This window comes from Anguilla anguilla, chromosome 4, assembly GCF_013347855.1.
Source record: "Anguilla anguilla isolate fAngAng1 chromosome 4, fAngAng1.pri, whole genome shotgun sequence".
NCBI classification, from domain to species: Eukaryota; Metazoa; Chordata; class Actinopteri; order Anguilliformes; family Anguillidae; genus Anguilla; species Anguilla anguilla.
The window spans coordinates 24,064,481-24,183,391 of record NC_049204.1 but is presented as its reverse complement, the minus strand read 5'-3'; the positions used below and the strand labels follow the sequence as shown (position 1 = coordinate 24,183,391).

The following is a 118,911-nucleotide window of genomic DNA, read 5'->3' as shown; positions in this document are numbered from 1 at the left end:
ACCCTTGTGGAACATTGTTTCCTCTTTCAGATTTTGGCAGGGTCAATTCCAGACCCCACTGACACGGTACCCTGGGGACCAATCAGGAGCGTGCACAAAGGTGATGGCAGCCCAGCTGATCAAGGCTGTTTTTAACGAGCTAAGCTATTGAGCTGAGCTGTTTTACTCTCAACAAACTACACAGACACCAGGATCCCCTCACCTTGAGGGACAGTGGTGGTGGAGCTTTTTCAGAGAGAGGGACAGCATTGCTCTCCTTTACCACTGGCTCTGAACCACCACGTGGGTGGTTTGATTTGACTCCACTTCTTTCTATAACTGTTTACAGTAATGTTTTTCTTTCTTCAAAATTCTTCCTCCTAAAACTTTACCTCCCTCTTACTATCCTGTTGCTGCTTTCTATGGTTGAGGCCTTGTCCTGTTTTGTAGGACACATCAAGTTAAAATTACCATTTAAATCTGGTGTCCAACACCGGTTAAGGGATTACTCGCGAATACTGCAGCCACATACAGTCAGCCATGGAAACATTTCAGGTGGGTTTTGCTCTCACGTCACCTGTCTGGGAGTGTAACCAGGCTTTGAAAAGGAAGACATGTCTTGGCGATGGTAACCTCTTGACTGTTTGTATAATACCAGACTGCATTAGTGGGGATTAGGGCCACTGCAGAAACAAGCGCTCTAGGTCAAAGGCTAGACCTTACGATTTAGGTCTGGCAACATTTTCTCAATGTTTTTTTCTAGAGGATCTTACTGAAGCCTTACTCAAACTTGAACTGGAAATACTCTTAAGAAATCAACTGAAGGAAATTTTACAGAAATCTCTGTACCCAAGCTCTGTATCCTTTTTCCTGTGAATGGTGCAATAAGATGTTATGAGTTACAGTGTCACAAAGACTATGGCCACATTGAGCAATATTAAATCAAAGACCACTGACGTTGAAAATTATTTAGTCCTATCATCCTTGTCCTCAGATTTGCTTGCAGTAAATATAATTTCAACAAATTATCATTATTGTATAGAAGACATGTAGAATCATCACCATGCTGTGATCCCAGCAGATTGAGAACCTCCCATCCCTGGGTGGCGCTAGAGCCAATTGTGAAGCACCTGTGAGGCTGTCTCACAGACCATGTCTGAAACAGCTTATTTGCCTACAATTGAGTATACAACATGCAACTTGTTTACTCAATAGTAGGCAAGTAAGCTGTTTCGGACACGACCACAGTCAGCGCTGGCATGGTCATCCTGTCAACTCATATAGAAGAACAGAAGAAGAGCACATTCTGCTCATATAGGAGAACTTGATTGCGCTTCTCTTTAAATTGTTTCACAGATTTTCCATAGAAATTTTTACATAAAGTACCCTTAAGATTTAATCATATCTTTGATAAAGATGAGAAAAGAAGACTGTATAAACAAAACAAGTAATAAGCTATACTGTGTGCTCAAAAAATGGGAAAAATATATTATTTATACTTACATAGAATTGCAAAAAAAAAAAAAACGTAATAGATTTTTTTACTTGCTAACTCTATAACAATAAATCCCACTGTTCATAAAGTTAATTTTAAAAACATTCTATTTTCTATTTATGAAGGAGAGATTAAGGTCTCTTGGAATTGTGATTTTGTTCTTTGGGTATATCTTCTGATTTGGGCTTTCCTAATCCACCGTGGGTGCCCTGTAATCCTGTGTCGTAAGGCAGAGACAGAAGGAAGTGATCAGACACAGGAGACAGTAATGAGGAGTGTGTTTGTGTCAGCCTGGTTCTCCATGCTGGACACTGCTGGGCCTGCCCAGGAAGTCTTCGTACTCTCCTCCATGCTTTCTCCTTCTCTTTTTTCTGAAAGTCAGTTGTTCTCAGACCTCTCCTCAGGGACCCTCAGTCAGTTTTAGGTATTTAAAGTGTTCCCTCTCAAGCACACCTAATGTAACTAATCAAGGGCTTTGTTAGTAGGGGAAACGAACTTCATTAGGTGGAACACATCAAATGCCTGGAACTGACTGGGGGGTCCTCAAGGAGAGGTTTGAGTACCATTGCTCTCAGTGATTCATCTGAAAAAGACAGGGCTAGCTTAGCGGCATTTTGGTGAACAGTTTCTCCTCTACTTTTCAGCACTGTAATAATCAGGCCAAACAGTCTCCAGCTGTTTCCTAGCAACATCTGCTTAACTGCAGCAGCTGCCGATAACCATGGACACACACAGGAAAGAGACGGATAATGATGTTATAACACAAAGTATCCCCTCACTGGGATTTTTTATGAGTGCAAAATAATTGGCTGATTATTCATTATGAGATAGGCGTCCGTTGACGCTATATCCCCAGAAAGCATCTGCCAAACCCAGCCAAATTGAGTGTTATTTCCGTGGCATGGTGTGTGAATGTAGCTTTCCTCCAGACTTGACAAGACTCAGCTACTGTGGATTAGTCTGCCAGTAGGCCACTGGGGGAAGAAGCCAATGGCAGGAAATTCGGGCTGGGGGTCAAGAGAGGTCACCTGACTGGGGCTTCTCAGGGAAGGGCTTGGCCGAATCTCGGAGGAGGTGTGTAGGGAGAGGGGGGGCAGAGAGGGTGGATTGACAGGTGTAGTGGCTAATCAGCAGATTATCTGCCACAGTACGTCAGTGCTTCCTAAGGCCTCTGCTACTTCTTTAATGACGTTAAGAGTATCAGATTAAGTGATAAAGCAGTAATTGCATGCACACTTGTTCACGGAAGGATGCATCGATAGACAAAATATATTCCTGTCTGGTATTTTCTGTCTGAGCGGGGAAGAGAATTAAGGAACTTAACATCTAGCTTACCCAGGACTCAATCTTTCAAAACCAAAGGAATATGTGTTATTCAATCCCTATCAATAATAACACATTACATCTGAACACAGATATTAATCATTTGTATTCAGCAGTGCTTTATATCATCTTATACTCTGTACTGAAGGGCCACAGGGTGTGCTGGTTTCTGTTGTTACCCAGCACTTTATCAATCAATTAAAATGATTGGTTACACAGTTAATTAACCTCACAAGGTGTCTGTCTGAATTGGTTGTTCTTGGCAACTGTTGGTGTGGAGAAAAAAAAACACACCCCAAGACCAGGAGCAAGGTTGGGGAGCCCTGACTTTTACTGCTAATGTAATTAAAGGAGATTAAAAGGAATTTTATAATGTTTCTGTATTCTGAGAAAGTGAGAAAGTAAGGCTAGCCCCACATACACCTGTGACTGACAAATATTTCACTCACATTTAAAATGAGCTCTCAGAGTTGTGGGAGGCGCTAAGACGTTGAGTCAATTTGTGACACAGTTAGTAATTTAGCAACCAAAGTCCATTCAGACCATTCATAAGCATGGGCCTCCAGCGTGAGTCCAGCTGAAGCAATAGCTGTGGCCCAAGTTACGGAAGCAAATCTTGACTGTGCAGTATGTTATTTATCACAGTGTTCCCCACAACGAGAGGATTCCCTCACTCTTACTGTACATTTGATTTATGAGGCCCCTCTACCAGCACCAGCTGCACCAGAACTGCAGTGCAACTCAGCTGGTGAGAAAAGCCATGACTGGCTAGTGGCTTCACTGGCTCTATCGGAATGAGAGTGCTGCAGTGGCATCGCCCATCCATCCGTCCAATATCTACACCCGCTTACTCCTAGTCAGGGTCACTGGGGGTGCTGGAGCCTATCCCAGCGAGCATTGGGTGAGAGGCAGAAATACACCCTGGACAGGGCGCCAATCTATCGCAGAGTGGCAACACTGAAAATTGAGAAGTAAGGGACAAAAAACAGTTGTCAAAAATTAAAATAGCTAAAATAACATATGCTGTATTCTGGAAAGAGCAAGTTGGATTCCTCAGGACTAATCCAAATGCAATATTACTGACTGTCTTGTTTCAGTTGGGTGGGTTTATGATCATGATGATGTGCACTTGGCTTTTACATGTACATGCTGTGTAACCTGAGCACCTTGGAAACATACCTTCATCCTTATGTAAGCGCTATTGCATATTTATTCATGTACATATTCATACTCAAACTAGACCCAACTCAATCAAGGTCTCTTCCTTGAGTATGGGTCTTTAGGTTGGGTCAGGACCATATAATTCTGTGTAACAGGATAAGAACCAGCTTACCCAACTGAGAGAGAAGTACCCTCATTCTATTAATGCCAGTGAAGTCTTCATCCTATTTCATCCTGCTAAACAAATTATTATTGTGGGAGAACTAAGATCTGTTGTACTGAAAACATTTAAATGTAATTAGAGATCGCTGCCAGAAAATCAGTGTTGCTTAATGCAGACATATCCTCCTAAAATTGGTTTATATGCACTACCCCTATGTAACTATTTTCTAACTGCTTGTCTTTGAGGTGATTGACATTATATTTTAAGCTGCTGCTGCCACTTTTTTTCATGTACTAAATTTATAAAATATCATTTTTAAAACAGAATGGTTTCCACACAAAATATATACAATACACATATAACTAAATAAATTTAAAAATATTTTCCAGTTTCACCATTGGAACAACCTATCAAAAGGACGGTGAAAACATAATATAGCTCATGTAATTTTCCAATAATACGAAACCTCAGTATGTAAGTAAGGAAATTTACCACTAGAGGGCGCACTGTAATGACACACAAAAACTTTCTACTTGGCAGACTTCAATATAATTGACACGTACTCTACAAAATGGTTTAGATCGTTCACAGAAATGGCATTAATTATAATTGTAATAATTCAGTGAGTATGTAATCAATTCATGTTTTCTAATTTGGTAAGATGTTCCAGTTCTCTTCCAGGTCTGCCTGAAGCACCAATGATTATTTTATGGCATTTTTTGCATCGCATGGATGTACATCTAGGGCTTCTTTATCAGTTTATGTTTGGCCTTTGATCACCCCTGAACACCTCATTTCACGTCCTATTGCAGAAAACTAAAAAAGAGTCTACGATAAAGATTCTCTAAATACACTTCAGAATGAGATCAGAAAAGTACTTAATTGTTCTTTTCAACCCCTGAGAAATGAGTCCGTAGAAACCAAGGAGCAATGGAGACACTATGCAATCTTTCCGATATTGGCTGCATGATCATATCACGGAGAAGGTGTGCTGAAACATTACAGCTATGGCTATAGTTACCTTATGCTAAAATATGTGTCGTGAATTAAGTTCAAATGTTCAAACCATCTGTCCGCGGTCCCTGGTTTCTTATGAAAGATAGCATCATTAATTTGGAGTTTCAAGCCAATATTATTCAAAGTGAAGCACATCTAGAACACACTTAACACGCCACAGCCTAATGCCACCTTTCGGAAACATTCGGAACATTATCCAAACACCCAACAATGAAGCTTCCCCACCCCCACTCATTATTTCAGTGAAAAAAGGGTTTTTGTACTGACTGTAAGCCTGTTTGTCATATATAACGTATTGGTTGCCATCTGGAGAAATTGTGTTTAATTGGTTGTTTGGATGAATGTCTTGAGCCCATATGTTTACAATATGGGGCCTGGTAGGACTGCTAATATGCGTATCCTCCAAAAGATGCAGATATCACAGTGGGGAGGGACACCATAGCAAATATCTGTGACTCCTCAGCCGCTGGCTCTAACCCAACTAACTGCTGGAGGATTGCTGACATTTAAGATGGGTCAATTGATGAACTGGGTTTCAAAATATCGTGTAAACATATAAATGAAACAAAATGAATGTGCATTGACCATTCTTTAACAAGTACCAACCAAGCAGAACCTGCAGAGACTATATTTTCCTATATGTTTTGGGAGTATGAATGCTAAATAGAGAGTCCATAAATCCAGCCCATGAAAAAATGTTCGAACCACTTATGTCCCTTTGCTTTGGCAAGAATGACCTTCTTGTATGACTCTACACATTTTTCCATTTTTCAAGGTTCTGCATAGACATATTTGTATATACACTCACTGGCCACTTTATTAGGTACACCTGTTCAACTGCTCGTTAACTCAAATATTTAATCAGCCAATCACGTGGCAGCAACTCAATGCATTTAGGCATATAGTCACGGTCATGACGATCTGCTGAAGTTCAAACCAAGCATCAGAATGGGGAAGAAAGGTGATTTAAGTGACTTTGAACATGGTTGTTGGTGCCAGACGGGCTGGTTTCGGTATTTCAGAAACTGCTGATCTACTGGGATTTTCATGCACAACCATTTCTAGGGTTTACAGAGAATGGTCCGAAAAAGAGAAAATATCCAGTGAGCGGCAGTTCTCTGGGCGAAAATGCCTTGGTGATGACAGAGGTCAGAGGAGAACGGCCAGACTGGTTTGAGCTGATAGAAAGGCAACAGTAACTCAAATAACCACTCGTTACAACCGAGGTATGCAGAAGAGCATGTCTGAATGCACAACACGTTGAACCTTGAAGCGGATGGGCTACAGCAGCAGAAGACAACCTGGCACTAGCAAGGTGTACCTAATAAAGTGGCCGGTGAGTGTATTTTACAATGATTTCTCAGTGTGGCAAACTGACCACCATAATCCCAACATAATTCTTCTTACTCAACCTCAGCATCATATCTTTCAGTTGACTTAGTGTCACATCACCATGTATTGCACATCACTTTATTGACTTGCACTGCATACTAAATTCATGACTCCAATTGATCATGTTAGTATCAAGAGACATACTGTAGCTCGATTATACTGATAACAAAGCTTCAGTTCTTAGCATAGTCTACATTTTACTGCACGCAATCACAATGTGGAGACAGGGAGAATTTGAAGGAAATCAGTAATGGCCCAATGAGGGACTCATGGTGTACACCTGGTGATTGATACTCAATTAGTGAGTTGGCCTCTCAACTGGAGATTCTGTAGGAAGTGTTTGGCAGGAGCAAGTCTATCACATCTGTCAGGGATCTGACTCCATTTCTTCTGTGGAGCTGGAATTAGGCTGGCACCAACTTGTGTCAAAGCTGGCCCAGCATGTTTGTCTAAATGAAGCTTTAAGCCAAAATACCTCAATAACTTTCCTGACATGATAACTGGCTTCATGATTTGAACCTCGAGCAGTTGAACTGTTTAAAAAATTACTTCATACAACGTTTAAAAAATAAGCTTTGACAATTCATTGGACAATAACAAGTCATTTAAATCACTTTTGGTTATTGGATTATGATTAATAATTATTCACATATGAATAGATTTTAATGTTTATTGGTGAATTATGAAGCTCACCGCTGACACCGCTGATTCACATTTCATTAATTCTGGCACCAGACTTTGTGTTCTTATTTATTTTACACTCATAGTGGTCTATATTCACACTGAAGCTGGCCTGTCAAAGACATTTCAGGCCAGTATTTGCTATTCAGTTTCTGCAATTCTGAGCTCAAGACAAGAGATAAAATTGCGGGATTAAAAACCATAGTACCGATAGTGATTGTCTTGCAGATAATTCATGTTTTTATACAGCGGGTAAATTACACACTGTATGAAAGTAATATATTATGTAATTCTGATATTAGCCTTGCGTTGTTGACTCACAACTTCTCAGAGATTTTCCACGGAGACGAGTGTTCAGTGAGTTGGATCTTCACCACATGACGGAAAATTATTATTTGAGTTAACACCTTCTCATCATGTGAACTAATCACTTTGTGGGCATGCTCTGTGATCATTATAGCTTTATTGGCTGGTTTGCCAGCAGATGACCTCACACAAAAGTTTTCTTTAACCTTTGGTTTTGTGAGTTTCTGTAGTCCAACATGCAGTGCATCACTCATTAGCCAACACAATCTGTTGACCATTCTCTGAAAAGAAGAAATTGTGCAGAAACTGCGCATCACCAGTTTTGTGACTCTCCGTTCAGACTGCGCTTCTAAGTAGGCCAGTGTCAGTGACAACAGCAGGCTGAGCTGGCACAGTAACCTCTTATGCGACTTGGCTAGTACCTGAAACCCACTCCAAACCTAAACTTGGTCACAGTCTTATAGTGTAAAGGAAGTTTAAAAAAACAAGTGTTGAATCATAAGTAGAGGGACCAGATGATCACATGTGCTGCCCCCCACCTCAAAGGCCCTCCTCTTCCCTCCCAAACCATCCCCCTTGCCCCAGTAAGCTGACACAGCGCCTTTAAGCGTGAGCTGCTTTGTCTCTAATAGGATCAGAGGGGCTTACATTGTCATCTGATAAAACTAAGCAGCTTGATAGCTGCACTGCACCTTCTTAACCAATTTGGACTCAATTAGGATAATGAGGAAACAAGCAAAGAAGTATAGTAAGCACAACATATTAACATGATAAAAATGATTGTTGCTCTCATCCCCAGCCCGCTCGTTGGCTGGCTGAGGAGGAATCACCTTGTCATCTACACTCTGTGGGCTATGGTACTGAAGAATAGTGCGTGTTTTAATAAGGGGAGTGCTTGGTTAATTTAATGAAAGTCTGTTACATTAAGGCACACTACTTCATCCTCCTCCCTAACTTTCCTGGCCCTTTTCACTGTTCACTATTTCACGACAACAATTTCTGCAATGAAACTTGAAGACATTTGTTACCCTTTTCTGTGATTCTGTATTTTTCCTGTGATTTCTGATTTATGTTATAAATGGCCAATTATTTAAAATTGAAGTGTATTATTTATTTAATAAATCTATACATTTAATAGATCGATAAATGTCAGGCTGAAATGTTTGCTTATTGACAACAGGACTGATTTTCAGATAAAACTGTTCATGGTCAGCCTGGTTCCATTTTAGAATATCTACAGCATGTCACTGAATGCCGTCCAGGGTACACTCATTGGCCTGGGTGCTCAAAATGATGAGTGACTGCCCTCCTGAGTAGTTCCTTGCCATGTTGTGATGCTCCCAGAGGTGTCATTTCAGTAAGACTATTAACAAATCAATTCCTTTTTGTACCGGGCTGTGTGCTTGATCTCTACTGGCCAAGTATATCCCCCTGTCAGCCTGTTCGCCCAAATAATAAAGGGCCATATATAAATGAGAGTTAGTAAATGAGAGCCTAGTATGAGAAGGAAGGCCTATTGGTGTACTTTCTTGGTTGTGACTGAGAACCTGAACTTCTGTAGAGCCCTGTAGAAATGACAGTGAAACAAAGGAATGTTCCACTGTACAGGAGGCCAGATGGTCAGCTTTGAGCAATAGGCTAAAGCCCTTGCTTGGAGGTGGAACATCCTTGACCTCTACAGTGATTTCCTGCTGTGTTTCTAACACAGTTTCAATGACCATCTGGATGGAATTCTGAGAAGAAAAAAAAAAAACTGTTGGCCACTTAGCTGGCTCTTGGAGCGAAAGTTCTTTAGCCTGGCAGAGTCCATGCCACGCTTTACGTTGTTCGGATCCTGGAATACTCTTCCGTTTTCTTGGTGCACTAGTTTCTAGAAAAGCTTCAGGAAGTGTTTCAGGAAGAAGACACCCAATGCAGTCATTTAGGGCCAAAACCATTCCTGGACTACACAAGTCAAGTTTTTATAATTATTTTGTATTTTTATGCTGGAGAACTTTGGGGCCACAACAGCTTTTTTGTTTAGGGCCACCAAAACTCTATAATTGCTGAACTTTATGCTTCTGTTTATGGTGTATAAATACCAGCACTATTTCCAAACATTTGCCCCATCTTTATTTTTCCTCTTATTTTAAACTGCATTTTATCTCTTTAAGCCCATCACTGTGATATCCTTTCAGAGAGGCCAGGCTAGCCAGCTTGTCTTTAAGTGTGTGTGCAGCCTGCAGCCTTGTCTCTTAATTCTAGTCTAGCCGTTTGCCGGCACTCAGTAGACCAGACATGGCGCTATTGAAATCCTCCCTCAATTAACTATCAATAATTTCATCAATTGAATTCTGCACTTCGTAATTAGTCAGGTGCATAAGAGTGGCTCTAAAGGTGAGTGTAAGTGTCTGTAAAGAAAACTTTTTTTTTTTTTTTTTGGTATGGATGTCTATTTGGCATTTGCTTGAGGTGTTCATATAAACATTTTCCCTGGGGCCAGCTTGCCCCCAAAGTATATTAAACTGTACACTTCATCAAGATAAAATGGTGATATTTTAAGAGAACACCCTTACATCTCTTCAGGAAATACCTCTTCCCGCCTTCTCTACCCTGATTCCCATTCCCCTCTTCCACATCTCCCCCCCTCTTCCAGAATTTGATGGGATGTCATGGCTTGACCATTGCAATTCTCATTCATTGCTAATTGGGATGGGGTTTACGAATCAGGGCCTTTTCTTCGTTTGTACGTCCCTCTGGATAAGAGAATCAGTTAAACACCTAAAAATGTAAATGTACAATGTTACACTTTGAGATTATGCTTTGGCTTGAGGTTAAAAATACCGCTTGTGTGACTATAAGCCCAGATGTAGGATTTAAGCATCTGAATCCTCTAAAATCCACTGACAGCCACGCACAGAGGAACTGTAAGACAGGAGATTTTTGTAAAGAAGTACCTCTCTACACTTCATAATTACATACTTTCTAGAAGAGTCAAACTGCATAACAATATAAAATACAGTTTTCTTTCTTGTGAATGACACAGGGATCTCATGTGTCAGACCGCACAGGTGACATGCAAAATTAAATCTGAAACATTGTGTATTTGCAAACTTTATGTTTCAAAGGACGTACAATTAAGCTTAACTTGCTGTTCTGTACTGAAACATAAAGGTATTTGTTAAGAAAGTAGCTATTATCACTTGTATCATTTTGTGGCAGCAGTTTCTGCCATTGCTTATAGTGGTTTTTGTGGCTTGAAATGGAACTAAAAAGTTTTGTAAGACATGGAAATTAGGGAAAAACAGTTTATTTGTGCTTTGGCTAAACTGCCACCCATGTAGTCGGAGCGTTTGTCAGGGCAATACATCACGGCTAACCACCCTTTTTAGCTGTTCCTTCATATCAGACTTCCTTACAGAGCTTCTTAAATTTATCTTTAGATTTCTCTGAGGTCAGAGGAAATCTCCAGAGAAGTCATTAGCCTCATTAAAGGTAGGGTTGATCGCCGTGACACCTCTTTCCTTTCAGACCAGGCTTTAATGTCCCTCTGGCTGCACAGAACACGGTATCTTAAAGTCACCGCTCTGCCTGAAGTGCAGAAAGATAGACAGAAGCAGGTAGGAGGGAGACCTGTCATACAGGCCAGAGTCATCGCATACCTATTTTCCTCTAATTCAAAAACAGGCCCCCTGTCTTCACATGCTCAGGGATGTCAGAGGCATCTAATGAAGCTGTCTTGATACTACTTAAATGAAACTCATTAGACATTAGACCTAAATAGTGTTGCATGAAGCAATCTATCTCATTTAAACCATCCAGCCATCTGGATCTGAATCTATGCTGCAAGTCCATTGTATGTAATGTATACTTCCAGCAACTGTTAGTCAAAGCCAATTTACAAAAGCAGGGTTAAATCCTTAATGGGCAGTTAAACAGACCTGAGATCATTCTTCTTGAATTGATTATGTCAGTAATTGTTTTGCTTTAGATCTTTAATTGTGATCTTCTGTAATATTACTTAATTGTGATGCTCTGTAATATTTCACATATCTGACATAATTTAAAGTGAATAATTATTTTGTGTTTGGATGTGAAAATTGATTGACATTTGACCAAGCAATCTTGTGGCCAATAATAATAATAATAATAATAATAATTTTTATTATGCATTTTCTCTGCTGATGTTACTTGCATGTTTTAAATCTGTTTGGAGAAGCAAACATACATATTTTTTGTTAATATCTGTTTTTCTTTCACTCATTTGGCTATTTATGAAAAAAATGGGTTCAGGAGCTTGTCATTTTTCAGTATTATATCTCAAACTATTGTAGTGTTTGATTCATTTTAATATTAACACATTCATAGGACGGGGCTTTATTTCATTGAGGATGCAAAAATGTACTGGAAATTTAAAGTCTTTTTGTCAATATTTAGTATTGCTAAGGTCATTCCTGGTTGACCTTTTTTATTTTAAATTGATTACGTGGTTTTCTCTTCCAGATTTTAAGACATATGGAATTAATAGAGTTACTACAACTCCTAGATCAATAATTAGGCCACAAGTAATATGCTTCGTTAAAAGTTCCCAAAAATATGATGCTAATTCCAGTTGAGAATTAGAGCTATTTCTAACATTGAGACATGTTTTTTACTGACTGGAACTGCATGAAGGAAATAAACTTCAAACAATGTATAAGCTGGTCCACTGTTATTAAAATTTCACGTGCCATCAAATTCTCTCACTGAACTTGACTTTATTTTAGTATGGGTCAAAAAACCCAGAACTACAAAAATAAAAGAAAGACAATAAAGCAGTTGAATTGACAGAAATGTACTGACCAATACAAATCTAAACATTGGCTAAACATTCACGCACACACACACAAAAAAACAAGTTATCTCTTCAGAAAGTTTTCCTTTTTGAATATACTCTTTCACTGGAATAATGAAGGGATTAGAGAAAACTTTCAGTAGAACGCCTTTGTCTTTAAAACAATAGTTTTTTGAAAGAAAGTCTTGTCCCGGCTTCATTAGCTCCGGCCTCCTCCTGTGGGGTGAATGCAAGCTACATTTAGAGCAATTACTTGACCAGAAAACAACTGTCAATCATTCTTAAAGGGGAAGGATTCCAATTAATAAACCTCTCTAATCCTTTCGTTTTATGTCCATTCTTCCGCGTACCTCTGTCGTCTGCACGTCTTAGAAAGAGTTTAAACAAAAAAGGAAAACCGTTTCTTTCAATGAAATTTTCATCTATTATATTTGTTTATTCGTTAGTTTAACCAAATGTAAACATAAAATGCGTTGACAATCAAGGCAGAACGGAACTTTGCTTCACTCACAGGACTATCGCGTGGAAAGTCTCGACAGTTGCTGTCGTGTTGAGGGAAAACAGGTGGAATATTGACGGTTGCAGAACCTTCAGGCAGATAGCAAGTAGCCTCTTTGAAAGGTATGTTTTGAGTTAATTGTTTTCCTCATATTTTTTGGGGGGAAATTCAAGTTTGTATTTTACATTTTTATTTAATTCTATCGAATTCTTTTACTATATGAAGTAGGCTACCATTACGCATATGAAGGCTGGGATGTACATTAAAGCAACTATTCCTCCCAAATGTCCAAAATGCAAACTGTATCTCTGCGATATGTAGGCCGAAACGACATGTATACCGCTAATATTAATAACGATGGACATGGTGTTACATGTCACATTACGATAGTTCAGGGGTGCTCGTTATTGTCTGATACACCTGCAGTGATCTGAATATGTTTCTTTCATTATTGAAAACATACTTTTCTGTCCGTTGGGTTGATATGTCAAAATATAAACAAAAATAAATATTTCAATATACTAAGACAGGATAACCTCTGTACATGCAACGTGGTGTCTGCCCAATGTGTAGCCCAATTATGTTTAATTATGAGCTAAGAAATTATGACTGGCCCGAAATTACAAATTAATTTTAAAAGAACCAGAATCTGATACATTCACAATTAAATTTCATATATTTGCGTTCATATTTTATGTATTGAACTAGTTATGTCTTACGTCTTATATTTTACTTTATATTGTGTTAATTTTGAACACAATATGAAGTAAAGAAGCGTTAATAAAATATTTTTCAGTCTATATTTCTGAATGTAAACGCAATCAGTGATGCACGGTTTTCCAAATTCAAATGTAGGAAAGGTTGACTGATCTGCTGAGTTGTTTTAAATATTGGCGATATCCTATGTACGTTTAACATTTATTTAGAAACATTGTTATTCATTTATTATACTGAAAAGTATGTTAAATACTCTGCTTAACTGGTAAGGCATGATTTCCGTGAGTGGCATGTTTACATGTAAATGATTTTACTCGAGTTGCGCACTACTTTTAAATGGAAAGAAAAACAGCCATTTGTTTTTCAGGTTGATGTTCTATAATTCAAATGTAAACGTAAACGTAAAAATGTATACTTGTTTAAATAACTGTTGACTGAGTACTGCACACATAAATAAATAAGTCCTGACAAGTATTTCATGAAAATGAATCAAATTAATTCATAAGGTCAGATTTGTATAAATATATTCTAAGATGTATTGAACATTTAATGTTTCACATCAATAAAGAAATAGCAAACAAGTCAATCAATGTTCAACCTGAAATAGATGTTTCTGAGTAATTCAGCTTCATGTGCTATGCTAATGCACAACTTTTGTCTTTATTTCTTTGACGGTTGGCCTTCTTCTCATTGTGAATCTTTCTAGATAAAAAGTATTTTGTTATGTCGTAACTATATTACTATCTTTCTTCTCTTTCTTCTTCTTAATAATAACAATAATATAGCATAGCTATGTTGCTTTTAGCCCATATGACTCTTAGTAAAAAAACATAAATACTCCATTACTTCAGCTTGATAATTGTAAATAAGAACAAATTGGTTCACTAGAATTTTTCTAGCACCACTTTATACGGTTGAAAATTAATGTATGTTCATATATTTCATCCAATGTCTCAAGGGTTTGCCTGCATGACCGTACATTATTCCTGCTTTTTACATGTGACTAGAACATAACCTTCCTCCTGTAACGCATGGCAGGTTGGCCCTACACCCAGCCAGAGCTTCTAAAAGCATACATGCAGCATATACTTTAAAAAGTGATATATAGTTACAATTAAATTATTGGAAAAAATTAATTGATGCAAAAATATTTCAGAGGAGGATGACTCACTTAATTTTTAAACCATCAAATTATCTCTTTGCACAAACGACAAATGATCAGACTCACTAGATTTTTGGATCACCTTTCTTAAGTGGTAAAAAAGCAATTCCTAAAAAAGATGATCAATGCATTCTCAGTTTAGTAAAAGAAAAGCTCTGACTGGTTTTAAGGTGGCTTACTTCATTTATAGAAGGAGTGGGTTTAGTTTCTAGGCTTTCAAGACTTTGAGATTACAATTCTGGCATGTAACCTACTGTAAGTACTTACTGCATGTACTGTTCACTGTAATACATAATAAGAAAGAAAGTCCTTTCTTAATAGGTATTTTCACCCCTTAAACCAATTTTAGAATTTCTCATTTGACATTTTATATTTACTGTGGCGTCTACTGGTATCAAGTCAGTCAACTTGAGGGTAAAGATTCTTAAAGCATGAACTTGTGGAGAGAAGAAAAAATGACAATGGTCACAAGATGTAGAACTTTCTTTCAATTCTGTTTTGCAGGTGCAAAGGCCTGTTTTCTGAAGCGCAAGGACACAAGAGCTGTAATTTCCAGGGGGTTTCCGCTAGCCTCATTTGAGCATTTTAGCTTTATTTCCCCTTGGGTTTGTGAGAAGACCAGAGCCTGGAACCTCAGTCGCTACAGCGATCATCGACCCTCATTCCCGGCCGGAGGAGAGAACGAACCCCGACGCTCGAATGCATCTGTCACTGGATACCATGAGCATGGTGGACGACGGCTGCCTCTCGCCCAGTAACTTCCACGAGATGGTGAAAGGAGGGGGGGCGGCGGTGGGCGGCCGCGTCCACAGCATCGACGTCATCCTGGGCTTCAGTAAGGACCAGGACCCCCTGCTCAGCCCTACGGGCACAGCTGGGCCCCACAAAGCTGATGTGGAGAGCTTGGGGGACCCTGGAAAGCAGGACCCCTCGCACCCTTACGGACACCTCCCCGCCCTGAGAGACAGCACAGAGCAGCCTGCCTATCACAGTGAGTCTCTCATAAGACAGGAAGTCAGCCACACCCACAGACCCTGTTTCCTGTTATGCTCTGAAAGCCTACGTCCACACTGTCAGTTCATGAGAGTGACAACGGTATTCATTTTGGAGAGAGAATATCGTTGTGTATTGCACACACTACAGCAGAGTGAAGTGAAATGAGCTGACTGTGTATTTACAGTAACAGGAGCCACTGTCCTAATCAGGCCTTGTGACAGCTGTAAATATTCTCTGTAACCAGAACAACATTTAGGACAGCGCAATTTAGCAGGTTTAGAAAATGTACTGAATTCATTTGAAAATAAAAAAACAGACGTGAGTTTTTCCGTCTGTTCATAACAAATCGTCATCAACAGATATATGTTTTAGCCGACTTTGTGTAGACCGCAGCATTTGAGTGAACAATGGAGCCAAATTGCACATGCAGTGCCTTGCATCACAAGAAACTAGTCGTCCAGTCCAGTTCTGATACACATTGTATCCACACTCAAATTCAGCAGACAATTCCTGAATTTTTCAAGTAGTGACTTTGGTTGTTGAATGCGGTTGTCACTCTCTTTCTCAACCTAACTATGTGTGAACGCAACAGGATTAAGCGGAGTGACAACCATATTTAGCTCCAGTCTGAACGTAGCCAATGTGTTGTCAGTCTACAATGAGTACCATGGCCACAAGAAATTTGTAAAATATAATAAGAGGACTATTACTGGAGAAATTAATTAAAGAAAGGCTGATGACAATTAAAAAACTGTGGTGGGTATTATATTAGATTCTGAGCCTCAAGAACAACAGAATTAGGCGCAAAACATAAATGTTGTCAGCTGAGCATTGTAGGACATCCTTAATTATCCTTTGTCCCATTATGAGTTCTGGCAGCCTTTGCAGTTTGGAGTGCGGAATTACAGTTGATGATGCTTTGGATTGAGCCAAGCAAAACAAATGTGCTGTACAAAGCAACGGTACTCTAAGGACCCTGATGTAACACTGGCCTTTCTGTCACTCTGTAACACAGAGAAAAAATTATCTATAATGTATGGCATTTAATATGGTCATCCTTGTTGACCGAAATGTTGTTAGCTCATTCACAGATTTAAAAAAAACACACAGAAAAAGCTTGGGAGGCCTGATAACCCCATTTTGATAATCCATCCGTAGCACTGCACAAAAAACTTCTCTGCTACACATATGAGTTATGCACAGTGGTATGTTGGCACACATTTTATTTCTGCCAAGGCATTTAATCCATGGTGCTTTTTTCAACCAAGAATTTAGTGTCTGTGATCTTGAGGGTGGAACATGAATGTGTCTTCCTCCAGTCAATATAAAGCAATGTTTCTGTTTTGAACTCCCCCACTCTTGTCACTACATCCCAATATTCTTTCACACAAAGAAGCATTACACGACTGTAAACATTCCGCTGGGTCCCAGAGTGTTCCAACAGGCTGAGAGGCAGTGAGGCGGTCCGTGACCCCGAAGCGACCTTTCCATTGTGCTGATGTCACACCCTGCTGGAGAGCAGAATGGTCCACAGACTTCCAGGGGGGCTCTGGCTCTGTCTGTTAATGAGAGGGGGATCAGCGGGCCCAAAAAACCCTGCTCTCGTTAGTTAATTGAGGCTTCCCATATTTTTTTTTTCCTTTTCTCTGGACTGAATGGATCAAGGAAATTGAGTTCCATTGTTTCTTTGAGACGCTGAAGCTGCACAAACATGAATTCACAAAAGACTGTGTACAGTTTTGGCTCAGGTGAAGCTAAGTCAGCCCTCCTGGTGCTCTGCCCCTCTTGAACCCAGTAGTCCCATTACGTAGACCCCCAAAAATGGAGCTTCAGCCCTTAATGGGTGGCCTTCTTGACACACTCTACGAGTATACATTCTCTACATTAACAGTCACTCTTCTAGGGCAAAGAGAATAGACTTCTAGAACTTCTAGGACACACTTCTAAAACAAAGTCCTCCCTTGACTTTTCTAGCAGGGAATTCAATCACATTCTCTACTTAATTGACGGGACGACATTTGTCTGTAACAGAAGAAATGCTTCATAAAAAGCACGGATGAACACCAGAACGCAGAAGCATGGATGTTGCCTCTTTTGTTGCAAATGCCTGTGCAGGTTCATTGACCTGACGGTGGTCTCTGTGCTATATTAATTGATTTACCTTTGATCTGCTCCAATCAAGCCTGACATGCAACGTGTTTACACCGCTAATTTCCCGGCGATATTAACCAGTTTTTGTTGGGCCGCCGCTGAATGCTGCAGACACAGTTGAAGCCTTTAGGTAGATTAAGGCTGAGGCCACTTAACCGGGCAGCATCTGTTTCCCGGGAGATTAGCGCGAGGGAAACGTGTAGTGAAAGCCTACGGTGCCATGTTGCCAACAAGTGCCTGTGTTCCCCCGCTCCTCCATCATGGCCCTTCATCATTAAGAGATGAGGCTGAGTGTGGTAAGCATTTCCTTAAGCAGATAAACTGAAACCTGGCAGGGGGAGGCCAAGCTACTGGCGAGGCATATATGCTCCCTGACACAGACACCTGTAGGCAAATGCCTTTTTCCCAGAAGGGTAGACGTGCGGTCCTGTGACATACTGTAAGCGGCGTAATCCTGGCATGACATTAAAGTAACGTCTTAACTACCTGTTTTTTTGCGAAGTGCCAACGGACATCTTGTCCCCACTACGACTGTTCTTATTTATGGTCAGGAGTGGGGAAATTATCTTAGACCCAGTCCTTTGTAACTGAAAATTCCCTATAATGTTCAAGGATTAGTTTGAAATCAGAGCCAAGTAAAAGATCAAGAAAAGAAAAGAAGCTTTGAGTAATGGCGATGTAGCAGGTGCTGTCCAAATGCTGAAATGTAATGTTGGTGCAACTGAGGACAGAGACTGAAAGAACCTACTTTTCTAAAACGTGAACGCTAAGATAAATCATTATTTAAAATCAATGCAATAATAATAATGAAATAATAATAACAATTATTATTATTATTATTATTATTATTAATGTTAATAATAATAATAATAATAATAAGAGTAACAATGACAACAGTAATAATAATTATTGTTATTATTATTATTATTATTATTATATAATAATACAATTTGGGGAAGTAAAGTGGCAGATAATAGAGGTTGTACTGTAATAATAATATTTTTTTAAATTAGTATTAGTAGTAGTAAAAGTAGTAGTAGTATTATCATCATAATAATTATAATCATAATATTTTTATATTTCAGTGCACAGCAGTGTACATCGCTCCATTCCATTTCCATCTCGCTACTTCATTTGTTCATACCCAGCCTAACCCCCGTGCTCTCTCCCCCCTGGTTAGACTCGGGCCTGTTCTCCAACAAGTGCGAGGGGGACCTGAGTGAGCTGCAGAAGGGCATGGAGAGCGAGGGCAAGTCGCCCGACCCGCTGGACGAGGAGCAGCCCAAGAAGAAGCACCGGCGGAACCGCACCACCTTCACCACCTACCAGCTGCACGAGCTGGAGCGTGCCTTCGAGAAGTCGCACTACCCCGACGTGTACAGCCGCGAGGAGCTGGCCATGAAGGTCAACCTCCCGGAGGTCCGGGTCCAGGTACGGCCCCCCCCCCTCTCTGTTACCTTCCAATTTGCTCAAGTGTCAAAATGCACTTTTGATGATGATGATGATGATGATGATGATGATGATTATTATAGCTTAAATATAATAGTAGCTTATATGTTGTTGGTTAAAAGCAAAGACACTGAGGGAAGAGGTGGGAGAACTAGAATGTTGTTATATGGTGAAAACAGATGCTGATTCTGCAATACACAGATTTACATAAGACAGGGTAGTTACAGGCTTAATCATCTAACATGAGTGCATAGGTTTGAGATGATCAGTAAGAAACAATGCACGTGAATTAAAGTTGAAGAACTTTTCTCCTCTCAAGCATCATTTCAGCTATTATGAATTAGGTTTAAGGGACTTCTCTGCATCTTTATTCAAGAGTGTTTTTTTGAAAACATAGACCTTCATCAGGCATAACTACTACAAATGAAAGTGCCACAGTTTTCTCCCACTCACCTTTTTCACGGTGCTGTGCCTGAATATTTCTGTCTGTCCACCTTCAGGTGTGGTTCCAGAATCGTCGAGCCAAGTGGCGACGGCAGGAGAAGATGGACGCCAGCACCATGAAGCTGCACGACTCCCCCATGCTCTCCTTCAACCGGCCGCCCATGCACGCCAACGTGGGGCCCATGACCAACTCCCTGCCACTGGACCCCTGGCTGACCTCCCCGCTGTCCAGCTCCGCGCCCGTCCACAGCCTGCCCGGGTTCATGGGCCCCGCGCAGGGCCTGCAGCCCGGGTACTCCAGCCACGGCTTCCTCAACACCCCCCCGGCCATGCCACAGGGCATGCAGCCCATGGCACCTCCGCCGTACCAGTGTCCCGCCACCTTCTCCGACAAGTACCCACTGGAGGACGCCGACCAGCGCACCTCCAGCATCGCCTCCCTGAGGATGAAGGCCAAGGAGCACATTCAGTCCATGGATAAAACCTGGCAGCCCATGTGACAGACTGGAGACGGCCTGCTTTGAAACTCCATTTTTGTTCTCGCTTTTGATTTGCTTTCGCTGAGCTGGTTCAACAACCTTCTGGACGTGGGACTGGAAGCACTACGTAGATATAAGTGATTGTGATATTGTTTTTTTCTTTGTTCAGCAGTGACATTTCGCACCCAGGTTACGCTCGCTGTAATAACTGCCTGGTTGATGTCGGAGTGGTGAGGTATCGGGATATGTTCCTGTTCCGCTTGAGGCCTTGTGTTTCACGCTGGATATCTATGTCACACCCTCAGATCCAATCATCCCCTTGACCCCTGTAAATAAACAGCACATTATCCACAGTGAGAACAACGGTGGCTTTGCTCACTCTGGGAAAGGAATCCCTGAATATTACCTGCAACAATGGCTAATCACATAAGTGGGATTTAGCTGGAAAAGCATTATTATCAAATACAAGAATATAGAAATCATCTTGTTTTAAGAAAAAAAAAAGTATACATATATTTGTTGATGAAGCAACCTTTGAGTAGGAGATAGATGAGTCCAGTTAACCACGTGAATCTCCATTTTGACCTGAAGAAACTGGAAGAAGACCCCAATGGATTCCTCTGAGGAGCATCTCTACTCTCACTTGCTGGCCACTTTTGATCCCCGTTTGAATCAGAATGTCCCAAAGACAGTTGGGCGCTGTCAGTTTTTGGGGCCAAACAGGAAGACGGCTCCAGTGATTGACAGGAGAAATGGCAGATTTCTTAAAATTGCCTGATTGTTTTAGAGCCACTATACACAAAATGTACCTGCATATATTTCCCCAAACAATTCACGAAACAAAACAAATGTGAAATGTATTAATTACATTAATTGAGGGTTTTAATATTCACCGTGTTAGCAATGATATTATGGTTGCAGTTTAATTTTTCAGTTTTCTACCTGGACATTGTGATAGACTTCCAAGGTTGCACTGAGGAGGATGCAAAAGGGGGTGTCCTGCAGAATCCTTTTCAACATTACACATATGTGTTCATAGGGCAGAATGGGCATCTGAAATGGAAACTGTCTCGCCACATTTGTATGTATAAGACTGTGGTGTGAGGCATGCACACACCTACAGCACACCATTTATTATATCATTCACTGTAGCCCACAAAAGAGCAAAGGATGTAGGAATCACTTTAAGAAGGTTCTAGACTTCACTTATAAATGTAGAGAATGTTAAGTATGCTACATTTTGGAATACAAAAGTTACATCATAATTATTTGATTGTCCATGCAATGGGGGAATTCAGGGTACTCCCAGGCTCGCTAGTAATGAACTTAACAGTATTTCTGCCAGCTTGAAAAACTTGAAATACTGTCAGCTTTGAATAGTTAACTTCTGTTTTTCTTTTTATAATCTATATTACATGTTTAGTTTAAGAGTGGTTTAATCCCAAGGGTGAGATTTCCTGGAAAAAGTCTAGTGGCGTCTGGAAGGGGAGGATGTGCAAGACAATCTGTCAGACCGGTTAATTTGGACAGACGTGAACAGCTCTTAACACCTAATTAACTGCTTTAAAAGCGATTAACTCCTGCTTCTAATTGATTTGAGTGACAGCTGCCCTAAGAAAACTTCAGACTGTGTTCGCCCACAGAAATCAGTACCATCCTCCACTAAACTGAAGGAGACAGGCCAAACAAATGAATTAAATTTTATTAAATGAATGAAAAGGTATTTTTAAAAAGCTCCCTGGGAGTGGAGAAGCTGGTGCATGCTGGGAATGAGGAATGATAATTATCAATATCTAATAATTTCAAAACTAAAAAATATTGATGGCAAGTATACACTTTTGTTCTCACTTTTGGTGTGCACACCTCCAGTGCTTAAAGTCAAATGATAAAGAACTGCAAATAGGGGTTGGATCTCCCCCTTCAATGCAGTTACCCTGCTGGACGACAGTGAGGCAGAGTGGCTTTGGAACTTTAAATATTACTGGTTCATTTCCCAGGAGGTCACAGTTTTTATACTATCCTGTCTTGTAATTTTGCAAATGTAAGCACAGTATAACACTCCAAAGTTAAAGGCAAAATTATTATTTTATATAATAACCTATAACAACAACAACAACAATAATATCAATAGCATGTTTGTTTACTGAGCTCCTGATCAGCATGGCATGTTTGAATTTGGTGTCTGGCTGTATTTTTGATTTGTTTATTTAATTGTTTTTTTTTTTAATTACATATTAATTATTCCCTTACCCTCAACTGTGAGTTTGTTGAAAAGGCTTGCAGTGGCTTGGTTGCATAGGTCACTTTGGGAAGGGGAAAAAGTGTAAAAATACACACACCAAAATAAAAGCCCTCAGCCCAAATTCTGGGACATAAATTTTTTGTTGTTGTTGTTGTTGTTATGTTATAGCACTCACAGAATGAGAGAACAGCAGTGTGACACGACAGTTGTTTATCTGTGGGTGGAGTTCATTCTCACATACGAAGGAGCATGTCCTTACTGGGGGGGGGGGGGGGGGGGGGGGGAGCTGGGGGACTGGGCACCAGAAGCCACTGGATCAACATTGTTCTGCCTCAGTGAGTGTCAGAGAAAGGAAATGCATTTGCAGCTTGGCTGCCTGTCACTGCGGGTACGTGCAGAACAGCAGACGGGGACCTGACTGATGTGTCACCCTGCTAAGTTTGCCCATTGTTCTGCACAACCGATCAAGCCCCCTCTTCTTTGTCTGAAGTTCTTGAGGAAAAACGGTCACAGAGTGGACTAATAGGCGTCGCCGCTAAAACACTGACCCTGAACCACTTTAACAATGAAAAAAAAAATCGTTATCTATTTACTCTGTGAAAGATTTTTTTTCCCTTCAAATGGTCATCTGCAGGGGTACATTATAAATACTCTGGGTTTAGTACTCTTAAATATTTGCCATGTTGTTTGGAGAGAGAATGTGTTGGGTTATGTATGCTAACGATGCTAAACATATTTGTTTCGTGGTTTAAAAATGACTGTTCACCTTACATATGTACAGCACACATGTTAAGGTTGATGATTTAGATATAGAATGAAAAGGTTAAGATATAACGCAGTTTGGCATCTGGATTGTTACTACAACCTTTTGTAGGCATGAATATTATTTTTCCAGTTTACACTGAATTTATTCAAAAGCAAATGGTTTAAATTTCATAACTAGTAGTACATTACTGCATGGGTGAAGACAGTTTCCTTCTCACAAAAGTGCAATTTTTGTTAGGATACTCAAAAGTATACTTTGAAAGGATATTCAAATCTTTTTTCTTTTTTTTGCCCATCACTAATGAAAACACTGATTAAAAGTCCCGGTTAAAAGTCTTTGGTTCTTTTAAAAACATTGGAAATTTAAGCTTGGCACAAGGTATAGATCTACTCCTAAAACAAAAGGACACGTTGTCATGGAGTTGGAGTATTTTTGTGCTGTATCATACACAATAATGATAACACATTCTCATGAAAGTAATTAGCTGTCCAGCAAGCTTGTTGGTGTTTGAAGGAGCACTTCAGCAACAGTCAATTGGACCTGATCAGCTATGCTTGTGATCCACTGCAATATTGAATGCTCTGGTAAATGTCTGTTTCTTAAATGATGGATTTAAGGGTGGGGGGAAGGGGGAGGGGGCGTGTTAGCATGTGCTGCTGGGATTAACATAGTACAGCTGAAGTAAGAAAACTATTTTTGTAAGATTTAATCCTAAAATAATAATTTAATTTGTGCGTCTAATTCACAATTATTAATTGTTGCTGGAATTCTGTACCTCGACAATCATGTGTAACACTTACTAACCTTGCACAGCTTGGCTGTAGTTGCACCTGGTGATTGATGAACATAGAGGCTGAAATATGTGATTAATTGCCACTCTGGACAGGCTGATTTTCTTTTTTCATTCCAGATTATGTTTATCAAATGTTCATTCAATGATATAGTGCAGGGGGACTCGTTTGATACTGGACTAAGAATAAGCCAAAGTATAGATATTTTTTTAATTGAGAAAAATGCACTAGAACCTGGGGAATTAATTTGTGATTCATATCTGAAAGTGTACAGGTAAAATTTTATTCCTGTTTGGCCATCATTTCTGCTGCATGTTTCTTGTAATTTTTTTAGATGTTTTCTTTGAACTGACTTCCATGTTCTATGGGAAAAAATTTAATAAAGTTGGAATAAACTTTAAATAAAGAAATATAGTTTGATAGAGTTCTATGCTGCTGGCTCTTTCTTCATTTTTGTGCACAAAATGTGAGAAGTTTTCACTCTTGGGGAGGATCACAGACACACGAACATGATGGGTTGCCCTCCACTCCCCCCCCCCCCCTCCCCCCAATGGCCCCCTCTTACCTCCCCCCTTCCCGGGCTGAATGTGGCACCCTGCCAGCCCGTTAGGAAGATGAGGTTCCAATCAATCAGACTGGTCTAGGGGGTGGGGGGTTTTTGGGGGCTCACTGCTCCCTAATTGCCCCCAGGCGTTGCCGCAGCAGCACATGTTCCAAACGGGCTGGTCCCGCCGCGTTCGCATTAGTAGCGTGTGAACCGCACTCCCGGACAGATGGGACACCGGGAAGACCTCTTATCAAGGGCCATCTGGGTCTGGAGCGCCAATTGCGTGCGGGGCACGTCTCAAAATGAGATCCGTCAAGTATGCTCTAATTCCGCCCGGAACGTGTATGAATTTGAATAACAGGTATAGTTTACCGATATCCTAAATGTATATCATCCAAACTTGGAATGGTATACATTTAGGATATCCAATCAAATTGAAATTTGAATGACCTAAATGTTCAAGCCATCCCTGTTTTACACTAAATAACTTTACCTGTGCTAAATTAAAACTTTTCTTGCTAACTAGTGTACTGTATGTTTAATTTAATGAATGGGCCACTAATTACTGAGTCATAGATTTAGAGCAGCAGTGTTCGTATGGATTGGTGGGATGTACTTAATGAAAGTGTCCCATATAGCTGGGTAAAAAGACTCAGGGATCACAGTTGTTGTTCTCTGTTTTGGTATTGATTTGCATGGAGGCTATCTTCTGAGGCTGGGCACCAAAGATGAGTGCTGAGACAAACAAACAGCACTTGGCCTAAATGAGGTGACAGCGCGATGAAGTTGCTCAGGAAGTTTGGGGAAAAGTAGCAACCATTGTAAGGGAGAAAGAGGGGTGGGAGCCAGGGCAGGAGGGCTGCTCATCGGGGTTAATGATGTAGAAAATCCCCCAATTAGAGCCTTTTCCTGCAGGCCAGGATGAGTTCAGTGCAGGGTCCTCTGACAGCTCAGGGATTAGTGCCCGGTCCAGGACTGTGCAGACACTGACTGCTGGACATCTTGGCACAGCGTGGCTGGGGCCAAGGTAGGCATGCGTTGAGCTCGAGCGGTGTAAAAAATTTTTTTTTTAATTCCACAAGGGGGATGACATTGTAAAAGCATGGGAAAGGAGCAGCAGATCAACTCCAAAGCTTATTCTGGGTCTGTGTCCGGAAACACAACAACCTGTTTTCCTCTGTGGTCAATCTGGGCCCTGTGGCTGTATCTGCACTTAGGACAAAAGTTGCTTTAAAAATACTGTATATCCCTTGGTGGTGTTCTGCCTCTGCTGCAGAGTGAAGCATTTTATATTTGGACACTCAAAGAGGTGTTTAGTACAATCTTATGCAGCAAGACATTCAGTGTTTTATCAACTCTAAAAAAAACTGTTGATACTTTGAGCGAGTATAGTCGTAGTCACTATTGTATGTGTAAAATACATTCAAATGACATAACATTCTAATCATCACTATTTATTTTAGAACTAGTCATAGCAAATAAAGAAAAAGTAGAGATTTTTGTACCATCAAGAGTCAAGTGAATACTCTCCTCCAAAAAGTATTTTGTGTACCTAATCTCTAGCTCTGCATTACCCTGGAAGTGGCCATTTTGCAAGTATTGTGAACACTAAATAACAGTGCCATGAACAGTGCAAGTCACTCATCTGTACATAAACTGACAGTTAATCCGTGACCTCAGTTCCTGAACACTCTGAGGCTTGGCATCGCGGTGCCTTCTCATGCTGTTTCCTCAGCAAGGTGACTATTAATCCAGGAAGGCCACTGCTGGAATGCGACTAAGTTCTGCGCCCGCTGGATTTTTCATTTGCTATCTAATGAGCCAGCGGAGAACGGCTCTGCCAGTGCCAACACAAAGCAGACAATAGGAGGGAATCCCACGTGAGGATGCTCCTATCCACCTCTGCCAGTGAAAAGTCAGCTTTTTAGGAGGAATGGTTAATGGAAGTGTAGGAGGTGTCCAGGTCCAGTTTTGCTTTGTACCCCTGCCACATTCCCTGAAACTGCTCGACTGAGCACGGAGAATCATTTCCTCTATCCCGCTTGTTCTGTTATTTCAGGCCCATAAAAACAAAGAAGGATTTTGTTGCTGTAGACTGTAAAAAAAAAAAAAAACTTTAAATGGGAGAAAGACAAGGGGAAAAGACAAAGATGACTAACAAACCAGATTAATTAGTAGGGAGCTAAAGGGAAAATGGCTTACTCCACGAATCACTCATGAGTACTCATGGACTTGTGGATTCATTAAGAACAATTAAGTCTCTAACGACTAATTAATTGCACAATCTATTATTTTGCTCCCCTCTCTTTGGCCTCTAATGGGGCCCAGGCTGGAGTTAACAGGCTGATTGGGAGGACGCGTTCCTCGCTGGGGATAATAAGGGAAAGGAGCGGAATTAATTGGGTTTGATTAAGAAAGCTTTTCAATGGGACGTAGCTTTTTCGCATGACATAATTGGAGGTCAGTGAAGGGGGGTGGGGGGTTTGTTGGCTGGCGCCAGCTTTTTTGTGTCCTTCGTGTGTGTCTGTGTGTGTGTGTGTGCTGGTGAAAAAGGACATGGTGTCTGTCTGGGGTAATAAAGTAGTGACTTGCAAACTCGCCAATGCAAACAACTGCATCTGCTCTGTTATTTTGGCCGTTTTTCTCTGAAGAACATTTTCAGCCTCTTCACACATCTGCAGTATGACCCAGATTCACTCTGTTACTTTGTGTCTTTGTAAATATAGGGAGTATCCAATATAGAAACAGAGAAGAGAGAACACAGAGAACAGCTGACAATGTTGACACACCTGATGTAATCTGTCTGCATGTTCTATTTGTATAAGCTTGTTACTCTGGAATCTAGAGTAGGGAAATGACTGCAATCAAGTGAATTATTTCAATAGTGCAGATATAAAAAAATCCCAAAATAGGATTCCCATGACATGGCCTATGTTTTGACCTCTCACATAAAGTGATCCAATCAAACATCCAATCTTACACACAGGGTTCTTCCCATAGTTTAATTTCTAGTTGAATAGACAGTAGAGCTGTGCACCAGATATGTTTTATACAATGCTGCTAGCACTTAATTTTATTTGTTGCCAATTGTATGGAGCCCTTTCATATGTAATAGTTTATGGGTGAATCCTAGGGGAAAATCTCACATGGAGTGGCTGAATTTGTAAGATGCATGGTTGCTTTCACGGCACTTATTACACAAGGTATGAAAATTAAGTGTTTTTTTTTTCTTTGGCATGAATATGCTTTTTAATGTTTTCTCGGAATAGTCATAATACTTTAATGCATATATATCACAACTAGCAGGCCCAATAAGTTACAAACAGGAGCAAAAGCAGCATTGGACAATATCACAGGCAGTACATATCCAACAAAAGCCAGTTTTATATATATATATTTTTTTTTAATTAAAAAAAAAAAAAAAAATTATTTAATGGTGCACCAAGGCAATGCCAAAAGAATTTCCGCCCCCTTGTGGAAGAAAATAAAAACCACATTTTACAATGGTATTCTCTGATACATCATACAATACTAGTGGTTGTACCATGGAAATGGTTGCGCTGTGTAGTAAAACGTTTTCATCAAGACAGTAAAGTTGTGAAGGCTTTACAAACCTCTTTTAAAGAGGGATAGAAGAATTGCATGAGATGAGCAAGCAATGGTATTACTTCTCAGTGAGATGTGAACTTAAAGATTTATTAAGGATGCCATCCAGACACTGTAACATAAACAGAGAAACCAAAGTAAACATTTTTTGCAGATTATGACCGAAAGACTTTTCCCCTCCTCGGTTGTCACTCTTTAAATACGCTATGACCTAAAACGATTTCACTACTATGATTTCACTACGGTTGAAATGCATTTTTAAATGGTGATTAGGAAAATAATGGCTAATACACTACAGTTTTTCCATAAATTAAGATAAAAAATCTGCTTTTGAATTATTCAGATTTGCCCTTATTAATTACAACGTCTGGCATTTCGTTTTGACAATGTAATAGAGCCACTGCCAAAACTAGTCTAGCAACATCTTAAATGGGCATTCTTTAACTTGCTTTTTACAGAATTTCCATGAACTGTTTTTAATGAGTATTTATTAAATATCTTAAAACCCTTATGTAATACCCTATCATCTTAAGCAGTCATTTAAAATCATTATATATTATATATGAACGATTCAAAAGCTGATTACGTATGAAAAAGTGTTTTGTAATTATTACATTACAATTATAATTTTATTTGATTTCCACAGCTAAATTCTTGTGGTGTGGTGTGTTTTGCACTAGTTTGAATTGACAAATACGGCTTGGGTTAAAATAGCTTGATCAGATCATCCTTAACCCGATGAAACAGTTAACTACGCAAGTCTGGCTGTCTAAAGCCAGGCAATTTTAACTGATCCTGATTTAATTAATCCCGCACAGAGACAGTTATTGCAGAGAAGTGCTCGTCTGCTGTTTGTCACTCCTCCAGAAACCAGCCGCCTAAAGGTGGCGCTGCTAGTTTTTAAGCTGCATTAATATCATTGCTGAACGCCGACGAAAAATATATCAAGACAATTCATTTCCGGTGTATTGGGAATATTCTGGTTGTTGTCTTTGGTGCAAGACGCCAATTCTTATAAATTTAGTCTGTAATTTGATCGAAGTGTTAATTGATCGAAGTTTTGTTTGGAATTCGTGGCCATAAAGCCATGGATATGCCACCGCCTCCAGAGGGTGAGTAGCTAACGTTAGCTGGCTCATAAATATAACGTTAGACATGTGTGCTCACTTGCATTACGCGGGCCCACTTTGCAGGCTAGCTAGCTACCGGGCAGGTAGTCTGAACTGATGTTGGCAAGCAGAGTAGTTTCATAGATGGTGGCTATCAATACCGGCGAGATGATACACATTGTATTTAATATAGAGTTAGCTTATATAGCCAGAATAACTATTATAATAACATAACCTGCACGCAACATAATGGCGTGTACGATACACCTAACGTTAGCAAGTTAACATAACTTAACAAAGCTAGGCTTTATGTTAATTAGACTAGCGAGCTCTCACCACTTGTGTAGGTCGTCAGCAGATTGATTTTTATTGATTGATTGATTTTATTTTTCATTCGACGTTAAAAAAATTAAATTTCAAGAAAAGTAAGTTAAAGGTACACACGATGGTCGACAACTGGACGTTGGTTGTCTTGGCGGCTGTATACCTCCCATCACAAACTAGCTGCCTAGCTATTAGGTATTAACATTAGATAGATGTGTACTCCTGATTTTAAAAGCGGTATATTGAATAGTTAATTGCACCACTTATAACGTTGCATGAGTGTAAACATGCAATGCAATCATTAAAGGTTGCATGTTGTCAGACATGAAAGAACCAGAGGTTACTAACAGATCGCAAGTTATCGTGTTGACTGATTATTTATTTTCCCCCGCAGACCAAGAACTGAGGAATGTCATTGACAAATTGGCCCAGTTTGTGGCCCGGAATGGGCCTGAATTTGAGAAGATGACAATGGAGAAGCAGAAGGACAATCCCAAATTTTCCTTCTTATTTGGCGGAGATTTTTTCAACTACTACAAGTACAAGTTGGCCGTTGAGCAGCAACAGCGTACGTACATATGTCATGACTGCTATAGGCTTAATAACATGCTTTGATGTTCAGGTCTTGAATTTTTCTTTGTAGTTGTATTAAACGGGATGTGTTTCCTTAACTGATTGATTTCACAAAAATATCGTCGGAGATTATGCAGCATAATGGGGAGTTGTGACGCTTTGTCCATTTAGAGTAAATAAAAGTATAGCGATTTAAGTTAAATGGTGTATCACACTTGTTAACATGCCTATGTATAGACTGAAAACTAACTGAATTATCATAATTGTAGTTGGTTTCTCTGAAGCAAAGAAGGTGCACCTATATACTGTATTAAAGGTTTCCTTCTTTCCTTATAGATTCTACTACACAGGAATGTGAGGAGTATAAGTTGGAAGGTATTTACTAGAATGTTACCAAGAAATTTTCTTTTTTTGGAAGCGGAATCCAAACATGCTCATTTCGTTCAGTGTTTTGGCATCATCTGAGCCTGAAAGCTTGGTTTTTCTTTTAGTTTTATTTCCGCTTTATATTTTGTCTTGCTTTACTCGGATATTTGTTTGTTACTTTTGATTGAATGAGCCAATGAAAAGAAGCCCCTATGCTTAGAGCACTTGGCGATTAATAAATAGCCATAGTTTTTTAAAAAGACCTTGGTTGGTACCTGAGCAGTTCAGAACAGACCTGAATGATGAGGTGCACTGTACTGTCAATGAAAGTGCTTTGTCTATAGTCCGATCCTCAGAGGGCAAGAGTTCTGAAACCTACCAAACACTAAACTTCATAGTGCTTACCTTGGGTGTTTGTTGAAATATTTTTGTGCCCATTTACTTGTGTTTAAATGAAATGCGACTAGTCTGCTATGGATAACGGTAGCTGTGTCCTCATCGACTAGTTATGCTAGTTCTGTCAGAATGGCAAGTGGACATGCATCCTCTGTATATATCATGGAAAAAAAGTATAACTTTCATATTTCTTGTTGAAAGATCTAGTTTAAATATCTAGAGGGGTTATTCAGTAAAACAGAAAATATTTATTCTTGCTTTTTACTTTTTTGTCTTTGCTTGTTGTTTGGTTTTAATGGATTTAAGATGCCTTGTCTTGATGCTATGCTGTTTTTTTCCACATGCTGTCCTTGAGTCAGATTTAGCAGCTTTTTGTTTCCCTTTTCAAGGCATACTGTGTAGCAGTGAACATAAATTCTATGACATGAAGAGGGCATAAGGTCGCATGCATGAATCTGTTTGCATGTGGAAAAACGTCCATTTTCCATGGCTAGCATTGTTTTCCTTTGTGGGCCTGGCATTAAGTATGCACCATTGCTGAAGCCAGTTTTGCTTAACAGCCAGTGCAGTAGAGAATGAACTGTTTATTGTTGGATATGTGAAAGAAGTTATTGTGGACTTACTGTAGTCATCATGTAGTGTGTGAGGTGGATGGCAGGGTGGGGTCATTGCTGTCAGAAGGGCTTTTCCTTTTCTCTGGCAGGTAAGGCATCTCTTGGGCTCTGTAGTGACCGTTGGATCGATGTCATGAAGTAATTATGCATGATGTTCTTTTTTTTTTTGGCAGTGATTTGCAAGCAGCCAGGGCAGGAGCCTCCAGATGGCCCACCCCCAATGGCCATGATGCCGCCGCCCCCCATCCCTCCGGCCACGCCCTCAGTGGACGAGCTGATCCAGCAGAGCCAGTGGAACCTGCAGCAGCAGGAACAGCATCTGCACAGTCTCAGACAGGTGTGTGATTATGCATGCAAATAGGACGTGGCCATGGCAACTTTAGCCCTGGATGAAAAGTTCCATGGGTTGAAAGTGGGGAAACGCTGCATGCATTTATTACAGTTAATAAGTGAAGTATACAGCTCAGGGTTTGCACCGTACCATGTTATACTGTATGTCAGGGCTGCCCAGTCTTGTTCCTGCTGATATACCGTCCTGTAGGTTTTCGTTCCAACCCCAACAAAGCATGCTTCATTCAATGGCTAAGATTTTGTTGAGCTGCTAATCGAATCAGGTATGCAAAATTAGGGTTGAGACAAAAACTTAGGGGATGGTAGATCATCCGGAACAGAATTGGGCAGCTCTGCTGTATGTTCAATCTGCATGAAAAAGGGGGTATGCTAAAAGCCATGCTAAAAGATGTGTTGCCGTCTGGTGATTCTAGGAGCAAGTGACTGCCGCTATTGCGCTGGCTATGGAACAGCAGACACAGAAGCTCCTGGTGGAGACGCAGCTGGACATGGCCGAGTTCGACAGCCTGCTCCAGCCCATTATTGACACCTGCACCAAGGACGCCATCTCGGTAGGGAGGAGCAGAGCCGCCCGAGTACCAGAGGGCCTGCCGGATCGCCTGCGTTTGGCGTTACGCGATCTGTATTTTAAATGGCCCCTGTTGGTTTGTGCAGGCTGGGAAAAACTGGATGTTCAACAACGCCAAGTCACCGCAGCACTGCGAGCTGATGACCCGCCACCTGCGCAACCGCATCACCACGGACGGCGCTCACTTCGAGCTCCGCCTGCACCTCATCTATCTCACCAACGACGTCCTGCACCACTGGTACGCACTCGGCCGCCGTCCAACACCGGACGCAACGGCTTTGCAACGATGAGAAATGATGTGCTTTAAATTTCTTTGCTGTAACATTTACACAGTTGTACTCTTCACATTGTAATGTGGGGATTTAAGAGAGGTCATGAAAGGTGGTTGTGTTACTGAATTTTTCAAAAGGAGTAAAGTTTTGTGTTTTGAATGTTTGAATGTTTGAATGGCATTGTGGTGGGCCCTGATCAGTTGAACATTAGTGCAGTCTGCCCTGTGGCTCTTTCAGCCAGAGGAAGCAGCAGAGGGACCTGCTGGCTGCTCTGCAGAAGGTTGTGGTGCCCATTTACTGCACAAGCTTCCTGGCCGTGGAGGAGGACAAGCAGCAGAAGATAGCCAGAGTGAGTTTGCCTGCTTCTGCTGCCTTCCGTTTCCTCTTTCTCTTTAAATAACCAGAACCTCCACTTTAAGCTCAGCATTGAGACCAAGTCTGTTGTGGATATAACCAAGTCGACTCCTGTTGCATAATGACCTGGCTGATTCCCCCTCTGTCATTCTCTCTGTCTTTTTTCTCTCTTTCTCTGTCTCTATCTCTCCCCATCTATCTCTCCTCTCTCCCTGTCTCTCTATTTCTCTGTTAGTCTCTCAGTGTCTCTTTCCCTATGTCTCTCTGTCTCTGTGTCTCAGATTCGGATTCACAATGGTTTATTAGCATGTCATATTTTGATATACACATTACTGAAGCGTATATAACGGCCACAGTAAGAGCCGTAACGACCTCCCTCTCTCTGGCCCCAGTTGCTGCAGCTGTGGGAGAAGAACGGCTACTTCGACGAGGTGACGATCCAGCAGCTGCAGAGCCCGGCTCTGGGCCTGGGTCAGTACCAGGCCTCGCTCATCACCGAGTACGCCGCCGTGGTGCAGCCCATACAGCTGGCCTTCCAGCAGCAGATCCAGACCCTCAAGTCCCAGCACGAGGAGTTCGTGGCCAACCTGAAGCAGCAGCACAGCGCGGCGGCGGCGGTGGCGGCCGGGCAGTTACCGCCGGGGGACGCCGAGGTGAAGCCTGCGTCGCAGGTCGCCGCGGTGACCACACAGCCTGGTGAGACTCACCCGCCCGGTCACCATCTCGCTTTATACAGCCTGAACGAACATACTGCATTACGTGAGCTTGTTAACATCGTTTACCTGTGTTTGCATTTGTTTAGCTTTAGGTTTGTTTGTCACTCTCAGTGCTGTCTGATCCTTGAGCTGAAAACACTTAACGAAAAGGGGTCTGTTCATTGTTAACTTCAGAAAGCCTCTTTGAAGGGGTTGTGATTTGTTTACTTCAGGATTGAACGCATTTTAAAATGGCCGCTAACAGCTTCCGGTCTTCATAGTGAGCACACTAGGACTGGGATATTATCTGTACCTGTAACTCAAACCTGGCGCCTGTGTCTGCTGGTGTGTGCAGGGGATGTGAAGCCGCCCTTGGCCGTCCCGCCCCCAGATTATGATGGGGCTCCGGCCAGGCCTCCTGACTCCGCCCCCAGTGGCCCCAATGAACCAATCCCTGCCTCTAAGCCCAGCTGGTTTGACCCCCAACACAACATCTCTGCATGGGCCCCGCAGCAGCCGGTAGGCCTCCCCCCCCCCCCCCCCCCCCCCCCACCGTGAACAGCATGCTCCCTCTGCACCAAAACACACTTACATTTAACTGCAGCTTCACTGAACAAGAGTAGGACAACTAGGGTCATGTCTTAAAGACTACAGTACCCCAAATGTACAGTACAGGATTGAATGTTTTCCAAAAAGAGAGAAACAAGGCAAATATTGTTGTAAGGTCAGTATATTGATAGGAGAATGTTCTGGGGACAGTTTCAGATGTTATTCATGTGACTGTTCCAATTAACCTTCTAAGGTGTGAGATCACAAATGTGTGATTAGAATGCTCTTAACTGAACATTCTAATGCTGATGTAACAATCACTGGCAGTTGAAAGCAATGGAGTTCTAGAACACTGCCTTAGAATTTTGAAAGAACCTACTCTTTAGTTACATTACGTTGCATTACATTACAGTTAAGATAGAATTGTAAGCAATCAAATCGGAATTTAAATGAACAGAATAAGATGAACCTTGTTGACCGTACGGCCGTGCTTTTTTGGTTTTAACACGCACGTTTGTCCTCCAGCCGCCGTTCGACCCTACGCAGGCCCCGCCCCCGTGCCCGCCCTGGAACAGCCACGAGGGCATGTGGAACGAGCAGCGGGACTCCAGCTGGAGCGGCCCGCGGGAGAGCGGCCCCTGGAGCGGCGCGCCGGAGCCCCCGCCGTCCTGGAGCGGCCAGTACGAGCAGCCGCCCTGGAGCAGCCAGCCGGAGCAGCCGCCCTGGGGTCAGAGGGAGCCGCCCTTCCGAATGCAGCGCCCCCCGCACTTCCGAGGCCCGTTCCCCCCCCACCAGCAGCCCCCCCCGTTTAACCAGCCCCCCCACCCCCCGCACAACTTCGGCCGCTTCCCGCCACGCTTCATGCAGGAGGACTTCCCCCCGCGCCATCACTTCGAGCGGCCGCCCTACCCGCCCCATCGCTTTGACTACCCGCAGGGGGACTTCCCGGGAGGTAAGGAGACGTGCGCTCGTCACTGGGGTTTCTGTGTAGCGCTGGCCCCTTCACTGGGGTTTCTGTGTAGTGCTGGCCCTTTCACTGGGGTTTCTGTGTAGCGCTGGCCCCTTCACTGGGGTTTGTGTGTGGCGCTGGCCCCATCACTGGGGTTTCTGCGTAGCGCTGGCCCCGTCACTGTCACTGGGGTTTCTGTGTAGCACTGGCACCGTCACTGGGGTTTCTGTGTGGCGCTGGCCCCTTCACTGGGGTTTCTGTGTAGCGCTGGCCCCTTCACTGGGGTTTCTGTGTGGTGCTGGCCCCGTCACTGTCACTGGGGTTTCTGTGTGGTGCTGGCCCCTTCACTGGGGTTTCTGTGTAGCACTGGCCCCGTCACTGTCACTGGGGTTTCTGTGTGGCGCCCGCGGTGTTTCCCTTGACCCGACTCCGCTGTGCATTTGCTGGGCTTGAGCTGTTAACTCACCCAGACTCAAGCCTGGTTCAGTCCAAAGATTTGCGACGCGACTAACCGTTTTAGAACGTTGCAGAGAGCAGTTGCTGCAGTCTGAACTACACGTCTCGGAACGCCTGACACTGGCGCTTGTCGTTGAAGGTGATTCAACTAGTCTTATCGCAGGTGGCGAGTTTTACAATGTTGCATCTCGCCGCCTCGCAAATCTTTGGTCTGAACTGGGCTTAACAGTGCCTCGGGGAACCCTTAACCACACTCGTGGGTTAAGCCCAAATGAAAGCTCTGCTGCTCTGGGAATGTGTCTTCACAGAAAGCATCTCAGTGCTTACTCCTAGCTACGTAACATCTTGTTTGCATCACGTAGCATAATTACAAAGCTGTATTTGCCAGTCTTTTTATTTTGATCTTTCCAAAATGTGATTATGAAAAGCTTTATCCTGCTGTCAAATAATACCTCTAATTGTGGGTAGATGAGGCGTATTTACAAGCAGCACAGGAGGGTGTGAGTGGACACCTTGGGGATCAGCGTGTGGGGTGCGATTGGGTGAAATTCTGAGCGCATATTTGATTGCATTAAAATGACACGTGTACGGCGAAGCTGGGTCAGTGGAAACAGTGGCTGATATTTTATTTGCTTTCCTTTATTGTTCATATTACTCATGCTGCTGTATGCATACCTGTGCAGAGCATGGGTTGCAGAATTCTCAACTGTATGGAACCCAGCCCAGGGTTTCCATTCTAACGGGTTCAAGCAGATATTTCTTTTTCCAGTCGTACATTTTAAGGGAATAGTGGTTTTTGAGAGCGATAGTGGGACTTCTGAAGGCTTGTGCACGCGTGTACGTTTGTGCTCCTCTTTCACAGAGCTGGGGCCTCCTCCCCACCACCACCCCAGCCAGAGGATCCCCCCTCCGGGGATGTCGGAGCACCCACCGTGGGGGGGAAACCAGCACCCCGACTTCGGCCCCCCGCCGCACGGCTTTAACGGGCAGTCCCCCCACATGAGACGCCAGGCCCCCTCCCACGTCAACCAGGACGACCCCAGCCTGGTGCCAAACGTCCCGTACTTCGACCTGCCCGCCGGACTGATGGCCCCTCTAGTGAAAGTGAGTAAGCCAGCAGAGTGGTGCACTCTGGGTAATGCGGTGCTGTGCAGGGTTCTGGTGTGAGCTTTCATGGCCCCGGGCCCTGACTGACTGGGGCCCTCAAAAAATAATAGAATGTAGGATTTTGTGGGATGGCGGGTCCCAATGTGAGGTTTTTTTCATGGGGCCCAAAATCCCTGGTGGTGCCCCTTGTTCATGGCTGATAATATTGTGTCCCTAGAGCAACAGAAGAGACGTTTCTCTCACAGCTAGGGATATGGGCAAAATTTAACGAGTGCTTGACCCTAGGGCCAAATAATGTTTTAGCAGTGGTTTGGTTTGCCTTAAACTGGCTTCAGCTGAACACACAGAGTAGCCACAGCCATGGTTTGAGCTCACACGTCTCCTCACTTCCTCGCTCGGCCCAGCTTGAAGACCACGACTACAAGCCCCTGGACCCCAAAGACATCCGCCTGCCTCCTCCCATGCCCCCCAGTGACCGTCTGCTGGCAGCTGTGGAGGCCTTCTACAGCCCCCCCTCTCACGACAGGCCCAGGAACAGGTAACGCCCCCTACGCCCGGCACAGCCTGCTTTAACATCCCACTGCATGCCTGCGCTCATCTCTAGAGTAGATGAGTGTTTGCGTTGTTCATTGTGATTGTTTCATGAAAACAAAAATTGACAGAGCAACATGCTTTGACTCATTCTCTGATTTGAACCAATCGTAAGCCGCTTGCACACATGGAATGCGGAACAATGTGCATCGCTTTTTCTTGTTCTCGAAACCTCTGTCTCTCCTCACTCATTGCTCCAGTGCTTGTGTTTCTTCTCAGTAAATGCAGCTCATCTGGTGTATTGAATGTTTAATTTATTTTTATGATTTCTCCTTCCCCCAGTGAGGGCTGGGAACAGAACGGCCTGTACGAGTTTTTCAGAGCGAAGATGAGAGCCAGGAGGAAAAAGGGGCAGGAGAAGAGGAACAGGTGAGGAAGCGTTTTGGCGTCCCGGCGCTCAGGCGTTGACTGTGCGCGCAGGCGCTAACACCGCGCTAACACCGCGCTAACACCGTTCTCTCCTCCCGCAGTGGCCGAGGAAGCCGCTCACGCAGCCGCTCGCGAAGTCGGGGCCGGTCCTCGTCCCGCTCCAGCTCCAGGTCCTCCAAGTCCTCGCGCTCCTCCTCCAGGTCACGGTCCCGCTCCAGGTCTCGGTCCTACTCCAGGTCACGGTCCAGGTACGGCCGCCGCCGCTCGCTGTGATCTTCTTGCTCCGATAGACATGCTTGCTTGCTTCACGGCCCTTGCGACAGCAGCGCTTGCTGACTGAGCTGTGCGGATTTTTCCAGAAGCAGGAGCGGGTCCCGCTCGTCCCGCAGCCGCTCCCGCTCCAGGTCCCGGTCCAGGTCTCGCTCCCCGGACAAGAGGCGTCGCACCAAATCCCGCAGCCCCACCCCTCCGTAAGTCTCCCTGGACACAGCCCCAGACTGTTGGAAAGCACACACTAGCTGCTCTGGGGAACTGTCTCTCTTGTTTTGCGAGTTTAAAAACAAACTTGTAATACCTGCTACACATCCGGACTCATCTAAAGATACTGGTACTGAGTTCTTTGTGTGTGCTTGGCATGCAGCTCCACCTCTGGGCTCGGGTCTGCAGCTTCCTCCATCCCACCGGAACTGAGGCTGGGGGAGGAGAACAAGGGCCACCAGATGCTAATGAAAATGGGTACCTTCCCCGCACATTTATTCACACTGCAACTCGCTACGGGTGCAGTTTCGATTTAGCTAAGCTGTTTCCATAGAATGATGTGTTCCAATGTAAAGGCCTGTGTTCCTGCTCTGGAGAGATTTATTTACTTTAATCTCAAAAGGATGGAGTGGATGCGGTGGGCTGGGAGCCAAGGAGCAGGGCATCCAGGATCCCATCAAGGGAGGAGACATCCGGGACAAGTGGGACCAGTACAAGGGAGTGGGCGTGTCACTGGATGACCCGTACGAAAATTACCGCAGGAACAAGAGTTACAACTTTGTCGCCCGTATGAAGGCAAGGGAGGAGGGTATGAGCTGTCAGACTCCTTTTTTTCATGTTTTGCTTCATGTTTGGTGTGCTGCTACCATAGCCATGCGTAATATCTTATTATTTTGCATGAGTTTTGCCTGCAGAAGAGCAACTTGCCTCTCTGCTTTGTCGTCAATTTCATTATTTTATTTCCCCCTCTGGAAAATGCCCTATCAGTCTAATTTAAATGATGCTATAAGAAAAGGCAATCAATTTTGAATGTATAATGCTGTGATTCACATTGCACCACGATTAATTAATTTTAATTTAACATGACCACTGTATGCAGGTATAAACTGTTCTGTTTGTTTTCTGTACAGTGAATCGGGAGCCCTCGGAACCTGCTCCTACAGAGTGATCGTAGACTCCGCTCAGATTCCAAAACTCCCACAATGCATCAGCAGATTGTATCCTGCTCAAATAAATGTGATTTTTGTAACTAACTCCGAGGCCCGGCAGTATTTTTGTCTGTCTTGCGTCTGATGTGCATCTTTCTAAGAACCAAAATTCAGAGAGGTCCTTAAGTAAGATTGATTTTGTAGTCTAGACCATTTCTTTAAAAAAAAAAACATCTGTTCTTTTAGAAAATTCTAGCCTGATTGCCTGGAAATAATGTAGAGTACTGTGACTTTCTTTTTAAAAACCATATGGTAATGTATATTCAAACATTGAGGATATAGTTTCCACAGTAATCTTTGTATGTTTCACCATCCAGACTATAAAATGTCAATAAATAAAGGGTTTTAAAGGCTTGATGGAGTGTTTTTCTTTGCAAATGAAAATGCTAAAAAACTTGTGCCAGTGAGGGTGCCAGTGAATTTCTAACATGGCTGCTTTAAATTGTTTGTGAAGAGGTGTAGTGTAATTGTTGTCATGCCAGTCAAATTAATGCATGTACTCTAGCAGAAGACCACACGATTACTCTGGTGTTTGGAGACTGGCCAGTTGGTCTGACTTCATGAAAAAGACCATGAAGCTAGCGTCATTAGTTGGTTAGCTACTGTACGTAGTGCAATTTTAAGTTCTGTAGTGATGTAGCAACTCTGTTTGCTAGCTGGCTTCAATAAAGTTGTCTTGAGCCACTGTATGTAGCCACATTTTGGAGTACTGTCACTGCTCAGGGAGGTTGGTGGCAAGTTGCAATATGTCTGTGTAGTGACAAAGTTATGCTTCATTCCAATATTCCCCACGTGCAAATGTGCTAAAGCTTTCTCCAGCTGAGGATGCTGCTTGTCACAGGGAAAGTTTAATGTAGGAAAAATATTATTTTTTGGCAAAACATCTGTCAAAACGGCTAAATGTTATCAAAACATACATAATTCATAGCTACTGATCATGTAAAACCTGAAGCAATGGGGATTGGGTACAGAACACAGATTGTTAAATAATTTCCATTAGTCACAAGGGATAATTTCTCTGTATGGAAGGTATTTTACTAAGCTGTATAAAAACACTCATAAAACTTGTACAAAAATATTAAATTATATTTCTGAATATTTGTATAAACATGGTATTCAGCCATGCTTATGTACAGTACAGTGAAAATTCAGCTATGCAGTTAATCAAAATGAATTTGTAGGATAGCAAACCTTTTTCCAGTGATTTTTTTACCTTAAAGGGATAATTTCCCCAAAAAGTAAATGGAATTACTTCTGTTCTGAAATGTCTTTTGACCTGACAATTACCACTCTTGAGGGATCTCTGACATTTCTTGAGGTGAAAAGAATTTATGGACAACGGCCATTTTTAGGCTTAACTATCCCTCTCACTTGAGCAGGTACAGTATGCTTGTCCCACTCTTCCATCTTTCTCAGTGTTTCTGCTGCTCCGGGTCAGATGTAGTGGTACTCCCTCATCTCCTGAAGCACCTCCTCCAGAGCCTCCTCCACTGTCAATTTGGGAGACTTGTGGCGACGTATAAACTGAGAAAACAACCGAGTTAAACAAGTTTGGGTGGATTTTAAGACATAAATCCGAACGCTGGGCAGATGACTGTCTTGAGCATTCAGACAAGTCTTGCATTATCCAGGCAAAATGTTGATAGTCTGAGATTTTTCAGAAGATTGAGGCGGGATTACCTCCTTCGTATCCTCCAGGGTTGTGTAGCTGTAGTTAGCGGGGCCCAGGGACTCGAGCAGTGAAGAGTGAAGGTGCCTGCTGACTTCCACAATCTGCCGGGTCAGGGCCAGCTGCTGTCTCAGCATGTCGTTGAGCGCCAGCACTGCAGGACTGTATGCCGTCAGGGCTGAGAGAAAGCAAAGAAGGTCTTTCAGATCACAGGCTACTGGTGTAAAAGAAATTCACAGAATTCAGTGTCGAGTCCTCTTTGAGCCTGTGCCATGCCACTGAAACTATTTTAGCTTCAGTGACTTGCGTTTTTTGAGAACAGCAAATCACCACTTTAAGTGGTTCTAACATTAACAGCTGTATTCAAAATGAGTGTAACATGTTGATAAACGCAAGTGAAGCTTAACACAGCTGCATATACATTTAGGGCTGGCTTCCCAGACGAGGATTAAGCCCAGTCCAAGACTAAGTTTACTTTTTCGTGGGTATTGCCATTGGGGAAATGTTTTTAGTCCAAGACTAGGCTTAATCCTTGCCAGGGAAAACAGCCCTTAGTGCTTTAATAATGTACTTGCTGGTCTGAGTGTTGTTAGCCAGGTCCGGCACTGTTGCTTGTATAACTCACATGGACACACTTATTTTCTCTTAACTCTGATAAGAGTTACTGTTTAATGAATTTATTGTAGTAAAACTGCTACGGGTGACTCACCTTCCACTGCCTCGGCGCTGACGATGTGACTTGCGATTGGAGTGGGGTCCACGTGAGACATTCCGACTGAGGGACCCAAAGCAGCCCAACCTTCCAAAGGACCACAAGTAGTCAAACTATCGGGACTGACAGGATGTGCATCAAAACAAAGGTGGGAAAGGGCGGAACTTTTAAGAAACAAACCTGAAGCCCAGGTGTAGGAGAGCCCGTCCATCTGCGTCTGTACTCCAGCCTCTTGCGCTGTCTGACGGGCTTTGCGTCGCTCGTGGGGCGGTGTGATGGTGTCAGAGAGGGAGGCAGAGGCGGACGATCGCAAATACGAACCCCTTCTGCTGCCGCTTTGTGACCCATCTGATCTGTTGAACTCTGACCGGGAGGAGTACGATACTGATTTTTCGGATTCACCAGCTCTCCTGGACCCATCCCACACCTCAGAGGCTGTGGACGCTTCTTTATCCCTGCGTCCAAGGTGCTCGGAGATCTCGCTCACGCTGTGGTCCTCCTCGGTCTGTATCTCACTCTCAAAGTCGCTCTCGTATTCCATTTTGTCTTCAGCAGGCTGGATCTCTTCCTCGCTCAAGACGTCATCAGCAAGCACCACGTTTAAGCTGAGCGAAGGGGATTCTGTCTTCTTGACCGAATCTTCCTTAGTTTTCTTTTGTAACACAAAAAATTGTTAGTTATATAAACTATCCTAGGCAGGAGGTATATGAATTAAGACCGGTTCAAAGAAGGCTTCACTTACTTTCTTTTCTACTGGTTTCTTAACTGCTCCTAAGGTGTCTGGAACAAGTTCATCCAAACTCATAATGTTAATCTTGAACTCTGCAGATGACAAAGGAATTTTGTTCACAAACGTTTTGGAGACCAAAACATGCAGGAAAATTTGTGTTCCAAGACCTACAAGGCTTACCAGATGTCTCACTTTGCTCACTGATTGTGTCATCAGAGGGTGGGGCATCTGGGAACAGCTCGTCCAATGAATGGATTTCACTGTGCACCGAAACAGAAGACAGGGAGGGCCTCAGGAACTTGACCCTGGGGGACACAGTCCTTCCGAGAGAGGGGATGTTTGGAGGCGAAGGGGTAGGAGAGAGAACCATGGAGGCATTTCTCAAAGAGTAAGAGGGGCTCCTCCGGATGCCACTACGCCTGGGTGACCCCCGGCTGGGAGGGGTGGGCGATGGCGATTTTGTTCTAGATGGAGGGTTTCTGTCAGCGAAGGGGGGGTGTTCCGGAGTGAACTTCTGACTGCTTTTTATGTATGACTGCAAGAGAATATATAGATAGATATAGCAATCACATCAACACTGGGAAAATCCATTATATTAATGTATGTGACAAAATAAATTAATACCACCAAGGAGGCAAATCAAAATTTCAGTTAAAAGTTACTCTTTTTTCTTTTGATTACTCAAACTACAATAAATGTACAAAGCATGGAAATGCCCCAACACTTAGCCCGTCAAAACAAAACCACTGCCCAAGTCTTAAGCATGAAGTGAAAAGACTGGGGCCTCTTAAGGCAGTCGCTAGATACCTTTTTAACAGGAGGGGGGGTCTCCTGAACAGGGAGTTCATATTTTTTTGCCAAGCTTTCATCAGATGAATCAAGGGGGCCTCCGAGGAGCTTCTTCATATCCTCCTCGTCGCTGTCCAGGCTCACACCCTTAGCAGAAAAGCTCAGCTGAGGAGCGCTGGCCCTGCTAGCCTTAACTGGCTCCGGATCCTGCCGCCGAGTAACGGAAGCGCTCTTCTTCTTGAGGAAACGGCTTCCCTGAACACTCAGCTCGCCGTGAGACTGAGCAGTCAGGGGCGTGTCCTCACGGTCCGGCGCATCTGTGACCGGGCCTTCCCTCGCCTGAAAGCGGTTTTTGAAGCGGTCTTCGATGAGTGCCAGTCTGGTCAGGGCTGCGCTCTGTGAGCCCTGCCGAGAGGAGGCCACGCTTCTGGGCTCCTCCTTCTGCACGCCTGCCCTGCTGAGTGCTGGTGACTGGCTACTGGTCACAGCTTTCGGTGGTACTTTCTTGAGAAACCTGCTCCCCTGGCCACCCCTTGGCCTTACCGTCGGACTGTCCAGCAGTCTTTTCTCGGCAATGCCAGTCACAGGATTATTATGCTCACTCTCTCTGTCATCTGAGGAGATGTCACTCAGATCATCATACGTGCGTCTCACTTGTAGCGCAGTTTTCTTCTTGATCAGTGCATCCATGTATTCCTAGGGACACAAAAAATTTAATACGGTTCTTCACGTGCATCTAATTTCACTAAGGACGACTGCTTGAATACACTGTACATTATATATCACATTCTCTGTTAAATTATATTAATCTATAATTTATATATATATATGGATTGCCATCGCCTGTTTTTATACAGAGGCACTTAGTAACTTTTTCTCCATAGTCAAATAACGTTACCTGAAGCTCATCTGCTGGACTGTTGTCCGACTTGTTAAAAAATCTCCGCCCTGAGAGCTGCGCCTGCGCCCTCTCCAGTGCAGAACTCCAGCTCCCGGTGTGATTCCACATCGTCTAAACACGCGCAATATTCTTTGAAACAATCAGAAAGACAACACGAGAAACATTTTTAAACTGAATCTTTTCGGAACATTTACTGCTACGTGCGTTAACCAGCCAACACCGCGTTTGACTCGTTAGGTGTATTACTGTACGATGGCTAACTCTGGCGCACAAAAACGGACAAATCCATAGCTAGCTAGTTAGTCTACGTTAACTTAGTTACGTGATCCTTGTGTGACAACTATTTGGCAAAAAAACATTTAGGCTTTGTTTGGACATAAAATACACAGGTTACAAACATGATAGCTATGTAGCTAAACTGGTAAATCAACTCAGTGACTCACCTTTGAAACACCATAACAATAAGGTGACGCCAAACCAACGACCAGTAGCATCCTCGTATCCATAGCGGTCGTCACATTTCAGCGCCATGACATCATTTTATTGCGTCGGTATTCTTCGTCGGGTGTTGACGCAGAAATAAAAGGCGAACCGAAGCGAACAAATAAAACTGGTTTGTTAGAAACTTTAAGAATTACCTGAAAACAGCTGTCTCGTGGAATTTTACTGAGGGCATTAAAACATTGTTTTCTACCGAGTCAATCAGCGGTCAAATCTGAAATGGAGTTCCTATTTGGAAAGAGAAAGACCCCGGAAGAAATGCTGAGGCAGAACCAGAGAGCCTTGAATCGAGCCATGAGAGATCTCGACCGAGAGAGACAGAAGCTGGAGCAACAGGAGAAGAAAATCATTGCAGACATCAAGAAAATGGCTAAACAGGGCCAGATGGATGCAGTGAAGATAATGGCCAAGGATCTTGTTCGCACCAGGCGCTATGTCAAGAAGTTCATCATGATGAAGGCAAACATTCAAGCTGTCAGCTTGAAGATTCAGACACTGAAGTCCAACAACAGTATGGCGCAAGCAATGAAGGGAGTCACCAAGGCTATGGCAACCATGAACAGACAGTTGAAGCTGCCGCAGATTCAGAAGATCATGATGGAGTTTGAGCGACAGAGTGAAATCATGGACATGAAAGAAGAGATGATGAATGATGCGATCGATGATGCCATGGGAGATGAAGATGACGAGGAAGAAAGTGATGCAGTTGTCTCCCAGGTATTGGATGAACTTGGTTTGAATCTGTCTGATGAACTGTCAAACCTACCATCCACGGGGGGTAGTCTCTCAGTTGCTGGTGGAAAGAAGGCTGAACCGCAAGCAGCGCTGGCCGACGCAGATGCTGACCTGGAGGAGAGACTTAACAACCTCAGAAGAGACTGAGAGAGATGCTGTGTATGGCCAGGTGTTACTACAGATGTTGCAGTTTCCAATGTAGTAAAGGAAATTCCGGCCTCTAAGGAAAATTTGTCAGAAAATATATTTGTTTCTGAGTATACAGTTTTATTAATGAAACAGTAATTATATAGACTGATAGCTAAGGGTAGTTTCAAGGGGTTCTTATGTTCTGTTCTTTGGGTTGAAAAACTTACATTCAGAGCCTTTTGTGAGCTTATCTAAAGGCGATATATTCTGCAGAACACCAAAAAGTTTTTGATTGTGATAAGTCTTTTTATGCAATTTTCTTTTAATTAAATTTGAAATTAAAATTAGGTTCTGTCTGAAAACACTATTGATTGATGATGTGAAGCTTAAATTCACCTATCCTGTAGCACAGCCTTGTTTTTTATGATATCAATGTACATTTATGAAAGATTTCAGACTTCTGTGCTGTTCAATGACAGAAGTAAAGGCCTTCTTTAAGTTGCAGTTTGTACCCCATGGGATATTATAGTAATATATGATTTGCTTAAATGGAGAGGGATGGTGGTGTTTTTCCTGGGTTTATATAAAAACAGCTTTACTGTTTAGGCTTTGTTCTTTGCTCAATAAACTTTTTCAGACATTTAAAAAAAAAAAAAAAGCTTCACCCTTTGGTCTGGTATTTTGATCACAGAATTATGCTCAACTGAAGATCTTGAAACATATGGGTCAGCACCCAGCCAGATAAAAAGGTTAACCTGGTGTGACATGCTTACAGTGGTAGTGCAAGAAAGATTATTGATCAATACTGTTTTGCCATGATTGAGTCTTTATTTGATGACTTTGGTTTTGCTTTTATCATTTTGTATATAAGGGGAGACATACAGTGGTTTGAGGAGACTCATCAACACGGGTCCTACACATATAAGCCATTTACGCGTATAGCTGTTTAATCACTCACATTTTGCACCATTGTATATTGTCATTATTACTAGACAAACTGAACAATAAACTGCATTTATTTTAGCCTGTCATTCCTCTTTCGCTCTTACCGCTGCACACCTAGCAGTTTTAAGGTCCTAGCATACACATAGAACGTAGGATATCAACAACCTGTAGTCACTCGCCTATTGTGTTGTAGCAGAATACACAATTGTATTTATGCAGGCTACACAAGCCAAAGACAGGTCCGCATCTACCAACTAGATAGCAATTTGTATAAAACCACACTACTGGTGGACAGCAGTCTCCTCCATCTATGCATAACTGTTAGCACAGAAGAAAGGTTAAAACATTTTTTGTCAGATAACTGAGATAACATGAAAGAAGTCCCATTCCAGTAGCACCTGGTAAGGCTACATGTGTTCCTTCGCCAATCAAATACTTCTGCTGTTTGGTTTGGGGAGGGCTTTCTTACAGTTGGTAGCCTCGACATAATAAGTTTTGGTTTCTTGCTGTTGGTGACCTTAATGCATCATTTGGTGTGTCTGAGGGGTTTCTTACACCAGTCTTGCCATACTGAATTGACACTGGATTGTCCATGTCACACGTGGGTACCCTTCACAGTAAATTATTTTGATAGCAGTGATTACACAGTAAATCAAATGAATTGCTATTGACAATGTATTGTACCACAACTGTATACCTAACAAGAGATAGCTACATTGCTGAAGGGAATCTAGTTAGTATGTTAAGTTAAGCCATTTTACCATTTTGGCCTTGTAGGTTGTAAAATGCTCAAATTCCAACTGTTGACAGGATGGTAAATCACAATGCACAATGAACAATTTTTAAAGTCATGTTTTAAGTCACCCATTTCAAACGACGACTGAAGACTCACCTCTTCAGGCTGCACCTCTCCCCATCCCTCCCTACCCCCCTGTAAATGACTGTAAGCTTAGGGTTGTAACTAGACAGCTGTTTCGTAGGTGACTTAGGTGCATTAACTGTCTTAACTACTGCTTGTATTTTTTCCATAGACTGCGTTGTTGCCGTTCTCGTTGTGTTAGTGTTAATCAGTTTAACCTTCAGGGTCCAAGTTGAACTATGCGGTTGTTCCCTGCACTTGGACCGGTACTTCTCTCTAGGGGTTTCGTCATACTTGTTCCTGGTTATGGTTATACACTTTGTTGTACGTCGCTCTGGATAAGAGCGTCTGCCAAATGCCTGTAATGTAATGTAATGAGTGAATATTACAATTCACATTTGCTTACAATGGCACTTGGCAGACCTCAGCAAATGACTACAGGACAACAGAAGTGCAAAAGTATAACATTTTAAGAGCATAAAAATCAGATAAGGGAGCATAATCTTTATACTAGTTCCCTGCAGTGTACTAGACTAGACATGCCACTACCATTGTAGTTATGGGTGTGTAATTCAAATGCAAAAAGATCCCTCAAATTTAGTTACAGTGATACACTGGTAATATAAACATATGCTAACCAAACGTTAATTCAATCAATACAGTTGTGGACTGGTATTATTATTCACATCAACCGGATATCAAATGGACTCATTAAATGAGTACAGCAAGTCCAAGGCACTCTTCTTAGAATAAAAAGCATTTAATGAGGGGCTAGTTAATATAGAAACATTTAAAAACTACAGCAACATGTTTCGGCTTCACACAGCCTTCGTCAGGGCGACTCATTAAATGTTACTTTCCTTTCTTAACAGGGTGTGGCACTCTGGAAGATTCAATTCGTAGAGTTAAACATGGAGAAAATCACCATCCCATAAATATTTACTTTCCCCACTGGAATTTTTCATGCTCACTTTCATAACATTTTTAATTAATTTCATCATTATCTTACAGACAACACCAGGCGATTTTGGGCCTGGCTACCATTGACAGTCGTAGAAAAACAATTGTTGATAGACACTTGCTACTGTCTTTTCCGCGTTCTATGGTTCTTACAATGTAATCCGAGCACTTCCTAGGAAGAACTCGTGGTCTCCTTTCATTGGTCAAGGGAAAGTCCAATGAGCGACGGCCATCTGTTCAGGAATAGCAATAAAAAATTCGCACATTGCCGACTTGCTTCCTACTCCTAGCATTGAAAATCAAAGGTACTAATCAGGGGGTCGAATAGACAACCCGAAGATTAAACTAAGGCAAATATGCAGGTAGCTGTAGCATTATTTGCGGTACTTTTAGCCGGATTCTCTGCCGACGCTACAGTTTACTTTAAAGAACAATTTCTCGATGGAGGTAAGTTGCTAGTCTTGCTGATTAGCTAGAGAGCTAATTAAAATATTAGTTAGCGAGCTTACTGTACGGACGGAAAAACGTGATAATTTCAGTAGCTTATGCGCTGTGTGTATTTCCCCCCTTCTATTATTTTCGGAAATGCACAGGCTACGTAATGTACAGTATTTACAGTAGATTATTTGTACTCATTTTGCATTCCAGTTAACGTTTAATGCATTAGCTGGCAGTTTCTCATATAATTCCTTCGTTAATGTTCTATTATTGTATGTACTCAAACCTTGTAGTAGTAAGTAGCCAAACGTATGTTCACAAATGTAAGCAAGAAACGGGAGCAGTTTTCTAGAAGCGCAGGTGAGGCACTGGGGGGTTTTTAGGTTTAGACTAGACACAAAGACTAGCGAAATTATCCGATGATGATATAACCTGAACTGCAATAAACTTCTGTTTTCAAGGAGTAAAATATTCGTCGGTTTATCTGAAAATATTATTTGTATAATGTACTAGCTCCCTCATTGCTATGGTGTATAATATAGGTTTAAAAATGCAATAACTTGGTCAACGAATATAGGACAAATTGGGCACTTTGTATTTGCCTCTGTGTCCTGCCTGTTGAAACATGCATTGTAATCACATCTGTTCATTCTTTTTGATTGAATATGTATGTATGTGTGTGTGTGTTTCAGATTGTCCATTTAATTCAGCTACATTCTGTATTGCGATGTTGATATTTTTCATCCCAAATATGAAACATTGAAACACTTGAAACATTAATTAGGCCAACGCTATAAACAGCGTAATCTCTGAAACAAAATGTAGAAATCAAGGCAAAAGGCCGTTTCTGAGTTGTTTCTTGGTTTAAGTCATATTTCTGCGCTTTTGGTTTCAAAATGCAACTAAGTTGGGCCCTGTCTTCTGTAGGACCTTTTTAAGGATAGCCTGATTTCTTGCCACCTCTCCTGTAGCCGTGTATGGTTGTATATGATTGTTCACGGGAGGCCATGACCTTGTACGATTGAAAGGCCTTGTATCAATATTAATCCTGTTTTCAGATGCATGGAGCAGTCGCTGGCTGGAATCCAAACACAAATCAGACTACGGGAAGTGGAAACTGACCTCTGGAAAGTTCTTTGGGGATGCTGAGAAAGATAAAGGTAAGGATTGGAGCTGCTCATAAACTGCAGTTTAGAAATATGGCTCCACTGAACAACAGTTTTTAAAAGCCTGTTTTAATCTTTGTTTTAAGTGAAAAGGAGATTGACCATACTCGCCTTTCAGTTTTGTATAATTCAAATTGCTTTCAAATTGCACCCCAGATTATGCAAGGAGCTGATGGAAATGAGGGCCAGGAATGAAAGTGAGGAAAAACTGATGTCCTCTTACAGGAAAATAAGAGTCCTGGTGGAATCTGTTGAAACATAAATGTCATTGTGTTATGAGTGTTGTTATAAGAAAAGGTAATATTTTCTTCATTATTTGGCTATTCTTTAGGTCTCCAAACCAGCCAGGATGCCCGATTCTACGCTGTTTCTTCCCGCTTTGAGCCTTTCAGTAATGAAGGCAAGCCGCTTGTGATCCAGTTCACTGTCAAACATGAACAGAAGATTGACTGCGGGGGTGGGTATGTCAAGGTCTTCCCTGCAGACTTGGATCAGGCTGACATGCATGGAGACTCCCAGTACTACATCATGTTTGGTAAGCATCCACGTTTATATCATTTCTATTTTTTCAGTTGAAGTCATTGGCTGGGGTGCTACTTCTGAACATTTAAAAAAGAATGGTAATGGAACTAATTGCTCTCGTCACTTTTGGAGTTACCTTGTTAAATGCAAGTAAATTCAGTGACTGTCCCTGCTTTTACACAGGGCCTGATATCTGTGGCTACAGCACAAAGAAGGTTCACGTCATCTTTAACTACAAAGGCAAGAATCATCTCATAAAGAAGGAAATCAAGTGCAAGGCAAGTACAGAAGAGATGTGTGCGCTGTGTATGTGTGTGCACACTGTGAGCGCTGTGTGTGCACACTGTGTGTGTGTGTGTGTGTGTGTGTATATGTTTTGTGCAATGTGTGCGTGTGCGCGCGCACTGTGGTGTTTGCACTGTGTGCCTGCGCAGTGTGTTTACTCGCTGTGTGCATGCGCTGTGTGTGTATGCTTGCTGTGTGTGTGTGCGTGCTCTCTCTGTATGTGTGCGCTCCCTGTGCGTGTGTGTGTGCACATTGTATTTGTGTGTGCGCTGTGTGTGTGCGTGTGCTTGCTGTGTGTGTGTGTGTGCTCGCTGTGTATGTATGTGTGTGCTTGCTGTGTGTGTGCTCATTGTGTATGTGTACACTGTGTGTGGCCTTGTTCTGATATTTGGGGTTCTAATCTGTTACACTCAGGATGATGAGATGACACACCTTTACACTCTCATCCTGCAACCTGACCAAACCTATGAGGTCAAAATTGACAATGAGAAGGTGGAGTCGGGGTCCCTAGAGGAAGACTGGGACTTTTTGCCCTCAAAAACGATCAAAGACCCAGAGGCAAAGAAGCCAGAGGACTGGGATGACCGTGCCAAAATTGATGACCCTGAGGACAGCAGACCAGAGGTCAGATGGAGCACTGTCTTTATTTTCAACAGCCAGCTCAGCTTTTACTTTAATATCTCAGTGAAATTAAAAATAAATATGTAGTCATTTAGGACAGTAAACCATTTGCAGTGTTTATGTATACTATAAACCATATCCATTACATCCATTTAACAGGTTATATTACCCAGAGGGGTATACCAAAATGATATAACTGGTTAACAGATCATAATTACCAGTACATGGAAACCTGGACTTTTAAATACAGCAGTGGTTTGTGAGCTTGAAAAGGAAAGAGTTTAAATCTTTAACATGATAATTGGCCTAAATCCATTTTCATATGCAGCAGCCCGTTGTCAAATTTCAGATTTATAAATCCTCATAGTAGCCAGTTTTATATAATTCTAACCTGTCACAAACTTGCGCTTAAAGCAGTAATTCTCTCCCAGACTCCAACCCTTTATTGAACTTAGTGACTAACTTGGCATTTGCATGTGGGTTTTAAATTTGACCTTGAGGGCTGGTGTTGCACAACCATGTGTTACAGTTGGTAGGCCGTTTTTGTTTTTGCAGTGGGTAATATCACCTGCTGGCTCTTTTTGTATTGTGGCCACTCTTGTGTTACATAAGGGCCTTATTGCAGCACAGTGCTTATTGTCTCTGAACACAAGTGCCAGGTAACTCTCCATATTCACTTGTAGGACTGGGACAAGCCAGAGAACATTCCGGATCCTGATGCCAAAAAGCCTGACGACTGGGATGAGGAAATGGATGGTGAATGGGAGCCACCCATGATCCCTAATCCAGAGTACAAGGTAAGGAGTGGGAGCCATTTTACCCCTGAACCGTTTTTATACCAGCTGTGGGAAGATCAGGAGGGGGAGGGGTGGTGTTCTATTTGGCCTTCTATAATAAATCTGAATACTATGTTGCACTTACATTTTGACTATTTTGTTTTTGCAGGGGGAGTGGAGACCGAAACAGATTGATAATCCCAACTACAAAGGAGTTTGGGTCCATCCTGAAATTGATAACCCCGAGTACACACCCGATTCCTCCATTTACAAGTTTGACAGCATTGGAGTATTGGGACTGGACCTGTGGCAAGTGCGTTCAATTCAGTGAATGAGAATCTTACTGGAATGGTTACTGTGTGATGAGGTTAAGACCTAGTGCTGCCAATGCTGGTCCTTAATATTGTTGGTTTATCTTTAGGTGAAGTCTGGCACCATCTTTGACAATTTCCTCATCACTGATGATGTAAAAACTGCAGAAGAGTTTGGAACTGAGACATGGGGAGCTACCAAGGTATTTTGTTTTCTTTATTAGGTGTATGCGGTTATTTTACGCATGTTGATCACCATACACTTTCAGATAATACATTAGCCAAGTAAACCAGAGTTTTTGGTGTGTGTCAGGTCCTTAGAATGGATCAGGTTAGAGGCTGAGAAGAAAAAAAACTGGTACATCAAACTATAATCACACTTTTGCCCAGTGCTCCGTAAGTATGTTTTAGATTGATTTGATAAACGTGTTCTGTACCTCATATTTTTTATGTTACTCTTATTACAGGAGCCAGAAAAGAAAATGAAAGAGAAACAAGAGGAAGAAGAGAGGAAACAGACAGAAGAGGAGAAGAGTAAGAAGGATGAAGATGATGATGACGATGACGATGAAGGGGAAGATGAGGAGGAGGAGGAGGGAGAGGGAGAGGAAGAGGATACAACTGAAGAGCCCAGTCCAACAGAAGATGAGGAAGATGAACTTTCACCCAAAGAAGTAAAAGATGAACTCTAAAATAGCCTAGACAGAGGGGAGCTTCAGTGGCATTTTCTCTTATCCAAGGGAACAATTGCTGTGCATCCACACTTTGACTAATGTTATTTGGATGTGGCCCCTTCCTGTGGCAGTCAAATTTTTTTTTTTTTTAAAGGGAAGGCATAGGGTAGGGTACAGAATGTTGGTATTTTTTATTGATTTATACAAATTACATTCAGGCTGGGAGGGTGGGAGTCGGTGAGTTGAAGTGATTTGTCTTTTTTATTTTTTTTAAACCAGTGCTTTGTCCTCCTCCAAAGGCCTTGGGGTGTCCTGAAATTTAAAGAGTCATGTCAGTGCTGCTGTTTCTGCTTTTCCATTATCCTCTGCATGACTGCTGCCATCAATAAACTGCCCTGGTTTCAGAGCTGAGGCTCGTCTGTTTTCACCAGCATGTGTGTTGGTGGCTGCAGGTGGCAGATCGTAGATTGAGATTACTCAAAACCATTATCTGTTGACAGAGTGCAGAAGTCAAGCCCATCGATTTGCAAATGTTGAACTTTTTCCTCATACCACAGTCCATTTTAGTAAATGAGCTAGCAGGACATTAAATGAACATTGCCAGTTCAGTTTGTTGTAGCCGTTCCCAGAAACTCTGTCGGAGCTAGTCTTTACCATGTGAAAAATCCAAGGCTTTTTAATAAAGATTATGAGGACTCAAGACCTTGACACAAAGTACTGATTCACTGAGTGAGGGACTGGTTCTCTATGAATCATTCCTTCCAATTTTGTATATATGGAATCATTTGTTTTCTTACATGACTAATCCCCAAAATTTTAAATATTTTTTATTTCTTGTTTTATGTTCATGAGATTAGTTTCCCTTTACGGGTCTTGAAATCGGCCATGGCTATGAATGTCTTTGGGCCTGTGGGATGGATAAGGTTTTTACTTGGCACACTGTGTGAAGTACTTTGTTTTCATTGTCTGTAAATTTTTATATATATAAATTTTCATTCCTTGATCGGGTCTGATGCCTATTTTTTGTGACCAATAGAGTATTTGAATGTAGTTTAAATAAATATAATTCACGGTTACAGTTTTACAGATGGTAAGTTATGCATTCTAGCTTGGCCATGAGACGGAACCCCACCCCCAAACAGCACAATGGTCATACATTTCATTTTTTTTTTTTTTTTTGTTCTGCAACAAGAAAGTGATAAATAATAACTAAATTTAATTAAAATGAAATGTGTATAAATCATACTGTGTATTTTCTTTTCCTTGATTATGTAATCTTAAGTCACTAAGGATGAATTTCTGACTCATGATAAAACTGTAATGAATAACCATGGCATAGAAGCTTTGCGGCTTGCAAACAGGATGTGTTTCGGTTTATTAAAATGAGGGGTCAGATACAAAAATACGGACTACTCTCTTTGGAATAACACATGCCAATTGAGTACGCGCAACGTTTGGGTGAAATCAGCTGACGCTGAATGAGAAAACACAGCACGCCTACCAGTATTCGCTTCTCTGTCCATGTCTTGTCTCAGGCAGCAAGTAGATGGCGTCTGACTACGGTTCACTATCTTCTAGTTAGAAAGCTGAGTCACACAACGGGGCGCCGTGGTAACGGTAACAGCGAAGGAGCTGTGTGCACGTTTCTGAAAGCTTATCAATATTTATCTTTCTGTTGAAGATGTTGACGATCACGCTAAAAACTCTCCAACAGCAAACGTTTAAGATACAGATAGACGAAGAGCTTACGGTAAGTCATCGGAAGTTAAGCCCAAGTAAATACGCTGGAGGCCGGGGGAGAGGGCTGGGAAAAGCCGGGGCCTTGGCGTAGGCAACTTGTTGGGAAGGGGAAGGGGGGCGATGCTATTTTAAATGGTGTTGTGTTTTCAAATGTGTGACAGTAACAGATTGCTAAGAAGGAACACGCGCGATTTGCGTGATGTAAATATGGGTTTCCTTATGTTTGCCTATGAATGACAGTGCAATATAATTTGAGCCTTGTCTGGACAATTTTCTTAAGTCAGATTCTGTATTTCAGCTAAACACACCTGCCAAAAAAAAAAAAAAAACGGGGGGAAGTGGGTTAGCTTCACCCGTGACATTTTAGCTTAGTAGCTAGATATAGATCATTTCTGATATGAAACTCAATTTGCTAGCAAATGTTTAGCAATAAAAGTAACAGCTGCTAAGTTAGCATTTGTGGTTGCTGATCAGTTTAAAAACAACGAGGTTAATGAGTGCTAAATATCCTGTGCTATTTATTTGTAGTTAGATTATAGTATTTTTTTTAACGTGTAACGTTACTATTGTAGTTGACTAAGGCATATGTTAAATTAGCTAACATTAGCGAACTTCCCTTAAAAATATTAGGGACGTCAGTGTTTCCATTGGATTTAAATGGTAGTTTTACATTGATACATACGAAACCACGTTTTAACTCGGATGGTTAGTTAAACTGTCAATGACAGTTATTCTTTAGTTTGTCTTGACAACTTGAAAACGTAACAAAGCAAAGTAGAGCATACATTGTGTTATTGCAGTTGATTTTTTAAAAATCATGTACGTGGACAATTTTCAACTCCCTAATGTATATATAAAAGAATGGTTATTTTAAGTTGTATGGTCAATTTTGTCGAGTGTGTATGAAGGAATTTATTGCCTGTCCTTGCTTTGATAAATCCCACAGCTGGAAAAGTATCAGTAGTTTTTGGTCCATTTATAGCCTTTGACGTCTTCATTGTTTTTGACGGTGTGCAGCTGTGAATCCGTGTTCCTACCAGCATACACGATGTCCCAGATATAGAGGTGTAAACAGTGTGACAGCCCTATATTGCATTTTCCTGCTGTAATGGCATAATGATTATCAGCAAGTCCTGAGTGCCGGTGATCACACTTCACTGAGACCACTAGCAGCGAGAGGGCAAAATAAATATCACTCCCTCAGAAGCCTGCTGGAAATCCGGCTCCTAACAACTAAGCTGGTGCTGCCTGAATTCCTGTTAAAAATAGACTGTTAAAATACACTTTCCAATGACACTAAATCATTCACATGATAACGGCCCCCCATGTCTTTCTGTCCTCTTATTTGTGCGGTTTCCACGTAGTAAATGATTGTTCGCACGTAAGGTGCAGCTTGGCAAAAAATGGGAAAAGCATACCTAACGCCAAAGTGAGGGTCAGAGTGGTACTGTCTCCAGAGAAGTGCACCTGCAGGTAGCTGTTCTTTTGTTTTACTCACAGGTGAAAGCCCTGAAGGAGAAGATTGAGGCAGAGAAGGGACCGGACACATATCCAGCCTCAGGGCAGAAGCTTATCTATGCAGGTTAGAGACATTGTCCGGATATCTCCTTTTCTCTGATTGGCTATCTTTGTTCAAGGCTTAAGTCTCTATATTTTGACGTGGTTGTTGTCTTTCTTCTATCCCCCCAGGCAAAATCTTAAATGATGACATACCCTTAAAAGAATACAAAATAGATGAGAAGAATTTTGTCGTGGTTATGGTATCAAAGGTAGGCATTTCTTGAATGAAGGAACATTAGTATTTTTATTGGTCATGGCCCAAATACAGATCTGCAATTTTATTTACAGATTACCTTGCAATTTGTGAAATGTATGAATATTTCTCAGATTTATTCTTACAGTGAATGCAGAGAGGTGTACTTTTTTGTTTGTTGTGGCTAGTGGTGTCTTTTCTTGTTTTCTTAAAGGCAAAACCAGCAGCACCTGCACAGCCTCCTGCGCAGGTGGCTCCGCCTCCTGCTGCGGTCAGTGCGCCACTACCTGACGTAGCTCCTGCCGCCCCTGCTCCCTCCTCCGCCCCTGCTACGACAACCACCCCTGCTCCAGCTCCTACCTCTGTCCCTGCTCCAGCAACTGCCCCCACCCCTGCCCCCACCCCCACATCATCAGAAGAGCGTCCTGCTGTTGAAACCGGGCCTGAGGCCTCCACTCCACCAGCAGCGCCAGCAGGGGGCGCTGCTCCAGCACTGTCCGCCCCCACCCTCCCAGATACTCCTGCAGAGGACAAGCCCCAGGAGGAGCCTCAGGAACAACCACTGGCCACACCACCAGCCCTCTCCTCCTCCAGGTACAGAACAAAAAATATTCCTTTCATAAATCAGCGTGTCCAGCTTTTATGGATTTTGCTTTTTTTTGTTCACAACACAACATGCACAATTTTAGCCATGCAGTAAAGCAGTAATGCTCAAATCTGGCCCTCAAGACCACTTTTACTGTTGGTTTTATTTTATTAACAAATGGGTAATTGATTATTGTCACTGATTGACCACAGATTTCACTCCGTTGATTACTTGGGTCTAAATCGGTCTCTGATGACGGAGGAAGAATGAAAACCAGCAGTATGACTGGCACTGAGTGCCAGATTTGAGTATTCTTGCTGTTAAGTGTGCTGCTGATAACAGCCAACTCCATCCTAATTAAACTTTAAATATAAACCACAGAGCAATGAGATGTGAGAAGTCACATTGCCCCTGGAAGGAGGGGTGCTGCACGCGACACATGGTGGATCAGAAATTTCAGCGCTGTATATTTGCTTTAGTTTTTATTTATTCTTTCTCCATTTCTCTTTCAGCATTGTAGATGACCTGAGCCTTTTAGAAGAAGCGGCATCGATACTGGGTATGAGATTTTCCCATTCATCTGTCCAATGGTACACTGTACGATCTTGTATTATTGGGATTTAACTGTTGATTTTGTGTCCATTCCTTTGATCAGTTACAGGGCAGGCTTATGAGAACTTGGTGACGGAAATAATGTCTATGGGGTATGAAAGAGAACAAGTCATTGCAGCGCTACGGGCAAGCTACAATAACCCTGACAGAGCAGTGGAGTACCTTCTCATGGTGAGAGTTGTGTGACTAAATGTAGTTTTTATGTGCTGGTGACTGTTTAAACTGGAACTGTATGCATAAAATGTGTTCATTTTTTTGATATGATATTGATTGCTAATCCCAGGTATTTTATGGGAAATTGAGAGTTGAGGAAAGGTGATAAGTAGCTTCACTGTAGAGGGTACAATTGGGATTCAGAAAATGGAGAAATCGCCACAACATATTTGTTTATTAAACATTTATTTAACTAGGAAAACCCCAATTAAATTAATTATCTCTTGCGCAAGGGGGTCCTGACGTAAAACACAAAGTTACAAAGTTACGCAAGACAGTAGACAAACAAGTTACAGACATTTAAGTCAACCTAGTGTCATGTGAAAATTTAAATGGCAACCGCACAGATTGCCAACAAACTTACAAATGTTGTGAATTTAATCACAAGATTTATGTGTTTATTTAAATTAATAAAAAAATTTTTTTTAACAAACTGAGCATTGTTTGGGGGTGGAGGTGTTGGTAGGAAAGGAATTCCCAGCCTCCATCACTCAATAGTGCCTCCTCTGGTGGCATGGGTATCAGCGAGCTGCCTGTACTGTCTGCACTGTCCTCTGCAGCAGTAATTGCATGGCTCGGCTTGCAGATTGCTGTGTGGAAAAAAGAAGATTGGACAGCTATGTGCGTTTTGGAGGGTTTGTGGGCTAGAGCGCCCTCCTGTGGGTGTTGTTGCAGTGGTCTGGTTAGGATTGGGCATTTTGAATCGAAAAATAACTAATAATAAATTAATAGAAATAATAAAAAGTTATTTAACAATGCCATGTTCATTTTTTAAATCTGATTTTCAGCTTCTGTTCTCACCATGTGTGATACCATTTTAAAGGTCAGGCTTAAAACCTGCATGTTTGCTTTATGTGTTACCAGGGGATTCCTGCTGAGCCCGACCTGCCCCCCCGGGAGGTAGCCCGCCCCCCTCCAGCGACGAACCCCCCTGCTCCTGTTACAGAAGGCCCCCAGCCCCCTCCAGCAGCCAGCAGTGAGCATCCCACCCTCGCTCCCATCCTCCAGCAGTCTTCCTTCCTTAACACCTCTTTCTTCCCCCCAACTAAAAGCTCGCCACTTTCTCACCTTTGACGTCTTGGTTGCATTTTACAACACCGATACCATTTCCTTTGAGTGTAATTGCTACTTTGTTCTTAGATTCTGTGCAATTAGCTGCTCTCAGAGATGTTTGGATAATTGGCACTTAACATTACAATGTTATTACATTTTGCCATGTTATTACCAACTCCTTTATCTTTAGCTGTAAAGTTTCTGTTTCTCTGGAAGCAAGTGCCTCTGTAATGGCCTAAGAGCACGGGAGTATTCCCACTGTTGTTTTTGGCTCTGGGGGTGGAGAATAGCCAGTGCCCCGTGCACGAGGCTCTTTGTGAAGCGTGCTATCTTTTGGTGGAACCAGGCACGGTGTCCTCCACCTCATCGCCGGCGTCTGGGAACCCCCTCGAGTTCCTGAGGAACCAGCCGCAGTTCCAGCAGATGCGACAGATAATCCAGCAGAACCCGGCGCTCCTGCCCGCTCTGCTCCAGCAGCTAGGCAGAGACAACCCCCAGCTGCTCCAGGCAAGTCGGGGGGGGGACTGAGTAAGAGATGCACCAGTCACCGCCTCCAGCCTTATCCAGAGCCTCTCGAGGGCCGAATCCCCACTCTCACTCGGTAGTGCTCACAAGCCTGCTAATAAGCCTGCTGTGCCAAAAGACCTGGTATTTTATTACCAACTTACATCGTTGCCTTTAACCATGCCTGAGGTTCCTATAAAGAGATTGCTTGTCCTCAGTAGCTTGTCCTTGGAAGAAGGTAGTACAGCCAGACTCGTATAGCTCCTATGTTATTGAAAACCTTTTTTTAAGTTAAAGCTGTGTGCACAGGCTCACAATCAAACTAATTATATTTGGATTTTAAACAATTTTGCCACCCAATATATTTATTTCCCCAAATATATTTTTGAGCAGAGGTCTTGTACCCTAGTCATTATTCTCTTGACTGATTCAACTATAAACCACATCTTTAACTTGGTTAAAATAAAATGTATATTTGTTGTGAGCCGTACAGCTACACTAGTTGTTGTTTTTTGATGGGTTTTCCCCCATTTCCCCCCAATTTGGAATGCCCAGTTGTATTCATCAGTGCTCAGCGCTACAGCCTCTGCTATCGATTTGGGAGAGCACAGACGGGCATGTTCTCTCCTCTGAAGCATGTGATGTCAGCCGCTGCTTGTTATCACACCACAGTTCAGAAGTCGGGCTCGCACTGACATGATTTGGAGGAAGACGCTTCATGGTGCAGCTCAACAGTGGACCTGGGTGCCTGATCGACCAACAGGGGTCGCTAGTTCTTTAACCCCGATTGGCTGAAACCCTGTGCAATGTCAGTGCCAATTGTATACCCCCCTGTGGGGCTGCAGGGCGCTCGATACCTACCAGATTGTGGGGCCCGTTCATATACCTGAAAAGAGCCATCAGAAGCCTCAAGTCAACTTGTTGAATTTTAGGATAAATGACCACTGGGCAGCAGTGTGCATTTTAACCCCCTTTGTGGGATTTGAGCGGTGGCACAGTATAATTGAATAAAGTTTTTTTTTTTTTGTTGCAGCAAATCACCCAGCACCAGGAGCGATTTGTGCAGATGCTGAATGAACCCCACGGTGGGGAGGTGGGAGGGGAAGAAGCAGAGGGCCAGGGAGCATCACAGACAAACTACATCCAGGTCACTCCACAAGAGAAAGAGGCCATCGAAAGGGTACCACTACCATTATCATGAATAAACACACCCATCAGAGCAAAGATGCAGTTTTTTAAAAAGCGTGAGCTTACAGAATTGCCCATAGAAGTAATTATGTGCAGTTGCATTGAATTTCCTTGTCTTTTCTCTCTGCATTGTAGTTAAAAGCCTTGGGATTTCCAGAAGGACTGGTGATTCAAGCCTATTTTGCGTGTGAGAAGAACGAGAATCTCGCTGCTAACTTCCTGCTTCAGCAAAATTTTGACGACGAGTGATTTATGCACCAAGAGGAGGAGGAAGAGGAGGAGGATGAGGAGGAGGAAGAAGAGGAGGAGGAGGAGGAGGAGGAGGAGGAGGAGATGACTGGAGGAGAGACGAGAGGAGAGAACTGTGTGTGTATTGCAAGGGCTGGGAAGGGTTTACAAAACGTGGCTGGTCCTTTCGGAATGCCATTCACTGGACAAAGCCATGGCAAAAGTATTCTTCAGCGTGAGCGGCGCCTGTCCCATCCCTCTGAGAGGGTTCATCGCTCGCTGTGCGCTCTGTTACACTGCTGCTGTACCCGCTGCTTGTGCTGTGTGTGCGTGCGTGTGCGTGTGTGTCTTTAGATTTACAGTGGCAGTTTATTTTCTCTTTAATCACTTTTCCTTTCTACGTCCCCAAACAACTAGCAACGTGCAGGTTTGTTTCGTATGTTTGTGGTTTGTGTTTGGGCTATGCTCTGCCCCTGCAGGAAAGCAGCGCCCACATTATGAACACAAAAAAACAAACAAAATAAAGAATCGGCAGAGGACTGACAATCGTACTTTGGACAAGCGTACAAGTACAGTATTTGTATGGCCGGCAGTGGGTGCTGTTTGGTCTGCGTACATTCGCAATTTGTATCGATTCCAACCACTCATTGCATTTACCGTAAAACACTTCCTAATTCTATATGAAAAGAAGATAGATATACAGGGTTATTTATTGCAAGGTATCAGTGGATATCTGAAGCAGCCAGGGTTTGAATGATGACAGAGCTTTAGCTTTTCCAGTCACTTTACCATGTTGCTGAGGCTTACATGCTGTGTGTTTTGACTTATGCAAAGTGTTGGTATTATTTTAGTTTGTTCTGTGATCCCTCTGGATGATATATGGAGCAGTGTGATTTGGTTAGCCTAGAGGTGGCCATACCAGGTCCTGGAGAGCCATTGGGTCTGCTGGTTTTGGTTTACTTGGTACTTAATTAAAGCAGTTGATTACCCAGTTAACATACCTCACCGGGTTTCTTGGGTCTGCATACGTTGTAATATTTAAGGTGAAAACAAAAACCAGCAGACCCTACAGCTCTCCAGGACCTGGGCTGACCACCTCTGGCCGAGGCATTAGGTATGTGTGCTGCTCCTTTACTGAAGTACTTGTGCAGATTTTTTCCCAAGGTTCCTTGGAAAATTATATCGACGCGTTAAAAAAAAGTTTTATTGATGCATGTATTTATTTGGCAGCTCGGAAGGCAAAAGCAAAAAAAACAAAACAAAAAAAAAAACAGGCATTGATGGGGTTTTTAAAAAAGCACAGAGCAAATGCATAGTTTAGGAATTACATGGGCTTATAACTACCTACGCAGATAGTCTACGATATTAGAACTCAAGTATGCTCCTGCCTTTTATTTTTGTGACACTACACATGAAAGGAAATATGAGTTTTACTGCTGTACCATCAAAGAGCCATTTGAATTGCACACTAGAGTATTTTTCCTCTTTTCATTCTTTTGACTCAACTGACTTGTGCTTCACTGTGCTGAAAGTACACCATTAGGGGTTACGTTAAAAAAATCTGGCTTTGAAATGAAAGCAGAGTCATAATGAAGCTGAGCTAGGTTGTAATGAATAATGTTTGTAATGCATGAAACTGATGAAACTTTAACCCAAAGAATCTTAAATGCATTGTGTGTTTATATAATTTGAGTTTGGATCTAACCCCCTTCCTCCAAGGACATTTCATTTATCATTCTGGAAGTAAAGCAAACCTGACCGACCTGCTAGTTATTCTTACAAACCTACTGCGTACAAACCTGCTATTGGACAAAATGGCTTCATAAAATTAACATTTTTGCTAGACCTTATATTATTTAGGTAAACATGCTTGCACAACATTCTTGATAAAAATGTGCTGAATCTGGGCTGTATCCTTTCCAGTTGGTTAGTGTGCAGGTTTTGTATTTAGTCGAATTGTGCAACTAGATGGTCATAGAATTAAATTTTTTATTTTGAAGTGGCAAACCAAAAAAAAAAAAAAATTGTGAACCTATTGAAATTACTGAGGTAGTGCAATCTGTTCATTTCAGTAATGGCATCATGCAAATTTCTCCAATATTTGAGCAAAATCTTGTGAGGATGTCTCACAGAAATATAATTATAAAACTACTAAACCAGGATTGTAAACTACTGTACTATTGTTTGTGTATTTGTATCATATATGCAGTCGAAAACTTTGTTGTCTGGAGGGCTCTGAGATAAAAAAATATATATATAAATTCTGTCATTGAGACTCTCAAAGCTCTGAAAATGATCTTCTGGTGTGAGGAATTGCACTTATACTGTAAATTTATTTTGCATTGTTAATGTTTTTTGGATACCAAAATGAACCACAGTAGTAGACATTTTACAACTAAAATGGCAGTGGTGCATATGGCTCACAACCACATTAAGTACATTTCCCCTGCTCCTCATAACACAACTTGCATGTGATTTGAACTGTGTTGTCTAGACATTTATGAGCCACTCCCCCTCTCCTGTATCCTGCAATTTATATCCAACATGCCTTATAATTTAGTTTTTTTTTTTTTTAGTTTAATTTTTGATTGCAATTCTTTCCAGGACTACAGATTGCTGACCGGCCGATTAAGAGGTGATGCAATTTGATTTCTAATTATGCAGTTTAGTGTCACTACGTTTCAGAGTATGTTTGGGGAAATACTGGGTCTGGTACAGGCAGGTTGAATTAAAAAAAGCAGATGCTCAGTTGCATTACATAATGTGGTTTGATCCTTGGCAGTAATAAGTAAGTTACATTCTCCCCCAGTGATATTGGTGTAATATAATGTAAAGATGGCACTTTCAAGTGAGGAATGTTACTTCGGAAGATGGTAGAGCTGCATGGGTTCTTAGGGCTCCTGTTGAGTCAGCATGCTGTAGAAGCCATTTTAAATATCACATTGGTGATGTCTTCATTAAATTTTTATTTCTGTATGTTACTTGATTTAAACTTTTTTTTGTTTCCCTTTGGCCTTTTTGAAATAAAATTAAGCAACAACGTCATGTTTCAGCCTTAATTGCATCACTTCCCAAAGGCTCAGATTGCTGAATGTTTCTGGGTTTCATTGTTTCAGCATTATGTACAATAAATAGCTTTTACAAAGCTTTCAGATGAGGCTGTTTAGTGGTTTTCTTTGTTACTATACTTACTTTGGTGCTTTGGTCAAAATGGACAGTGTAATTATGAGACTGAGGAGGGCCACTTGGAATTCTGTAAGTCACATCGGATGTTGTCTACACTGAGAATGGGAAATTATCGGCAGTAACAAATGGCAGTTGAAAATTCATTTGAAAAAATCAGGTGGTGTTAGACGTTATTGAAGTGGTCTGCAATTACAGATCTTATATTCATTTGTAATTAATAATCTTTCTATTGCATTTCATTTCGTTGTGGTAGGTAGATAATTCGATCTGTCAAAATGACTCGTACTGCTGAAGCTGTCCACACAACGGCGCTGAAGTTCTGTAAATGAATACAAGTTGGACAGATTTGGGTAATACACAATGTCAGATACAAGACCATGTTTAATTCCGCCCATGCATTTTTTTTAACCTCACAGATAAACGCTATATGAAACATTATTTGTATGAAAGTTGTTTCCACAGTAACAATAAAGGTATCCTAGCATATGAATCAGTATGCAAAAACGACGGGTTATTTATATTGATAATTTTAAATGAACAGGTAGTCACATAAGTGTGCAAACCATACTGCAATATTTACTACTGCATAAGAATGACGACATTTCATATACATTACGTATAATCTGAGTTGATCGTTTTGAGTATAATATAGGACTTACGGTCCCCACACTCAAATGCACCACAGTAAAATGATGCATGCACGTTCGAGGTAAATTATCGCTCGACTCAATGCAGCGCGTATACATAATACATAATAAACCCCAACTGAAAATTGTCCTCTGCATCTTGCGTGTTCCCGTTTAGTTGGAGGCGTGTTTCCACTGAAACGGTGTGCGCGCTCCCGCAGCAACAGGGAAGATGGCAGCGCTCACATCTCTCACTCAGGTATCTTCAGAAACAATTGTCTATTTGGTCACTGCATTATTTGAAAACAGACGGGCAGTCAACAGATACGAAATGGCAGGGGTCCTAAGCTGTTATTAACTATTTGGGAACTGCGTTACATTTTGAGTGTATGGAAATCTCACGACCCTGCGCTGTTAAGGTTGAGTAGATTGGAAGGGGCAAGGCCTAACGTAGCGGCTATGTAGCGGGCAAGCTAACGGTACCTCATTACTGACTGACTTAATGTGTTGCTTGCTAGCTGTCCTAACGTTATTAGTTAGAGAGGTGAAATGCATAGTGGAGATGGCTCGTTTTATTTCGTAAAATAAAATTGCAACAAAGCACAAATTTTAGCTAACGATAATTTGCCTTACTTGGATAATTACAAATGTATTGGTTAGCTTCTAGCTAGATTGCTAACGGATAGAGAACATTAATGTTAGCTAGCTAGCTAAAATCTTATTTGTAGCTAGCTAACTCGTCAGCTAGCTAGCTACATCTGCAGTGCAGTCTGATTTCCCCAGTCTAACCCCCTCCCCCATTTGGCTAGCGAGATAGCTTCTGATAATGTTAATAAATAAATCATTGGTTTGATTGGTAGCTAACTAGCCAGCGTTGAATGTATCTGCCTGCTGACATAGATCCATGCTAAGCTGCAGATATGTGAATGAGGTTGACGAGTCAGAGCTCGGCATGATTGTCAAAAAAAGAAAGATATACTGACGGTGAGAGTCGTTGATGGTGCCGGTACCCTCTACTTAGCATGGCTTGGATAGGGTATGTTAGCTAACTTAGCAAATTGTTTATTTAGCTACCTACACTAGCTAGCCAGCTACTTGATGGCGATGGCTTTCTGATCTGTTTAGACTATGGTTTGCTGCTACGTGGACCGCGTAAAGTCGGAGCGTCTTGTATAGCATTAATTAACGGATTATAATTATTTTTTCCTCAAACAATTTTCATACAATCACTTATACTTGTATCGCAGTTTATTTTAATCTTCCGATAGTTAGCTATGAGTAGGGAGCCCGAAAGTAGTTTTCTGTCGTAGGCAACTGTAACTGCTGTGCTTCCATGCGATTGCTGGTCAATGAATTGCAAACTTCCAGCAGTAGCAGGATAAACTAGTAAGTTAGAGACACGTGTCAAAGCAGGTACCAACACATAGCAGTCCCGTGCTGTTACGGGAGGAAGTAGCTAACTGCCTAATTAGAGGACACCCGCAGGACTAATGCTAATTGCTGTGCATATTGCATATAATCTGTGTAGACATGTTATCGTTCAGACAGTGCTGTATTGGTGATGGTAACGTGATTGGATAATCAGCGGTTGCTTTTTCATCATTGCTGACTTATCTGTGCGGAATGACCTGCACAACCTATACTTGCATATCATATAGCCAACATGGCACTTGACCGGTTGTATTCCTCGGCCACAGTTGGGAGCGGTCATATCGGCTTTAAAATCGACTCATTTTCTCCCTGTACACCGGGTGAATCCACTATGTTCCAGTCAAATCTAACGTTTATACAAACATACAATACAGACAAGGAGACCCATTGGAGGCGGATTTTAGGCATATTTTCCTGTGTGCTATATGTACATGTAATACAATATTATCTCTGTTACTGTAGTTGGGAGACCTTGCTCCTCAGACACATCTTGAATGAGTGTTTCATGATTGTATACTGAGCAAGTCTGTGACGTGTGGTTCTTTAGCTTAACTCTTGTCACGTTTGTTGAAGGCAAAAAGCTGTTCAGATGTGCCATTTATTTTTGGGCATCTGTATTCAGCACGTGTTTCATGCTGTGGCTCCGAGGTCAAACTTTTCATTTTACATCCACAGCGCCATATTGTGTGTGATAAATGTCAGATTTATATCACTACTGGCTAGTTTCTGTTTTTGATGAGATGAGTCAGCAGGGCTCCATGGTGCTGTGGTTTTTATTCAAGCCTGGAAAATAGTTTTGTTTTCCCCCTCAGCCAGTTATCTGATGTGACAGACCTCGTTTTCCCACATCAGGTGCTCCTATAACCTGATGGGGCTTGCATGTTGGGTATATGTGGCCATTGTCTTGGATGTCTTATTGCTTATGCACATGAACTCTCTGGATTGGCCACTCATGCTAACTTGCTAAGTAACATTGGGATAAGATAGCGGTCTGGCAGATGAAGCCAGTCAGCGGCAGGCCGGTGGCTGAGGAAACACCCGCCCTGCAGGCTAACACAAAGGAATGTGTGCATGCCACAGGTTTGTGAAAAATCCTTATCAGGATTTTACAGTGCTCCCTACTTTAATAGCATTCGCTCCTGAAAATGTATGTCTGCTAACTGGAAAAATGATTTAGCAGCACATCTACTAATTGGGATGCATTTGCGTGCATGAATTACAATTCTTTCTACTTAGGAGCATGTGTTCCTTGGAAAAAAAGGTTAGCGTAGCGCCCTGCTTAGTGTTGCTCTGGTTGACTGACTGGCATGTTGTCTGTCAGAGGGTAAGAGGGCATCTCTGGCAGTAGGGTTTGAGCCTGCCACTGTTGGGCTGTGACCTTTGGTGGAATCGGCGTCCTATGAGGAATAAACACTGCCGGCCCTTTTGATCTGCTCGGGGAAACTATTAGCTGTGGGCGAGGTTCTTTTTTGCAGTGACCTTTTTGTGTTCAGAATGTGTATTTCAATTGGAAATATATACCAAAAATACATGGTGGTAGAAAAATCCATATCAGTTGTTTATTAGTGTACATAACTTAAGTAAATCGTCATTGATGGCTGTAATGTTGTTATTTGTTGACTTTGTTCTTACTTTAATATTACAAAGAATGGTGACATATAGGGCCCTAGTATGTGTTTACCAGATATGACTTATTCTTCTCTCCACTTTTTTGTGCATTCAAAATGTATATTTGTGTCACTGACCAGGCCTTTTATTGTTGGAACTATCAAATCATTTTCAGTGCGAGTAATTTATGCCTATTTCAGTTTAATCATGTTTTACTTTGATGTGTGCTTCAAGAAAATTACCTTGTTTTTAACTGCTTCTCAGTTTGTAAAACATTTAAAGGGATTTTAATGATACCTGAGTTTGGGCAGGAATATCACCATCTTGGCCTATTTCAGGCTTTTTGAAAGTTCAATAAAGAATCTGAAAAAATATTTTGAGCATGTTGTAGGTAGCCCACACCATAAATCATGATGATTTGTCTGTAAATTGTGGTCTGCAGCCTACGCCCCTTGGCTGTGTAAAGAGACTGGTTTGTCTGATGAAATTTGTTGAATGCTGTAGTGCTTTTCCTGCTTTGGGCCGGTGACAGAACTAACCAGTGTAGTATAAATGCAGTCATATATCTATATTGTTTTAAAATGGACGTGCTCTTAGATTTGTTTTGTGTTAAGTTGTGGACAGATATTTATTGGGATTTATGACCCGTTCGGTATGCTTTGAGCAGGTTGAGCCCGATTTGCCGATGTAACGATGCACCATATTTCCTCTCTGTCGTCTTTCCTTGTATCTTAAGCGCTGCATAGGGAATGGTGCCATCCTGTCAGCTTGGCCCACGGCCCCTTGTCTGGTGTAGTTGCTTTCATTGAGAGGAATGAAGAGCTGTCTGAGACGGATCGATGATACAGATGTGACTTCCCTTATTGCACTGCATATGACTGAACATTGCTGGGTGACCATGTTCCTGACAGAGAGCTTGTGATTGCTGTGCTGCTTAGCTGATAGATTGCAGCTTGAGAAGAGGCAGTAGATGGTTAGATGTGTTTGTTTGAGGACACGTGTGCTGGTTTGTCCTGATGTACTCTCCCTATATATACCCTGCCTAATGGCCAGGGGATGTTACAATGATGGAACTAGACTGCAAATACAGTTGGGGATATTTTTGGTAGAAACTGGGGAGAGTGATAGTGGATGAACAAAGTAATGTAATTGGAGTTATCTGGGGATAGTAGTTCAGCATTTGAAGATGGTTATTTCAGGTGGCTTGTCAGGGCTCTATTCTAACATCTTTTCCAAGGAGAACATGGGCTCCTCAGTTGAAAAATTCAGGAGCACACTAATGCATCCCAAATAGTAGATGTGCTCCTAAGTTATTTTTCCAGTTGGCACACATCAAATTTCAGGAGCGAATGCTCGTGAAATTGGAGCACTTGTAGAGCCCTGCTTGCCGTCATAATGCATTCGTTGGTAGTCTTTCTTTCAGTGGGGTTATGATGCTCAATCCAAGGAGGAATTTGTATGGGATGTGAAAAGCAATGTTAGCACCTCTGTGGCGTGTTCGTGGACAAGCGGACTGGCCTACAGACTGAGTCTTCCAGTTGGGGCTTTATCCTTTGTGTTCGGTTCTGGTCATGTTAACCCGTTTTAAACTTTCAGTATTAGAGGAATAACACTTTTGGTTTCTTTGAATATGGTAAGATAAAGTTGAAAAATAATTCAGAATGTTCGTTCAAAGCAATAAATGTCAATGATCTACTGCATGAAAATCTTGTTAGAGGTTAAAACCTGTATTTTTCCACTGATAAACATTTGTGCACACTGTGCCTTCATTACAGTTGATTTATATAAATCTTATCTATAAAAAATTTAATGACACTTTAAATGTGAAATAGTTGAAGTGACAGTCATTAGCCATATATATAGTTTATATTGCTTTATTATATTAAATTGCTTTAAAATCCCAATAAGAACCTGGGTATATTCAACCCTGCCTAACAGTTTCACAGGTGCTAATAAGTAAAGAGAACCCAAGGGTTAAGTATGAATTCCATCCAGCTTTAGGCCTGACTGTGGGTATGAAGCTTGTGTTAAGCAGGTGAGCCAAGGTGGGCCACTGACTCCTTCGGAACCTTCCGCTGGCTTCTGTTGGATCTTACAGCTTCTGTTTCAAACAGCACAGCCCCCCCCCCCCCCCCCCCCCCACTGTTGCCTGCCTTCGCCCTGCTGGTGATGAGCCCCCCGCAGAGGCTCCTGTGGCTGTTATCCGTGCTCGGAGCCAGACACGGCCTACACAGCACTCAGCACCAAAGCCCTCAGCAGGGCTTGGAGCTTCCACCCCTGCCAGGGCTCTCCAGTTACTCCAGTTACCACGCCTCTCTGTCATCACAGCCATTGAGCACGAGCAGGCCATGGTTTCAGATCTGTCTCTTTAATCTGTGTTGCCATGAGCTTTTTTTCAGCCACCTTTTCTTTCTTTCCCTTGTGCTGGTATTCATTTGTGTGATGTTAATAACTCTTTTGTTTCCTCCCTCCAGTTAGCAAGTGGGAACCCTGTGTATGAGAACTATTACAGACAGGTAAGGCCCGGTTCCTCAACCCCAAGTGTCTGTCTGTTGTTTGTGCTTGTGCCCGCATGTGCATTTGTGTGTGTCTCTGTGTTTGTGTGCTTGTGTGCAGTTATATGTGCATGTGCGTGCGTGTGTGTGCACGTGTGTATGTGCGTTTGTGTGTGTGTTCCTGTGCCTTTGCCTGTGTGTGTGGGTGTACAGTGCATGCGTGTGCGTATGTGTGTGTGCAGTGCATCTGTATATGTGTGTGTGTGTGTGCGCATTTGTGTATATACGTGTGTGCGCAGGGCCATAAGGTGTGCCCAGTGAGAGCATGCTGTTAATCCCTGTGTGTGATTAGTGTGTTGTCAGGGCAGCAGGGCAGCAGGGCTGAGTCAGACGCTCACTCTGCCCGTCCTGCCCTAATCTTCCCGTCAGGCTGTGGCGGGGGTGGGGGGACAGCTGTGACTGGGGACAGGAAACATGCTTTGCTAATCAGAAACGAATCGGGCAACTTCCCCTATTTCAGCTGCAATATGTTTGATTTTGAAAAAATGAGTTCACAGGGATTTTACTGTATCTCTAGTATCTTGGTCACTGAGCACACACACCTTACTTACATCTTACTTTTGCCTTCTCCTTTGCAAAGGCATTGCTTATGCACACTGTGGACGGTGGTAGTCCTGTGATCACAGCTCACAGTTGACTCACTATATAACATGGTAATAATGAGCACCGACCTCAACAGTCTCTACCAGCAGCTCAGTATCTCTTGAGTATACTTCAGTTACTGTGAGGCTAAATAACTGTCAGCATACAAGTACATCTTTAGTACCTTCACATAAATATTTATTTAGCATTCGGTGTTTTGTCATAGTTATCTCTGTGAAGAGGCTGTGTTCTGGGTCAGTAGCCGTGGTGCGTGCAGGCGCTGTGGTGGGGGGGGGGCAGGGCTCAGGAAAGTGTGCGTCAGCGCGTTAGAGGCGCCCGCGAGGCGGTTTCGCCGGGCGACACCAGAGGGGCCGGCCGAACGGCGCTGCTTCCGCGCGGCTGAACCGCACGACCCGCAGCCGCCCTAACCGGGGCCCGTTCACCCCTCACCGCCGACCCGTGACGCGCCGCGCGCCGGAGACGGAAGAGGAGGAAGAGGAGGGCCCGTCGCGAGGCTGCTCGGCGACGAGTGACGGGTGCTCTGTGTCCCCCCTCGCAGGTGGACCCCGGGAACACGGGGAGAGTGGGCCCCACCGAAGCCGCCCTCTTCCTGAAGAAGTCGGGCCTCCCTGACATCACCCTGGGGAAGGTGAGTGGCCGTGGGGCAGGACCGGTGGGGCTGGGCCAGATGGAGGACAGAGTGATCAAATCAAGCAAAGCATTATTTATGTAACACTTTACGTACAAGTGACTGCAATTCGGAGTGCTTTCCGGCGCAGGAGATAAAGCATTGATTGGGAAATGAGATGGGAAATGGAAATAACAGAGACAATACAGAGACTAATGTTCCAGACAGACATTAATTGTCTGACGTAATTAGACAAAACTCAAATAATAAATATAGGAGTGAAATATTGGCAGTCTGGAAATGAACAGGCGTCTGAATGTTTTGTCTTCTCCTTGTTCACAGCTCATATTCTGGGTTGTATATGGACACTTTGCTGTTTTTTTAAAAGGTTGCCCATATCTTTTAAGAATTAGGCATTTCTGCCACTTTGAATATTTTAATTATACTGAAGCAAAGTTAATCCTTTTTTATCCTGGTTAAATATGATAAATGATGTTAAGCTGATGTTTTGTTGGCCGTTTGCTTTTGTTTCTCAGATTTGGGACCTGGCAGATCCAGATGGGAAGGGTTTCCTGGATAAACAGGTAGAACGTCGTCCTGTTTTGTGCGATGGCATTGCCCCCCCCCCCCCCCACACGCGTGCTGCTGAACTCTTAAGTCCTGCTCTGCTTGTGCTCCCCCAGGGCTTCTATGTGGCTTTGAGGCTGGTGGCGTGTGCACAGAACGGTCAAGACGTCAGTCTCTCCAGCCTGAGCCTGACCGTACCGCCCCCAAAATTTGTGAGTCCCGCCCCTTAGCCCTCCCCTCCGTACCACACTACACCTCCTCAGAACGGTCTCTACCGCTCTCTGTTCCATTGACTGTAATTGCTCTCCGCTTAGTGGTAGAATCGTTTCCTGTTTTTTCGCTCTTGCAGATGGACACTAGCAGCCCGTCACTTAGTGCGACTTCATCTACGAGCGATTCCCATTGGGCTGTGAGGGTGAGTGCTTTCTGCTGTCACACCGTGTGTTGGGTTTGCCTTCTTCTGGGACAGCAGCATTTTGTTAAAAAGGAGGTTTAAAAAACACTTCTTCTTTAAATGGGAAAATTGTTCCTTGGATGCAGCACTATAATTGAGGCGATATTTTAAGCGCAGTTCTTCCATGGTAATCTTGTACACTAGTATCTAAATTCTACATTGTTTTTTTTTCAGAAGTTTTAGGTTGACTAGCCTTTCTTTTGTTTCTTCGTTTTTAATTCTTGCCCTTGTAGCCGGAAGAAAAAGGGAAGTTTGATGGGATTTTTGAAAGTCTGGCACCGGTGAATGGACTCCTATCTGGTGAGAAAGTCAAACCGGTGCTAATAAACTCCAAACTACCTCTGGATGTTTTAGGAAGGGTAAGTGGGGAGAGTGCCAAACCTGTGGAATAACCTACCCAGGCAGAACAGAGAGGCATTATGCATTTATAATTTTAATGGGCAAAATAAAACATTTTATTATTGATTTTAGATTTTTTTCTCCCCTGGGTGCACTTGGGATTGTTGAATAATGTATGACAGGTGTGTAATTAAAGGCATGTTACGTACACTGGTCTCCTACATGGAATAAAAAATATGTGCATCTGATATCCGTTCATGTTAAAGAATGCACTATTAATCATTTGTTCTTATTTAAATAACGCAGGTTTGGGACCTCAGCGACATAGATAAAGATGGACACTTGGACAAAGATGAATTTGCTGTGGTAACTTTTCTGGCCGACACACCCATAGTCCCATAGTCCCACTACGAATGTTGATTGAACACATGCATGTGATTGTGCTATGCTGTGCAGTTGTGGCATTATAGTTGCATTGTTGCAGTGTATTGCGGTATTGTTTTCCTCTGGAATCCCATAAATGCTGTGGAGTAATTAAGTATTAACCCTTTGAAGAGTAGGATTTCTGGAATGTTTTTTTGAAAATTCTAAGGCAGTGTTCTAGAACTCCATTGCTTTCAGTTACCAGCAGTGATTGTTACATCAGCATTAGAACGTTCCGTTCCAGTAAGGACATTACAATCACATATTTGTGATTGTACACCTTAAAGGGCTGACTGTATGGTCATGTACCTAAATGTTAAGTGACACCACATTATCGGAGAGGAGGGGAGTCCGAGATGTGTGAAGAAAATAAAGTGGGACAACCACCGAGCTACCTGTCTGTATCGAAGGGGCCATGCGCACTCGTACGTGCATGTTATTTACAAGCAGCCTTAGACAGTGCAGATAACATTTTTATATGTGCAATTTTGGCAGTGCCCTTGCCTTTCTAACATGCATTAAGGGAAAGTTTGTAAAAAGTTGTGTAAGTTGCTCTGGATAAGAGCATCTGCTAAATGCCTGTAATGTAATGGAATGAAAGGTGGAGGGCTGTCTGTGTCTCTGACAGAGGGATTATTATGCAAAACGAGTGTCTCTTAAAAGTGAGGGGTTATGAGTAAGCAGTGCAGCTGAGGGTGTAATGATGGAAAGGCACATCTCGTTGTGTGTGACACTGTTTACTAGTGATTCCCAACTTGTGTTCATTGTCTCATCATCAGCACAAACATTCATGTTACCAAGGTAACCCTCATTATGCCAGAGTGTACTGTGAAGTGTATTGTGACGGAATCTTGGTAAAACTGGACTGTGATTGGTTGATGTGTGCTCAATGCTGCATTAGTCTGTCAGTAGCGGTGTTGTGTGATCTCTGTGCTGTCTCTCTCCTCTGCCCTCCAGGCCATGCACCTGGTGTACCGCGCCCTGGAGAAGGAGCCTGTGCCCTCTGTCCTGCCCTCCTCCCTCATCCCCCCCTCCAAGAGGAAGAAGTCTGTGGGTGTCCTGCCCGGGTCGGTCCCCGTGCTCCCCGCCAGCCCCCCGCCCCCCAAGGACAGCCTGCGCTCCACCCCGTCCCACGGGAGCATGAACTCCCTGAACAGCGCCGGGAGCCTGTCCCCCAAACACTCGCTCAAATCCTCACAGGTATGCCCCCCGAACACACGCTCAAATCCTCACAGGTACGCCCCCCCCCCCCCAAACACACACTCAAATCCTCACAGGTATGCCCCCCGAACACATGCTCAAATCCTCACAGGTATGCCCCCCGAACACTTGATCAAATCCTCACAGGTATGCTGCCCCCCCAAACACATCCTCACAGGTACACTGTCCCCCAAACACACACTCAAATCCTCACAGGTATGCTATCTCCCACCCGAACACACACTCAAATCCACACAGGTATGCTATCTCCCACCCGAACACACACTCAAATCCACACAGGTATGCTATCTCCCACCCGAACACACACTCAAATCCACACAGGTATGCTATCTCCCCCCTGAACATACACTCAAATCCACACAGGTACGGATTTACACTCAAACCCCCCACTCCACCCCAAAAAAAAATGCACGCTCAAATCCACATGGGTACCTCACACACACACATTGTAGTCCGCAGAGGTTCTCTGTACACTAAACACACACTCATTGCTCAAATTCACACAGGTACATCAGAATTTGTTCCCTGTGTCACATTAGGCACGGACTCTTAATACATGTTGCTTTTCAGTTTAATTGCCCTCATTGGTGTGTCTTCTTGGACGCGTTATCTGTTGAAACGAAGCCGGACTCCCCTTTTCAGTAAGACTTCAGCACGGAGCCTTTCCCTTCTGCTGTTTCCACACCGGTCCTGGTGGCTTATCTCCTGAGCCGTTGGTTGCAGCATAGAATATGGAAATGCATGGAAATGTACCGGCAAGGATATTGAAACACCTTTGCGGTGTGCAGGTGAATCCTCTGTGAGGTTGTACGGAGGCATGCGAGGTCGGGCCTGCTCATTTCCTGACTGCTCAGTGGAGCCGTGTGATTCTTCGGTGTGATTTGCCAGTCGACTTTATTGAAAATTTCTTAGAGCTTAGGTTGAATAATCCCCCTGCAGCAACCCAGCAAAAAGAGGACTGCAATATTTTCTGCCTTCTGCTTGTGAATGCTAATCTCCTGCCTCTCATCTCCTCCTGGGTGTTGAACTCTTGATGGAGGTAGAGATTTGATGTGTTCCATCTAAGAGACGGCGCTGTTTGTTCTTGCGAAAATATGTTTGTTCAGTTCCAGATATTTCAAGGCTATTGGTACAATGATTGTCAGCATAATGAGCATTTGTATGCGTCACACACACACACAAACACTCATGTAAACACTGTGCTGGGCAAAACTTTCAGTACTATGCCCTTCACAGATGGAATGAATTGCAAAAAAATTTTGAAATTAGAATCTCTTGTTCCCTTTTGGTGTTCTACATGGATTTTCTGAGTGCATGTACTTGCATAACATAAGCTTTTTATGCATGTTTTATTTGCAGGTCTTGATCTGAATGACACTACCTGTAATAATGAAGGATAAATAAAAAGTAATAAAATGAAAAAAGCGTTGCGTCCTCTAGCTTAGCCTGAAAGCTTCTCGCCTCTTTTCTGTGGTCCGCCCTGCGTCTCTCAGCAGTCTGTGAACTGGGTGGTCCCGGTGGCAGACAGGGGGCGCTACGACGACATCTTCCTGAAGACGGACGCCGACCTGGACGGCTTCGTCAGCGGCCAGGAAGTGAAAGATATCTTCATGCACTCGGGACTTCCTCAGAACCTGCTTGCTCATATATGGTGAGAGAGCTTCAGCCGTGACTCTGGGGCCTGACCAGCCCTGCCGTTTAACCCTGTTTGCCCTGGGTACCGGGAAACTCATGACTGACTGCAAGTAATCGCTTACACACTGACCCTGGCATGCATATACACTTGCTAGGAGTTATGTGTGCGTGTGTTAAGCGCATGTGACTGTGTGTGTGTTAAATGTTAGGTATATTTGTCTGTACATTTCGCATGTGTCTGTGTGTGCGCTCGTGTTAAATGTTAGGTATATGTGTCTGTACATTTCGTATGTGTCTGTGTGTGCGCGTGTGGGTGCGTGTTAAATGTTAGGTATATGTGTCTGTACACTTCGTATGTGTCTGTGCGCGCGTGGGTGCGTGTTAAATGTTCGGTATATGTGTCTGTACATTTCGTATGTGTCTGTGTGTATGCGCGCATGCGTGTTAAATGTTAGGTGTATGTGTGTACATTTCTTATGTGTCTGTGTGTGCGCGCGTGCGTGTTAAATGTTCGGTATATGTGTCTGTACATTTCGTATGTGTCTGTGTGTGCGCGTGTGCGTGCGTGTTAAATGTTAGGTATATGTGTCTGTACATTTGGTATGTGTCTGTGTGTGTGCGCGCGTGCGTGTTAAATGTTAGGTATATGTGTCTACATTTCATATGTGTCTGTGTGTATGTGCGCGTGCGTGTTAAATGTTTGGTATATGTGTCTGTACATTTCGATGTGTCTGTGGTTGTGTCCACTCCAGGGCGCTGGCTGATACCAGGCAGATTGGGAAGCTGACCAGGGAGCAGTTCTCTCTGGCCATGTACTTCATCCAGCAGAAAGTCAGCAAAGGAGTGGACCCTCCCCAAGCACTGACCCCCGAAATGATCCCCCCATCAGAGCGGGGCACCCCTGTTCCTGTGAGTATCCTGCCTTCCTCATCCGAGCCAGCTTACAGCCCCAAAACCACCTCAGTACAAACCCGCCCCAAAACCACCTCAGTACAAACCAGCCCCAAAACCACCTCAGTACAAACCAGCCCCAAAACCACCTCAGTACAAACCAGCCCCAAAACCACCTCAGTACAAACCAGCCCCAAAACCACCTCAGTACAAACCAGCCCCAAAACCACCTCAGTACAAACCAGCCCCAAAACCACCTCAGTACAAACCAGCTTACAGCCCCAAAACTGCCTCAGTACAAACCAGCCCCAAAACCACCTCAGTACAAACCAGCTTACAGCCCCAAAACTGCCTCAGTACAAACCCGCCCCAAAACCACCTCAGTACAAACCAGCTTACAGCCCCAAAACCACCTCAGTACAAACCAGCCCCAAAACCACCTCAGTACAAACCAGCTTACAGCCCAAAAACCGCCTCAGTACAAACCAGCTTACAGCCCCAAAACTGCCTCAGTACAGACCAGCCCCAAAACTGCCTCAGTACAAACCAGCCCCAAAACCACCTCAGTACAAACCAGCCCCAAGACTGCCTCAGTACAGACCTGCCCCAAAACTGCCTCAGTACAAACCAGCCCCAAAACTGCCTCAGTACAGACCTGCCCCAAAACTGCCTCAGTACAAACCAGCCCCAAAACCACCTCAGTACAAACCTTATGGTAGTTCTTTAATTTGCGGTGTTGCATATCCTAATTGTAGTATTGTGTTTAGATGCATGTACAATTGATGAAAGATTAGAAGTTAAGTTTTATTCACATTTGTGTCAAACCCAAGCTGCTGTCAGTGGATCCCACACTAGCTTTTCTGTATGTGCTGGATATTGGACTGGCATAAGCATAATACTCCTCCCTGCCTTTCGACTTTACTGCTCCGTGGGATTACGTGCAAAGCTTATGCTCATGGGGTGGATTCACTTAATGTGAAATGCCAAGCACAGGTGTCCGAAAGTTCTTGCAGCATGAATGTGTTCCCTATCAACTACCATTTGCTGAGCCGTTCCCTGAGATTTATGCAGAGCCAACATAAAATTTCCAAATATCTTCTGCAAAATTCCTTTGAGGTTTTCCTGGTGATTGTGCTGTGGTGCAGGGCACTTGTGTGGCGGTTGTCTGCATCCCGCACATCCTGCCCGTTCACAGAGGTAGAATGTCGGCTGGGCTGTCTTAATGGCACGGAGAACATGCTGGGCACCGTCTGGCGTGGCACTAAGCGCGCCTGGGCTGCGACTGGTGGACAAGGCTCTGCCGGTCACATCCAGAGGGGTGGCGCTTCAGGACGTTTCTCAGGCTCTGACTGGGACAGCCCCCCCCCCCCCCCCCCCCCCCCCCCCAAGGCTCCAGGTCCTCTTTCATTGCTGCATGACCCCTGAACCAATTATTCAACCCCCTCCAACTCCCCAGTAACTCCCTGCTGAAAGGGGGGCACACTGTGTGAGGCCTGTCTTGCATAAGCTGTACATCTATTGACAGCGTCTGTTTCTCTCTGCGGTGAACGCTGGCTGCCCTTCAGGCCGTCTACTTTGAATCGACTGCCCAATCTTCCGCAGATGAAATCGTCCGTGAATTTATAAGCTCTTCAAATGTCCGCCATTGCAAATGCATCTCATAATTAATGCAGGTTTTAGTGAATTAAATGGAATACTAGATTAACCTGGGTTGCCTCCCTCCATGTTGTAGCATGTGTGGCCTTGAAAGTCATTGAACGTAAAATGTAAGAATAAGGTCGAAAAGGCAATAACTCAATTAAACTGTTCTTAATTGTGAATTTGGCCTGTTTTGTGAATCCCACTTAGCTTCTTAAAGGATTTTTGTGTCCATTTTGGGAATCTTACACTGCATCTACCCTTTAGTGTCTACTGTGATGGTGCAGAGGAGGAAGTACTCTATACTGTCTCACTCTAGGCCTGACGTCACATGCATTATTTATGACTTTCGCTGATCCACATCTTACTCTCCGGGAAATTTCAGTTAAGCTGTGTGAATGAATTCAAATTGAGGTTGATGACACTCAACACTCAGTGTAATTGAGTTTCAAAATGGCTTGTTTGATCTTCGTGTTCTGAGTATTCATGCGATCATTTAAAACATTGTCTGGCCTTATTGACTGAATGTTATCACCTCTCTCTGTCTCTCTCTCTCTCTCTCTCTCCCCCTCAATCCCTCCCTCTCCCTCTCCCTGGCTCCTTCTCCCTCCCTCTCCCTCTCTCTCTCTCTCTCTCTGTATAGTCATTCTGTGTGCTTCTGTAATTTCCTGCCTTGTATACTTGTCTCATGTCTTGTTCTCGGTTAACCATCTTTCTCCATAGAGCCTGTCAGGGTATATGACTCCAGTAGGATCTGAAATGGCTGCACTAACTGAAATGCGCCGTGTGAGTAACTAAGTCCTTCATGTCATTACACGGTATTTCCAGCCATTGCTTCATCCCTCATACAGTCTTGATTGCAGGCCTCTTAATTAGGCATGGACGATGTATCGCGAGGATGATTATCGAATGCAAGAATGGTCGTAGCCACCATATGGTGTGTTACATTTCCTTTTGTTTTCAGTTATACCTGAAGTGGTTGGTAAACAACCAAACTGAAGAGGCTGCATGAAATGCTTTTGGTTAAAAAAACATAACCACTGTTATCTACTGGATGTTGATAAGACCACCAAAGAGCACCAAGGTCGTACAGCTTCCATGTTATCTTGTGATGTGGTTTTGTCGATTACATGGAGCTGCAAGGCCTTGCTGCTGATTGGCTCTCTTATGGTCACCCAATGGTTAACAGTGGTGACATTTTTTCAGCATTTCAAGTGGCCTCTGAAGCATGGTTGTTTACTACTGCATCAGGTGTAATTAGAGAGAAAACAGCAAATAGGAAGGTAATAAACTACACGGTGGCTACAACCATTATTGCTTTCGAAAATTACAGTTTGTGATATATCACCCATCCCTGCTCTTAAGTACCCCCACCGTTTCATACGAGAAAGTGTTGCACCGTCACCATGGGCATTGCCCGTAACGGTGCGCAGAGGATAAAATAACTTACCACATTTATACAGCAGTGTATAAATGTCTTGTATAATTTTTTACCAGTTAAGAGCTGTAACACTAACGTTTGCCTTGAAGCATCTCTGTTCTTAAAGTTGAAACATTAAAGTCATTTCCTCAGTTCTAAACTGTTTTTTTACCAACATTAACAGTTAAAAGCAGTCATGGATGTGAAGTTATTTACTTATTTTTATTAAGTAATTTTTTCTGCTAACTGTGGTGTGGGTGGTCACTCTTTGAAAACTCAGTGATAAATTTCACTGATCGGCTGTAGTTGGCTGTAGTTTAGCCAGCTTAACTAACGTTTCATTTCTGCATTGTGAAAGATGGTTTTAACTTATTCTTGCTCTTGTGATTTTTCCCTGTGTGCAGTAAGTGACTCGCTGTTTGTTTATGTTCGTATATATCTGTTTGAACTCTACAGAAACACTCGACAGATCTAATCTCGTTGCAGATTTGTCTCATTTTATTGGCTATTTTTGAAGACTGCAGAGGAAAACGGCACTTTAGAGGGAGGCTAACAGCCGTTTGAAAGAATGGAACATTTAAATGCGATGTTAACATTTATGTTATTTCAATTGTGTGTTTTTTATGTCTATCTGATTACAAAATAATTTGTCCTCAGTCTTTTGTCAACATTTAAAAGCAAAAATAATGTAATAAGTATAATACATAAAGTATGACTTGTTTCCCTGGCATAGTCTTGTTTCATCCTAAATGAAACACCCACATAGTGTTTGAGGTAAAACACTGCCATATTGATTACCCTGATTTGGAAACCTTAAATACCACATGCAAAGTTGTCATAGTCCTCTCCCTTTAAAAGCACTGTCCGTCTGCCTGGTTGCTGAATATTTTTCAAAGGGAAAAAGGTGACTGTTACATTGCCTTCATATGCGCATTTATAGAGCTGTCCCACCTCTTTGGCAAAATGAACAAGGAGATTACCATAGCAGATACCATTATGCCTAGTGTCTCAAATACGGTTTACTCAGTATGTCTTTTTTTTTTTTTTTTTTTCCTTTATTTGAATTTTTAATGCTGCTGATGTTTGTGTTCCAAATGACTGTATCAGGCAGTAATGTTCAAGTTGTGGGTATGTAAATGAATGTTTAACAAATGCCTTTACCGCTTAATTGACAAGTCCCAAGTTGAAAAGCATTTGTGGAAATAACCAGTCAGTGCTGTAAACGGTGGCGTGCTAGTTTCATTCCTGGTAATATTTGATGTGGAGGTGTACGCAGAAACCCTGTTACTGTGCAGTGGCCGACCCCTCTGTGGTAGTGTTTTTTTCTTCTTTGCCCTGCCCTTGTGTGGTCGTGTTGGGCTCTTGTCCCTTTGGAACACGTCTCTCCTCCATTGGCGTGGCTGACAGCGCCCTCTACTGTCTGTCCACAGGACAGCAGCAGCTCTGTAGGGTCTGGGGAATTCACTGGAATCAAAGAACTGGATGACATCAGCCAGGAGATCGCACAGCTGCAGAGGTAACGCTGTCACACGTGATGTGCGCCCTGTCTTTTTATTTCGTTTTGCTTTTATTTCTCACTGGCTGAGGAGATTTTCTTTGAAGGTTTACATTTAAGGTATATGTGGTATTTGTATATGTGATGGGTAACTCTTAAAGTGTCTGCTTACCTGTCACTTTACCTGATACAATTTACCTGTCAGTTGAACCATTGTGGTTTTAAATCTAAAAATAATGCACATTACTTGCTGCTAATATGTATGCAAAAATAGTGCACTCCTTATTTAACATTGACACTGTTTTGGAGGGAAACATTGCTTTAGTTGTTTTCATTTATAGGTGACAGTGGAACATTCAAATAAAGTCCTCACTTAGTTATGTAAGTCCCATGGGAACTAGTTGTAAATGAGTTTGCATGTCACTTCTACGGAAACAAGTCTTGATCCAAAATGAGGAAGCATCTCTAAGGGGAACTAGCATTTAATTCAAAGGGCGAGTGGAATTTACAGTGTTTGGAGGCTGTACCAAACCATAACGTCACCTGGTCTGAGCAGTGTTTGACAGATAGAAGTTATAACGCGCATATACCCCTTGCATTAACCGTTTATAATTAGAGGACTGTGGCTTGGACTCAGCCTGTTGCAATTAAGCACCATCTTCATGAACAACCTGTAGGATTATACTTTTCTGGTCAGTATCATAGATACTGTCACCGTTGCTCTGAAAGCTGTCATACTTACACATTCCACATTTGCAGTTTTTGCACTCATAATCAAACACAACCAAAATGTTATTAAACTTTTATTGACTGTTTTAATACTTTGTGTACTGGGTTTCAGTTATCTTAAGGGCGTACGGCAATTGCCTTGCCTTGAAAGTCATTTGCCGTTGCAGTTACAGTGAACCCCCACAAGTGGGCGCGTTTCCCTCTATAACGGTTGTAGATGTGTGGAGCTTAGCGGAGAGCTGGTGATAAAATGCACACTTCAAAGGAACAGAAAAGTAACAGTGAATTTTCCAGGCGGCGGCGAGCGGCTCTCGGGGGGTTTTTGGGGGACCCCCTCCCCCCCCCCTCGTTGTGAGGCCTCTGGGGTTTCCTTTTCTGTGTGTATTTTATAAATCTCTTGTTTTCGTCGCTTGCTCCCCACGCTGCCTCAGCACACTCGCTCTCACACACTGGAGCACGCTCAGGTAACCCTCTCTCCCATGCCTCGCCGTTGATGTCCTTTCTTGCGTTTGTGTTGGGGTGGGGGTTTGGGGGGGGGGGGGTTTCTTTGTGGAGGGGGCCGGGAGGTCATTTTGCATTGCGTGAATTTGAACGCGCTTCTCGTTTTCTTTCGGAACAGGGAGAAATACACGCTGGAGCAAGACATCAGAGAAAAAGAGGAGGCGATCAGGCACAAGTCGAGCGAGGTTCAGGTCAGTGAATCGGTTCTCGCTGGGAGTGCGTCGACTCATTTCGTAGCGGGATGCTGAATTGACACTGCTGCACTGAGATGGAGTTCTAGTGGCACAATCGCTTGGGAATGACTCCCTACGTCAGGCATGCTCTAATCAGGCCCTGGAGTCCAGTACTGCTGCTGGTTTTTTGCTCTTCGTCTCTAATCAGGACTGATTTAAACCCAGGGCAGGTTAAATCTCTGGCCAATCATTGGCATTATTTGATGAATTACCTTTCAGGTATAAAAGAAACCAGCAGTACGCTGATCTTGAGGGCCGGATTTCAGTGTCCCTGCTGTACGTTTCAGCGAAAAATCTTTCTTACAGAATTTCACTAAGGAATTCTCAACTCCCAAAATCATAGGCCGTGTCTGAATCAGCTCACTTGCCTACTGTTGAGTATGCAAGCTGCCTACTGCCTGTACACGCCTTGTATACTCAATAGCAGGCAAGTCAGCGGATTTGGACACAGCTGTAGGCTCACGACATACAGGAGGTGCGTCACAAGTGGCTTAAAGTCACTGTGGGGAGTGACAGGGGCGGCCTTCCGTCATTAGCAGTACGGTGCAGTACGCAGGCACCATGGCCGTCTGGTTTCAGGGCTCATTGTGCAGGCAGCGAACGCTGGCGCTGCATTAATGTTAATGGCGTACGTCTCCCTGGCCCGCCTGACTGCAGGAGCTGCAGAATGACCTGGACCGGGAGACCAGCAGCCTGCAGGAGCTGGAGGCGCAGAAGCAGGATGCCCAGGACCGGCTGGAGGAGATGGACCAGCAGAAGGCCAAGCTGGAGGACATGCTGAACGAAGTGCGGCAAAAGTGCCAGGAGGAGTCCCACATGGTGAGGCAGGGGGCGCTGTGGAGCCCGCATGCCTGACTGACTCTCCAGCATGCTGTTAATGGGCAGATTAGTATGCTGCTGTTTGCGTGGCTATGTAGGATTATGACCAAATGCACACAGTTCTGAAATGACTGCACATTCAGGGCCTGATTTACTAAGGCCTTTAGCTAGCATGTGCAAAACCTTTTAGCACACTAAACAAATAACATCACCAGTGATTGGCACAAAAAAGAAATATGCTCAATGTCTTCGTAGAGCAGGTTTGTTGTGTAATTCGTAGAGCAGGTTTGTTGTGTAATTTTTGAGGTAAATTTTTCCGCTGTGCACCACGGCCTTGTGAACGCGCGTGTCTCTGCGCCTGCAGATCGCCACGCTGCAGAGCCAGATCCACTCGCAGGAGTCGGACCTGCAGGGCCAGGAGGAGGAGCTGAGCCGGGCCAAGGCCGACCTCAACCGGCTGCAGCAGGAGGAGACCCAGCTGGAGCAGAGCATCCAGGCCGGCAAGGTCCAGCTGGAGACCATCATCAAGTCCCTCAAGGCCACCCAGGACGAGATCAACCAGGTAGGGCTGGCCTGGACCTGGCGCTGGCGTCTGGGGGGCTGGACCTGCCGCTCGTGTCCGGGGGCTGGACCTGGCGCTGGTGTCCAGGGGCTGGACCTGCCGCTCGTGTCCGGGGGCTGGACCTGGCGCTGGTGTCCAGGGGCTGGACCTGCCGCTCGTGTCCGGGGGGTGCACCTGGCGCTGGTGTCCGGGGGGTGCACCTGGCACTGGCGTCCGGGGGCTGGACCTGCCGCTCGCGTCGGGGGGCTGGACCTTACCGGGGAAATGGTGCTTATGAGCGCCGCGTCTTCCAGCGCGCAGGCAGGCAGGTCACATGCGGTAGATGTAGGGTTAAACTGATTCTGTTCAGTTCAGTCTTATTTGTGCAACAATTTATACAGAGACACTGTCACAAGGGCGCTTTACCAAGGAAACAAAACACGAAATTTGGCCAGGCCCCAAAAATCGAGGAGTGAGGTTAAAGAACAAAACAACAAAAAACTGCGGTAAGAAAATAAAACACTCAAGCTAGGAAAAAGCTCCTCAGTGGGATGAAATAGAGGAACCTGGCTATCGGCGGGGGGGGGGGGGGGGGTCATCCATCACTGGCCGGCCCGTGAATATTTAAGCTAGAGAGAATGGTAGCAGAAATGAGATGAGGGATCTGTCAGAGTAGAGAATAGGAGCTGCAAGCTGGCTCATTGTGATGAGGCCTTGTTTTAGCGCTTACCTGTGCTCATTACATTACATTACATTACAGGCATTTGGCAGACGCTCTTATCCAGAGCGACGTACAACAAAGTGTATAACCATAACCAGGAACAAGTATGACGAAAACCCTAGAGAGAAGTACCGGTCCAAGTGCAGGGAACAACCGCATAGTTCAACTTGCTCTGGTATTAAATCCGGTCTGTGCCAGTACTGACTGGCTGACAGCCCTGCGTGGCGACGCACAATCAGGTCTAGTAGCATCGTCCAGCGAAGGGAAGGTTCCTGGCAGCCAGGATAGCGGTGTCTCGCCCCGCAGCAGCACCCCCTGCTGCTCGTCCGGGCGCACGCGAGTCTGCCTGTCGAGCCGCCCGCGAAGCGTCTCCCTTCGACTCGAGCCCACCAGCCCGACGCGCCCGATGACCCCTGCGATCGGCGGCAGCTGAGGGCTGTTTCGGAGGAGAGCGCACACCTGTCTGCTGAGAAGTACACTCAGGCATTCTAGGTAGGGCAGAAAAAAGGGCAGAAGCACAAAAGAAGTACAGAGAGATGAAGTGTGCGCTTTGGCTGGAGTGGGTGGGACCCCATGGCGGTTAGGATTTCTCTCGGGCGTGATTTAAATCTGGAAGACGGTTGTCCCAGTTGAGTTTCTCGAGGACAGGCGTGTGCCTCTCAGCGAAACGCGCGCTGACCACGACTCTCTCTGTATGACGGCAGAAGCCCGAGGTCGTTCAACCGCCGCCACGTGCCACGGTGCGCGCGGCCGGCTCGCGCTCCGAGCCCTCCCTGAACAACAGTCAGAAAACGGTAAACAAAAACAGTTTCGGTATGATGCTGGCGGAAGGGGCCGGGCGGGCTGCGGTCGCCGGCGGAGCCGCGCCCGCCTCTGCAGCGGAGATGCGAGCGGTGTGGTTAACAACTCGTGGCGCTCACCTGCCCCGACTACGGCAGGCAGCACAGGATGCCCCCATCAAGATGAAAGGGGCAGGAAAATGTGACAGGTGCGAAGGATCAGAGAGAACTCGCCGCTGTCCAATCAGAAGCCAGCCTCGCTAGAGGCACTGAATATTTGAACTCTTCAGATTTGTTGTTTTTCAAACCACTGACTTATTTGGAAGTTTCTTTTGTTTGTTTAACATTTTTTAAAAATGGGTAACCGTCGGTGACTCTTGTCCTTATTTTGAAGAAACATCACAAGCCTTTTTACAGCTTGATGTTTGGAGTTGTGACAGTTGGATGCATTATGAATAATTTTATCCAGAGGCAAATCTGTAGTACATAATAGGGTATAGAACAGATTTTACAGACAATAGGGTAGTTTTTTTCCCCCCAATCAAAAACAATTTCTTGGAATTGGTGATGGAGAAACAATAGATTCTACTTTTAAACAAGCACGTCCAGTCATTGTGTGTCAGATGCAGTTAATAGTTCATGTAGGGCGTTCAGTTTTGGAACGTTCCGACATTTCACTTACAACCACTAGAGGGAGACTCCTGATTAGCACCTGACAGTGAGCAAGCCAGTGTGCTTGGTGTCAAATGTTTAAAATACTGTTTTGCGCCTTGAAATGAACTAAAACAGACATAAAATTAAAAATAGGTTAAAATTAAGGTAACTTACAGTAACATTTGCAAACTTAAAAGTTTTACAACTGCCTTTCGCGTACGTGTTAAAATGTTTTTTTTGGGTTAAGATTTCAGTAGTGTCAGCACAAGGTCTTTTTCTGATTGTTATGACAGCGGTGGATAGTAGGTGGTCTGAGGGGTTTTTCCATTTGAATACAAAGCGGCGAGCGCAGCCTCCCCGCGTGCCGTTCCGCTGCACAGTGTGCCCTTGTCTCTCACTGCTGGGTGTGGCAGTTTCTGTATGAGCGCTCACACTTCGCTACCTCCGCTTTTCTCACCGTTTGATTTCAGAAATTTGTTGCAACATCAGTCCAGTCCACGTCACAAAAGGGGTTTTGTGAGAACGGCTACGCATTTTTGTTGAAAGGGGGCTCAGGGCCAGCCCTGGCACTGCAGTGAAGTCATGAGCGGTGGACAAGCCAAGATAAATAACTGAGGCTTAGATGGTGTGTGGCTCAATCACAAACCCTCACTGAATAAAGCCCAGCTTTCACTAATAAAGAACGGCGTGGTTTGTCGCTAATGTGGAAAGTGGCGATTTTATTTATAACATTAAAACGAAGGAGCAGTTAGGAGGGAGGAATGGACCTTGATTACTGTAATTCTGGGTATTTTTGGCTTGAAATTTCCCGTCAGTATGTAAGTATTTCCGCTCAACCTTACTTGTAACGGTTAATCGTAGATGAGGATGAGCGTGTGAGCGATCGCGAAATACGCAAAATACGACTGCAAGCGCGGGGTTCTACAGCCCAAAAGAGCACCCCAGGTTAAGTCCGAAAGCCAACATTTGATTGCACAGAAATTGTATTTTGAGCTGTGGTATTCTAGCACATGGTGCCTGTTCTTCACTATAGTAGACAAGTTTCTCCTTGCTAATGTTGGCAGGTTTGCTTTAACGATCGACTCTATCTGGAGATATTGGCTACATTTCAACGAGCTAACACTGGTACCGTTTTTTGATGAGCTAGTGAGCTAACAGAAGATTGAAATGTCCTTTTTCAGATTTTAAACAGACATGCATGCTTGAAAGTCCATTGTCCAGTAAACAGATGCGGGAATGTTAAATGCATTTAAACTGTATTAAAATACACACCCAATCACACGCTTCCTCCATTTACGATTTCCGAGTGGTTCAAATATTATGGACCATTTTATGTTTTAAACCTGCGTTGAAGAGCTTTGGTTACCAGTAAGCTCAGTCATTTCCGCGTGTAACATGCACCGTCACCGTCAACGGCCACATAAACTGAGGACGCTTCATAGCCTGTTTCTGATAAGTACGCGTGCAGTTGGCGGTGTTTTTTGGAAGCGTAGCTTATTTGACACAGGAAAGGAGCTGCATTGTCACATTGCTGAGCTGGCTGGTTTCTACTCATCGTACACTTTTGTGACCACTTTTCACAACTTTTAGTTTTTTTTTCCTCCTCTGTTTTAGTTTCTTTTCATTGCTGAGGAGACCTGTTGTTATTACCGGCCTCAATGAAACCTACACTGCAGGAAACTGAAATGGCGTTTGGTAACGTGCAGCAGCTCCTGCAGAGATCAGGTTTTGTCTGCATATAGGGGTCTGTTTGCAGAGGCGACTGTAGAAGGGTCATTCCTTAACCGCGCAGACCGTGCTTAATTTAGCTCTTTTTTTTAAAGTGTCTGTGGGTCAGCCACAGTTCAAACATTAAGAGCAAGGACCCTTTTTCAGTGGAGAAAAACGGGAAAAATACAGAGCGCTCAAAAATAAAGGTATTTGAAATTCCCATGACCACTTACCTTCACACATGCGCACACACACATGCCCACACACCATTAAAAGTCACAGGTAAGAATTAGAACAGAAGCGGAGGGGATTATCAGGACTGCCCTATTAAGGGCGCTGGCAGCTGTGGTAACTTTCAGGCCCAACTGTTATTCACCAGCTTTGGCCCTCTAACTCAGAAATAAGGAGGATGCTCTTGTGTACTCTACGTTGTAAATTGCTCAGGGTAAGAGCATTTGCTAGGTGAATGAAAGTGCACGTAAAGTGATTTGATTTAATGGCTTAGTGGCAGTGTGTCGATTCATGTTCCCTTTCTGAGGAGAGTTGCACATGCGCGTTTGGTGTTTTAAGGCTGCTGTGTGAACGGTTGCTGAAGCCGTACTAGCACTAAAATGCTTCCCCCTCTGAGTGTGCTGGGTAGCGCTAAAATGCTTCCCCCTCTGAGCGTGCTGGGAAGCGCTAAAATGCTTCCCCCTCTGAGTGTGCTGGGTAGCACTAAAATGCTTCCCCCTCTGAGCGTGCTGGGTAGCGCTAAAATGCTTCCCCCTCTGAGCGTGCTGGGTAACACTAAAATGCTTCCCCCTCTGAGCGTGCTGGGAAGCGCTAAAATGCTACCCCCTCTGAGTGTGCTGGGTAGCGCTAAAATGCTTCCCCCTCTGAGCGTGCTGGGTAACACTAAAATGCTTCCCCCTCTGAGCGTGCTGGGTAACACTAAAATGCTTCCCCCTCTGAGCGTGCTGGGTAACACTAAAATGCTTCCCCCTCTGAGCGTGCTGGGAAGTGCTAAAATGCAACCCCCTCTGAGTGTGCTGGGTAGCGCTAAATTGCTACCCCCTCTGAGTGTGCTGGGTAGCGCTGAAATGCTACCCCCTCCGAGTGTGCTGGGTAGCGCTGAAATGCTACCCCCTCTTGTCATTGCAGGCCCGCAGCAAGCTGTCCCAGATCCAGGACAACCAGCAGGAGATGAGCAAGAGCATTGAGCAGTACAACAGCACGCTGAACGGCACCCACGGCGGGAGCATGACCAACCTGGCCGACATGAGCGAGGGCTTCCCCGACCGGGAGAACGGCGGCTTCGGCGCCATGGTGAGGGGCGACTGTCTGCTCCGGCAGGCTTCCTGCTGTTCTCACAATAAGGGCATTTAGTGTCTGTGCTTGTGCGATGCCATTTTATATTTAGGGCTGGGGTTCTCAACCTTTTCTGATACATGGACCCCCCCCCCCCACCTCGGCTCAAAGGCATCCAGAGGACCCCTCTTTATAAGTTAAAAAGGTTTATTTAAAGAAAAAAAAAAAGTTTTATATTTTGAAATATTTTCCCAAATGTATATACAGCCATTGCATATCGAGTCTGGCCAGGGACCCCCTCAGTACCTTCCAGGACCCCCTTGGTCCCTGGACCCCTTGCTGAAATACCTGGATTTTGGGCGACAGTGTTGTATAATGGTTAGGGAATTTGACTTGAAGTACAAATATAGTGGATTCTGTTCCCTTCAGCAAAATGCTGCACCTGAATTACTTCAGTCCAGCTCTATAAACGTATGTAAAAAAACGTAATCTGGACGCACTGGATAAGAGCTGCCAGGTAAATGTTGAAATATGACTATAAATGTTCATCCCAAATTCCTTTCTCATATGTAATGAACAGAGGTTTGAGTCAAACTGAAAGCTGAAGAACATACCATCCTCCTGTAAGCCTGAAGGTGTTTATAGCACCCCTGCAAGACATCTGCCATTTGGGAATTCCTCTGTTTGTTGTCATGGAGTGAAATTTATTACTGGTAGATTGCAGAGTGAAATACACAGGCTGATTTCAAGGCCAACACCTGGAGGAGACCCTCAGATCAATCAAACGAAAAGGAGTCAAATTATAAGCGTTGATTTAATGGCCAATACTCTGAATTAAGAGGAAAGGAGGAAGGCAGCAGAGCTTACCAAGGGGTTTGGAAATCTTCTGCTTTGTTCTGCTTTGTAGCCTAAGGGATTTCAAGAAATGCAGATTAAGCAACGAGCGAATCACGAAGACGGAGATTGTGACCATATGAAAGACCTCAACTTTTACTTCCCTGAAAACGTGTAAAGGGTTGGAAGTGCAGCGCGTGCAGGTTTCGGTATTTCGATCTTGGGTTGCGGTCGTGCCCCACTTGGCTCGTGGCTAATTGAGCTGTGGGGCTCAGATGTGCTTGGGTGCTGTTATTTTAGCAGGCCGCCCCCGTGTTATTCCACGTGCTGCCGTACCTGAGCGGGGCGAGGGGGACCGTCTCGCGGGGCCCTGTCACGCTCCTTAATTCTTCACAGAACTCCGTGTCACGGCAGAACGGGGTCAGGCGACGGACCCCGAGCCGAAAGGAGGCGTCGGTTATTAAAACATAACACGCGGCGTTTTTCTTAGAAAGAGCCGTTGCCTGCCGTGTGGCACGGGGGGTGGGGAGGGGTGGGGTGGGAAACCCAACACCTCACGGGACGCGAGGCGGGCTTTCCTGCGGACCGGGGGTTCATTAGGAACAGCTGAGTGCCGCTGGGACCCCGGGCTGCAGGAGCGCAGATCGCGTTATGGAGGATGTGGGCTGCCCCGCGCGCGCTATTAAAACGAAACGTAAGCCTCGCGGCACGCTAGCCTCGCGGCGCTGGCGCTGCTCCGGTCTGAATGGCGGGCTTCCTTCTGGGGGTTCGCTCTTTCGGGCCGAGCTCGCATTCCTCCGCGTCAGCTCGAGCTGGCGGGCACTGAAATCAGCAGAATTTCTTTTTTTAAAGAGAACGCATTTATGGAAAGTAAAATAAATCAAGCCGCAGGCTGTCAAAGCCCACGTCTGACTCAATGAGAAGTGAAAGACTGGCAGTTGGGTGCAGTTAATGAGGTACTTGCTGACGCAGACGAGACTGACCACTGGAAACCCCCCCCCCCCCAGGAGGACCCCTTCAAGGCGAAGACGCCCGTGTTTAACAGCACCCCCCAGGACCTGCACACTGACCCCTTCCACTCCGAAGACCCCTTCAAGACAGACCCCTTCAAAGGTACGCATCCTTCCCCTTAATGGCCGACCTCAGCAGAGGCCTCTGCTCCCCCCCCCCCCTCAAACTCTGCTCAAGTTCACAGTTTAACACCGTTCAACTTCATTACATCTATGCCTGCAGTCGCTGCTGCGTCGTTCCTAGGTTAACCCTAGGAGAGATGCAGAATGAATGGCACTCATACAGACTCTTCCACGTTGCCAGCGTGTGCGCGGCTGCTGCACCTAACTGTAAATCAGGGGGAAACTGCAGAGTCGGGCGATGGTGCGAGGGCTTGTTTTAGTTCCTCATTCATCATCCACGGTGAGCTTGTGCATGTCACATGACCATACACCCGCAATCACTCTTCCAGGACAGACCCACTTTTTCTGAACCTGTTTTGTACGCTAAACCTGTGTGCACGTGTGCCGTGGCGGTGCTGTGGGTGTTAAAACCACATTTGACTCTAGGGTACGTGTGCTTTTGTGGAGGTTCTGATCTGCTGGTGGCTTCTCCCACACAACTTTCTCACGCCCCGACCCTAAACTTCCCCACCTGTCACTAGCCATGGCAGTAGGAACATTTGGCTCCACACACACACACACACGCACACACACACATCACTGGGGACTGCTGAATGTATGCTTGTTGCTGTACGTTGCATTGAAACGGGTCAGGACCTTGTGATTTCTCTGAATTGTGCTTGTTCTTGGTGAGCACGCGCTCGGTACCTGCAGTGTCTGCAGGAGATCTGTTTTCACTGATGTCTTTTCCTCCCCCCCCGCCCTTGTCCTCTTCCTGTCTAGGTGACCCTTTCCAGAACGATCCTTTCACGAAGCAGCCACCTACCACCGCAGGTACTCGAAGCCAGCCGTTACTTTCAAAGCCCCGTTTAAGACGCAGTGGAAGTTTAAACTGCGAGTGGCTAGCACCGATCATTATTTAAATGTGAGTGCTTAAATAGTCAGCCCAGCTGTTTCAGTTTGGATCTGTGCGATTCGCATGCCACACTGAGCCCCGCGATCTCAGTGATGAGGTTCAGTGCAGCTTGTGCCCGGGAGCTTGACTGCTCTCAGCTGTGTTGTGTGACTATCTGTTTCCTGGACTTTGAACAGTGAACCGTGGCTGTTTCGCATGTGAGAGCTCAGCAGCTGTTTCAGAAGCAGGCGCTTGAATCGTACCTGTAGAAATCTAAAGGGAAATTAAAACGTGTCAAGTCTAATGGCCCAAGAAAATATCTGCGATACTTTGAACCCCAGCTCCTCATTGACTGCCACATTGTAGTCTGTGTGTATCATCAGGCGTGTAGAAGCTGAGAACGTTCCGGAAATTACTGGTATTTTATGTTGAGGCATTAAAAGAGCATCGGGCTTCCCCCTGAATCGCGCTGAGGTGGAGGCTGTCCTCGAAAGTGTGCGATCATGGATTGACAGTTTACAGAAGCCCTCGCTGGGTGCTGAAGTGGGTGGGGCGCTTGACGGGGTCCTGTGAGGGACGAGGTGGCGCCTCTGCCAGACATTTTACTCCCCTCTCTTCCCCAGACCCTTTTGGTGGAGACCCTTTCAAGGAGAGTGACCCGTTCAGGACGTCGTCCTCGGAAGACTTCTTCAAAAAGACGGGCAAGGCCGATCCCTTCACGTCCCCGGACCTCTTCAATAAGAGCGCCACGCTCCCCTCCAAGGTGACGCAGGAGCGCTGCGAGCCCCGCTAGCCTCTCGGGTTTGAGTGTGCACTCTGATTGGCGCACTCTTCTGGCCCTGCGTTTGTGACCCCATCTCTTTCTCTCTCTTTCAGCCCAGCCACTTTAGCGGCAGCGAACCCTTCACCTCCACCAGCCCGAAGCCAAAAGGCCCAGGTACGCTAAACGATAGGAGCCGTGCAGGTATGCTCAAGGATAGGAGCCGTGCAGGTATGCTAAAGGCTAGGAGCCGCGCAGGTGTGCTAAAGGCTAGGAGCCGAGCAGGTGTGCTCAAGGATAGGAGCCGCGCAGGTACGCTAAAGGCTAGGAGCCGCGCAGGTACGCTAAAGGCTAGGAGTCGCGCTGATGCGCTCTGACTAGGAGCCACGCAGGTACGCTAAAGGCTAGGAGCCACGCAGGTACGCTAATGGCTAGGAGCCGCGCAGGTACGCTAAAGGCTAGGAGCCCCGCAGGTACGCTAAAGGCTAGGAGCCGCGCAGGTACGCTAAAGGCTAGGAGCCGCGCAGGTACGCTAAAGGCTAGGAGCCGCGCTGATGCGCTCTGACTAGGAGCCACGCAGGTACGCTAAAGGCTAGGAGCCGCGCTGATGCGCTCTGACTAGGAGCCGCGCAGGTACGCTAAAGGATAGGAGCCACGCAGGTACGCTAAAGGCTAGGAGCCGCGCTGATGCGCTCTGACTAGGAGCCACGCAGGTACGCTAAAGGCTAGGAGCCGCGCTGATGCGCTCTGACTAGGAGCCACGCAGGTACGCTAAAGGCTAGGAGCCGCGCTGGTACGCTCAGGCTGCGCACGTCGCCCCCAGCCAGGGGTCCGTGTACACGCTCGGTGGCCCGTTACGTTCATGTTATTTCCAGGGCTGCGCAATAAATCAAATTGCAGTTTTCTTAAAAGCGTAATAAGAATAACCGCCGCCATGTGGTGTGCAGGTGATCTTTTGTCTTTCCTTTTGCCTGATGCGGTAGTGAACGGCCAAACGTCAGAGGCCATGCGAAATGCTACCGTGAAAAAAACATTACTGATATCTATTGGGTGCTAAGACCTTGCAGCTTCTATATGATTGAAGAAAGTCACATGATCACATAGAAGCTGTACAGCCTTGCTGCTGATTTGCTGTCTTATGAATACCCAACAGATATCAGTGATTTTTTTTTTTTCCCGGAAGCGTTTCACAGGGCCTCTGCTGTTTGGTTGTTTACTACCGCATCAGGTACGATTAAAGAGAAAAAAAGACAAAGGTCACCTGTGTGCCCCATGGGGGCGGGTATTCTTATTACGCTTTAAAAACCGTGATTGGATATGCAGCCCTAGTTATTGCCCCGCTGAAGCTGGCTCTCAACCCGGCGCCCTCGTGGGGAGGCGTGGCCTGTTTTTACGGTCACTCCTCCGGGGCCCGGTGTTTCCGTGGCGCGGGTCGAGGAGGTGTGAGAAGCAGAGATGGTGAGAAGCTGTGAGAAGCTGTGAGGAGGGTTCCCATGTGTGTGAGCTCTGCTCTCAGCTGCCTCTCAGGAACTTTCACATGTCAGCGTGAGAAAGTGAGAAGTCCCTGTCCCTTCTCTGAACAGAAGTGAATGCACTGTGGGTGTGTGTGTGTATGTGTGTGTGTGTTCACAGGGTTCGATTTGAATATCATTTTGTTACAAAAACCACATCAAAGGAATTTCTGTATAAAACAGAATGATTCTTTAAATTAAAATGAGTTGAAGTACATTAAAATAAAATTTTGTTCTTGAAACCATTATTAAAGAAATTTCTGTGGAACACAAAACACAAAAAAAAATTTTTTAATAAAGTATATTAAAAAGTAAATTCCTGAAGACCTTCAGGAGTTGCATGCATCTCGGAAAATGACTATTTTTAATGACTAGTTTTTTATTTTTTAAATGGGTGAAATAATTATTTTTTGAGAAACTAGAACAGCACTTTTTTTGGTTTTGGCTTAATGTTTTTATATGGTTTGTAAATTCTATATTTAGATGGCTTCTTACGTAGGTAACTACGTGCCGTCTATAAATAGGCACAGTGAAAACAAGCACTGCATTGTGGCCAGGCGAACTCAGAGATGGCCGCCCGTGGATGCAGTACCTGAAATACACCCTGAGCAATGGAATCTTTTAGTCAGTGGAGCTATTCTCAATCGCGTGTTTATTCTCCAGTATTACGCTGGAATACTTGTGTTTTTTCCAGGAAATTGCTTTGCTACGTAAGAAACACAGCGCTCCATGCAATGCTGAAATCCCTATCCTTGCCTGAACAGTAGGTTCGCTGTGAAGGTTAGCTTCTGGAGTTGAGCCTTGGGCTAACTTTTTTATTACTTGAATGACAGCTGAGTATAAATGTGTGAGCCACACTACGCAGAAGGCTTTATAAATGGACTACTTGATGGCTACATTCTTCACAATCATACTTTGTTATGGTCATTGATCTCCCCCCGCCCCCAAAGTGATGTCACATAAGCTAGTGTGTGTGAACACATTTTTGCAAAGAGCAGTTCTCCAGTGGAGGGATTCTGAAGCTAAAGGTCTTTCAAGCATTTAATTGGCTAATCAGTTGCACACAAACATTTTATGTTAGACCACAAAAGCCCTGTGCTTTCTGGGAGCCTGTGAAGTCATGGAAACCGGGATACGGGATAGTCAGGCCACACGCTTCTCATAGTACCTCCATTCTTTGGAAGGCATGAACAGCTCGGTATTGAGTTGGCGTGTTGTTTTAACAAGGCCGTGGTTGGTTTCCATGACCATGTCATGCTGGGCTGTTTTGCAGATCTCTTCGGAACACTAGACCCATTCGGAAGCAGCTCCTTTGGCAGCAACAGCGGATTTGCGGATTTCAGCCAAATGTCAAAGGTAAGATTCCACCCCCACCCCCCTAGGTAAAAAAACGAGGCATTTCACCTGTGGAAAAAACGCATCACACCGGAGCGCTTTACAGCAACCAGGTGCCCGTATGCTCTTAAAGAGGCACCATGCGGCTGACCTGCTCAGCCCTTCCGGGTACATTACATTACATTACAGGCATTTAGCAGACGCTCTTATCCAGAGCGACTTACACAACTTTTTACATTGTATCCATTTATACAGCTGGATATATACTGAAGCAATGCAGGTTAAGTACCTTGCTCAAGGGTACAACGGCAGTGTCCTTACCCGGGAATCGAACCTGCGACCTTTCGGTTACAAGCCCAGTTCCTTACCCACTGTGCTACACTCCGTCCGGTAGAGCAGTGTAGCGTGGTACTTGAGGAACTCGACTTGTAATCAGGAGATTTCAGGTTCATGTCTTTCACAGGGTGCTACTTTTGTCATCTCAGACAAGAAAGTTGTTCCAGACCCAGCTGTGTAAATGAGCACTGAGCGAAGTGCACGCTACACAATAGGGGCCCTACTTAGCAAGGAAGCCACACCCATTTCACGATTGCGCTTTTGTATTATTCAAAGGATTTCCCTTTGGGTACTCCTGAGGTGCTCAGTTGGGCAGGTTTGTGTTGGTTTCTCGGGTTACGGCTGCTTTAGTTCTTACCCAAAATACACCAGTTGGATACAGGCTACCAGTTTTGTCAGTTAGAAAAGTGTATCCTGTCATTAGCATTCCTTTTGGCAGTAGCTCTCCTGTAGTACTGTGTAGCCTATAGTGTAGTGTCGTACAGAGGAGGTGCGGGTGGGGCAGCAGCGGTTCGAGAGACACTTAGAAAAGCCTAATTCTGGGCCATGATAACTTGCTGACTTGTTAAAAGCAAGCTCTCCCTCCTCAGTGTGGACAGTGCTGGATTCCTACAGACGAATGAAAGGCTTGGGAACCTTACGTACCAGTCAGTTTATGGGTTCGTAGGCTTTTTGAAATGTGTTTTGCATGTACCAGGGTGAGGGCACTTTTTCTCACACTTTGGTTGTGTGGAGGTTCCCATCTCAGCACTGAGGATTTTTCACCTTTCATCTTGCCTGCGGTACTGGTGGTAACCCTCGACCCCAGAGCCCCGCCCGAGGTCGAGCGGCGGTGTGAAAGTCGCCGCGGCGGCGACGACACCGTGGCGGTTCCGTCCCTCTCATGTGGTCTGTCCGTGCCGCCTCTTGTGTGAACAGGGCTTTCCCGAGGACCCCTTCAACCGAAAGCAGGACACGCCGGCCCTGCCGCCCAAGAAGAGCGTCCCGCCCCGACCCAAACCTCCCAGCGGTAAGCGCCGTCCCGTGAGACCGGCTCCTTCTGCGGGAAAACCCCGCCTCGCCTCCCAAGCGCCCTTCCCAGGAGGTGCCATTTGCGTCCATCGCCCAAATACGCCATTAGAGTTTCTGTACATCAGCTAGTTTTGTGTGTGTGTGCGTGCGTGCGTGCGCGCGCGCGTGCATGCGTGTGTGTGTGTATGCGTCTGTGTTTTGAAAAATATATTTTGTGTGATGGCGAGTAGGCATATTTACGATCTCTTTACTGTGTGCTCAAACTCAAATACACATGCTTTGCTTTCAACATATTTTTGAGGACCTTGTTTTTGTGTGTATGTCAGTATGCATATTGTTCCTTAATTACAGCACATGATTTCTGAAAAACCATGTCTGACTAATCATAGTAGATTCTTCGCCAGACATTGTCATTTTCATGCGGTGCTCTGGCCGCATTTTCTCATCCCTGTAAATTGCAGCGTACACTGAAGTAGTATTTGCACTCTAGTAGTATGGCTCTGTGTAAACTGTGTCACATTTGTATTGTGTTTGTAGCGAAACGGCGAGGGCGGCAGAGTAAGTCCAGCTCCTCGGTCCTGCTGTGAGCTGGGAGTGAGCCGTTGGGTTCTAACATGGCGGCGCGGCCGTGTCTTCACGCGGCTTCCGTGCACGGGCGCCGGTGTGAAGCAGCACCTTGCCTGAGGACCTGTATGCGCACGCAGTGCACGGTAGATGCTGGCGGCGCACGCAGTGCGCAGCAGCAGCTGCTTAACCTTCCTTTTCTTGCCCTGCTGCCAGTAAAAGGGCGTGGAGGCACATTGTTGCTGTTCTCTGGCCTTCTTTGAAAGCTGTCAACAGGAAAGATGCATGGTTGTAGATAAGGTTGCATCATTTGCTTCAGAATAGTGCGATTTCACTGTGAGAACTTTGGCACGGTCAGCATATCTGCCACACTCACACAGTGTACTGGATTTTTGGTTAGTGCTGAGCCTTCAGTGCACTTTCTGACTTGAGTACACAGTACAGTTGTTTCAGTTGGACAGCTCTAGAGCTCTTACCATTTAATACGTTTAATACGGAAATGGCTCAAAGTTGAACTTGTTTGCGGGTGGGGAAGGTGTTTTTGAGTTAGAGCTGCGTTGTGGCTGCATGAGAGCACTTTGCTAAAGTGTAACGGAGTTGCAGCCTGCAGTTCTTTGAGATGGTTTCGTTTTTCACATTATAAGGATCTTAAAACCTGGCATGATTAATTTAAAGCAGACTAATGCGAATTAAACGAAAGCACACTTCAGTACCATAGCCCTTGATCACAAAAAGGAGATAGGAATGTTCTTAACTGAACCTTCTAATGCTGGTGTAACAATCACTACTGGTGATTGAAAGCTGTGGAGTTCTAGAACAGTGACTTAGAATTTTGGAGAGAAAAAAAACATTCCGAAAAAACCTGCTCTTCAAAGTGAGAGGAGGTGAAAGCCACATAGGGACCCTGAGCGGAGCTGTGCCTGCAGGGGCCTCTGCGCTCTGTCAGCGGGGAGCGCAGCGGTGGCGGTTTCCCTGATGACGGTCAGCGCTGGGGACTCGGGGCAGGAAGCCGCGCGCGTGCTGAATTGGGGGCAGCGGGAAGGCAGAGATGCTCCGCGCTTCTCTTCTCCTCCCGGGGATGCTGGTGCCCCCCCCCTCCCCCCCGCCCCTCCCCACTTCCTGTGGCACGCAGCGCGGTTTCTCTCTGCACTTCTCTTGACTCTCTGTTCGCTCTCTTCACCCCGGCGTTGCCCTGGCCACCTCGGTTTGTCAGCCTCTGCTTTTCTTTTCTAAACTTTTAACCCTGGGTGCCGGAGGAGCGAGCGCAGAAAAACAGGAAGGCAGGTTTTTTTCGGAGAAGAGGCAGAGCTGCGCGCGGGCGTGGGGCACACGCGCGCCCGCGGGGCGGTTGGTCAGCCGCGCAGCGCCACGCTGACGCGGGCAGGCCGCTCGCTGCGACCTCGCGGCACCGCTGGCCATTCTGCGCCGCTTCCCCAGTTAGCGCACACAAGTGAGCAGCGCTGTTTGAGTCATGGAAACTCAAACCACCTGCCAGCACGGAACATTGGCAGCACCGGGCTCAAGTATTCCCTCTGCGTTCCTTAATGCAGGCAGGAAAGAATAAAGCGTGCCCATTGTGCCCCTAAATAATCTAACGGCGAGGGCTTTGTTTTCCCTGCGCGATGGAGGTTATTTAAATGGGGTAGATGCGTTTGGCCGATAATCTAGGCTTCTCATCAGCTCTTTCCTCCTGCTTGCGCATGCTAGATAGAGGATGTGCTTTATGTAGATATTTTGGGCTTGGGTGGAGCCCATGGTTGCGGTGGCCCGCACTGTTTACCCGAAAGAGAGAAACTGATTGCCTCTGCCTGCGCCGCTGGGCTGTGAAACGCTAATCTGGTAAGAGCGTGTATAAATGACAGCCATGCTAGCAGTGCGGTTAGCACCTTATCAACGATAGGCTATCGGTGTGACTTTCCCACGGATACCTTGTGCCATCTCCTTGAAGTCTCTTTAATTTTTTTTCTTTAGAACATAAACATCACTATATTTTAAGATACCTAGGAAACTTATTTTTTTTATTTTCTCTGTGCGGTGCAATCTCCACTCATGGGCTGAAAACACTTCACTGTGGGAAAGATCACTCAGATGAACCCTTGACCTGCTTATAATAACAACAAAACCATCATTTAACCATGAAACACTTGGGGCCTCTCGTTATTAAAGCAAGTTTTCAAAGGCTGCAGTTAGAATGTAATATCAGTCCCCTGATGTGAACGTTACAAACATCTAGTGTTTTAAAATATTCTCCACACCTTACTGTTGCTGGTAAGCCAGACGTGGCTTCCTTGAATGTGGTGTTTGTTTTTTGTTTATTATTCCGTTTTAGCCTATCTTTGTCTTGTGCACCAGGCGGTTTGATTAGGGCGGAGCAGTTTCAGCAAGAGTTGGTTTGCTGGTTGGTTTGTTGCATTTCTGGTTTTGGTGCCTCATGGGAGTTGCAAGTGCTCGCTGTGACTTTGAAACCACCGCAAGCCACTCTGACAATGCCGGTCATGACACGGCTCTGTCTTTAGCCAGAGGTTACGGCCTGAGGAAAAGATGATAAAATAAACAAATAAAATTTGACTAGATAGACATATGCAGAAAAAATGTAACAAACTAAACCGATAGCCAGAAAAACTCTGGCTTATATATGTTAAGTATTTAAATTTCCTATCATTGCTTTGTGAAAATAGATTTTTAAACCTTTCCTCTATCGTGTGGAAGCTGGTTTATTCTATTAGCTTTTCTTTGAAAGGGAAATAATTGAGTGTATTTGTGGATTTTGTAGGTAAGAGCACTCCAGTGAACCTGGCTGGGCTGGGCGACTCGGCCAAGCCCAGCGATCCTTTCCAGCCGTTCGGCACAGACACCGGCGACCCCTTCCAGAGCAAAAAGGGATTCGGGGACCCCTTCAGCGGCAAAGACCCCTTCGCCCCTTCCTCCTCAAGTAAAGCCTCTAAAGACTCTTCCTTGGGTTTTGCAGACTTCAGCTCTGTAAGTTGAGTTCAGTGATACTCTCTCTGTCCAGTCCACCCCTTTTTTGCTTTCTGCTTACAGTTAATCGTGACTTTTTTTACTGAGAGACGGACGGCAGATCGCACCACCGGCTTCTGTACCTCTTTGCTGCGCCTCATTCTGGCCACTCCCATGCTCCAGACATTGCTGTTAATGAATTACCCATGATTCCTCTCGACGCATTGAGCACACTGAAAAAATAATACAAAAATGTAGCCAAACATCAGCCTGGGCGGACCATTGTTGGGAAGTTCAGCCACATACTTTTTCTTGCTGCCTGTCAGGTAGCTGCTTGTGGTCTGATGAATAGTAGCCTGTTCAGTACAGGAGGGGACCGTTATGAGCTAACAGCTCGACATTTTAAACCGGATCTTCTTAAAGGGCGACATAAGTGCTCATAAGAACAATGGAAGTGCAGTTTATTACGAGAACACTGCAGAATGACTTTCTGTGATTTCTTTCAGATGTGACTGCATTTTGAAAGGCTCAGTCCAACATCCAGTGCTAGAATTCAATAGCCTGGCTGTAATTGGTGTGTTTAAGATACATTTGCAGTTGTGGAAATAAAAAAGCAATAGTCTATATCCCCCTATGTTTCGCTCAAAGCTGTAATGTTTAACTAGATCCTAAAGCAGGTTCGGCTCAATCTGGTATTAATTTTTGTTAATGGAAGCTAAATTAAGATCATTTTGCTCCATTGACGGTGCGAGAATGGGATTTGGGCAATCGCTGAAGCATTTTCCAGCAATTAGTGGGTGCTTACGGGACAGTGTCAAACAAGCCTGGCTGCTCCTATGGGCCTCATCTCCAAACCACACGGGCAGCGTCTACCCGCTCATTTTCTGTAAGATTTCTCAGGTTCTCAGATTAGCACTGAGGACCTGGTCTGACTCTCTCAAACTGTTACTGTCAGTTCAGCTGAGTCACTGTGTCTTTTCATTTTTAGAGCTAACGCGACTGTGGGAAAGGGAAACTCAAAAAAAAGGGTTTCCCCTTAGTCCCTCGCCAAGCGATGATTTAAGTATCGTCCCTAGCTGCATAGGTAGCAGCACCTGTCTTCAGAGGCACTGAACCTGAGTGTAAATCCTCTGGCATGTTTGTACAAAGGGAGCGCTAAATTCCCTCCTCTCTCAGCCTGCCCCCCCCGCCCCCCCCAACCAGCACTGTCTCTGAAGAGCTGGTTTGGGCCACACCTGCTGGATGCAGGCTAAATTGCGTTTAGATCACCGGAAGGATTGAGTTGGGGCTGGGGGGCGGGGGGGCGGGGGGGGGGGGGGGCGGGACTGCTATCTCTGTGGGTTTGGAGAGAGAGCTCAAAGCCGACGGCCTGGCGACTTGTTTACATTGGTAGCAGCAGTATCACTACTCAGCTCTCAGTCCTGGGTTTACAGAGCATGTCATTGGTGTGCGTTCCGGTGTCATTAAAAAGCACAGCCCTTCACACACCCCCTCCCCCGCTCCTCCTGTCGTGTCCCGTACGGCCGCCCCCCTCCGTTTCCTCTGTCTTGCTCCTGTGGTGTTGGGGATGGTGTGCGGGGCACGGGTCTTGCTTTACTGTTACTGAACTCTGGCTTTAACGCTGGTCAGGAAGGACGGAAGGTTCCACCGACTGTCAGTTTGGTCAAAAAAAGATAGAAGACTTTACTGAGGTGGTTCAGTTTCTTTTGGTTTAAAAGGTACAGTAATGTACTGAAAACTTTAAAAAAATTAGTGCTTGTTTTAGTTTCACCCTTGAAGACAATTTGAGTAAAGGAAAGCTCTGTTTTATTTTTTTTGTTTTAAGCTTTGTATTCCACACTGTTGTGGACTCCTGTCCAAGTCCAGAACTAAGCCCTGTCTTCATCACTCTGCTAGGTTTTATTAACCTTTTTTTTGTTCACACTTGGAGGGGTGTTGGGTGGATGTGGGCATGGTTTAGATAAATGCTAATTGCTAGTGCATGTATGCAGCCCGTTGGATTTATTTTTGTTTTTTATCAGAGCTCTCCTTTAACACTAGAATTGAGTTAATATGTACTAATGTTTGGAATTATTTACAAATTTAAAAAAATATTTTTGATTTGTCGCTTAACTGAAAGGGATATCAAGAAGTGTTGATGAGTGTGTGGAAAATGGTGGTCACCAAAACCCTCCTTTTCCTCAAACTTTGGATTGGGTGGAGAAGAGAATAAACACACCGTCATTTATAGAACTCGTACGTGACCGCGTCCTGGCATCGTCTCAGTCTTTACGTGCGCCGACACTGAGCGCAAGGTCTGCTTGTGACAGTGAAGAACGTTCCAGAACCTCCCGGAAGCTCACTCCCGCGTACTCCAGAACGGTTAAGCAAATCCCTCCCATTTAGTGCGGGTGGATCTGTCCTGCATGCACGGTGGACGTGTCTGTGCCCTCTATGTGTGGTGTCCCCCTAGAGACGTGTGGACACCTTGTCTCCACTTCTCCATGTGGCAACATTTTCCATTCATTTCCATTCATGCATGTTACCATATCCTTTCGTCACTGTGATTTTGCCCGTTCTGTTTTCCGTTTCATTTGTGACAAAAAGTCACCCTGCTTTGGCCATTTGTTCATTCCTGCGTGTGGTGTATTTATATTATCCTTGATGTTCTCCAGTGTTACATAGCTGATTTGTGGGGGTTCTGGCGATAGTACTTTTTATTTCCTTTTTTTTTGTTTTGGATTATAATTTGTTTTTCTCACAGGAACAGCACACATTAAGGTAAGATTGTTTAATGTTAAAGTCAAATTAAATCCTGCCTTTGTGTGCAAACATGGAGGTCCTATGTACTTTCTTGGCCACTCAGTACACATTGTTCCCCAACTTTCAGACCAAAGCTTTATTTTAACTGTCTGCTGGGATACATCAGACAGGTCCCCTGTTTATGAATGTTTTTTTAAATAAAATGCTCACGCCATGTTTTGGGCACTGTAGCATGTTTATCCTTGCTAAAACTAAAACTTTGGTACATAGTTCTGATATGGTTGCACCAAGTGTAACGGCTTCACCATTAAATAAATTGCTCTTAATATTGAATGTCTTCAGGGTTGATTTGTCATTATTTGTGGGACAATTTTTAGAAAATGTAAGCAAAATGATGCAATTGATTTTTGTTGGTGTTTCTGTCAGATGAAACGTTCTACTCAATGAGGTCTGATCTCTTGTATGTGTGCTCATAAAATCTATGTCTAATCTATGCTCATGAAATTATGAGCTGCAAATGGGGTCCTTGTTTTTTTTTGTATGCACGTGTCAATACCTACTAATTTAACTCTCACTTAAGAGCGTCTAACGAGTTCCTCTTTCTCCTAATTTGTTTTCAATTTCTGTCAAATATTTTAATCAGAAGCAAAGTCAATTTAGCTGTACATGTTTAATATCAAGAGTTTCTATATTATATACAGCTGATTGAAAGTAATTTATTGATTTTATTTTGCCCCTTTCTTTGGGTTTTTTTGGTGTTTGGTTTTATGTAAACAAGAAAGATAATTTGGATTTGTTTTTACAGTCCTCATAAATGTCCTTTGTCCTTGTTTAAAGTAGGATGTGTAGTGTCATTCCTTATGAAAGTGTAAAATCTCTTCTGCATTCTCTTTAACATTCACACGGGAAATAATTCATTTAAACTTTGGGCTTCCTCAAGCCATTTTTGCCTTCTGTACCAGACAGGATTTAACGCTAGGTCCAAGGTGGCACTTTGTACTTGTGAGATGCCTGCCGAATATAAACGCCATAATAACAATGTGAATATGTGCCGTAGATGTAGTTTATTTAGATCTCCATTAGCTGCTGTTAGAACAGTAGCTACTCTTCCTGGAGTCCACCTAAGCACATTACAAATGCTCTTAGAATTCTTTGTAATGCTGTGGTTCAGGTGGTAGCAAAAAAGAAAGGATGCATTGCACTTATTGAAAGCAGCTGGAGCATCATTAGCCCTAACGCCACCGTTAGCCTTACGGTTGTGCCAGCAGGTGCTGTGGGTACTGTGTAGGACAGTGGCACAGTGCTCAGCCTGGCAGGGGGCGGGGTCAGCGTGCTCTGGCAGGGGGGTGTGGGGTTCTGTGCATTCGCCCGCGGCGGCCTCCGTAAAGCGTGGGTCTCTCTCCCCCAGTTTGGAAATGAGGCACAGCAGCTAGAGTGGGCCAAGCGGGAGAGCGAGAGGGCGGAGAGGGACCGGCTCAAGAGGCTCCGGCAGCAGGAGCAGGAGGACCTGGAGCTGGCCATCGCCCTCAGCAAGGCCGAGATGTCCAACGCGTGACCGCTCCCCCCCCCGCCACCGCCGTCGCGGGACTGTTCATATGTATCCATTTTCAAACGAAGCCGCACTCCCCTGTGCCCCCCCCCCCCCTCCCATTTTATTTTATTTCATGTATAGGAGAGAGAGAGGAATCTGTGGTTTGTCAATGAAGTTATTAACTGTACATGCACTGTATAAACTGTACTATAGGGGCTGACTGATGTATTATTTAATGAATTTGTGTGTCAGAAACCAGCGGAGGACGTGTCTACAGGCAGTAGGTGAGGTAGAGAATGCTTTTTCGGGCATGCCGAGGGGCTAAAGGAGAAAAAGAAAAATCTTTGTACGCTTTGCTTGTTCAGAGCCATCGTCGTGCAGATGAACCGTTTCTGGAGGGTTCTGGAAGGTTGTGTGTGACACGCAGAGTAGCATGTGGTTTCCCACACAGATTCGAGGTACTCCGGTATGTTTAACGAACAAAAGGAAACGGACCTGGGCGAACAGACGATTTTTCGAGCGTTTTAACGTTTTAAAGCTAAACACTGTTTTTCCTTTATTTTAGCTTGAAAATCGTATATTCTTTTTAGAAAGTATCATTTTTTTAATACAGAGGAGAAAGTTTACATTTTTATATATATATTTTCCATGTCAAGTTGGTGGTCCCAGTCTGACAGGCTAACATACTTACGACAAGCACAAGCTGCGGACTCTTATGATTTTGAGTACGTCCCTCAGATGTTACACACTTTGCTCTTAATAATCACATTGAGTAGCTGCATTTGAATATTGAGTTCTAAACGTTTACCGACTGCACTGTAGATCTGTGTTTCCTGTAAACCGTTATTGTTTGAAACTGTTTGCAGATTTATTGAAGGGTTTTTTTTTTTTTTTTCCTTTTGTCAATTAACCGCGTGCACCCAGATCCCATTTCATTGGCCAGCTCGATTTGTGCGTCACTCAAAGTTGTAGCGAATGGTACTGCTTCGCACATCGAGGGCTGTGGTTTCCATTCGTGTTGCCATTTAACCTGGGTTGAAACTTTTAATTTGATGGAAGGTAGAAATTTGCAAAGGTGATTTCCTTTAAAACATTGAAGAGTGAAATTTAGATGTTTGCCCCAGTGTTATGTGTCATGGTTTTTTCCCGCTATACCTTTTCTGATTGTGGCCAGGTAGTATGTTGACCCTAAAAATATATATCTGACCATTGTGTACCCGCCCATGCATTTTACATGCTGTTCAAATAAGAAAAGAGAAATATTGCAGCTTTCCTGAGCCATGTGTGATCTAGTGAAATTGTAGATTTAAAAAAATAATAAAAAAATGTTTTAACACCTGAGTTTCAGAAGGGGGGGGGGGTCTATTTTTCTCTGATGTATGAATAGCACAGCATAATTTCGGTGTGCTGCTTTGGTGTAATGGTGGCCCACAATCTCTTCCCGCTGTTTTTGGTTACATAACTGGGTTTTTCCGATTGCTGTCAAAACTAAAAGATAATAAATGACATGTGCAGGTACTCCTACCATTCCCCCCCCCCAGCATTTGTACATAACTACGTTTACCTGTGGTCTGCTCCTCTCCTGTGGCCTGTTGTTAATATCTGCTTGTGGTGTTTTAATCACAAGAGGATGCCTACAGTACCGAACGCCGGCATAGCCCCTCTGTGCTCTCAGTCAGTGAATACCCAGAGCTGCAGCTATAGATTCACAGGCCCAGGACAAAATACATTGGAAGTCCCCCCCCCCCCCCCCCCCCCCAATGTGTCCTAGTGGCCCCCTCATATCTGCAGCCCTGCTTCTGCCCCTCCTGGTCTGACCCTGCCTTAAAGTCTGAAGGGCCCCTGGGTCAGAAAAGGGGGGACCCTACGCTCAGATGGCACTGTGTCATGTCCCTGTGTTGCCCCTCTCCCGGTTTCAGAACACGGAGAGGCAGTTTGGGTTTCGGTTGTTGCAACACCCCCCCCCCCCCCCATAACAAACTGTTATGAGTTTCCTGCAGATATGACTTTTTCCTCTTTCGTTTTTGGTACTTCCATTGTGCAATAGTTGTTTTAAGGTGTATGCGTTGAAGGATAGCTGCAGAACTTAGCGTAGTTACATTTTTTAAATTATAATTTCACTTTTAAACTCCCCCTCCAGCCTCCCACCACCATACATTTTTTAATTTCTTTGACTGTTTACGTTGACGTTCGTTGAGAGGTTTATTTCTTCCAAACGCACAATGTTTATCCTTGTTACTTTGTTCTGAGCTTTGTTCAGGGGGTTCGACTGCAGGTGAAATCTGAAGCTTACTGCATTCCTCTCCCCTCTCTCACCTTAGGCCTCCCCTCTAGTCCAGAACAAACAGCAAATAAACGTGTCATACCGCAACGCATAAGGTGTATACAGATTGTGTATATTTTACGTGTTATATTTGTCCTTATAAAAAGTGGGAAATAAAAACAGATGTGTAACTTAACTTTTCAAATGATTATAATAATTAAAAGCTTGGGTTTCTTTAGAATTTTAATCCTCTGTACATGGTTATTGTTTAATATAATAAAAGCAAGGTGACATTTTGGGTTTTCTCATCTGTCTAGTTTGTTACTGTGGAACTCTTCTAGATTTTTGGTGTCCCTTCACTTAGAAATGGCGAGTCTGCAATTGGAGGTTGAAATCCTGCTGTATCACAGCCTAGAAAATGACATGCATCCATGTTTGGCTCTGGAACTGCTTAGTTCTGTTGTACTGATGTGTTGCAGAGCTTGTGGATATAAAGAACAGTGTATGATAAGTCATCATAAAAGGTTTTTTTGGCCTGTTGTTTTCAATATTTCATGCCTTTGTAAAGTGATTATACTGTGAGTGGGTGGACCGTTACTGCTGAGCTAATTTAACTGGTTTCCTGTAGCAGATTGCACAATATGCATGTATCTAGAGTAGATTTTTTTTTATATCCAGAAAGAGACCATTGTCATGACAGTTCAAATTATGTGTTACAGTAATCATTTCACATTGGTCAGCAAAAAAGGCAAAAGCAAAGCGACAAAAATGATTCATTAAATGAAGATACTGTTCACACTGAGGTGAGTAGAAGTTCACATTGACCCTTCATTTAGAGTCCAGCTGCCCACAAACTTGTGAGCACGGTCTTGCCTCAAACAAGACGCGCATTGATCACCACCCATGCGCGACACCAGCCAAAAGACCAGACCAGACCAGGAAATGTGCTGTGGATAGCAGCAGTCTATATTACAAGGATGCAGCTGCAAGTGAAAAAATAATAATTTTGAGTCAACAGACCTCATCTCTTAACGTGCTGCATGAAACCAGAGCAATCCCGCGTTCAGAATGTTAATTGTCCCCGTCTGAAATAACAGGAAATTCCTAGGTAAGTTTATATTTACCTTATGTTAATATTAGTGCAGAAATGAAATGGCCATCGTTGGTGAAGGGAGAATATGGGTCAGAGAGACGTGCAGCTATGTTGATCTCACAAATTGGGCCTTTAATGTCAATTTTTCAATGTGTGCACATTTTCCCACAGTCTTCTTATTAAAGGGAATAAGGTGTCTGAACTTTGCCGCCATTGCCAAGCGAACAAATAAACGAACAGATACTTTCAGTGTTTCAAAACACGGGTTATCTTTCCAGCCGCGCGGGTGTCGCCGTACCGCGCACTGACTCCGCAGTGTTTTCATCCAGCGGCTCATTCCGCTGCGCCCTTTTCCAAATTCCTGGTAAGGATAGGATATCTCGTCTAAACACGAAACTCCACAGGGGCTTCAGGCTGTTCCCTTTAAGCAACCTGTCGGGCGGAGTGGAGGGACGTGCTCTCTACACGTGTGTACACAGTGATCCAGGAGAGGAGGTCGTATCTGTCACTGTCTAAGGTAACGCTATCATCTGCACAAGCTTGTGGCCTCTCACGCAAAAAAAAAAACAAAACTTTGCGACCGGGGGAGGCGGCACATGCTTTTTTGTTCCAAAACTGGTCACAAAAGCACTAGTGAAAAAACATCATTTATAACCAATATGCCATGCGTAATATGCAAGATATCTTGTCCTGAAGAACGCTCAACTGGGTGAACTGGGCTTTGTGTATTTAATCGGCTGTGCGAGGGAGTGGACCATTATGCTGATTAATACTACTCCTGGGATACTGTGGTACTGATGATGAATGGCTGTTTTCCAAAAGTACTGTCAAAATAAGAAAGCTGGATATATTCATCCAGATGGACCTCTCTTTCTGAGCCTGTTGGGTGGAAAGATCAAATTTTCTGTGTGCCAGTTTATTGAACCAGATTTGAAAGGCTTTTTTTGAAAGCCTGTGTTGTTCTGTTCCAGGATCAATCCAGTAGATGGCATGCTCATTCCATGGGATTCCGTCTGCACCAGACAAAAAGATGCATGACCTCTTGTGCCTAGGTGTAGGTACATGTTGACTTCATATCAGGCTCTTGGGTCTGATCAGGCCAAGTCCGATGTCTGTAAAGACGGAATGATTTTAATTTGTATGCAGAATTTGCTGGGCAGTTTGCTCTGAAGTTATCTGAAATTCCCAAGGATTTTTATTGTGTGTTTGTTTTGGGGTAGAACGTAATATACCCAACACATCTGCACTTGAAAAAAGAATGAAAAAATCAGAAATACCATTATATCATAGCCATGTTTCTAACATATTTCAGGTCAAATAGATTCTCTCCCCAGTATTATTATTTGACATACACATTATGCACATAATTTTGTCTTTGAGAGGGAAGAGTAAATGTTATTAAATTATGCTGACTGGCATTGGGACGAGGAGAAGATGGTATAGGTCTGAAATGTGAGTATTAACCCTTTAATGTGTAAGATCACAAATATGTCATGAACATTCTAATGTTGATGTAACCATCACTACTGGTAATTGAAAGCAGTAGAGTTCTGTAACACTGACTTAACATTGAAAAAACTTTCCAAAAAACCTACTCTTCAAAGGGTTAATTCCTGTGTGCTGCAGTTTGTATGGTTTATGATACCGCTGTGATTGACATCTACAGTCAACATACGCAACCCCTTTGATCTTCTTTTCATTTATTCTGACTCAATTTGCTGTCTTCCGCTTTGAGGAATTCCATATAAAACTTTTACATGCTTTGTCCAAGTTGACATTACAGCACTTAACCCCTAAGGGAGGAGGGGAAAAAAGCCATTATCTCCAGGTTTGCGGTTTTTGAGTAACAAAGTTGAGTCTATTATCAAGGCTCTCCCTGTTCTTGCTTTGTGGTCCCCGGAGAGCTGAGCTTCTCCCGGAACGGAAGCCCAGATAATGCAGATTTGGGGAGTGAAAGAATTCATATCAAAACTGAACGCTGAAAGTTTGATTACTCCATTACAAGATCGGCCCTTTTGTTGTGTGAGCGTGTGCACACAAATTGGTTTGGTGCCCGATATTAGGTGTTTGCTTTGGACACCAGGGCATTTACATGCCTTGCAAAGCCCACAAAAATACCTTTGTACGTTGATGAAATATAGTTATTTGGACAGGTACAGTGAAGTAATTGAGGCTGGGGAGGACGGTGTGGAAAGGCTTAGCACTGGGGTGGGCTGCAGCCGTATTGTAGAGCATTGTGATCGAAAACAAAGTGCATTATGCTGAAGTGTAAATTAAAACTTGTCTGTCTAAGCATACTGTGGAAAGTTTCTTACAACCTACTTTCATTTGAATAAAGTAAAACTACCTTTCATGTCTTACGGTTCTAAAAAGGATCTTGCCTTCTATCTTCCTATGTGAGGTTTCTGCTTCCTGTGGCACAGAGCCAATTTAACTTTGGCTTTGTATAGAGAGGTGTTACAAAAATAATCCTTTAGGGTATCTGACGCTGTCCTTCTCAATGCATACTAACAAAGCATGGAAAGCTTTCCGACGATTCACAGAGAAATAACACACAGTTAGGGAGACAAATCTAAAATTATTAAACTTGTTTTAGACTTCTGGAAAAGAAAGCAAATTTGCACTTTAGCATATTGTTAATGAAAATAAATAAATTTATGTAATTAGAATGAATAATCTTTTGCTGTAGATGCAAGTTGTAAGGAACAAAACAAAATGTTACCAGTGGGGAGCAGTACATTCCTTTAAGAAATTCCTTTAACAACATTTGCATAAGCAAAGCAATGTGTAAGGCAAGTCTCCGTGCTCTTAGGAGAGCTGCCGTTCTTTCTATAGTCATAAATACAGTGAGTGCACAGTTTTTGACCTGTAAGTCACGGTTCACGTCCTCAACACTTGCTAGTAAAAGTTGTTATTATTATAGTAAGACAAAAAAAGTGAAATGAGAACGTTTGATTTTTCACATGACTGATTGTGCTATAAATAGCTGATATTTATTTCCTTATTTTTCATAAAAAGAGATGGTGAACACGATAAGCGAATGATGGTACTGTTTGTTCCAAGCTATTAAGATGTCCCTTGGGCTCAGACTGCCTGTTTTCACACACAAAGCTAAATGGAATAATTAGACACACAACACAGTGAAAAGTCGTTTCTTCTCAAGGCGCTGCCACTGTATTGTGAGGAAATACACTCGAGACCCAAATGCACTGACAAAGGTGTCCCTTATTAAGAGATCGTACTGGGACAATGCTTTGCTAGATCTGCATTTTTGTGTCATTTTGACTATGAATGTATCAGTGGTTTGCTCACAGGCAGGATCAAAGTCAATCAAAAGCTCAGTAGCTAGCTATGATGGAAAAAAATGGCATTTTTAAAAACGTTTTATATATCACTATGTTACAGTTAGTCGTGCCTGGGTTTGCTCATAATTACCGAACAGATGTATGAACACACTTTGACATGTGTCCGTTTCATTTAAATTTGGATTGATTGTTTGCTTTACCTTTCAATCTCCTGCATTTAGCTCTGCAGAGTGAATTTAACTCATACCCACGTTTTAAAATGGGCTCATTAAAACTTACTGTGAAAATGAGGTTTTGCTGAAACCCTTAGTGCCACCCACAAAACCCCCCCTTCCTCCCCACTCATGTAAATGGGGAACGTAGAAAATTAATTCAGCCATCAATCCTTTTTTTTTAGGATAAAGCACATCACTCAGTAAAATTTTAAATCCTCTCATTTTGTCACCCCCTCTATTACCTCTCTCCTTAACCAAACTTCCCATTATTGTCTCATACAGTGTTTTCTTTTGGAAGTAGGGTTCTTCTTTACTGTAGTGATGTGCCCCCATGTCCAGACATATCTATATTCAGTCCCTATAATTATGTAAATGTAATGTTTATATTTAAAGGCAGGAGCCACAGGCTACTGGCAGTTTTCCTCTTGCAGCTGGAAAACATTATACTTTAAATAATAATGCTAAGTCCACAAGCTTGATCTGGTCTTTGAAATGGCAACTTTTAGCCTTATCAACAAGGAAACTTAAGGCCCAGGGTTTTCTATGGCTTAGAATAGCCTAATGCTGAATGTTTTCTGTGTGTGGCTAAAATACAGAGAGCACTTGTCCAATGTGCATCAAAGTGACCCATAATACAGAACTGACTGCAACAGTGTGGCAGGGTTTACATTTTGGTGGCTTTCATTATAAGCAAAACAAGTCAGGTAAAAAAAAAAGTATATATAATAAAAACATCAATGTAAAAATGTGAAACTGGAGCCAAACATATCATTCAATTTAGTTTAATATGTACATTAAAATACATATTTACATTATACAACATATGTACACGTCATAATATAATTTTTGGTTTTAAAACAGTTTCAATACACAAGACATCTAGCCCTGTATCAATAGTGTAACTTGAAACTAGCTAAAACAGTTTTGTATATTCACCTTTAAGACACTGTTTTTGTATGGCAAAACCTATTTCAATAGATTCACCTGACCCTGACTTCATATCATATTCAATACATAAAAACATATGCTGAACATTCAATCCATGCCTCTTTGGGCAGAAAGGCAGTTTTAAGTACAAAACATTGTCTTTAAAGCTTAAACTCATGTGCTGTTTACAATTTTACCAAATATAAACCTGTCAATTTTTAGCCCATAGACAATATGGCATTCATAAGATACATGTGTGGATTAGAAAGGCACTATTGTGAAAAATAAAATACATCATTTTAAGCAATGCTCATTAGATGTTTAATGTCTTGTTCCAGTTGCGTCATATGCGTGAGGGCCAGCCTGGCAGTTGCTGTGTTTGCCCCAAAACAAACACTCTGTAATGCTATTCAGAAGCCTTTTACAAAATATCTTTGTCAAAACCAAAGTAGTACCAGCTACGTTATTTTAAAAATATTGATATATAAAAGTATCAAGTCAAATCGTATTTTTTGTCTTTACCTGCTTTAAAAAAAAACATTTAAATAGAAGCAATAATAACAATAATATATTTAAGAAAACATCTTCCGAGATTTTCTTTTTGTTTTGGTTGCATAGTCCATAGTCGTATGTGTGTCCTCACATGTGTCGCTTCATATGAAGAGCCAGGTGGTCAGACCTGGAGAAGGCGCGCTCGCACAGGTGGCACTGGAATGGACGATGACCAGTGTGCTTGCGGAAGTGGCGGGTCAATTCGTCGGACCTTGCGAACTTCCAACCACAACCTTCCCAGCTGCAATGGTAAGGCTTCTCACCTACATTTAAAAAAGACAAATAAATCATTAGTTCTCCTGTTTGTCATTATGTCTGCTTATGTCTAAAGCGCGTCGTAACCTACATGTTACTTGTAGCCTATCGATTATACGAAATTAAACGACACCCACAATGACTTATCGTTAAATAGTAATAATAATAATAATAATAATAATAATAATAAACTTAAATAATGGTATAGAGCGCTTCTTACCCGTGTGCGTACGGTGGTGCGCTTTTAAGTGCGAACTCTTCGTGTATGTTTTGCCGCATCCCGCGAAAGTGCAGGTGTGCGTAGCCGTCCGCTTCCTTGGCCAGGACCGGCGACCTCTCTTCGGCTTGTTGTCCAGCATCTCCAGCGGAGAAGACGGTGGTGTGAGCAGTACTCTCTGTGTCGTAGGCTGCATACCAAGTCCATCTTCGTATAAACCAAACTGGTGCGCGCTCTGGTAAGGGAGCTGCATCTGAGAGGGCGGAGGTGGGTGAGGATGGGGGAATCCCGCGGCGGAGTGATAATTCTGCGGGAACGCCATGGAGCGACACATCTGAGACTGGCAGTCGGAACTCATGAGGTCGTCTGGGCTGAGCGGCGGTGTCATGTTCCCCGCTGCCTGCGGGGAATTCGCAAGCCTTGGCTGCTCGAAAGACATCATGCAGGAAACGTTGCCCTCCTGTTTGATTTTTGGGCAACTCTGAGGAACCATGCCCATTACTGGTCCATAACTGTCCATGGGTGATTCGACTTTGACGCTGTCTACAAAGTCCTGACTTGTGAAAGCCGAAGAGCTCACGTGGAATCTCCCCTGGATGTTATTGGACATGCAGTAACCGTTGTCAAGTTCTGCTCTCAGCAGCTCTGCCATGAGACTGGTGCTGTACGGCGGAGGTGGATTGTTCTGTTCGGGCACCGAATACGTAGTCGGGGGCATAGTCGACTGGTACATGTTGCTTTGCTCCGAAGACCTGTACTCCCCTCCTATTCCGTGCGCTGTAATGATTTCCGAGCCGGTGGTGTTAGCAAGAATAAACTCCAGATCTAGATAATTGCCGAGATCCTCGTCGTCCTTTCTGCCGGAGCAGTTATCAAGCACGGAGCAGCTGGAATGCACGGACTTGTCCATTTCGTTTTTCCACCTCTATAAACAAATACAAAGATAACATGTTAGAAAACAATGACAGTAATTAATCAAATTCTGCTACCACATTACGCTAAATTGTACGAGCATGTGTGCCTTTGAGAGATGGTCTGTCGGACAGTTAAGCAATGCACCAATTAGCCTAAATAAAATGGAAATATTTAGTCTAACGAAAGAACTGAAACAAAGAAATAACAATATAAACATTAGTCCCATTCACCAAAACCAGCAACGAAAACAAGAAAGTTTCGAAAAATGTACTTACGTGTTCCCAACTTTTCTCATTTTGGTTCGCGAACGTAGAAATCGATGGTAAAATGGTCCCGCTTAAGGCCATTTCCATACGTTGTCAGGGCAAATGATTATCTCCTTTCGTTAAAACTGTTCTGATCTTTTCAAATATAATTGTATATTCGGCGTACGTCGAGACCTCCTTACTCCTAGCGAGAAACTCTCAAGTACTAAAGCTAAGGGTTCTCTTCTCTTATGTTTCTCTTCTAGTGTTTCAAAGTCATGTGCAAGTTTGATTGGTAGGAGATCCAACCTTATAAATATTGTAGCTGAAAGGCTTGACCAATTGTAGAAGCGGAGGAAATACGTCCAGGATACCACCACTCGTCCCTAAATTTAGCCCTGGTATATAAAGGGCTTCTTAATGCAGTTCTCTGTGCTCTCGCTTGTACACTCACCCGGGCTTCTTAAAGCGTTGGAACTTAGAGGCTCAAGCCAGCAGCAATTAAAATAGATGACGCGTTGAACCACCCCTTTTAGAAAAAAATCTGCCAAGCACACGCACGCACACTCACACACACTCAGAAAGAGAGAGAGTGAGAGAGGCTACATAGGACAAGTTTTAACAAGACTTTCAATATAGATCAAGGGAGTATATAGAGAAAATAAACCATGTTTTATTTCGTCTGTACAAAGTAATATGCGCTGTATATTAATTCATATAATAGTAGCTTACAAATCCGACGGAGAAACATGAAAAATCTAACCGCACTCCGTTTTTAATTGCAGTGATTATGGGGCTATTCTAATTGTTATCTCTACACGAATAGGTTATGATGATCATACAGCCACTTAGGCATAGTTAACGTGGGTAGCCTATACACGCTGGGAATGCTTACAATTGTAACATATAATGATTACAACATATAATAATAAATATATAATAATATAATTTGCAACGTCGATTGTCACGGTAGAAACGTATGGCTGTCGGCCAATGACAGTTTTCTTTACGTCAAAGATGTATGGAATTTACAACAGAAGTAGGCTAATGTTTTGACTGAAAGGCATTTGGTAACTAAGGAACTTATTTATTATTAAGTGAATACCGAACACAACGATATTTTTGTAACGTCAGCAATAGTAAAAAAAAAATTACAGAAATGTTATGTGCAGTAATGTTCTGCAAAAAATCACTTAACCTGAAGAAAGATAGATATAGTTACTGCAAAATGTTTTTGATTAGGCAGACTGTTTCAATGACCACCAGTAAGTTAAAATAAATTAAATAAATCGGAAACAACAATGCTGTTATGATTTGCAGCAGTTTATTTTGTCTTTGTTGTGTCAGGGTGAAGCCATTGTAACAACGTTATGTAGGAATGTCAAAATGTAAAAACAGGACTAACCATTTAAAACTCGTTCTTCTTGAGATGCAACCACTTTTCATTGATTCTATACGCATTATAAAAACCATTGACTGCGCACAGCAGGCTTTTCAAAACCTTGCAGCCACCAGGCGCCAGGTAGGCCTAATGTATCTTGACATACAGGGTGCTTCAAACGCGGTCCAGAGCACGTGCTATAGAAGTATTTAACTTCTGTTTTGAGTCCACATTCATGTGCAAATCGCAACGCGGAATAAAGAGGTTTCTCTAATTGTCCAACGCATTCATATTGGTTTCAGGGCAATAGATTTAAAACGTTTCGTAGAGAGGTCGCAGGACTGGGAAATTCACAGATGTAGTGGAGCAGTTCTGGATAAGTTTTTATAATAGCTTCACACATAGACCTATTAGGGAATGAATACACGAGTCCTGAAATGATGGGAGTAACAGACTACTATTGGACACATTTGACATAATTTGACAATGCCTTTTAAATAACTTCAGTGAATGTGTAAATATTTTAATTTAAAATGTCCTATTTTTTAGTTTTAAAAGCATAGATTATTAAATTATTTCAAAGGAAAGCATTTTTAAAGAATAATTCAAATTTACTTTTTAACTGTATTTACACAACAACCATGCTGCCCTATTACACATGTCAGAAGCATAGTTACGTTGTGAAAGTGTTTTGTTTAACAGGCCCCATCCTTATCGTTTATGACACAACCTCATTCAGTCTCAGTGTTGTTCCCAAGAAATGTTTATTTTTAAGTACTGTAACAGTCAGAACCAATCTGTAAATGTCATTTAAGTCAGTTCTATATGTCATTTCATTAAAATCAGAAGTGATGTAATGATGAATGCAGGCCTCTTTTGACAATTAAGATGTTAGACATGACCAACCCATATTAAGCACTTTTCCGTGTGTGTGTGCGAGAGAGAGAGAGAGAGAGAGAGAGAGAGTATGTGGTCTTTTGTGTGGTGTGCCTGAAGTCCTTATTATGGCTGTCAGTGTTGCTTAATCATAAATTCCAACAAACAAGGCGGCTGTTAGCTGTTGGAGGCCAATATAATGTTTAATCTTTGCTTTCCCAATCCCCTTACCAAAAATGGTAGTTCCGAGGCTATAAAAGTTTTTATCTGTGGTAATGATTAAATATACACCAACAAACTCCATTGTTTTATCTATTTATTGTTATGAATTTCATCCCAATTAAAATGCTATTAATGGCTATCCACTGTATATCAGTGTGTGCCCCGGTTGTTATAGTATTAATCTATTGATTTAGTGCAATTTCCCATAGGTGGCTAAAGTTAAACAGGCAACTGATATTTAGGCAGTAATTCATTCCAGGAACCAAGGAGACAAGTTTCTGCACCAACTATTTATTATGGCCCTTTAAGTTACTCCTGAAGCACTATTTGTCTGAGCGTGTTCTCTGTATCATGCTTAACAGAAAGTTTTTAGTTACTCCCAATCAGTAATGTTTTGTTCATAAAAGCGTAATATTCTATGGAATGTATTGCCCTGGTGCTGTAATTCACTGGATCATTATTATGGATCAGATTTTGTGGTTTGAGTTGTCTCTGCACCTGTGATATTATAATGCTGCCAGTACACAAGTCTTACTTTGTGCATCTTTCCCGTGTTCTCTATGGCCTTCTGTAATCTTGGAATGAAATGAACTTTTCCCATGGTAATATTTGATTAGACGTCTTGAACGCCATTTGATTATGTGTTTAGTCATTCTTGCTGTTCTTTGTAATTCATTAACACTTTTTTGTTCAATTTTTATTATTAAATGTATAACTGACATTGATGATAATTTCAATAATTCATCAGTGTTTCAGCATTATTGTGGTGTTCAGTTTTTAATATCAAAACTTTAATTAGACACCAAGAGAGGTGAAAGTGACTGTTTCACACTCATGGAACCCCAAATTATTATAAAAGTGAGCCTATCTAACACATCAAATATCAGTTAAAAGATCATTATATCAGTGAACGGTTTACACTGGAGGATAATGTTCATACGAACATACAAATTTATTCACAGGCCTCAGTGCAGATAAATTTAAAAGCCAAAGCCCATTTAGAAAAACAAGAGAAACTCCCTGGGGTTAAACATGTAAATGTTAATTAGTTGTATTTACTTTGAGCTCAGTAACTCCTCCAGAATGAAGTCTGAGGGCCTGACCATATCTTAAAGCTATTTGCATGAAGGATAGGTCCTTGTGGAGAAATAATAACAGTGCCATATTTTAGAATTGAAAGGAAGGGGCTAATACAATTCTTGGAATGTAGTTCATATTTTTTGTTCAATTAGATGGTGTATTTGCTTTCCAAATGACTGAATTACTTATACTTTGACAACACTTGACAAAAACAA

General features: G+C 43.5%; 8 protein-coding genes across 19 annotated transcripts; 6 read left to right on the top strand and 2 right to left on the bottom strand.

The window, feature by feature from the left end:
- Positions 1-15,392: 15,392 nt before the first annotated feature.
- On the top strand, positions 15,393-20,257 carry rx1 (retinal homeobox gene 1). Its single transcript, XM_035416006.1, has 3 exons — positions 15,393-15,699; positions 19,036-19,286; positions 19,805-20,257. The coding sequence occupies exons 1-3, from the start codon at positions 15,408-15,410 to the stop codon at positions 20,246-20,248; spliced, it is 987 nt and encodes a 328-aa protein (XP_035271897.1). The 5' UTR covers positions 15,393-15,407; the 3' UTR covers positions 20,249-20,257.
- Positions 20,258-29,135: 8,878 nt separating this feature from the next.
- cherp (calcium homeostasis endoplasmic reticulum protein) lies at positions 29,136-39,643 on the top strand. Of its 3 annotated transcripts, none has more exons than XM_035416090.1 (18): positions 29,136-29,291; positions 30,007-30,180; positions 30,522-30,560; positions 31,735-31,898; positions 32,326-32,463; positions 32,567-32,718; positions 32,990-33,101; positions 33,499-33,802; positions 34,157-34,320; positions 34,876-35,302; positions 36,618-36,859; positions 37,267-37,400; positions 37,736-37,822; positions 37,924-38,070; positions 38,182-38,292; positions 38,463-38,557; positions 38,703-38,888; positions 39,211-39,643. In XM_035416090.1, exons 1-18 carry the CDS (start codon positions 29,267-29,269, stop codon positions 39,246-39,248), a joined length of 2,739 nt encoding a protein of 912 aa, XP_035271981.1. In that variant the 5' UTR covers positions 29,136-29,266; the 3' UTR covers positions 39,249-39,643. The 3 variants fall into 3 exon arrangements, with proteins under 3 accessions (XP_035271981.1, XP_035271984.1, XP_035271983.1); XM_035416093.1 differs by having other exon boundaries at positions 38,703-38,875; positions 39,211-39,334; XM_035416092.1 differs by lacking the exon at positions 30,522-30,560.
- Positions 39,644-40,116: 473 nt separating this feature from the next.
- c4h19orf44 (chromosome 4 C19orf44 homolog) lies at positions 40,117-44,615 on the bottom strand. Of its 2 annotated transcripts, none has more exons than XM_035415481.1 (9): positions 44,533-44,615; positions 44,087-44,218; positions 43,207-43,884; positions 42,580-42,934; positions 42,412-42,491; positions 41,850-42,321; positions 41,667-41,756; positions 40,969-41,135; positions 40,117-40,812 (listed from the first exon to the last, which is right to left on the bottom strand). In XM_035415481.1, the coding sequence occupies exons 2-9, from the start codon at positions 44,195-44,197 to the stop codon at positions 40,723-40,725; spliced, it is 2,043 nt and encodes a 680-aa protein (XP_035271372.1). In that variant the 5' UTR covers positions 44,198-44,218; positions 44,533-44,615; the 3' UTR covers positions 40,117-40,722. The 2 variants fall into 2 exon arrangements, with proteins under 2 accessions (XP_035271372.1, XP_035271370.1); XM_035415479.1 differs by having other exon boundaries at positions 44,087-44,200; positions 44,533-44,584.
- Positions 44,616-44,617: 2 nt separating this feature from the next.
- chmp2a (charged multivesicular body protein 2A) lies at positions 44,618-46,150 on the top strand. The gene has a single exon (XM_035415482.1). The coding sequence runs from the start codon at positions 44,810-44,812 to the stop codon at positions 45,470-45,472; it is 663 nt and encodes a 220-aa protein (XP_035271373.1). The 5' UTR covers positions 44,618-44,809; the 3' UTR covers positions 45,473-46,150.
- Positions 46,151-48,440: 2,290 nt separating this feature from the next.
- On the top strand, positions 48,441-63,060 carry calr3a (calreticulin 3a). 3 transcript variants are annotated; one of them, XM_035413697.1, is made up of 10 exons: positions 48,441-48,665; positions 49,715-49,816; positions 50,154-50,357; positions 50,528-50,622; positions 51,044-51,253; positions 51,934-52,047; positions 52,196-52,339; positions 52,448-52,540; positions 52,805-52,934; positions 60,920-63,060. In XM_035413697.1, the coding sequence occupies exons 1-10, from the start codon at positions 48,575-48,577 to the stop codon at positions 61,240-61,242; spliced, it is 1,506 nt and encodes a 501-aa protein (XP_035269588.1). In that variant the 5' UTR covers positions 48,441-48,574; the 3' UTR covers positions 61,243-63,060. The 3 variants fall into 3 exon arrangements, with proteins under 3 accessions (XP_035269588.1, XP_035269589.1, XP_035269587.1); XM_035413698.1 differs by having other exon boundaries at positions 52,805-52,970; positions 60,923-63,060; XM_035413696.1 differs by lacking the exon at positions 60,920-63,060 and having other exon boundaries at positions 48,444-48,665; positions 52,805-54,014.
- rad23ab (RAD23 homolog A, nucleotide excision repair protein b) lies at positions 54,459-64,045 on the top strand. Its single transcript, XM_035413695.1, has 10 exons — positions 54,459-54,761; positions 56,252-56,333; positions 56,441-56,520; positions 56,719-57,098; positions 57,603-57,649; positions 57,746-57,873; positions 58,780-58,891; positions 59,315-59,475; positions 60,506-60,652; positions 60,796-64,045. The coding sequence occupies exons 1-10, from the start codon at positions 54,693-54,695 to the stop codon at positions 60,907-60,909; spliced, it is 1,320 nt and encodes a 439-aa protein (XP_035269586.1). The 5' UTR covers positions 54,459-54,692; the 3' UTR covers positions 60,910-64,045.
- An 833-nt stretch (positions 64,046-64,878) lies between these two features.
- eps15l1a (epidermal growth factor receptor pathway substrate 15-like 1a) lies at positions 64,879-107,711 on the top strand. Of its 7 annotated transcripts, XM_035413726.1 has the most exons (26): positions 64,879-64,959; positions 70,214-70,255; positions 71,436-71,525; positions 72,041-72,088; positions 72,188-72,283; positions 72,421-72,486; positions 72,759-72,884; positions 73,171-73,230; positions 74,245-74,487; positions 76,002-76,159; positions 76,896-77,052; positions 79,396-79,458; positions 81,523-81,608; positions 82,936-83,008; positions 83,708-83,869; positions 84,234-84,431; positions 89,415-89,579; positions 91,403-91,508; positions 92,291-92,341; positions 93,026-93,165; positions 93,279-93,339; positions 95,947-96,029; positions 97,263-97,353; positions 100,693-100,898; positions 103,621-103,637; positions 105,028-105,184. In XM_035413726.1, the coding sequence occupies exons 1-26, from the start codon at positions 64,933-64,935 to the stop codon at positions 105,050-105,052; spliced, it is 2,640 nt and encodes an 879-aa protein (XP_035269617.1). In that variant the 5' UTR covers positions 64,879-64,932; the 3' UTR covers positions 105,053-105,184. The 7 variants fall into 7 exon arrangements, with proteins under 7 accessions (XP_035269617.1, XP_035269615.1, XP_035269614.1 ...); XM_035413724.1 differs by lacking the exon at positions 103,621-103,637 and having other exon boundaries at positions 76,005-76,159; positions 105,028-107,711; XM_035413723.1 differs by lacking the exon at positions 103,621-103,637 and having other exon boundaries at positions 105,028-107,711.
- A 5,081-nt stretch (positions 107,712-112,792) lies between these two features.
- On the bottom strand, positions 112,793-115,583 carry klf2a (Kruppel-like factor 2a). Its single transcript, XM_035416321.1, has 3 exons — positions 115,168-115,583; positions 113,981-114,902; positions 112,793-113,768 (listed from the first exon to the last, which is right to left on the bottom strand). Exons 1-3 carry the CDS (start codon positions 115,243-115,245, stop codon positions 113,593-113,595), a joined length of 1,176 nt encoding a protein of 391 aa, XP_035272212.1. The 5' UTR covers positions 115,246-115,583; the 3' UTR covers positions 112,793-113,592.
- Between the last annotated feature and the right edge of the window lie 3,328 nt (positions 115,584-118,911).

What these genes read in the sequence shown, in the direction of transcription:
- cherp (XM_035416090.1), top strand. Translation starts at nt 29,267, where the DNA reads ATGGATATGCCACCGCCTCCAGAGG. An exon ending in TATGCCACCGCCTCCAGAGG is followed by an intron (nt 29,292 to 30,006) that starts GTGAGTAGCTAA and finishes TTTCCCCCGCAG; the next exon opens with ACCAAGAACTGAGGAATGTC. An exon ending in CCAGATGCTAATGAAAATGG is followed by an intron (nt 38,558 to 38,702) that starts GTACCTTCCCCG and finishes TAATCTCAAAAG; the next exon opens with GATGGAGTGGATGCGGTGGG.
- c4h19orf44 (XM_035415479.1), bottom strand. Translation starts at nt 44,583, where the DNA reads ATGCTACTGGTCGTTGGTTTGGCGTCACCTTATTGTTATGGTGTTTCA. An exon ending in CTCCTACACCTGGGCTTCAG is followed by an intron (nt 41,757 to 41,849) that starts GTTTGTTTCTTA and finishes GTCCTTTGGAAG; the next exon opens with GTTGGGCTGCTTTGGGTCCC. An exon ending in CCCTGGAGGATACGAAGGAG is followed by an intron (nt 40,813 to 40,968) that starts GTAATCCCGCCT and finishes TTGTTTTCTCAG; the next exon opens with TTTATACGTCGCCACAAGTC.
- eps15l1a (XM_035413723.1), top strand. Translation starts at nt 64,933, where the DNA reads ATGGCAGCGCTCACATCTCTCACTCAG. An exon ending in ATGAGAACTATTACAGACAG is followed by an intron (nt 70,256 to 71,435) that starts GTAAGGCCCGGT and finishes CCCCCCTCGCAG; the next exon opens with GTGGACCCCGGGAACACGGG. An exon ending in ATTCCCATTGGGCTGTGAGG is followed by an intron (nt 72,487 to 72,758) that starts GTGAGTGCTTTC and finishes TTGCCCTTGTAG; the next exon opens with CCGGAAGAAAAAGGGAAGTT.
- chmp2a (XM_035415482.1), top strand. Translation starts at nt 44,810, where the DNA reads ATGGAGTTCCTATTTGGAAAGAGAAAGACCCCGGAAGAAATGCTGAGG.
- calr3a (XM_035413698.1), top strand. Translation starts at nt 48,575, where the DNA reads ATGCAGGTAGCTGTAGCATTATTTGCGGTACTTTTAGCCGGATTCTCT. An exon ending in CCAGTACTACATCATGTTTG is followed by an intron (nt 50,358 to 50,527) that starts GTAAGCATCCAC and finishes GCTTTTACACAG; the next exon opens with GGCCTGATATCTGTGGCTAC. An exon ending in AGAAGGAAATCAAGTGCAAG is followed by an intron (nt 50,623 to 51,043) that starts GCAAGTACAGAA and finishes TGTTACACTCAG; the next exon opens with GATGATGAGATGACACACCT.
- klf2a (XM_035416321.1), bottom strand. Translation starts at nt 115,245, where the DNA reads ATGGAAATGGCCTTAAGCGGGACCATTTTACCATCGATTTCTACGTTC. An exon ending in ATGAGAAAAGTTGGGAACAC is followed by an intron (nt 114,903 to 115,167) that starts GTAAGTACATTT and finishes ATTTGTTTATAG; the next exon opens with AGGTGGAAAAACGAAATGGA. An exon ending in GCACCACCGTACGCACACGG is followed by an intron (nt 113,769 to 113,980) that starts GTAAGAAGCGCT and finishes TTTTAAATGTAG; the next exon opens with GTGAGAAGCCTTACCATTGC.
- rad23ab (XM_035413695.1), top strand. Translation starts at nt 54,693, where the DNA reads ATGTTGACGATCACGCTAAAAACTCTCCAACAGCAAACGTTTAAGATA. An exon ending in AGAAGCGGCATCGATACTGG is followed by an intron (nt 57,650 to 57,745) that starts GTATGAGATTTT and finishes TCCTTTGATCAG; the next exon opens with TTACAGGGCAGGCTTATGAG. An exon ending in ACAACCCCCAGCTGCTCCAG is followed by an intron (nt 59,476 to 60,505) that starts GCAAGTCGGGGG and finishes TTTTTGTTGCAG; the next exon opens with CAAATCACCCAGCACCAGGA.
- rx1 (XM_035416006.1), top strand. Translation starts at nt 15,408, where the DNA reads ATGCATCTGTCACTGGATACCATGAGCATGGTGGACGACGGCTGCCTC. An exon ending in AGAGCAGCCTGCCTATCACA is followed by an intron (nt 15,700 to 19,035) that starts GTGAGTCTCTCA and finishes CCCCCTGGTTAG; the next exon opens with ACTCGGGCCTGTTCTCCAAC. An exon ending in TCCCGGAGGTCCGGGTCCAG is followed by an intron (nt 19,287 to 19,804) that starts GTACGGCCCCCC and finishes GTCCACCTTCAG; the next exon opens with GTGTGGTTCCAGAATCGTCG.